The sequence below is a fragment of the Armigeres subalbatus genome, chromosome 1 (assembly GCF_024139115.2).
Source record: "Armigeres subalbatus isolate Guangzhou_Male chromosome 1, GZ_Asu_2, whole genome shotgun sequence".
NCBI classification, from domain to species: domain Eukaryota; kingdom Metazoa; phylum Arthropoda; class Insecta; order Diptera; family Culicidae; genus Armigeres; species Armigeres subalbatus.
Genome location: NC_085139.1, coordinates 110,015,497 through 110,129,377, shown reverse-complemented (window position 1 = coordinate 110,129,377; position 113,881 = coordinate 110,015,497). Strand labels below are relative to the sequence as shown.

The window sequence follows — 113,881 nt, the reverse complement described above, 5'->3', positions numbered from 1 at the left end:
GGTTTTCCGTTGATTGTCAGGTTCACGCAGCGGCGCTTCCCAGAGGGCTACGGTCCGGGGGACTACTAACGATTGCAAGGGCTCCTCGCTGTACAGCCGGACGAGAGGTGGTGGATTCGGAACCGGAGGCGGCCCGGGATGGCACTTTTGCTTCACTGGGCCGGGGAATCCGGCGGGCGTCTTCACAAGATGGTGGATGCGTGCTGCGGCTGACCACTAACGAAAGTTGGCGTCTCACGTGGCGCAGCCGGACGAGAGGTGGTGGATTCGGAACCGGAGGCGGCCCCGGGATGGCACTTTTGCTTCACTGGGCCGGAAATCCGGCGGACGTCTTCTCAAGATGGTGGATGCGTGCTGCGGCTGACCACTAACGAAAGTCGGCGTCTCACGTGGCGCAGCCGGACGAGAGGTGGTCGATTCGGGACCAAATGCGCCCCTGGTGGTCACTATTATCCACAAAGCCGGGAATTCCGGCAAGCTTCTGCCCGACGGCGGTTGGCTCGGAACCGAAGGCGGTTCAGAATGGCACTATTGCTTCACCATGCCGGGAGTTCCGGCAAGTTTGTTCACAAGATGGTGGATGCGTGCGGCGGCTGGCCACTAACGATGGTTCTCGTCTCACGTGGCGCAGCCGGACGAGAGGAGGTTGTCGCTTTGGTAATAGGGTAATAGGGTTAATGTAAATGCAATAGGAAATGAAATTTAATCATTTAAGTGGTCGCTTATTTATTGTCAACACCGCTGCCTCTATTTAAGCTGGCTTGTTACTGATTCAGTCGGTAACAGCTTTTGAAATGAAATCTGCGACTTAAAGATTTAGAATCCTCTATTTAAGAGACATGAAGGACTTTATCGAAAAGCTCAGTAGCTTCGTTGCAAGCAGCCTGGAGGCCTTTTCTTTGTGTCTCAGTAGCATCATTCCAAGCATATCGTAAGCCTCCTTTCAAGAGGCTCGAAAGTCTCCTTTCAAGAGGCTGGGAAGCCTCCTTTCAAGAGGCTCTAAATCCTCCTTTCAAGAGGCTTGGATGCCTCCTTTCCAAAGGCTCGGAAGCCTCCTTTCAAAGGCTCAGGAAGCCTCCTTTCAAGAGGCTCGGAAGCCTCCTTTCAAGAGGCTCAGAAGCCTCCTTTCAAGAGGCTCAGAAGCCTCCTTTCAAGAGGCTCAGAAGCCTCCTTTCAAGAGGCTCAGAAGCCTCCTTTCAAGAGGCTCAGAAGCCTCCTTTCAAGAGGCTCAGAAGCCTCCTTTCAAGAGGCTCAGGCCTCCTTTCAAGAGGCTCAGAGCCTCCTTTCAAGAGCTCAGAAGCCTCCTTTCAAGAGGCTCAGGCCTCCTTTCAAGAGGCTCAGAAGCCTCCTTTCAAGAGGCTCAGAAGCCTCCTTTCAAGAGGCCTCAGCCTCCTTTCAAGAGGCTCAGAAGCCTCCTTTCAAGAGGCTCAGAGCCTCCTTTCAAGAGCTCAGAAGCCTCCTTTCAAGAGGCTCAGAAGCCTCCTTTCAAGAGGCTCAGAAGCCTCCTTTCAAGAGGCTCAGAAGCATCCTTTCAAGAGGCCTCAGAAGCCTCCTTTCAAGAGGCTCAGAAGCCTCCTTTCAAGAGGCTCAGAAGCCTCCTTTCAAGAGGCTCAGAAGCCTCCTTTCAAGAGGCTCAGAAGCCTCCTTTCAAGAGGCTCAAGCCTCCTTTCAAGAGGCTCAGAAGCCTCCTTTCAAGAGGCTCGAGCCTCCTTTCAAGAGGCTCAGCCTCCTTTCAAGAGGCTCAGAAGCCTCCTTTCAAGAGGCTCAGAAGCCTCCTTTCAAGAGGCTCAAGCCTCCTTTCAAGAGGCTCAGAAGCCTCCTTTCAAGAGGTTCAGAAGCCTCCTTTCAAGAGGCTCAAAGCCTCCTTACAAGAGCTCAGAAGCCTCCTTTCAAGAGGCTCAAGCCTCCTTTCAAGAGGCTCAAGCCTCCTTTCAAGAGGCTCAGAGCCTCCTTTCAAGAGGCTTGGAAGCCTCCTTTCAAGAGGCTCGGAAGCCTCCTTTCAAGAGGCTCGGAAGCCTCCTTTCAAGAGGCTCGGAAGCCTCCTTTCAAGAGGCTCGGAAGCCTCCTTTCAAGAGGCTCGGAAGCCTCCTTTCAAGAGGCTCGGAAGCCTCCTTTCAGAATGGCACTATTGCTTCACCATGCCGGGAGTTCCGGCAAGTTTGTTCACAAGATGGTGGATGCGTGCGGCGGCTGGCCACTAACGATGGTTCTCGTCTCACGTGGCGCAGCCGGACGAGAGGAGGTTGTCGCTTTGGTAATAGGGTAATAGGGTTAATGTAAATGCAATAGGAAATGAAATTTAATCATTTAAGTGGTCGCTTATTTATTGTCAACACCGCTGCCTCTATTTAAGCTGGCTTGTTACTGATTCAGTCGGTAACAGCTTTTGAAATGAAATCTGCGACTTAAAGATTTAGAATCCTCTATTTAAGAGACATGAAGGACTTTATCGAAAAGCTCAGTAGCTTCGTTGCAAGCAGCCTGGAGGCCTTTTCTTTGTGTCTCAGTAGCATCATTCCAAGCATATCGTAAGCCTCCTTTCAAGAGGCTCGAAAGTCTCCTTTCAAGAGGCTGGGAAGCCTCCTTTCAAGAGGCTCTAAATCCTCCTTTCAAGAGGCTTGGATGCCTCCTTTCCAAAGGCTCGGAAGCCTCCTTTCAAAAGGCTCGGAAGCCTCCTTTCAAGAGGCTCGGAAGCCTCCTTTCAAGAGGCTCGGAAGCCTCCTTTCAAGAGGCTCGGAAGCCTCCTTTCAAGAGGCTCGGAAGCCTCCTTTCAAGAGGCCTGAAAGGCTCCTTTCAAGAGGCTCCTTTCAAGAGGCTCGAAAGCCTCCTTTCAAGAGGCTCGAAAGCCTCCTTTCAAGAGGCTCGGAAGCCTCCTTTCAAGAGGCTCGGAAGCCTCCTTTCAAGAGGCTCCTTTCAAGAGGCTCGGAAGCCTCCTTTCAAGAGGCTCGGAAGTCTCCTTTCAAGCGCCTCGGAAGCCTTCTTTCAAGAGGCTCTGAAGCCTCCTTTCAAGAGGCTCGGAAGCCTTCTTTCAAGAGGCTCGGAAGCCTCCTTTCAAGAGGCTCGGAACCCGAGCAAAGCTTGAGAGCAAATCGATATCTAATTTTGTTGTTGTGAAATCGCCTAATTTTGATAACTCAGGTTGATATCCTTTTGGTCGTTTTAACGGTTAAAAGATCAAAATCTACAGCAGAAAAATCTTACTGTGACATCAAATCGAAAACTATTCCTGCTATCGATGAGAGCAAATCGAAAACTAATTTTGATATTGGTTCCGATAGCAAAATAAGTACACAGTTTGATGTCAGATCATACAATTTAGAAATCAACAGCAAAATGAGATCAAAATGTGTAATCAGTCATAATGATTAATATTTGAAAACAAATTATGCTTTCAATTTGATATCAAAATCAAAATTTGTTTTCTATATGCTCTCATTATGTTTTCAGACTTTGCTCGGGAAGCCTCCTTTCAAAGGCTCGGTAGCCTCCTTTCAAAAGGCTCGGAAGTCTCCTTTCATGAGACCGGAAAACCTCCTTTCAAGGGACTGGAAAGCCTCTTTTCAAGAGGCTGGGAAGCCGGAAGCTTCTTTTTAAGAGGCTTGGAATCTTCCTTTCAAGAGGCTTAAAAGCTTCCTTTCGAGAAGCTCAAAAGCCTTCTTCCAAGAGGTTCGGAATCGGAAGCCTCCTATCAAGAGTCTCGGAGGCCTACTATCAAGAGGCTCGGAATCCTACCTTCAGCTTTGAAAGCCTCCAAAAATCTTTAAAGTCTTGTAGGAAGTTTGACGAATACTCGTTCACGAAGCAAGGAAAATTTCAGACAACCTCTTGGAGAGCCATATATTTAGTTAGTTTTCAGGTCAATTTTTCATATATTTTAATGATTTACGCCCATTATCATTTACCTCGAAAAAATAGGGGGTACCTCAATATACGCAAAAGTTCGAAGGGGTACCTCTCAAGGAAAAGGTTGAGAATCGCTGCTTTAGAGCAAAACGATAACTCGTTTTTATGTTGTGAAATCGCCGAATATGAGTACTTAATTTGATATCTTTTTGGTCGTTTTAACGGTTAAAATAACAAAGTGTATAGCAGAAAAATCTTACTGTGACATCAAATCGAAAACTAGGTATTCCTGCTATCTATGAGAGCAAATCGAAAATTAAATTTGATATTGGTTTCGATAACAAAATAAGTACCCAGTTTGATGTCAGATCATACAATTTAGAAATCTACAGCAAAATGAGATCAAAATATGTAATCAATCATAATGATTCATATTTGAAAACAAATTATGATTTCAATTTGATGTCGAAATCAAAATGTGTTTTCTATATGCTCCCATTATGTTTTCAGACTTTGCTTGGGTAGTTACTCAAACAGGAAATTTCTTTCTTCTACATTCACCTTGGCTTTTTTGGACTGAAATTGAAAACATTTTCGTTTTATTTTCCATAATACAACTTAAGTACAGTTTAAATTAGTTAATGTACAGAGAATTACTAACCAAGACACTAGCTTTATTACAGAAATTCTCAAAAGATCTCCGACTATTCAAGCCAAATAAAACTTAAAATGACTCTTTGTTCTTAAAAGATTAAAAGAGATAAATCTGTTTCAATCGCCTAAATAACTAATCATCTAATAAAAAATTATTAAATCTATCTCTAGCAGTTTATTCTAGAAAAAATGATTTGTTGTTGTCCTGTGGTGTTTCTTCCACTTCGACATTATAACTAGTATAAGTCTTCGTTCCACAACATGATTTTGGATAATAGTAAACGTGATGAAACATTCTCTTAATGTGCACAGCATTTTCTGTATAAAAAGCACAGCGACTAAATATTTCTTACTTTGGCACACTGTAGTGAAATCTTTTACCTCGGTCGACATGAACAACAAAACTTACATCCGGGGATATCATTTGCCTTTGACGTCCCTCTCAACACTTACATATCGTCGTTTGGATCGTACACGATACTGCTGAGCCATTGGACGATGGCATCGACATTCGTTTCCAGCCACACGATGTTCGCCTGAGCACGTTCAATTGCTTGCTGAATCGTTCGGCCCGTATCCTTCACGTGAGTCTGAGCAAACTCTTTCAACTGAAAAATATCAACGGCTCGTAGTTGTACAACCCTAAATTATCATTTCGAAAATTACCTCATCAAGTTCATATTGCGTATTCAAGCGTTTGGTTGAGTATTTTAGGATCATATTTAGATTAGACATGGAGGTTCCCAAGCTGCAATCAAAAGCAATTATGTAGTTATCCGATCAACAAACTTCGCACGAGTTTACTCACTAGTCTTTCATCTTTTGCCAATTGTTCCGAATGTAGCTGAACGCAATTGGTTGACCGATGACGTTGTTCGACACAGCTATGAACACTCGGAAAACATCCTGCTTGCGAATGCCAAACGCGTCCGTCATCGAATACTCCAGAAAACGCGAAAGGATCCACGTTTCTCTGGAGCACCCCAGAGCGGACAGAAGCGTTTCCTTCTCGCTGGGAATGGTTGTCTTCTGGAATCGTTCCCAGGCGAAATCCCACTCGGCTTGATCGCCGTACTTGATGGCCGTACAGTAGACAATGTTCTTCAAATTGGGGGAAACTCTGTGAATTATGAACATGATAATTACAAACGAATTGATTAAATCACGCAGACCAGACTAAGCGACACGTACGGATTGTTGATATCTGGATGGGGTTCGTGCATCCATTCATAGAACTTTTGGACACATTTGCTGATGCAGTCCCTGTACCCAAGGTGGCAAGCTGCGGTGAGCACATCAACTCGTTTGTAAATGGTCAACAGAGGGCTGTCCTTGGGGTCTTCAAATCCTACTTTGGCGTAGATTGGTTTCAGCAAATGCAATGAGTATTTCTACGAACAAGAACGTAGTATTTAATTGCCTATGGAGTTAGTCTCTCTTTTAACCCACTTACCTTGAACACATCGTAGTGACTAGTTTTGATGAACATAGAATCGATAAAGTTCAACGATCCAATAGCCGCTTTCCATGGGACATACTCCGTTTCATGTACTAGGTAGCGAGTGATGTTCAGTGCAGTACTGTAGTTCAGATAACCCCCTCGAGCTAAATTCAGTGCATCGTCAATCAGCTGCGCGCGATTAGAAGGAGCAATTTCGGTGTGTTTCCGTTTATCCATCAGATGATCAACTATCATGCCCCAGTTTCGGTGGTCGTAATTGACACGAAAATAGCCTGGAAATCAGTTACATTAATGTGAAAGCTTAGTATTTCGATGTCAGAGCTTTCGTATGACGAAGAGGTAGCTGCAAGCAGAGCAGGGTGAATATGATGGCATTGAACTTAGTTTAGTATCACGTCGCATCACCCAAAAGGCCTAAACAAATCTGAAGACGATCGGATGCAGCAGCTTTGTATAAAGCAAATAATTTTACTAAAGAAACCGGATGTTGGACCACATTGAGAGTTGACGTAAAGTCAATGTCAACTTCTCTTCACGAACAGCCTAGATAGCCGTGTGGTGCCGGCAGCTGGTTATCTGGCTAAGAATAACATTACGGATTGCCTGTTCCAGTTGTAAAAGTCCACCATACAGGTGACCCCTAATTCTCGGTGTGATGCGGCTTTATGCTTACCGTGCCTACGAATGAATGGTTAGGGGGGTCTAATAAGAACCTAATCGCAAACGGAGCCTGTGAAGCACCAGGGCCCCCTTCACAGTATTTAGCCCTCGCTGCGCTAACCGGAGCTATGGCGTAGTTGACTTTAAGCTTCTCCGAGATAATCGGCTACTCTTATTCAATCTCAACGTGAGATTAAATAAGAGGGGGTTATGAATATGTGTTTTACATAGTTTTCAACAAATTGTTACCTATATGGATTCGCATCAAGCGCCTTTTTGCAATGTACTTTGTGTTTGTCACTGGATTCGCATTATGGGTTTTTCACAGTGCACTCTGTGTTTAGTCTTTGACGTTCGTCCATTGTTACGTCCTCAATGTTTTTGTGACACCTCTCTTTAGTCCTTAGCTTAATGCGTATGAGTCTACATAATTGGTTTTCCTATAAATGGTATATCATATGCATTTGCATTGTGTGACATCCAGTATATTTTATGCTTCGCGTTTCATTGCGTTTTACAAAATGAATCGTATGTATGTATTATTGATTGTATCCTCCTTCTCCAGAAACCTGTTCCATTCTCCTTTCCACTTCCGCTTCTTTTCCCCTTTTCACTTCCTTTTCCTGTCAGTTAAATTATGAGAAAGGCCAGTGAAGGCGATGGCACAAATCTCTTAAATTGAGGGGAACGTGCCTACTGAGCCGACGTTCTGATACCTGATACCTGATCACGTCGCATCACCCAAAAGGCCTAAAAAAATCTGAAGACAATCGGATGCAGCAGCTTTGTATAAAGCAAATAATTTTACTGAAGAAACCGGGTGTTCAATAACTTATTCTGATCAATTGTTCTATTTCAAATAACCTAACGATGTAAACGACCAATAATTATAAGCGATATTACAGGAACACAATAATATTGCAAAATAATTGTATTTGTATGACTCACTACCCTCGCGGGCAGCAGGCACTATGTCCAAGGGCTTGACGATCCCTCCCCAGGCCATCTGCGAGTTGTGGGGCTTGCCTAGGATGTGGTGGGGTTTGACAGTGGGCCCTGTTAAACCTCTATAAAAAGCTGCATGTATCCGCAAGTAGGCCCCACCAAAGCGACCGTGTGCCGCTCAAAGCGCACAAGCCCAAGTTTTGGTATCAGGTGGGACACAAAACAGCCCTGACACAACGGCCCTCCGACGAGACAGGAGGTTTGCGCAGGCCCAATAAGCAGCCTGGAAAACCAATAATTACGAACAATATAAGAGATAATGCGACTCTATATAATCGGCAAAGACCTAGGCGACGAATAAAGGATCACGATTGGAAGCTTGGAACATGGAAGTGCAAGTCGCTAGGTTTCGCAGGTTGCGACAGGATAATCTACGATGAATTACATCCCCGCAACTTCGACGTCGTGGCGCTGCAGGAGATTTGCTGGACAGGACAGAAAGTGTGGAAAAGCGGGCATCGAGCGGCTACCTTCTACCAAAGCTGTGGCACCACCAACGAGCTGGGAACCGGCTTCATAGTGCTGGGCAGGGAATCAATATTCGAGCAACGCCTAACAATATACCCTTTGTCGTCAAGCCTTTATCAGAACCCAAACACAATATGACAAGAATCGTTTGCCTTGCATGCTCTGATATTTCCGAGAATACTATGCTAATTTTGTAATCATAGTTAGATTTTCAAATATTTCCATAAAAGCAGAAACTATGATAGCAAAAAACGACATTAACTGTAGAGATAATGCAAAATAACGGGATGAAAAGTTAGCAACAAAATTGTCTTCTTTTTTGTTTGCTGACAAATATTTTCGGATCTTTGTCATTATTATCTACAACAAAAACAAAGCTTTGTCGTTGGTTCTCTTTTGTCGCTTGTTTTGCTTGCACATCGATTAAAAATTGATTCCCTGGTGCTGGGAAAGATGCGCCAACGCGTGATTGGGTGGCAGCCAATCAACGCAAGGATGTGCAAGCTGAGGATTAAAGGCCGTTTCTTCAACTATAGCATCATCAACGTGCACTGCCCACACGAAGGGAGATCCGACGACGAGAAAGAAGCGTTCTACGCACAGCTGGAGCAGACATACGATGGTTGCCCACTGCGGGACGTCAAAATCGTCATCGGTGTCATGAACGTACAGGTAGGAAGGGAGGAAATGTATAGACCGGTCATCGGATCGGATAGTCTGCACACCGTATCGAATGACAACGGCCAACGATGCATAAACTTCGCAGCCTCCCGAGCAATGGTAGTCCGAAGCACATTCTTTCCCTGCAAAAATATCCACAAGGCCTCATAGAGATCACCTAACCAAGAAACGAAAAACCAAATCGACCACGTTCTAATCGACGGTAAATTCTTCTCCGACATCACGAACATCCACACTTACCGCAGTGCGAATATTGAATCCGACCACTACCTCGTTGCAGTATGCCTGCGCTCAAAACTCTCGACGGTGTACAACACGCGTCGAAGTCGGACGCCGCGGCTTAACATTGGGCGGCTACAAGACGGTAGACTAGCCCAAGAATACGAGCAGCAGCTGGAAGTGGCACTCCCAACGGAAGAGCAGCTAGGCGCAGCGTCTCTTGAAGATGGCTATAGAGATATTCGATCCGCCATTAGTAGCACCGCAACCGCTGCACTTGGCACGGTGGCCCCGGATCAGAGAAACGACTGGTATGACGGCGAATGTGAGCAGTTAGTAGAGGAGAAGAATGCAGCATGGGCGAGATTGCTGCAACACCGCACGAGGGCGAACGAGGCACGATGTAAACAGGCGCGGAACAGACAAAACTGGATTTTCCGGAGGAAAAAGCGTCAGCAGGAAGATCGAGACCGTGAAGAGGCGGAAGAACTGTACCGCGCTAATAACACACGAAAGTTCGATGAGAAATTGAACCGTTCACGTAAGGGCCACGTGCCACAGCCTGATATAAACGGGACATAAACGGGAACCTTCTTACCAACGAGCGTGAGGTGATCCATAGGTGGCGGCAGCACTACGAAGAGCACCTGAATGGCGATGTGGCAGACGAAGATGGCGGTATGGTGATGGGCCTGGGGGAACGCGCGCAGAACATAATTCTACCGGCTCCGGATCTCCAGCAAATCAAGGAGGAGATTGGCCGGCTGAAGAACAACAAAGCCCATGGGGTTGACCAACTACCAGGAGAGCTATTTAAACACGGTGGTGAGGCACTGGCTAGAGCGCTGCACTGGGTCATTACCAAGATTTGGGAGGAGGAGGTTTTGCCGCAGGAGTGGATGGAAGGTGTCGTGTGTCCCATCTACAAAAAGGGCGATAAGCTGGATTGTAGCAACAATCACATTGCTGAACGCCGCCTACAAGGTACTCTCCCATATTTTATGCCGTCGACTAGCACCAATTGCAAGGGAGTTCGTGGGGCAGTACCAGGCGGGTTTTATGGGCGAACGCTCCACCACGGACCAGGTGTTCGCCATTCGCCAAGTACTGCAGAAATGCCGCGAATACAACGTGCCCACACATCATATATTCATCGACTTCAAAGCCGCATATGATACAATCGATCGGGACCAGCTATGGCAGCTAATGCACGAACACGGATTTCCGGATAAACTGACACGGTTGATCAAAGCGACGATGGATCGGGAGATGTGCGTAGTTCGAGTTTCAGGGGCATTCTCGAGTCCCTTCGAAACCCGCAGTGGGTTACGGCAAGGTGATGGTCTTTCGTGTCTGCTATTCAACATCGCTTTGGAAGGGGTAATACGAAGAGCAAGGATTAACACGAGTGGTACAATTTTCAATAAGTCCGTCCAGCTATTTGGCTTCGCCGACGACATAGATATTATGGCACGTAACTTTGAGAAGATGGAGGAAGCCTACATCAGACTGAAGAGGGAAGCCAAGCGGATCGGACTAGTCATCAACACGTCGAAGACGAAGTACATGATAGGGAAAGGTTCAAGAGAAGACAATGTGAGCCACCCATCGCGAGTTTGCATCGGTTGTGACGAAATCGAGGTGGTAGAAGAATTTGTGTACTTGGGCTCACTGGTGACTGCCGAAAATGATACCAGCAGAGAAATTAGGAGACGCATAGTGGCTGGAAATCGTACATACTTTGGACTCCGCAAGACACTCCGATCGAATAAAGTTCGCCGCCGTACCAAACTGACAATCTACAAAACGCTCATTAGACCGGTAGTCCTCTACGGACACGAGACCTGGACGATGCTCGTGGAGGACCAACGCGCACTTGGAGTTTTCGAAAGGAAAGTGCTGCGTACCATCTATGGTGGGGAGCAGATGGCGGACGGTACGTGGAGGAGGCGAATAAACCACGAGTAGCATGAGCTGCTGGGAGAACCATCCATCGTTCACACCGCGAAAATCGGTCGATTGCGGTGGGCCAGGCACGTAGCCAGAATGTCGGACAGTAACCCGGTGAAAATGGTTCTCGACAACGATCCGACGGGCACAAGAAGGCGAGGTGCGCAGCGGGCAAGGTGGATCGATCAGGTGGAAGATGACTTGCGGACCCTCCGTAGACTGCGTGGTTGGCGACGTGTAGCCATGGACCGAGCCGAATGTAGAAGACTCTTATATACCGCACAGGCCACTTCGGCCTTAGTCTGAATAAATGAAAATGAAAATGAATGACTCACTATGTTTTACTACACATCATACTACTTGTATATAATCGATTTTATTGTAATTGTTATTATAATTTATTAACTATACGTAGACCTGTTAGTTACCTTAACATCAGGTCGAGGAAGATTTATCGCTACTCATCAGTTTAGAGTAATGAACTTTTCATCAATTAAAAATCACAAACAAAGACAACAAGCTACTCACCAGTTTGCTGAATGTTGACAACCATCCAATCGTGATTGGGTATGTCCATGTCCTGCAGCACCAGCTTATCTTCCGCTTTCATCCAAACGTTCGGCTTTGTACTGTTGAAGTCACTTTCTCCCAATGTGGTAAAGGTGATTGGGATCCACCACAGGGGATGCTCCTCACCTTTCTTCGAATGCGTATCATTGCTGGGGTCTTTGAAGATGAACCGCTCCTGGGTGAACTCGATACTTTTGCTATCGTAATCTCGCTTTACGGTTACAACTGGGAATCCAGTCTGCAGCGTCCACGTATCCATAATCTCTTTTACCGAAGTTGCATCATCGAACACGTTCTGGACTCTGGCCTCAGCAGTCAAGAAAGTCCAAAGATCATCCTGATCAGCGCTCTGATATTTCCTGTTATATAGAAAAAATATTCGTTTGATATTGCACTGCCTAAAACTATCATCAAACCGGATTACTTCTCATTCAAATAGTTGGTCAGGCCCTTCCTAAACACTTCACTTGTGAGAAAATGATCCATCATGCGGATGATCGCTGCTCCCTTGCCGTAGGATATCTTGTCGAATATTTCGTTGATCTCTTCCGGATTGTGCACTTTGACGGAAATCTGATGCGACGACGATAATGCATCCAAAGAAAACACGTTGTGCAACTCGTTGACTACGAACTGCTCCATGGATTTCCAAGCAGGTTCTACAGCGTCTACCCCAAGATATTCCATATAGCTCGCGAAACCCTCGTTGAGCCATAGATCCGTCCACCAGGATGGTGTCACTAAATTTCCGAACCACTGATGTGCTGCTCAGGTAATCACGGTGTGAAAAACTAAAAATTTAAAACAATATAATGCGTACTTACCCAGCTCGTGTGCCACAACCGTGACCACCCTCTGCTTATTACTGTTCGCGGAAACATTTTCCTCGTACAACATTGCCGTCTCCCGATAGGTTATCAAGCCCCAGTTCTCCATCGCTCCGGCGCTAAAATCCGGCAACGCAATCATGTCCATCTTCGGGAGCGGATATTTGATGTCGAAAAACTGTTCCAAGTATTTGAGAATCTTCGGTCCCACATCCAACGCATAACGGGCCGACGAGATAGCATCCGACCGGGTCCACACAGCAAAGTTTCCGGAGCTTAGATGGATAAAGTCGCACACCACAAATGCCACCAGGTACGTGGACATTGGCACCGACTGTTCGTAGACATCCCAGACGTAGTCTTCGAGGCCGGGTTCCCTGTAAATTTGAAGACTCAGTTATAACTTCGATTACGAAGCTCTATAGTGATCCAACCTACGGTGCACTATAAGTCTTCATCCTTGGCATGTTGGACAGCGATATCATTTGCTTGGGACGGGCTAGGCTGATAGTGAAACGTGCCTTCAGTGCCGGCTCATCGAAACAGGGAAAAGCTCGACGAGCGTCCGTCGGTTGGAACTGCGTTGTAGCCAGCCATCTTCAATGCATTGTTGAGCCAAAAAAAGAGAAAATGTTGGAAGCATGAACGAAAATGAGCTACATACGCCGCAGCATTGTAAAATAAGAATTCGCAGGAAACCAAGAGATGCAGGGATTACAGATGCTGGAAATAAATATTTGTAATATAAAGCTCTGTCCAGTTAGAATCCGGAATCTAACCTAGGCGCCCACTTTCTGTGGTATAAATTTCATGGTGTTTCGTGCAGCGAGTTAAAAATTATTTCAGATGGAAGCCGATTTATCCAGAAATTCTTTGGAAAGTCTTCTAAAAATTTTCTGTACAAACTTTAAACAATTCTATAAAAAAAAAATGAATTATTCAGTAAGTCATCCAAATCATTCTTCAGGCAAACCTTCATTTTGTTTGGGATTCCTTCAGAAATCTTCTAGATATTCCATCAAAAACTATTCCAGGAATTCATTTCAATATTCCAACAAGACTTCCTTTGGAAAATCCTTCGCAAATGAATTCAGAAACTTCTTCGGAATATCCTAAAGGTGTTGCTTTCGAATATCACTAACTTTCCACAATTCATTCACTTATTTAGTCTACATCTAAACAGATAACACTGAATCAACAATACACGGTTCGAGGCCGCATCTCTCCATCCTCGAATACGCCCTACGCTCGCCAAGTTGTTTTGCACCTGGTCTGCAGATCTCGCTCGCTGCGTTCCACGCCGTCTCGTACGGCGGAAGCGAACACCATCTTTGCAGGGTTGCTGTCCGGCATTCTTGCAACATGTCCTTCCCATCGTACCCTTCCGGCTTTAGCTACCTTCTGGATACCGTCTACGGGGGTGTCATTGGGCCAAAATGTGGTATGCTCCAAGTAAATGTTACAAAGCTCTAGTAGTTAATATTGGAATCAAGTTGTAATTAGTTAGGTACAAGCTTGAACAATAAATTTACCACTGTGTAGGGAAAAATAATAAATGAGAGAATTTAATCAAAGTTATATGTTGTTTAAAATTGGCCCATTCTCACCCCTTACAGGGGTGACATTGGGCCACATACAATAAAGTTCAGCGGTGACGATGCAACGATTAATTCGTTCAATAAAAATAATTGCCTACATTAAGGCTTTTACCAACTATGTATGGCAAATCAACCAAACGCTTGGCCCAATCTCACCCCTTTTTAGCATGCATTGCTCGTTGCTACGAAAAAACAAGACCGCTAAATAAATATTCATAAAATTCGATAAAACAACAAACAGATTATCGTAACATGATCACCAGGTATCCATCGATCTAAAATTTAGTTATGTAATAGATTTGTGGGGCATTATTGACACTATTTTAATACGGGTTCATTCGGTCAATAGTTTTACATTCAAATTCCAAGCAATATGGTACGAGCACAATTAATTCTTGGAATTTGTTTTGTGATTTCCTAGACGTGGATTTTAATATAATTTCGAACCGTTTGAAATTTTCATCAAAATTCGTAACAGTTTCTGAGATATTAGAAGTTGAAACATTTTTCGTTTTTGGCTCAATCTTACCCACTAGGCCCAATGTCACCCTGAACGACGGTACTGGATTTGCCGTAGAGCTGGGCTAGCTCGTGATTCATTCTTCGCCGCCACACACCGTCTTCTTGCACCTTCTTCTCTAAGCACCCGTCTCTCGAATACTCCGAGTGCTTGCAAGTCCTCCTCGAGCATTGTCCAACCGGTCTTATTAGCGTCTTGTACATGACACATTTTGTGCGGTGGCGAATCTTTTCTGACCGCAGTTTCTTCTTCTGACCGCAGACGAATTCCTCGACCACCTCGAAGGTATCCCCGTCTATCGTCACACTGCTTCCCAGGCGGGCCTTGTCGCGCTCGGTTCCGCCCACAAGCATGTACTTTGTCTTTGACGCATTCACCACCAGTCCAACTTTTGTTGCTTCACGTTTCAGGCGGGTGTACAGTTCTGCCACATTTGCAAATGTTCGGCCGACAATGTCCATGTCATCCGCGAAACAAATAAATTGACTGGATCTGTTGAAAATGGTACCCCGGCTGTAACACCCGGCTCTCCGCATGATACCTTCTAGCGCAATATTGAACGAAAGTCCATCACCTCGTCTTAGTCCCCGGCGCGATTCGAACGAACTGGAGTGTTTGACCAAAATCTTCACACAGTTCAGCACACTATCCACCGTTGCTTTGATCAGTCTGGTAAGCTTTCCAGGGAAGCTGTTCTCGTCCATAATTTTCCATAGCTCCATGCCATGGAAAATATACTGTCGTATGCCGCCTTGAAATCAACGAACAGATAATGCGTTGGGACCTGGTATTCACGGCATTTTTGAAGTATTTGCCGTACAGTACAGATCTGGTCCGTTGTCGAGCGGCCGTCAACGAAGCCAGCTTGATAACTTCCCACGAACTCATTCACTAATGGTGACAGACGACGGAAGATGATCTGGGATATCACTTTGTAGGCGGCATTAAGGATGGTGATCGCTCGAAAGTTCTCACACTCCAGCTTGTCGCCTTTCTTGTAGATGGGGCATACAACCCCTTCCTTCCACTCCTCCGGTAGCTGTTCAGTTTCCCAGATTCTGACTATCAGTTTGCTATCAACTTCCCACAAATTCCTTCGGAAATTTCTATAGGACAACCTTAGTAACCGTACAGAATTCTTCCGGAAATTTGATCAGATTTTTTTCCAAGGGAATTCCTCCAAAAATTCCTTTAGTAATATTTTCAGAAATTTCTACATGAATTAAATCAGAAATTTTCAGAATTTTATCCAGCAGTTCATTTGAAATTTTTCTCTAGAAAATTCCAAGACGAAGCACTAGGAGTATCCGAACGATTTACAGAAGGAATTTCTAAAGTTTTGTAAAAGAATGTATTATTATTTATTCAGACTAAGGCCGAAGTGGCCTGTGCGGTATATAAGAGTCTTCTCCATTCAATTCGGTCCATGGCTACACGTCGCCAACCGCGCAGTCTACGGAGGGTCCGCAAGTCATCTTCCACCCGATCGATCCACTTTGCCCGCTGTGCCGCCTTCTTATTCCCGTCGGATCGTTTTCGAGAACCATTTTCACCGAATTACTGACCGACATTCTGGCTACGTGCCCGGCCCACCACAGTCTTTCGATTTTCTCGGTGTGAACGATGGATGGTTCTCCCAACAGCTGATGCAACTCGTGGTTCATTCGCCACCTCCACGTACCGTCCGCCATCTGCACCCCACCATAGATGGTACGCAACACTTTCCTTTCGAAAACTCCCAGTGCGCGTTGGTCCTCCACGAGCATCGTCCAGGCCTCGTGTCCGCAGAGGACTACCGGTCTAATGAACGTTTTGTAGATTGTCAGTTTGGTACGGCGGCGAACTCTATTCGATCGGAGCGTCTTGCGGAGTCCAAAGTACGTACGATTTCCAGCCACTATGCGTCTCCGAATTTCTCTGCTGGTATCATTTTCGGCAGTCACCAGTGAGCCCAAGTACACAAATTCTTCTACCACCTCGATTCCGTCACCACCGATGCAAACTCGCGGTGGGTGGCTCACATTGTCTTCTCTTGAACCTTTTCCTATCATGTACTTCGTCTTCGACGTGTTGATGACTAGTCCGATCCGCTTGGCTTCCCTTTTCAGTCTGATGTAGGCTTCCTCCATCTTCTCAAAGTTACGTGCCATAATATGTATGTCGTCGGCGAAGCCAAATAGCTGGACGGACTTATTGAAAATTGTACCACTCGTGTTAATTCTTGCTCTTCGTATTACCCCTTCTAAAGCGATGTTGAATAGCAGACACGAAAGACCATCACCTTGCCGTAACCCTCTGCGCGTTTCGAAGGGACTCGAGAATGCCCCAGAAACTCGAACTACGCACATCACCCGATCCATCGTCGCTTTGATCAACCGTGTCAGTTTATCCGGAAATCCGTTTTCGTGTATTAGCTGCCATAGCTGGTCCCGATCGATTGTATCATATGCGGCTTTGATTTTTATTTTATTTATTCAGACTAAGGCCGAATTGTCCTGTGCGGTATATAAAAGTCTTCTCCATTCGGCTCGGTCCATGGCTACAAGTCGCCAACCACGCAGTCTACGGAGGGCCCGCAAGTCATCTTCCACCCGATCGATCCACCTTGCCCGCTGTGCACCTCGCCTTCTTATTCCCGTCGGATCTTTGTCGAGAACCATTTTCACCGAATTACTGACCGACATTCTGGCTACGTGCCCGGCCCACCGCAGTCTTTCGATTTTCTCGGTGTGAACGATGTGTGACGACCCCAACTACTTAAATTCCTTCAGGGGGATTCGTCACAATCTTTTATGCGGAGTCAATTTACCTTGGCACCGACCCGCGCTAGAAAAGAGTTTTGTTTTTTAAGTCTGCTTACTTTTGCTTTTTAAGCAAAATACAGCACTTGGCAAGGTTCTAAATGAACCGTTATGCGTAAGAGAGTCATTAAGTAAAGAGAGAGAGAAAATTGTCAACATAAAGTAGGTTAGCTGTAAGTTAAATGTAAGTTAATAAAGAGTCTTATTTGTACCACCGAACTGAGTGGTGTTTTAATTTTTATTCGAAAATCCAGTGCCGCCGCGCGGCCCACCGGCGGGGATCGTCGCCCCGTCGGTAGAGGTCTGTTCAGATGGATGGTTCTCCCAACAGCTGATGCAACTCGTGGTTCATTCGCCTCCTCCACGTACCGTCCGCCATCTGCACCCCACCATAGATGGTACGCAACACTTTCCTTTCGAAAACTCCCAGTGCGCGTTGGTCCTCCACGAGCATCGTCCAGGCCTCGTGTCCGCAGAGGACTACCGGTCTAATGAACGTTTTGTAGATTGTCAGTTTGGTACGGCGGCGAACTCTATTCGATCGGAGCGTCTTGCGGAGTCCAAAGTACGTACGATTTCCAGCCACTATGCGTCTCCGAATTTCTCTGCTGGTATCATTTTCGGCAGTCACCAGTGAGCCCAAGTACAAAAAATCTTCTACCACCTCGATTTCGTCACCACCGATGCAAACTCGCGGTGGGTGGCTCACATTGTCTTCTCTTGAACCTTTTGCTATCATGTACTTCGTCTTCGACGTGTTGATGACTAGTCCGATCCGCTTGGCTTCCCTTTTCAGTCTGATGTAGGCTTCCTCCATCTTCTCAAAGTTACGTGCCATAATATCTATGTCGTCGGCGAAGCCAAATAGCTGAACGGATTTATTACAAATTGTACCACTCGTGTTAATTCATGTTCTTCGTATAACCCCTTCTAAAGCGATATTGAATAGCAGACACGAAAGACCATCACCTTGCCGTAACCCTCTGCGCGTTTCGAATGGACTCGAGAATGCCCCAGAAACTCGAACTACGCACATCACCCGATCCATCGTCGCTTTGATCAACCGTGTCAGTTTATTCGGAAATCCGTTTTCGTGCATTAGCTGCCATAGCTGGTCCCTATCGATTGTATCATATGCGGCTTTGAAGTCGATGAATAGATGATGTGTGGGCACGTTGTATTCGCGGCATTTCTGCAGTACTTGGCGAATGGCGATCACCTGGTCCGTGGTGGAGCGTTCGTCCATGAAACCCGCCTGGTACTGCTTCACGAACTCCCTTGCAATTGGTGCTAGTCGACGCCAAAAAACTTGGGAGAGTACCTTGTAGGCGGCGTTCAGCAATGTGATTGTAAAAGAATGTTCGACATTCAAAAGTCTTAAGAAGAATTTTCAAAAGATTTCCCGTAGAAACTTTCGAAGAAACTTCTGGAGAAATTTACAAGGACTTTTCCGAAGGTATTCCTGGAAGAATTTGCAATGGAATTACCGGCGGTTTTTTTTGGAAAATTATTGGAGCTCCAGGAAGAGCCCCCGAAAGTATTCTTGGAATAATTTACATATGAGTTATTGAAGGATTTTCCGAAGGAAAGCTTGAGTAGATTTTCGAAAAGTATTTCTAAAGGGCTTTATGAGATAATTGCTAAAGGAATTTCCGAAAAAGTTTCTAAAAGAATTCCTTTAGAAGCTTCTGGATGAATCCCTAAAAGGGTTTTTCAAAGAAATTTACATCGAAATTTCAAATGGAATTTCCTAAAAAAGATTCTCAAGGATTTTTTTCGGCATTTCTTCTAGGATTTATAAGCGAAAAATCATTTTTAAGAGCAATTTTGGCGTAAACAAACAAATTTGAGGGAAAATATTCAGTTTAGTGGGTCGCGTGCACCATTGTGTCTCAGTTGAACTCCGCCAGTATAAATTTGTTAAGCAATCATGTATATGTAATAAAATGTTTAATAAATGTTTGACCTGTGTTATGAATTGTGCTGTCAAGAATCCAAACGACTGGGTTTGTGCTTAGCCTTGAAATTAATTACGTTTATGGCAGCCCACTCTTATTATCTCTCTCTATGATGAATAATTCTGGTAATTCAATATAATGGTCCTTCGAGTCGGATTATTGGGAAACTATACGGTTCGAAGGACCAAATGTTGGGTAGCCGGCTGACCTCCTTCGTTCTCAATCAGTGGGACCTTCCTTTACTGACTTCCAACTGGTTGAGGGTGAATCCTAAATTCCACAAAGATTGCACACACGGCTGTTCAAACTTAGCTTCAGGATTAGAACACAAGAGCAAGAGTGTTATTCAAGAATTTAAATAGGATGTTCGACTTCACTGAATGAGTTGGTTATTTGCAACAAGCTGGATGGATCATGCACAAGAATTATTTTCAATTATTCTTTACTAGACTTTAGGCATTGGTAATCTCGGTCAATTATCGACCAGAAAAAAATTCAAGATTGCTTTCATAATGGAAATGGGAGAGAGGAAAGAGTATCAGCGTAGAAATTGATCTCTCTTCAACGCTGTTACTCTTCCTTTTCTCTTCAAATGGAAGGTTGATAGAAGTTCGTTCGATTCAAATCCTAACGAAAATTGCCCACGGCTCGCTTTTTAAAATCCACTTCTACATATTTCTTCTTATTTGCATTACATCCCCACACTGGGACAGAGCCGCCTCGCAGCTTAGTGTTTGTGGTGACTGGTGATTCACTTGTGTGAACCTCCATACTCATTGTGTGATTCAGTAGTGTGTTCATTTATATAATTAACCTGTGTGCGACACATTGATTGACCAGTGACCAGCGGTGTGAACTCCACAGTCAAGTCAATTGGCCTTTAGTCTGATATACACTCTCGTGCTGAGTACACGCGGCTACCACAAGTGGCGACGAGGAAAAAAAATTATCTGCTAGTGAGATAGAGTGATTTGAGGAAAAAAAAAATGTTAGTTGAACTTAAGGAAAAAAATAAACAAATCTAAAAAAAAAAGCAAAAAAAGAAAAGATAATAATAGATAGTTCGTTAGTATTTTGGTAAAAAGTTAGACTATATAATTCATAAACATTTAACTTGAAGTTTCTTGAAGTAGTGTTCGCAAAATCATACTCAAACAGCAATCCTCGGGCCCTCACTCGAGAGAAAACTCACGTTTGACGCTGCGAGGAAGTATCACACTAGGTAGAAGGAAGGAATTATTGATAGAGTTCTTACATAACTGAAGGCCCTCGACACCGACACCTTCATCTTACGCTGTTGGATTTCGCGAAGACATTTGTTGGTACAGGTCATGCTATATAATATCACAATCGAAGCACTAAGAAAGGATGGTTAAATATGATTACTACTGTATATAAGAACCTAGTATGGCATATTTACGATTGTTTTCGAACAAGTCATAAATTGATGAAAACAATATTAGTTTAAACGGATTAGATCGCAAATATCGTTTATAAAGACCTGCGTTCTCATGCAAATCAAATTTAAACAAACACGAAGTACTAAAATCGTATAAATGTAGTATTTAGTCTCATAAGTTTTAATATCTAAGCGCTTGTCAATACCAAGCATTTATCTACATTATGATTGTCAAAATTGTGCTGCTTTTCAAGAGTCGCTGAGTAGCAGCAAGGATTTAGTATCGGTCTCTTACTCCAGAGCTCAAATGATCGAGACAGGGTTGGTTATTTTTTTATGTTCACATTTTACTGGATCGTAATAATGCTTACGAAAACTCAAGAAAGTCGTTGTTCAGTACGTATATGGCCTCCACTTTAGTATGAATATGGCGTTTCTGTGAATTACATTCAAGTTATCTTGTTGGTACAAATAATCTAAATTAACTGCAATACGTATCAAAATGTTGACTGAGAATACGATAACACAACGAAAATGTATCTGTCCAGCGTTTTGGGTTCTATTTTTGAAGGATAGTTAGTGGGATGTAAATTAAGACAGGAAATTTTACGATCCCCCGTAAGTGCTAGTGGTTGGTATTGTTGGTATGCAAGTTTATATAAACGTTTATATATAAATAAAAAAACATTGTTAGATTTTACTCTTATCTAGACTATACTTTTATGAAAACAAAATATAATACTTAAGTGTGTTCCATAAATATAATCTAGGTATTTCATCAAGTAAGACATCTGTTAAAAAAAAAATTCAAAATCCCCGTCATAGTATCGTTTATTTTAAATGATATGAATATAAGTAAAACGATTACGTACCACTGTTATTGACAACTGTTTATTTCGATGAAATTTACTATTTCCTTCTAGTTGGTAGTAGCAGTGAGGACAATAATCTTTCGAGCATCGGTGATCATCGCTGAATGGCGATGCCGAAGGGATAACTAAGCAATATACAAATTTATAAGAAAACGGAGTAGTTTGAGAGGAAACTAGTGATGAGAAAGCAAGTACAATGTGAATTGATTATTTCCTGCACGTGGTTTGCGCTGATACATCAATTATAAATATCTGAGAAAAATAATTTCTTCCCAGGTTGTAAATAAATATCAGTTTGGTTTATGGAAGTTTTTACTACTTTTCTTTAATTCTTTGATTCTCATCATACTACGGTAACATTCTCTAAAAAAAAAAATAGATACGACTTGTAGTGCGCATTTACAGTTTTTGGATTGTTCTTTTTTGTTTCGTAGATAAAAAAAAGTGTTACCTTTTTATAACGTTTTAACACATGTCAGGATTTTATTTATTTTACATTGAATGTAGACAAAACAGGTAGTTTAGGTTCGAGTAACATATGTTTTATAAAAAAAAAAAAAATACAACCTGTTATAAACAATTTTATATCTGTTTTATCGGCTATCTCACTTGAAAATAAAAAAAAAATTAAAAAACTAATATAAAAAAAAATGGATGGAAACCGATTGCGGATAGGTTCAATATGAATTGCAAAATAATCCTATGATTCATTCATATGCTTTGAAACAATCAACCAGCATGTTATAGAAAACATATATTTTATAGAAAGGGGGATGTGGTGACTGGTGATTCACTTGTGTGAACCTCCATACTCATTGTGTGATTCAGTAGTGTGTTCATTTATATAATTAACCTGTGTGCGACACATTGATTGACCAGTGACCAGCGGTGTGAACTCCACAGTCAAGTCAATTGGGCTTTAGTCTGATATACACTCTCGTGCTGAGTACACGCGGCTACCACAGTGTTCATTAAGCACTTCCACAGTTATTAACTGCGTGGTTTCTAAGCCAAGTTACCATTTTTGCATTTGCATATCATGAGGCTAGCACGATGATACTTTTATGCCCAGGGAAGTCGAGACAATTTCCAAACCGAAAATTGTCTAGACCGGCACCGGGAATCGAACCCAGCCACCCTCAGCATGGTCTTGCTTTGTAGCCGCGCGTCTTACCGCATGGCTAAGGAGGGCCCCTTCTACATATTTATTATAAATTAAATTTGTAAAATGCGGTTAACCTTATGCAGAAGTAATCTACACATCCCTTAAATCAAAGAGATTCGATTTTTTTTAATTGTTTTGGTGTATGAATGCGCCATTTTTCCTACGGATAAATCCAGTTTAAGATTTTTTGAATTAAGCCGATATAATTATTTAAAAAACATGCCCCCCTCAGATTATTTTGTCTGGAATTTATAAATTGAGGGGGCAACAATAAAATTTCCATTTTTTTAAAAGAATTTCTAAGACATTCTTTAATAAATCCACGGAGTTTTTGATTTATTCATTTTATAAATAATTAATATTATTAATTAACATAACTTTCAATAAATATTTGTAACGGTCTTTCCCTCTAAATTGAAACCCATATATCAGGAACTTACATATTGTTTACTCAACTTGAACTAGATTTAAAACCACACCAATTGAAACTAAAAGTGTGCTAGTATAAAAATCCGTAGATTTCAGCAGAAATTATAGAATTTCCGTAGTTTTTATCTACGGATGCATTCAATTCCGTAAATCTACGTAAATCCGTAGATCTGGCATCGATACTAATCCGAATATTAGGTACATCGTCTATGAAACATAGACGATGTACCTAATATTCGGATTAGTATCGTCTCTTTCTTTGTTTCGTTCTGTCAATCGAGTTCATATCCGTGTGCTAATGGGCGCCTACTATTCGAACGCCGATTGCTTCAATTTAGAAATTCAAATCTCATTCAAATAATAATGCTTTCATTTCGTATTTCCGATTTTTATTTTAACATAATCCGCTACTACCACATCAACAAATCCAAATTTTTCATAATTGGTGACTTCAATGCCAAACACCGTTCATGGAATAATGCTCAAAGCAATTCCAAAGGTAAAATTTTATTTGAAGATTGTTCTGCGGGATATTATACTATTCAATATCCCAATGGCCCAACTTGTTTTTCATCCACTCGAAATCCGAAACTGGATTTGGTTTTAACGGATTCAAGTCAGCTGTGTGGCCAATTGGTAAATCATGCTGACTTTGACTCTGAAATCTCACAAGAAGCCATTAACAATCCAATCAGCTCTACTTTTAATTATCATAAAGCTGATTGGGATTTATATAAAACGTATATCGATGGGAACTTTAATGTTGATATTCCTCTCGATACCAAAAGTGATATTGATAATGCTCTCGTATCTTTAACAAATTTAATTGTCGAAGCCAGAGGCATTGCAATTCCTAAATGTGAAATTAAATTCAACTCCATTTACATTGACGACGATCTTCAGCTACTGGTCCATCTCAAAAATGTGAGGCGAAGACAATACCAAAGAACTCGCGATCCCGCTTTTGAAGTTATTTGGCGTGATTTGCAAAGTGAAATTAAATACGAGAAAGGCAAAAAAGTTTCGCTATTCTGTCCAATAAAATAATTTCCAATCTTCTATTGCAAGACTTTTACGCTTACTTTTGGAAATTGGTGCCCCTAGCCAAGATTGACTTTAAACAGCAACCAAATGTACGTTAATACATAAGGTGCACTTAATAATTGCAACCATAAGCGATCCTTTTTATTGCGCAAAGATTATTTTATCGCATTCGATTGCTCTTAACTAATGATTTCCGCTTGTTGTTTATTTTGTTACTCTAAATAACTAGAATTTCGACTTCAGATATAAGGTATAAGTTTTTTTGCTACAACATCTACATAAAGAGTTGGCTGAAAAAAAACAAAAATATCTAACTTTCCGACAAATGTGTGCTGAAACGTTAAGTGTTTTTTTCTACATTAACAAATTTTTTTTTCACAAATGATAGTTGGTGGTGAATATAAATGCAATTAACGAATATGGTGATCATGATGTAAATGGAAAAACATAGTAATTAATCTCACCTTGTTTCATTCCCGCGCGCAGTATACGAACTGCGATAGAATCCTTGCAAGTAGTCGTTCAGTATCCCATCGTACTTAATCCTCACCACATATCGCTCGCCAGCGAGCAATTTCCGTTTAAACATAAGCACATAAAATTGTTTACTCTCGACGACAAGCTGTCTGTCTATTTGGATATGCCCTGCATCATCGTGGTCACCGGTTGTATCATCATAGGCATTGTCCACTTCGCTGTGCTCCTGTCGGTTATCATTATTGCCGCTGCCTGTTGCATCGTTCAAATGCCGCGTGCTTCTGCCACCACCGTCGTCGTCATCGCGGTTAGCGCCGGGCTCATGCCGCCGGACGTGTGCCTCGTGTATGTGCAGGGCCACCGCGTGCAGTGTTATGTTATCACAGTCTTCCTTTACCCGCACCTCGATGTCGACCGTGCCGGCGAATGTGAAATTGTCTTCCACTATGAACGGTATCAGTCTAATGTTGTACGCAATCGGTTCAATCGATCTTGGCAACCGAACGTCGTCCTCCTGGGGCGGATGGGCTTCCGATGGGCCTTTCTGGTGAGTGCTGACTTCCGTCGATGCCGTTACAGTGGTTGATGAGCTGTAGAAATGGAAGTTAAGCGATATTTGAAATATAGTCCACTTCTGCATTTTTCAAGTTGAATATTTTGATAATTTACTTCGGTGCCTGATAATATGGGGTAATTAATTAAGCCTTAATTTTTATAGGCACATTTCAGGAGAACGATATTCGCCTTTCGGAGCTCGCACCGTAGTAAAAAGTACAACACCTTCGAAAAAAGCACGCTTGTCGCTCACAAGGGGGCGGGAGTGCTTAGGTGATCCAGGACTATGCGAGCCCCGGAAGGTTAACCTATTACATACACATAATAGATAACATATGTTTAATAACAGTTCTCCTATTAGGCAATTATGCATAACGTCGATACGCTTAATAATGAGAGTGCCCTTTCTGAAATTCTGCATTGGAAACTACACCCAAATAAAAAAAATCAAATTGAACTTGCACGTGTTTTATACACTACTGTTGCATATAGGTTTTCAGAATCTTACGCTCTGCTGGAAGACGTGCTCGTTGGTGTCGTCGCCGGCGCCGTACTCATGTCATGGTCCAAAAGCGCAGTGGTTGTATCGTGCTCGAGATGTGTCCGGGAAAGATTGGACATAAAGTGGAAACGATGATCGCATATGCTGGCGTGCACCGGTAGTTCCTGACAACCGCCGAAGTGATATATGAGCAGTCCTGTGCCCACCAGCAGGCAACTGAATATGGCCACCGTCGTCAGTAGTGTCATCCGAGTGATGAAGTAACCCCGGTTTTCGCTGTACGTCCCGGCGTCCCCATCCATCGTAAAATTCTCCCGTATGTGCATCTTCGCGCTGTTGTTCATCTTCGAGCCTGGGTGCCGGATCGAGCGGGATAGGAGAGGATGAAGCGGGCTCGCGCTGAAGCGTTGGATATTGTCAATTCATTCGAATAATCTGCGGACGAAGAGACAGCGTGAAGAGGTATAAGAAAGTGAGTATGAAAGCGTCCGTTTATTCTGCTACTAATTTATTTTGATTAAGATGGGACCAAATAAATTGATTTAGGAGAGAGTTATGGCTATACAAATCCACATGAAGAGTGATAGCTGTTCCTTCAGTTTCTTCAATGTTGGCTACTGTTTTGCGTTGAAGGTTTTGATGAATGATGCATGGTATAGGGATTTTTCTTATGACGATATAAGTTAAATCACTTTTAAATTGAATGTCAGTTCAAATGCAGATTAAACATAGGGAAATAGATGTCGAGGTTGAATTCAATATAAATGTAAACGATTGATCACCTGTGGTACTTACATCTGTACCGTGACCGTTCAACCAAACACAGTATGCATTACAATTGGTGTTGACAACGCCGTGGTATTGAAATAAAACCCCAGATTAATCCACCTAGCGTTGGTGGTCCCTTTTTCGCAATTAGTTAGGACACCAACCTTATATGGTTTGATGTACCATTTTCATCATAACTTTTAAAAGCAATGACCGATCGTTATCCAATTCAATAGTGTCCCCTGTCAAATAAAACTTGTTACGAGAAAATCGGTTAAGGTTAAGTTGTCTAATGTGTTTGGCGGCAATGGAAACGGTTTAGCGGGTCGGGGATGTAGTCCTACCTCCCTCGTTTGCTGTTGGAGGTGGTCCCTACCCCGCACTTCCTGGACAACCAAGAATATCTGTTGAGCAGATTCCCCCTCCATTGTTTAGGAAGAAAAAAAAACACACACACACACACACACACACACACACACACACGCGCGCGGAGGGTTACTACCCCAAACAAGGGTAGTGGGGCTGGGAAGCCGAACCCCGGCCAGGTACCTCCAAAACCGGGGGAGGAAGGACCTGGAAAGGTCCGTCCACCCAGGAAAGACGGTGGTAAGGGTTACGGCAGGCTGAGAGCTCTCAGCCGCCCCAGACCAGGGAAATAGAGGGGGATGACGCCTCCTGGACCCTGGTCAAGAATAAGAGGAAACCGAAGTCGTCAAGGGCCGAAAAGAAGGCCCAGGCGAATGAGGGTAGCAAGAAGTCTAGGGTAGGCGCCAATCGCTCCAGGGGCGATGCCCTAGTCATCAAAACGGACGAGGCTAAGTACTCGGACGTCTTGAAGGCGATGAGGAGTGACGTCAAGCTCGGTGAACTCGGCGCCGACGTACGTCGAATAAGACGTACCCGGATGGGCGAGATGATCCTCGAGCTAAAGCGGGACGTCTCGCAAAAGGGCGCCGTCTACAAGAAGTTGGCGGAGGAAGTCCTAGGCGAGACGGTCAAGGTGAGGGCACTCACGACGGAGGTGAATCTAAGGGTTAAAGACCTGGACGAGATCACCGAAGTCGAAGAGCTCGTCACGGCACTGCGGCGACAGTGTGAAGTGGAGGCGTCCACCGCAGCCGTTCGGCTACGGAAAGGTCCAGCAGGGACACAGATAGCATTGGTTCGGCTACCTGCAGCTGACGCCTCCAAGGTAGTCAAGTTAGGGAGCGTCAAGGTGGGGTGGTCGGTATGCCCTGTGGGCATATACGAGCAACCCGAAGTTTGCTTCAAGTGCCTGGAACCGGGGCACAAGCAATGGGACTGCAAAGGCCCTGACAGAAGCAAGCTCTGTCGACGCTGCGGATTGGAGGGACATAAGGCACAATGCTGCACGAACCCTCCCAACTGTTTGATCTGTTCTAGCAAAGCTGCGAACAGCAAGCACCCCATGGGGGGTTCGAAGTGCCCGGCGTTTAAGCGTGAGGCTGCAAAATCACAGTGCAGGTAACGCAGCTAAACCTGAACCACTGTGATGCAGCCCAGCAACTGCTGTGTCAGACAGTTGCTGAATGGGGGACGGATATCGCCATCATAGCAGATCCTTACCGGGTACCCGCCAGGAACGGTAATTGGGTCACCGATGGGTCTCAAATGGCAGCGATATGGACAACGGGGAAATACCCAGTCCAAGAGTTGGTGTCTTCGACACACGAGGGCTTCGTCATTGCCAAAATCAACGGGGTCTTCTTCTGCAGCTGCTATGCGCCTCCTCGACGGTCGATCGAGCAGTTCGGTCGAATGCTAGATTGTTTGACGGCTAACTTGATGGGGCGTAGGCCGGTGGTGATAGCGGGGGACTTCAACGCTTGGGCCGTGGAATGGGGAAGCCGATCCACGAATCAACGGGGCCAGATCCTGCTGAAATCACTGGCCATGTTGGATGTGGACTTGGCTAATGTCGGTACCAAAAGTACCTACAGCTGGAACGGGGCCGAGTCGATTATCGACGTTACGTTCTGGAGCCCTGGCCAAATGAGTAGTTCGAACTGGAGGGTAGATGATGGCTACACTCACAGCGACCACCTGGCGGTTCGCTACAGTATCGACTATACGACCAGCATTCAGGGGACGGAAGAAGGGGCAAGGCCTAGCCCTCGTATGTGGAAGACATCATACTTCGACGACGAGGTATTTAAGGAAGCGCTCCGCCGCGAGCACAATACTCTCGGTCTGAGCGGCGAGCAGTTGGTAACAGTACTCTCGCGTGCATGCGATGCCACCATGCCTAGGAAAGTCCACCCTAAGAATGGGAGGCCACCGGCTTACTGGTGGACTCAAGCAATTGCTAACCTGCGCCGGGCCTGCCTACGGGCAAGGAGGCGGATGCAGCGAGCACGCACAGAAGAGGAGCGTGTTGAACGACGGGTGGCGTTCGTGGCTGCTAGAGCCGCTCTGAAGAGTGAAGACTGAGATTAGATCAAGCAAAAAAGTCTGCTTCGAGGGCTGTGTCAAAGTGCCAACGCGAATCCATGGGGTGACGCCTATAGGGTCATAATGGCCAAGACACGTGGGGCGATGGCCCCTACAGAGCGGTCTCCAGAGATGCTGGAGAGGATCATCGCGGGGCTCTTCCCACGTCACGACCCAAGTCCCTGGCCTCCCTTTGTGGAGCTGCAGGGGCCAGGGTGGCCGACGAGGGCAGAGTAACGGTGGCGGAACTTGCGGGGATTGCACAGTCCCTTAGTGTAGGTAAGGCGCCAGGACCGGATGGTATTCCGAACCTGGCCATCAAAGCGGCCATTGCTGAGGCTCCCGAGATGTTCAGATCTGTCATGCAGAGATGCCTGGACGAGGGAATCTTCCCTGAAGCATGGAAAAGGCAGAGCTTGGTCCTATTGCCAAAGGCGGGAAAACCACCGGGGGATCCGTCGGCATATAGACCAATATGCCTGCTTGATACGGTGGGGAAGGTGCTCGAGAAGATCATCCTCAACAGGTTGGTGATACGCACGGAGGGTGCGGATGGTCTATCGAGTAACCAGTTTGGCTTCCGAAAGGGTAAGTCGACCGTAGACGCTACCCTAGTAGCACACATATTCCACATAGGTTACTGCAACTCGTATATGTGACCGGATTCAGTCACAATCAAGTTGCTGCAACCATTTTTGTCTGACTTGTGCTGTTCGGGTATCTCGTCGGTTACCAAATCCGCGAAGATAGCTATCCAGCGTAAGAGGAGGGGAGTTCGCTATTGTGCAGTAGTGACTCTCGACGTGAGGAATGCTTTCAATAGTGCCAGTTGGGCAGCTATTGCAGATGCGCTCCTGCGTCTTGGAATTCCCGAGTACCTGTACAAGATTCTCGGAAGCTACTTCCAGAATCGAGTACTGGTATACGACACGGAGGCGGGTCGGCAGTGCATTGGCATAACCTCAGGGGTTCCGCAAGGTTCCATACTGGGTCCGGTGTTATGGAACGTCATGTACGACGGTGTCTTGAGGTTGAAGTTCCCGGTGGGCGTGGTAATCGTCGGCTTCGCTGACGATATTACGCTGGAGGTCTACGGCGAATCGATCGAATAGGTGCAGTTGACTGCAGCCCACTCGATCGCAATAGTGGATGAGTTCCAGGAAGTTAGAACTGGCTCACCACAAGACTGAGGTGGTTGTTGTTAACAACCGAAAGTCGGAGCAACAAGCGGTGATAAGGACAGGCAACTGCACGGTCACCTCTGAACGCTCCATCAAACTCTTGGGGGTAATGATCGACGATAAGCTCACCTTTTGTAGCTACGTCAATTACGCCTGCAAGCGTGCCTCCACAGCTATAGTGGCATTGTCCCGGATGATGTCCAATAGCTCTGCGGTTTATGCCAGCAAGCGCAAGCTTCTGGCTAACGTTGCTCTGTCCATACTGAGCTCATGTGCCTAAGAATTGCGAGCGCGTACCGTACCGTGTCGCACGATGCACTTTGCGTCATCACCGGTATGATGCCTATTGACATCGTTATCGGTGAAGACATAGAGTGCTTCGAAATGCGCGGCACGAGAGGCATCCGTAGGACTGTCAGGTGCCTCAATGGTCAAATGGCAGCGTGCGTGGGACAGTTCCACTAAGGGTAGATGGACACATAGGTTGATACCGGAGATAGGTACGTGGGTCAAGAGGCGCCATGGGGAAATCACTTTCCACCTGACCCAGGTCCTTACAGGCCATGGTTGCTTCAGACAGTACCTTCACCGGTTCGGACACTCGGCCTCGCCCGACTGTCCGGTGTGCTCAGGTTTAGAGGAATCGGCGGAACACGTGTTGTTCGTATGCCCGCGTTTTCGCACAATGCGTGACCACATGCTTGCCACATGTGGTCTGGACACTACCCCGGACAACCTAGTCCGGAGGATGTGTAAAGATGAAGCTGGCTGGAACGCCGTTTTATCGGCTATCGTCCAAATCGTCTCAGAGCTACACAGAAGGTGGCGCGTGGACTTGAGGAATGGCTAGTTCAGGCGCAAATAAGAGGTGGTCCAAGGGATCGGAGTCGGCTTCATGGGTCATACCGGTGCCCTGTGGTTGAACTCGATCCTTTTATCGAACAAGTGGCCGCGTGAAGAACAACATGGTATCGTCGCTTTCGCGGCGTCGGTCAACCGGGCGGGTTCCGCGCCCGATGACGGAAAGGGGTCCTCGTCAAGGCTAGGGAAGGCGTAGGCACCGCGTCGGCAAGTCCCTCTGTGTCCTGGCGAATAGGCCCTATCGCAGAAAGGACAATTTGGGGTGCACGCGGCATCATCATTCTTGATACCAGTCGTGCAGAGGGAAACAGGCGCGAAGTCGACCCTTCCCACCTTCCGAGGACATAGGGCGTGGTAAGGCCACCTGGAAAGCCGGCAACGCGCTGGCACAATACCATGGTGTTCTTCTAAAAAAGCGAGTTACGATGTTCGGTGCTGCAAGGACACGCAGCTAACCTCGAGGGTGCGTTGTGCACTGGCCCCCCTTTGAAGCATTACTTTCTGGTTGTACCGAAGGGACTATGGGCTTGGCGACAATGGAAACGCTTTTTTTTTTTCTTCCTAAACAATGGAGGGGGAATCTGCTCAACAGACATCCTGGGTTGACCAGGAAGTGCGGGGTTAGGGATCACCGAGGGAGGCAGGACTACATCCCGACCCGCTAAACCGTTTCCATTGCCGCCAAGCCCATAGTCCCTTCGGAAACTGGAAACGCTTTAGCGGGTCGGGGATGTAGTCCTGCCTCCCTCCCCTAGTAGCACACATGTTCCAGGTCGGTTGCCGTAATCGATATTCGACCGAATTTGGTCATAATCATGTTGCTATAACCAGATTTGATAGAAATGTGCTACTTGGGTCGTTTGCTGTTGGAGGTGATCCCTAATCCCGCACTTCCTGGACAACCCAGGCTGTCTGTTGAGCAGATTCCCCCTCCATTGCTTAGGAAGAAAAAAAATAATTCTCTCCAAATAGCCAGATGTCCACTCATCCCGCGAGGGGAATTGTGTTGAAAATGTCCTATGAGGAAAACTACTAACGTGTGTGAGATCACTTGGAGCAAGGAAAATTTTGTCTCAATTAACCATAAGCGTAAACAACAAAGTATATGTAGAACTGCAGTTTACATGATTCTCTTCCATAAAACCGAGTACCCTCAGTCGGTAAGTATAAGAAAATGCATCTTGTTTGAGATGAATGTGCAGTGGGGCCACGTCGAAGAGAACTTCAAGAGCAGCCGTGGGAGTTGAAGAGAACGCACCAGTCATTGCCATCAGGCACATCCTTTGAAGATGGCCTAATTTAGACTGTACTGTCCTCACTTCCCCTTTTGCCGCCATAAGACATAAGACATAAGACATCCATAAGCCAAAATTGGTCGTACAACTGTTGTGTAAATCCATTTGATATATTTAGGTTTAAGACCCCAAGTTTTACCAAAGGTTCGTCGGCATTGGAAAGCCATACACGCCTTTTTGATTCTGAACTTAATACTTCACTTGATTAGTTAGGACATTGATTTCAGAACCAAAAAGATGAAATGGGCGAATGCCGTTACGGTAACGTTTTCCGTGAAAAGAACAATAGATGCTTTATTCGGATTAACCGAAAGGCCATATTGGCGACACCAACTTTCAACTACCTGAAGAACGTTTGTCGGTTTTTAAGCATCTGGTGAATCCATTTGGTAATTATATTAGGTTGCCCATGACAACATGCGGCTTCCAATATTGCATCGAAAGACACGTTGTCGAAAGCACATTCAATATCTAAAAAGCAACCAAGCACTATTGCTTTTGAGCGATTGCTTTCTCGATACCGTAGACAACCTTGTGTAGAAGAGTCACGGTGGACTTTCCATTTTTTCTTCTAATCTTTATTTGGAGTAGGGAAAAGCTCATTTACCCAGCTCTTTTCGCTTCAGAATATTGTTATTGTATGAAACATGTTGAAAAATACAGTTTCCCCCAACGTACAGTGAGACCAAAAAGTATTAGTCTAGCTGTGTGTTTTCTAGAAAATGTCAAAGATAGAATGTAGTAAGCTCAAAAAATGAAACTATCGATTACATTGTGTAGCAAATTAATCAATTCATCTTTATTGTTAAAAATCAAACAGAAAAAATAAACAATAACAAAAACAAAGGTAACAAAACATAACAATTCATTAAATACGGGCTCAAAAAGTATTCGTCTATTCAGGTTTAGCGCGCTTTTGAAACTAAAACAGGAGTTGTAGAATGGAATTCAATATTTCGTTGGATTCCCCTGTGTATCTATGACGGGCTGTAGTTTTTTTTCTTTAATCTTTATTAAGGTGTTTTTTATTTCTACAGACTAAGTTCAACACCGGACGGGCTGTAGTTCTTGTGGCATAGAACTGACCAAATTAGCCGTAACGGTGGACGGAATATTCTTCCATTCTCCTTTCAACACTAATTTCAATTCGTTGTTGTTGGAAATATGACTTTCACGAATTTGACGAAAAGTTTGTCGTTCAGAACCTTCCAATGGAGTTAAATTGGATTCATATCTGGGCTCTGAGGAGGCGTTTTGAGTTGATTGGGGTATTATAGAGTTGCTACAGTAGTAGCAAGTACTTGCAAGTAGCTTAGTACTTGGGTCTGTGTGCTTGAGGTAATTATCACCCCGTAAGATGTATGTTTCCTGTAAGCCGAATTGCTCAGCACTAGCGTTCAAATTTTCTTTCAAAATGCGGATGAACATTTTGTGATACGTAGTTCCTTCAATAATGTGAAATTTTCCCACACCGGTTGCGCTCAAGCATCTCAGAGACCATGACCAAATATACTATATTATCAATATGATTCACTCTCACGAAATTTTGGCGACACCACATGTGGCGCCAACTTGCGTCCAAAAGGATCGATACACACGTAAATCGAACTACCCAAAATATGACGATCGTTTTACGCACACTTCGAAATGTCATCATGAAAAAAAATAGGGATGCTTGATGTTTTTTTTGCAAACTTAATCGATTATGTTTAATCGAATGCAAACGGAAAATCAAATGTTGTAGCAGAAGTGTGGTAGGCATATTTTTGTGGAAATGTATAATAAATTTGATATAGCTCGTTGAACTGTATCCAGCGGGACCATGCCGGTGCGCCATATCGAAATTGACGCACGCTGAAGCAGTTGGAGAGCTATACGAGGTTGCTGTGGAAGTTTACATTCTTCTCGCATTGTACATACTCGCTCTCTGTTTCGCACACCATGTTGCTGTTTGCTCATATGACTGCAACACTTTTATCAAATATACTATTTATATTAACAATATGATTCACTCTCTCAAAATTCTGGCGACCCCACATGTGGCGCCAACTCGCGTCCAAAAAGTTCGATACACGTTATAATTAAACTACCCAACATATGACGATCGTTATACACACACACTTACGGAGCCGAATTTATTGAATTCAACATTTGACTAGCAAACATTACCGCTTGGCAATGGTTAAACTCACTGGTATTTTTTAACAGCAAGGAAGGGACCCTGATCAATTTACTTATGTTTTGTTACACTTTTTGAATTTAAATGTAAATTAACAATTTATAGATTTATAGATTTATGATTTATAGATATATTCACTACTAATAATCCACACATATTTATTGGCAAAAATACATAGATTTAACTTATGATGTATATCAGCGCACACATAACCATTCTCCACGCGTACTTCTAATAAAATATATATCCAAATAAACTTTATGTGTGGTCTCGTATTAGCAATTATTTAATTTATTGGTGGTTCTATATCGATTATATTAGGGTGGAGCTATTGCAAAAATTTATAACAGCGATACATATATCTTATATAGATATTTTTGGCAGTGTAGATGCATAAGAGTTTACAAAATGATTGTTTGAGCTCGAAAAACGATGGAATTCCGACATTCAAGACTTAAGGATTTTTGAAAACCTGACGATTTTTATCACATTTTCAAGGATGATATGATCAAAATATGTCACCAACTTGTGAGATGAGCATGTCCGGTTGGTGTAGGAAATTTTTAGGTTAAATTATTTTCTTGGAATGTTTTTTTTTTTTTGGTTTTGAAAGTAAGGAACACATTTGTTTTATTGAGTTTTACCAATATTAGCGGAGCTCAGTGGCGTAGCCACGGGGATGGTTGTGAACATAAACCCCTCCCCAGAGACAACATTTTTAGAAGAAATTTGTTTTTGGAATAAAAAAAATGTTCAGAAAACCCCCACCAGACCAATTTTCTGGCTAAGCCACTGCGGAGCTTAATCATTGGTAAAACTTTTTGAAATTACGGTTCTGGTCATTGTTGATCTAGATTTTTTCCTTTAGATAGATGAATGAAAGTGAAGCTCATCGATCACTTCAAAGTCTGATGGTTGTACCAAGAATCATGCAAATAAGAGTCGTTTAGAAGAAAAAGCATTTGGAGTATAATTTTCGTTTATTGGTTCACTATTCTGAAGTGTGGGACAATTTTGTTTTCATAACATTCATCCCTTTTCTGACTTAACATCAAAACTTTTGAAAATCTTTTACAAAACTACCCTGGTTCCAATCATCCAGATTTTGTAATTGCGTTTTCTGTTGGTGGTATTTGGCTTGGCCTCGGGCGTGACCTAATAATTAAGTGTTATTGAAAGTGATTGCAATAATGCGACTATAAAATGAAAAGTGAACTAAATTTTGAATGTATCAATCAAGGTAACTCATTTAGCACTCACCGCATCAAATCAACGGCGGCACTGTATATGCATATTTCTATTTGTGTGCTTTTGACAGAACAGGTCTACGGTGGCGCGATCTGTTCATTTTAAAGCGGCGGTTTTTGCTCATTGTTTGCTCCATCGGTAATGCATTCTGGTGAAAATAAAAGTTTCTAATGGTTATTTCTCCAAATTTCTCTCTTACTATCATAGAAAACGGCGTTCTAATATTGGTTATAAAAATATGGTGAAAACTAAGCTGCTGTTTGAAAGAGCCACATGATTTGTAGTAAAATGAATTTGCTTTTTGATTGAATCTACGAAACAATTGATCTAATCTTTAACTACGCATCGGAGCGATATGATTTCTAAGACAAAACATAGCAAACATTTTTCTAGATTTTCATACGCTAGCTGGAAGTAAATCCATTTCTAGCCACCTTCAACATACATGATGTTGCTTTGTAGACGCATATCGCAAGTAACAATTTCCATACTTCTTGGATTTATTTAATTCTTATAGCGGATTTAAAATAGCAACCACCATAGCTAGTTGCTAAGTTTTATTGTCGATCTTATTGCTATCATTATGAGAGACTTATATATATATATATATATATATATATATATATATATATATATGCTGAAAAGGCTTCAAACGTCAACCGCATATTGACCTTATAAGCGGCTCTACAGTTGTTGTGGAGATCCAACTCCAACTTTCATAGCTCGATCAAAACCAAAATGTTTGGTCGTAATGTGGTCAAATTAGTTACCCCAATAGAATATTTACATTGCAAAGAGTTCATAAACGTGTGTAATAAGAGCAAAATTTTTCGTTATCGAAATTTATGATGGACATATTGAAAATGGAGAAGCATTTTCAAGTCGGTAAAAGTTATCACTGACATTCATGATTAGACAAAGTTTTCACCACGTAATAAACTTTTTTGGTAGTTGATTTGCATTATAAATATATTAGGGAGAAATATCAATATATTCAAGGGAGATCCAGTGCATAATCTCCATCCAAGCGTTTCTCAGCTATTTTTAGATGATTATCGAGTTTGGCTTCGTTATGCTCTTTGACGCTAGAGCTTCAATAAATAAGTTATTTAGACTATTACTTGGTAATAATCGATTCCTCCTTAATTTTTATATGATGATTGGAAGAAAAAAATCGAGGAAATTGAGGAGGTTAATAATTGACTATTTTACAACTAAAAGGTTCCGTTCAAGGGGGAAAAAAAAGTTGTTCGGGACCCCTCGGTAGATTTTTTTTTCAAATAGTCACGAATTGAAAGCTTAAGAGCTATATTTTCACGTAGTGAAATTATTAGCGATGCTCATTTTTTGCCTTTCTCGTACAACAAAGTTGTACCGAAAGGCTATCATTTCACTACGAAAACGAGCTCTTTATAGAAGCCTCGGAGACCCATAGTGTTATATACCAATCGACTCAGCTTGACGAGCTGAGATGTCTGTCTGTCCGTGTGTATGTGTGTGTGTATGTGTGTGCACAAAAGCTAAGAAAAACACTAGACAACTTTCCATATAGTAATCCTAATCCGATTTTCTCGCAACAAGTTTCATTCGACAGAGGACAAAGCCTAGTTGATCACTATTGAATTTGATAACGATCGAACAATACGTTTAAAAGTTATAAAGAAAATGGTACATCGAACCATATTAACACCATATAAGGTTGGTGTCTTGGCTGAATGCGAGAAAGGCACCAACACCGCTAGGTGGATTAATCAGGGTTTTGTCACACACCGCGTTGAATTATCTTGAATTTATGAAATCAATGATGATTTCTTTTCAAATTAACTCGCATGCATAATCCCATTTTTGAGAATTCCCAAATTGTTATCAATTTTTGTATATGATTCGATAGAGAGAAACGAACTTTTGTGAACAAACTGCCCGATATGAGAGTCTGATATAAATACAATTCAAACATAATTACGTTTGTGGTACAATCTCTCTATATAAAAATGAGTTTGCATCTCCTTTGAGGCAATATAACTCACGAACGGGTTGACCGATTTGTACGGGTTTCTCATTAATCGATTCGTCTTGAGGACAGCTGTGTTATAAAATATCACTAAATTTTGAGGAGAAAGTTGAGAAATTGTGAAAATACAATTTTGATGCGAGTTGTAAGGAAACCCAATACGATCGCGCTAAAAATGATCTAGAGTGCGGCGCTGAATGAACTCAACACTTGACAGTAAGAATGCAAAATACAGACTTTGTAAATCTCGATGTTCTATATGTCGATATCTCTCCCTATGTCGATGGTTTTCTGGGTCCCTTCAATCTACATACATTTTGGCTTTCTACATCTCGATAACTTCCCTATTTCTAAATCTTTCTATCCCGATGGGTTGTAATCGTATCTTGTTCTGGATTCACTCTCCTTATGTCGATATGTTCAAATTTTTAGGCTACTAGACCATATTTGGACGATAACAATACAGATCAACAATAAGTAATGATATTTGTTTTGTTGTCGTTTCTCATAGCAACAAGCTGTTTTGGATCTAGTACCAATTTAAATTTTCCTTCCATTCCTCGATCTCTCCCTATCTCGATGGTCCCTTCAGTATCGAGATGTGGAGAGCGATTGTAGTTTAATCCCGAGCAAAGTCGGGTACGTTCAACTAGCTTTTCTTGCGAAAGTATCGAAAAATAATCTATTAAATCCCAAAAAATATCTGATATTGGATACGAAATCGAAAAAGCACAAAAAAATGGGCGTAATTAAGTTTAGCCGAAATATCTCACCGTAATGCTACGTTTTGAAAAGGCAAGTGAATTGAGCAACTTAGTTGAATGCAATTTACTTGCCAAGAGTTGAACATGTTCAACTTACTGTCCGTTCAAGTGAGTTGAGCGAAGGTGTTCACTTTCCATGTCTATATGTAACAAAATAATCATACTCATAATGATAAGCGCAACATAACAAAACGCAATCGGATGAGTGTCATCTTCATGGCTTTCCACTCAAGATACATATTCATTCAATCAATGGTAGGCAGCGAAATGTTTTCAATTCATAATAAGTTGAAACGCAGTTGTTAAGTTCCAGTAGGAATGTAGGACACCGAAGATCAAGAAGAATGATGCATTGGAATAATATCGATAATATTCAGAAAGAATTAACCAAATTTCTTGCTGAAGAAAATGATAGAAATGTTTACAGTGGAACAATCATTTTAATGTTTGCGGAACGGCTTTCACAGTTTGAACGTTTGAAGCAAAGATGTAGTTTGTCTGCTTTGCACTGCTTCATCGAAATATTTACAGTAGTGTTTGCATTTAACAAAGTCGATATTCCGGTAATCGATTTATTGAAAAATGTATGGACATCCCCACACTGTAAAATGTCATCGAACAACTGTATGACTACTCACCGGAAGATGGCAGGAGGGTTTTCCAGCACAAGCTAGAAAAAAACATGTTTAGATTCCTCTTTGCTCGCTAGATGATGTTGTTATCACCGGCAAATTGTTCGCCATTTCGTTGTATGGGAAAACTCGAAGTGAACCATATTGTTAATATAATATATTTGCCATGACGGAGCCCCCACCTTGCTTTAATGCTCAAAAGAGATTCTGCGGCTATTTCTCAATATTCCTTTTTCGCCATACCATACATCGGTCATTTGATGCAAATATGCTGTACTTGCTTTCGTCAGATAACATGAATTGATTCCGAAAGCCATCCTTCTTCCAGCGATATTTTTAGCTGAAATCGAGCTGTTTTTGATAATTTGATGGCTCACTTGAATTTTCTTCCTTGATACTCGCCCATTATACCCATACTTTTCACAGGTATTTCTGTTCGTATTGGTTCATATCTGAGCACATCTTCTCTTCAACTCACTTGCCTATATGGGTGAACTCGTTTTAAGGGATTTTTTTATTTTCCGCACGATAAATCGCTCATCGTTATCAGTTTACCATCGCTGACGACCACTTTGTTATTTGTTTTGATAGATTTTTGTGACGCTGATGCGATCAATCACCAATTAACTGGTTGAATTCATGCTACACTTGGTTTACCCACATTTCTTGTCATAAGTCAACTTCCTCTAATTATGCAGGCGTAGAATAAGTTTTTTTCATTTGGACTCATCCTTTTACTTTTCCCACCCATGGTGCTTCTATTTTCCGCGCCAAGTTCAAACACATTATTTGATCTGTCATTGAATATTGACAAAAATGTTGCTAGACATCACTAGAGTGTGCTAGTGTAACTACATGCGAATAAAACTATTATATTCGTGTTTCACTCGATTATTTTTTGAATAAACGAATACTTTTTGAGCGAGCAAAATTGACGAAATTTAGATATTCTCTACATACCAGAAAAAGTAATTGAAATTTCTATTTGTTCTTGAATAACAATCATGCGTTGATAAATTTTCTACCAAATTTAGAAGAAAGTTTTTTGATTTCACTTCTATCACACCTAAGTTTTACATTTTACTAAAGAATATGCAGCTAGACGAATACCTTATGGACCCACTGTATATCATTTGCGTGCTGTACCGAAAATGCTCCGCCATGATAAATTTAACCATTCTTACCTTATATTTACTGCATTCAATGAAAAATTAGAACATTTTCTCCGGCATGCAACGTCGGCGCCATGTTGCTATATCGAAGTCCTCAGTTACCCAGATTTCGGGTCCAGGTATAAATGACCCAACGACTGAGTTATTTCAGGTTAGCGTGTAGAACTGCTCTTGTGGGCTTTCTCAAATAGGCGCAAAACCTCCTCGTCTTTTAATATCAACAGAAAAACATAGGTTTCAAATGATACATACATAGGTTTCTTACATATAACTTATCAATAACTTCACATTAAAATACTGTCCTAGTTAAACTATGATCTGGAGTGTGTTGTGGGAAGCAGAGAGCTGTAAAGCTAACTGTTTTCGGAGGGTACTGCGGGAAAGTTGAAAGTCATATATCCTCGAGCAGGAAGCGAAAGGCTTATTTTGTGCATAATTCGTTCGTGCACCTCTTATGTAAATAAAGCGAGTTGATCGAAGTTGGCGGAAGGGGATATTAACGTTCAACTGACAGAGCAAAGCCGGGAAATCAATTCTTGATTGTGATAGATCCGAGATGAAAAGGGATTTTGAAACGTCTCGACGATCACTAAGCAGATCTAAACTAATAAGCTGACAGCGTGCTTTATAGCTAGGGAAATTATTTGGGTTATTCCAGGGAAGACGACGCAGGGCGAAACGGACAAATTTGCGCTGTACTGCTTCAATTCGCATTATGCTGTTTCGGTAGAAAGGAGCCCAGACAACAGATGAATATTCCAATAATGACCTCACCAACGCGCAGTATAAAGATTTAAGACATTGAATATTATCAAAGTGTTTTGCTAATGCTATGCGAAAAATAAATCCAAGTGCTTTTGACGCTTTTGAGGTAATGAAGTCGAAGTCTCTTCTAATAACTGTGGGCCCAATTTTGTTGAGGTAAACAAGAAATATCAATGGCCCTATGTGACTACTTTGCGGTACACCTGAGGAAACGTCAAAATATTGTGAATGGTATCTCCTAGTTCGATGGCCATTTCACGGCCAGTTAGGTAGGATTGAAGCCAGCACAGAAAAGATCCAGAAAATCTTAGGCGTTCAAACTTAGCAACTGTAATCCTGTGATTAATTTTATCGACTGCATATTTGTAAGATTGGTAAGCATGTTGATTGGCATGAATAGGCATGATTGCCAAGCAGTCATCAAACTGCAAACTAAAAGCTTTTTCAAAACACGTTTGATATGCACAAAACCTCTCTGAAGTAGTATCATTCAATAGATGATGATAATTGTATAGGGAAGGCTGGAGTTCCTGGGGGACCTCATCGTAGACAGGGTCCAGAAATCGGTCCGTTTCATCGTACCGCCAACCGCCATCTCAAGCTGCCACCGCGTGTCGCCATCGCTGCATCGCCGCTGTTAGAGTGGGCAAGCAGGCGCTTGGCGACATCGTCGCCGCTCGAGACGGGCACATTGACCTGTCCGTAGGTCAACGACTGGGCCGGTAAGCCATCAGAATCCGGTGAGTCCATCTAGTGGATAAAGTCTTTTTTGTGGAGTGGGGCGTCCGCTGAGGGCGCCTCGGAGTTGTTTTTTGTCCAGTCAAAAGACTGAAGGAAGGCCTTTAAAAGCCATTCAGAAGAATTTGGTGATCCGTGAAAGCGGGCGTGACGTGTAATTTATGATTCAGAAGAAGAAATGCATTTTCAGCTACGTACGATTTCCTGCCAAGATCTCCGAGCTTCTCTGCTGGTATCGTTATCGGAGGTCACCAGTGAGCCCAAGTACACGAGTTCTTAAGCCGGCAGAACCAAATAACTGGACGGTCTTCGTGAAAATCGTACCACTCGTGTCAATCCCTGCCCTTCGGATTACTCCCTACAAAGCGATGTTGAATAGCAGACACGAAAGACCATCACCTTGCCGTAACCCTCAGCCCGTTTCAAATGGACTGGAGAATGCCTCTGAAGCTCGAACTACGCACATCACCCGATCCATCGTCGCCTTAAACAACCGTATCAGTTTATCCGGAAATCCGTTTTCATGCATTAGCTGCCATAGCTGGTCTCGATCGATTGTATCATATGCGGCTTTGAAGTCGATAAATAGATGATATGTGGGCCCTCCTTAGCCTAGCGGTAAGATGCGCGGCTATACAGCAAGACCATGTTGAGGGTGGCCGGGTTCGATTCCCGGTGCAGGTCTAGGCAATTTTCGGTTTGGAAATGGTCTCGACTTCCCTGGGCATAAAAGTATCGTCGTGTTAGTCTCATGATATACGAATGCAAAATGGTAACTTGGCCTCGCGGTTAATAACTGTGCGTGGATGTGCTGAATGAACACTAACCAGCGACGCGGCAATGTCCCAGTGGGGGATGTAATACCAATAAGAAGAAGAAGTGTGGGCACGTTATATTCGCGGCATTTCAGAAATACCTGAAGTACGACGAACATCTGATCTGTGGCAGAGCGTTCCACCTGGTACTGCTCCACCAACTCTCTTGCGAGTGGAGTTAATCGGCGACATATAATTTGGGAGAGTACCTTGTAGGCGGCGTTCAGCAGTGTGATTGCACGGTAGTTGCTACAATCTTATCGCCCTTTGGGACACTATAAGTGCGGCTAGCTCAGGGCTACTCTTATCTCTGGTCGGCTTCACGCATTCTCGAGAAAACCCACAACAAACGAGCGGACAAGAGCGATCAACAATAGAGGAAGGAACATACATGCACCTAAGGCTTAGTCTGAAATATTAACGGTAACAACAACATTATCTTTTTTTTATCTTACTTTTATTATTTCATATTTTTCCGACTTAATTATAGGAGAGGATTAGGTTAAGGAAGGATAGAACGGAAAAGGGAGCATTTCGTTGCGGCCGTGCTGCTTACGTTGGGGCCCTTGCATGCATAGGGAGACAGAGAACAACGGGAACATACCTAGTCTTCTTCTTCGGTACCCGGCTAGGGTTGGAGGCCGCTTAGATTGACCTTTTATGAGCGACTATCCAGCAATTCGAAGGGTTTCTACAGCTTGTCCTACAGTCCCGCACCCGGGTCTTCTCGAATGGTGTTTCCGATGGAGCTTTCCAGCGAATTGCGTTTTCTGGGACTCGAACTGACCCTATCGTACTCGGCTGCTGATGACGCCGTCCGCGTGATGCTTGCCGTTGAACCTTCAAGTCAATAGGGTGCATTCGACCTCCGTACCTATCTCTCCGTGACCCTGGAGATGCTTCTGTCAACTCCAGTTACCTGGTGACGTCCCTTAGCCCGTGCGCGAGGTAACAACACATCGGATATTGGGCGGACCTATGAGCGGGGGTGATCCCACCGGATCTCACAGGTGCCGTCACCTCCACAACTTTGGTTGTCACGCACTCGCCACGTGTGGCGCGGTAATAACGTGGGGGCTAACCGGCCACCGGCTCAAGAACTCTCTACCACCAGTAGGCCTTCAAACTTGGCTTCGATTCACGTGTGATTCACCGCCAGACGAACGACGGACGCGGTCACGGTCACGATCACTGATCACTTCGGTGTAATTCCGGTTTTCCTGGGTCGAACGGTATCCATCGACACTTTAGTAATCTCTTGCTTTCGCGTCGTTTAGCGTCGTCCAAAAGCGTTGCACTTGTGCGAAATTTTTCGGTGATTTTTCGATTTGTCGATTCAGGTTTTTTTTGTCTGATGGTTGCAGCCTGTGTTTCTGTTCACTGCCCAATCGATACTCTCCTCTGCCACTACTCGTGATTTGAATCCCCGTTCCGTATCTCCCGTTGTTCTCACTCTCTTCTCCACTGTTCCGGAACCACGAGACCGCCAGTTTGGTTTTGATGATGAGATGCTAACAGCGTATTTTACAGTGGTTCCCCTTTATTGATATTGTAAGATGATTTGGGATTTTGGGGTAAGGAATTTTAATGATAATAAGTGAAGTACAAATAATAAAACGATGCCTTTATAAATTTTTGAGCCAACCTACATTCAAAAATAGATTTGTACATTTATATGAATTGGAATGCACGGCTTGAATCCGACGTTTTATTGTTGCAGGCTATCGTCCGGTAACAACACACGACACCTTCCATCCACTCCTGCGGCAGAGCCTCATCTTTCCAAATCTTGGTTATTACCCAATGCAGCGCTCTAGCCAGTTCCTCACCACCGTATTTAAACAGCTTTCCCGGTAGTTGGTCAACTCCATGGACATTGTTGTTTTTCAGCCGGCCAATCTCCTCCTGGATTTCCTGGAGATTCGGAGCTGGAAGTCGTAAGACCTGTGCACGTGCTCTCAGGTTCATTACGAAACCGTCACCGTCGTCTGCCACTTCGCCATTCAGGTGCTCTTCGTAGTGCTACCGCCACCTTTGGATCACCTCACGCTCCACACTGGTTAAGAAGCCCCCAAAACGTGCGTTTTTTAGTTTTCGACCTGAAAACTACATTTTAGAGTCATGATGGCTTCAGAAGAGTTCAATACCAAATTTTCAAAACGACTTATCTGCTTTAGTAAACAAAGGTTCAAACAACGATTCCAACACCATCAACAGGTAGCAGAGGCCTGCATCTATGTATTGGTGGCGTTGGTTTGCGTGGGAGGGCTGTCAGATTCGTCGAATCGTCGTTTGAATCTTTGTTTACGAAAGCAGACAAGTCGTTTTGAAAATTTGGTATTGAGTTGAAGGATGTTTCTTGGGCTTTCTTTTGATAAGAAAATATCAATGATCTATCCACCTTGAAGGGCGGTATGAAATAAAAAATTTACGCAGATGTACAAAAGCAGTGGTTGTTCTCTGCAATGGTATAAAGAATGTGAATTGGAAAATCTTTTCTTGAGACACAATATTGGACAAACGGTTTTGTAAGCAATTAGAGCACGTTTTGTATGAATGGCCCCCAAAAATCATATTTTCAGCATAATTTTTTTGGAAATAATTTTAGCACTATGGTTTATTCTAGAAAGTTGAGCATAATGACAAAAAACATGTTTGTCTAGAAGACTACTTTGATCTATCTCGAAACCGGCCAAAGTTATTAAGGAATCTTTATAAAAAAATAGTCAATTTTCACATCAACACACCATGAAAAGCGGCAAGAGGCGGCAAGCCAAACAGCCACCATCTGAAAGATTCGGATTTAAGCTACCGAATGCACAATGTTTTGTTTTGTTCCGTCGTGTTCCACTATTGTTTTGAATCAACTTAAAATATTCCTTAATGTACGTTTTTCAGTACAACTGTTACAATTAAAAAGTGGCTAACATGATTAGTTATTTATTGCATGGTTACAGTCTCGACAAATGACAGCCATTCGTCTTAAATGTGGCTGTTTCGTCTTGATGGAGATTGTTACCAGCTTCTGAACCAGTGTGCGCTCGTTCGTAAGAAGGTTCCCGTTTATGTCCTTACTCGTTGGCTGTGGCACGTGGCCCCTACGTGAACGGTTCAACTTCTCATAGAACTTCGCGAACTATTGTTTCGCGGAATCATGAAGTTTGAGACGTCGCAAAATGGGTTTCAGATCACATCAAAAAGTGGCCACTTCTGTTGGACAAAAGCAAGGGAAACCTCTTCATGAAGAATAACAACTAGAGTTCCCTCTTACTCCACGGCAGGCTACTGACTGATATTTCTGCAAGCAGCTGCAGCTCTATTTATTTCAACAGGTGTATACAATAATCCATAGCGAACTGCCTTAATTTATACCAACGACCAACTACAACTAACCAGCGCCTGCTTCTTATCCATCGGCAATCAAATGCGAAGCGTCGCACACTACCTGATAATCCAACAACTTCCCCGGGGGCACCAGGCTCCCGGAATGCCACGGAACTTGGAATTGAGTTCCCTTCGCGAATTCATGAAGTTTGAGACGTCGCAAGACGAGTCTCGGATCAAATCGAAAAGTGACCACTTCAGAAACCACCACAGAACCTGTCCAAAACCACCAAGGAACCTTAAAATAGGCACTAAGAACATGTCTTGTGATTTTATGAAGTAAGACACACACTTGTGGGCCCTCCTTAGCCGTGCGGTAAGACGCGCGGCTACAAAGCAAGACCATGCTGAGGGTGGCTGGGTTCGATTCCCGGTGCCGGTCTAGGCAATTTTCGGATTGGAAATTGTCTCGACTTCCCTGGGCATAAAAGTATCATCGTGCTAGCCTCATGATATACGAATGCAAAAATAGTAACCTGGCTTAGAAACCTCGCAGTTAATAACTGTGGAAGTGCTTAATGAACACTAAGCTGCGAGGCGGCTCTGTCCCAGTGAGGGGATGTAATGCCAATAAGAAGAAGAAGAAGACACACTAAAAAATTATTTTTAAGACTTTTAGCAAGGTTTTCCAATTTGAGAAAAAAAGGTACCCCACTCGACCCCACACTAGTGCGTAGTGCCACTAGGATACTACGATCGATCTTGAGAAGCGATTACATTATTTTATTACTACACATATATTTCCCAATCCAGAATGAAAAACTCCTTATTTTGAAATTTGAACTCCAGCACCTGAGGCCTACATATCGTACTCATCAACACATGGATCGGAACCTATATGTACTTCCTATCGGAGGATGACGTGAAATTTTTGTATGGATTGTCAAATTTTGTGCAACCCCCTCTCCCTGATTTTGTTTTTTGAAAATGAGTCAATACACGAGATTAGAAATTCAATAAACATAAAAATAGTACTATGTAGGTAATCAAAAGTCTAACCTCGTGCTCGCTCTTAATTAATTTTCAAATATATGGGGCTACTGCTACAAGACTTCATCTTGTAGCTCCGATATTCATCCCATGAAAAACAAAGCAATGAAAAGGAATTTGATTTGTTTCTTATTTTTTATTTTTCAAACAGTGATCAGATGAGCACGCATGTTAGCAAAAAGAAGCGACGGAATTGATACTGTATTTCTTTGTTCCGCGATGGGATGAATATAAGGCTTGTACGCGACAAAATCTGGACACCTTTAAACACGTATAACTTTTGAAATAGCTCATCAACAAGTGAATTATTTCGTAGATTGATGAATGTATGTCTGTACTTTCTGAAAATATATTTCTCATAAGTGTTACAAGTACGTAGTGAAAGATGGCGTCGGAGGAATTGCAGGTTCGGAAAAAATTGTGTGCAGTCGCAATTGAAATTCGGGTCTCTCGATCCAGAAACTGACTAAAAACATTTTGTTTTCATGTGAACACTGTTCAAAGCGTTTTAAAATCTGTCGATGCTTGTTTGACAACATCTAAAACGTTAGAGAGTAGAACAAAAACGGATTTTATGAGCCACCAGAAGGATACGAGCTCGAAACAAATTCTACTGAGGATGCCAGATCTTTCGGCATGTATTATTTCTTTGAAAATTCAAATGTCACCAAGTTTCGTGCATACATCGAAGCATCGATAAGGAATGAAGCCATTTGAAGTAAAGAACGTACCGAAATAAACCAACAGCAGTTTATTTTTATTCTTAAAGTTGTGTGTCCAGATTTTGTCGCGAACAAGCCTTATGTTCAGTGAGATGGAAAACGGAACAGTTCCCCTTCATTTAGATTTTTTCAAATTATTTGGAGAATTTCATCCCATATCTCGCTTGCTACTAAAAGTTAGAGTTGTTTTACAGCTGACAACGGGTAGCAGGCGTACCAGTTTTCATCAACGACAACTAAAACCAGTGACTTGGATGTATAGCTTTTGAAAAGAACGTAAAACAACTTATCATACATTTAAATAGAAAGTCTGTATATAGAATAGGTATTTCAATTCCGCTCTCAGACCCAAAAGATTGAGTCTTATTGTTGGTAGAATACCATCTAACAACGCTTGTTTGAAAGTCATGACCTATCTCCATCAGAAGAAATGTTTCCAAGACATTTTGTGAAGACATGCTAAACGGATGTTCTCATGGTCGTAACTCATATGCAAGCCCCCTTATTCCTTTCCACCTCTGTGATGCACAATTTTTGCACAATTCATGTGCGCCTTTGTAAGTGACAAAAAAAAGTGACTGGCACAAAATAAATCGAACAAAAAACGAATCTGATACATGCTTCGCCAACACCATATGCTGCAGCAAGGCAAACAACATGGATATCCTTTTCCTTTTCCCTATAGTAGAGTTGATGTGTCTGCGAGGAGCAACAACGGCAGCAGCTGGTGACAAATGATCATCGAAAGGCATTTACGGCATTTTAATCGGATTAAATATCTTCTCGTGGCGATATGCGTGTTTAAAGGGCCTATCAATCGAACGGGAAAAGTTAAATCAATAAGTTGCATCGCCAGGGGAGAACATTTTGTGTGGCTTCAAATTGCATCCTTCTAAGGCTTGGTTGTCGTTCAGTTTATAAACCCAGCGGAACTAATTCGATTTTGTGCTAATTGTTATACCTTACAGAATTTTCTCCAACTTATAATTTTTTTTTCGATTTTCCAATATTCTCAATTATTAAAATCATGCATGCATGTTATATTGAAAAAAAAAAGGTATTTTCCGCCTTGGTATGTAAAAACGTGATTTTACTAAACTTATTGATTCATTCAATTCTGAGGCATAGAGCAATGTTCTAAACTGTGACGCTTCCCAAAAAACAATTAAGCAATTGCTAGATCTATGATGCAAAGCCAAAAAGATAACCGCTCATAAACTCTACAGATTGAATTTTATTGCCGATGCGTCTCGATTGCGATGCCATGCAATCTGTATACGATTGGCCTAATGGTAATCGGACTCCCAACGCACACGCCTTTGGTTTCGATACCAGCATCCCGCCAGTTTGATATGTTCGCTTGGCTGACGGTTCGTTTTCGATCTGATGGCATGCCACTGTGGAGTTTTTTTTTTTGAATGCTTGTGCAGAGCAAAAAAAGTTTCGTTATCTATCATGCACACAACGCTTAGGAAAGTTGCCACTATCATAAAGTTTCTCCTCTCGGGAGATAAAGATTTAATTCATTTGACGTCCCATGCTGTTGTGGAGTGAACTGACTTCTTCTGTTTGCTCAATTTGTTCCGTTTGATTTGCCTGGGCCCCAATTAAAAGTCACTCGCTCCAATGGCGCAAATTGATCTGATGGGGCTTGGGCTTACGAACGCTATTTCTCTCGATGAAGAGTTTTATTTCGGATGCGAATTTGTCCGGTGCGAATAACCACACTAATTCGTATGAATGAAACCATTTTAACCATCCAAGCACCAATCTATATATGATTGAGCAAATATGAATGAGCTGGGTATTCAGTTATCTGTGGTTGACCAAGACGCAGTCGGTTGACCATTGAATCTCGTAAAATTTTACACAAGAATAGTATTGCGGAAAATCTTGAATTTTATATCGATTAATCAGACTCACAATACCTGCTTGCAGATATCAGTTTACCCTATTTATTTTTTTGCTCAGACTAAGGCCGGAGTGGCCTGTTCATACATTAAAGTCTTCTCCATTCGGCTCGATTCATCCCGAGTAGACGAAAATAGCTCAATAATATCAAATGTTGATTAGATAGCAAAATGAGATATGGACATGATTGATATAAGAGATAAAAGATCAGACGACAATATCAATATTTTGCACTGAAATATCATAAGGAGATCAAGTTATGCTATTTGTAAGAAGTAATCAATATCATGTGCCATTAGTTTGTTCTTATCCATAGCATATCTTGATATTTAAATGACATTTTGGTGCAAATTTTAGATAATGTTGCCTGTTATTTTATCTCTTATATCAATCAAATCCATATCATGTCTTGTTATTCTGTTTAAGGTTCTGCCCGGGATGGCTGCACGTCCCCAAGTCTACGGAGGGTCCGCAAATCGTTCTCCACCTGATCGATCCCCCTGGCTCGCTACGCATCTCGCCTTCTTGTGTCCGTCGGATCGTTGTCGAGAACCATTTTCAGCGGATTACTATCCGACATTTTGGCTACGTGCCCGGCCCCCCGCAGTCTTCCAGTTTCCGCGGTGTGAACGATGGATGGTTCTCCTAACAGCTGATGCAACTCGTGATTCATTCCCCTTCTCCACATACCGTCCGTCATATGCACCCCTCCATAGATCGTAATGGTAGTCCGAAGCACCTTCTTCCCCGCAAAAATATCCACAAGGCCACATGGAGATCACTTAACCAAGAAACGGAAAACTAAATCGATCACGTTCTAATCGACGGTAAATTCTTCTCCGACATCACGAATGTCCGCACTTATCGCAGTGCGAATATTGAATCCGACCACTACCTCGTTGCAGTATGCGCTCAAAACTCTCGACGGTGTACAACGCGCGTCGAAGTCGGACGCCGCGGCTTAACATTGGGCGGCTACAAGACGGTAGACTAGCCCAAGAATACGCGCAGCAGCTGGAAGTGGCACTCCCAACGGAAGAGCAGCTAGGCGCAGCGTCTCTTGAAGATGGCTGGAGAGATATTCGATCCGCCATTGGTAGCACCGCAACCGCTGCACTTGGCACGGTGCCCCCGGATCAGAAAAACAACTGGTATGACGGCGAATTTGAGCAGTTAGTGGAAGAGAAGAATGCAGCATGGGCGAGATTGCTGCAACACCGCACGATGGCGAACGAGGCACGATATAAACGGGCGTGGAACAGACAAAACTCGATTTTCCGGAGGAAAAAGCGCCAGCAGGGAGATCGAGACCGTGAAGAGACGGAGCAACTGTACCGCGCTGATAACACACGAAAGTTCTATAAGAAGTTAAACCGTTCACGTAAACGGGAACCTTCTTACGAACGAGCGTGAGGTCATCCAAAGGTGGTGGCAGCACTACGAAGAACACCTGAATGGCGATGTGGCAGACGAAGATGGTTGTATGGTGATGAACCTAGGAGAACGCGCGCAGGACATAATTTTACCGGCTCCGGATTTCCAGGAAATCCAGCAGGAGATATTCCGGCTGAAGAACAACAAAGCCCCTGGGGTTGACCAACTACCAGCACGGTGGTGGGGCACTGACTAGAGCTCTGCACTGGGTCATTACCAAGATTTGGCAGGAGGATGTTTTGCCGCAGGAGTGGATGGAAGGTGTCGTGTGTCCCACCTACAAAAAGGACCATAAGCTGGGTTGTAGCAACTACCGCGCAATCACATTGCTGAACGCCGCCTATAAGGTACTCTCCCAATTTTTTTGCCGTCGACTAGCACCAATTGCAAGGGAGTTCGTGGGGCAGTACCAGGCGGGTTTTATGGGTGAACGCTCCACCGCGGACCAGGTGTTCGCCATTCGCCAAGTACTGCAGAAATTCCGCGAATACAACGTGCCCACACATCATCTATTCATCGACTTCAAAGCCATCGATCGGGACCAGCTACGGCAGCTAATGCACGAACACGGATTTCCGGATAAACTGACACGGTTGATCAAAGCGACGATGGATCGGGTGATGTGCACCCTCTCATTTTTAAAATGACCTACCCACATCCACTAAAATTGTTTCCTTAGGACAGACAATATTTGATTCAAATTTGGTTCAAATCTGTTATGGTATTCAAGACTTACATTGAGTTGATCGATTTCTGAACAATACTCCTCCCCCCATACCCTCCATTTTTTTAAAGAGCATCCATAACCACACTATAGTCGTCTCCTTAACATGAAGAATGTGTGTTCCAAATTTGGTTAAAATCGGCCAAGGGGTTCAAAAGGTACACTGAGTTGATCGTTAACTAAGCCACCTTTTTGAAGATTTTGAGAAAACAGTTACGTGAACAATTTTGAAAAAAAAACTGTTTACTAAAATACTACAACAGAAATCCAATTGCAAATAAACCGTACAGTTGTTGGTACTGTAACTACCGATTGACATCCACGCGTCCTGAGGTGTCGACTTCCATACGCCCAAGGCAGCTTATCTTCTCAGTTACCCCAGGGTCGGCTTTGGACCGAGGATAACTGAGCAACCTTATACTTACTTTGCTTAGCTTGATTGACTGTACCCATCGTAGTTGCTAGTCGTGATTGGCCGAGAAACAACAAATAATGCACAGCTCACCAATTGAATAGTTTTCTCGGGATAAAGGGAAGAAAACTGATTCGACACTCATTGCTACAAGAGACCGAGAAATCCTCCGCATCGTATTCATGATGATACGAAAACGGAAAAGCAACGCGCTAGTGGCAAAACTCCAACGAGGCCTGGATGCCTTGACAGAGTACCTCACCAGCTGGAAGATCTGTATCAACGCGGCGAAGACCCAGGTCATCATTTTCCCCCATTCTAAATCTCCTAAACATGTTCCGCCTGGGGACTGTAAAATCATCCTCAATGGCACGACTGTGGAATGGGTCAATGAGGCCGACTACCTTGGCTTGACCCTCGACAGCAAGCTTATTTTCCGCCAACAGGTTGACAAGACAGTGACGAAGTGTAACGTTTTGTTGAAACTACTGTACCATTTGATCAACCGTCGGTCGTCATTGTCCTTGAAAAATAAGCTTGCTGTCTACAAGCAAATCATCCTCCCTGTGATCGAATACGGCATGCCGGTCTGGACCTGCGCTAAAACCCACCACCTCAAACTTCAACGGGTCCAAAATAAATTCCTGATCCTGATGATCCTCAACAAAAATGTTTAAATAAAGAAGAATTTTACTACTACTTTTTGAATGATCTGCAGCAACAAACCGAGGACCACCACCAATGCGATGGATTTCCGTTGAAAATGTTAGCAGCGCCTCCGTGATGCTATGTCCACTCCGCTGCGATCTCTTTGATGCGTCCGCTCTGCGTGAAATCTTGTTCAAACCTAGGATTAGATCCAACAAGTGATTGATTTTTGATGTCTGTGCTAGTGATGCATGTACGTGATTGGTTGGTTTACCTATTTCTAAACTGTTTATCAATTTTCGATAATAAATAGTTAAAAACAGTATTAGAAACGTAAACAGTAAAGAAGCAGATATTGATTTGGAAAATGTATTGGAGCTAACCACTTTCTCTTCGATGGGACTCGAACCCATGATCATACAGTACGCTAGACTGGTGCTTTAACCAACTAAGCTACGAAGGATCTCCGTCGGCCTTTGCAACCTAGCGGCTACTGAACGAGCTCGAGATTCCCAAATTGGACGCATAGTCAAATCACTCGCAATCCATTTCTATAGGGTATATAATTACTACAGTCAAACCTCCATGAGTCGATATTGAAGGGACCATCGACTCATGGAAATATCGAGATGTGGAATAAGAAGCCTTCGGAAGCTGTTTGAAGGGACCATCACAGTAGCCCAGAAAATATTTTTTAATATGGCATAATTTGCTTCCATGAGTCGATATCGAGTCATAGAACATCGACTCATGGAGGTTTAACTGTATAGTGTACGACCCCTTTGAGTCCAACATCAGCTCTAAAAACTGAGACAACGAACTCGTCGAACGACCGCCTTTTCAACCAATCGAAGCCACGAAACTCCTCGAGTCCAATATCCGAGGCCGTAACGGGAATTGTAACAAAAATGTCATAAGATTGCTATTACTGATTATTATTTTTTCAAAAGTTATTTACGATTCAGGTTTTGACGTAGAATTACGTCTTTCGGTAAGATAGGGGGGTCATTCCAAAGTTTCAAACTTCAGACCGTCACGAAAAGAGGTCAAGAAGTACGAGCGGAAGTATTGATTCAATGCATTTAACTAGGCTAGATGTACCAGTTGTGGCTATAGCACCAGTTGTCGCACTAGTGCTTTATAAGCCAAATGGCCAATCAAATCACCGCAAACCAAGTTCATATCGATAAAGCATATTCATATGATGCGATAACACCTTTGATCTCCTTCAAAACAAGCAAAGCATAATTGTAAAAATTGATTTTGCTTAATTTTTGACGTCCTTTGCACCAGTTGTCGCACTAGTGGTCCCTATTTGGCCAACCCCATAAGAAAACAATGGGATTTGCCAAATAAGGAACCAAAATTAAGAATAGTGCCACAACTGGTGCATGCGTTCATATTTTGGATTAATCCATTTTGAGGATTGTGAGAATCTACTTATAGTGAATATTTACAACATATGTTTACTGTTTACAATACATTTATTACACACATTTCCATACTTAGTTCTACACACCATTCACAACACTTTCGTACATCTGACACATCCATAAACAACAAGCATAAGTTTGACAAGACAAAGTACATTATATACAAGGTATCACATCTCCTTTTTTCTCCAGACCTAGCTATTCAATATATTCCTCGACGTAGTCATCATATTTCATTGGTCTACGGGTGGTACGCTTTGGTCTGGTCTGGCTATCGTTCACTTCCAACGAATGGGTTGTATCGTCAATCGATGGATGACCCTGGACCATTGATTGAAGCGTGGGCGGGATCTGTGGGGAATAATAAATTTTTTACCACATACACCTACCTTATTGTTGTGTTATTCACACTATTTTTTTTAAACCTGTTGTGCTGGAATGACACCCGAACATTCACCAACCTCACCTTCAATTGGTTGATCAATTTTTTTCAAATGAGCTGTATTCCTCTGGAAAGTCTTTCCTGTCGCATCGCTCTGAATAGTCACATGAGATCCTTCTTTATCAAGAACTGTGTATTCTGCCTGTCCGTATGTCGTACTTAACTTATTCCCAGGAGTAAGATTTTGCATAAGAACCGTATCTCCTAACTCAATTCTCGATGCTTTAGCATGCCGATTAGCATTCTCCCGATCAACAGACCGATACTTTTGAATCCAATCACGATCTCGAAAGTCTTCACTTGATGGAGCTGTTTCTATATCCTTCAATGACGGTATTTTGGTTCTAATAGTCCGACCAGTTAGAAGCTCTGTAGGAGTTTTCCCAGTAGTTGAATGCGGAGTTGAGTAATACATCATTAAATAGTCATCCAAATCCTTACGCCAATTTCGCTTTAGAGCACAACTAATTTGTAGTCTTTTCAAGAGTGAACGATTTTGATGTTCTACTTCTCCATTCTGTTGAGGCCAATAAGGGGTACTGTAGTTGAGAAAAATACCATGTAGCTGGCAATATTCGCTGAAATCCGTACTGACAAACTGCCTAGCATTGTCTAGCGTAATGGTTCTGGGAAAACCTAATCGCCGAAAAATACTACTAAGCCTTTCGACAGTATCACGTGCAGTAATTTTGGTCATGACTTCAACCTCCTTGTACTTGCTGAAGTAGTCGATTATTACAAAAGGTATTCACCAGATGGCAGAGGACCAAGAAAATCAATTGCCACATCAGTCCATGCTTCTGCTGGCAGAGGTCTACGACGCAATGGTTCAGGTTTTTGTGGTAACCCAACCAATCGACATCCTTCGCACAAAGAAACCCATTTGGTGACCTCTTTATCCATTCCCGGCCACCATACTCTTTCACGTAATCTTCGCTTCATTGCTGATTCACCTGGATGTCCTTCATGTGCTAATTGAAGAAATCTATTCCGCAATGATTTTGGAATCACCATTTCCTGTCCTCGTACCACCAGTTCTTCGACAACACCTAGTTCACTTTGAAATGGCTCATAAGATTTAGTCTCAGTATTGCTCCACCTTCCAGTTTGCAAACTTTCTCGCACTAACTTCAACTCATGATCCTTTTTAGTCTCGGTTTCAATCTCACTGATATCTATCGCTGTTGACTCCAGGATAGCCAAAACCAAGAATTTTTCTCTGCGACCTTCGTTGTCAGGTTCTGCAGGAAGATGATCAGTCAACCGAGACATTGGATCTGCAATGTTAGACTTGCCCTTCCTGTATTTCACCTCAAAAGTGAATGATTGTAACCTTAACACCCAACGTTCAATTCTTGGACAAGGCCTTGAAGTAGGAGAAAATATTCTTTCCAGGGGTTTATGATCAGTTTCCAATTCAAATTTCCGTCCAATCAAATATGTTGAAAACCGTTCTACCGACCACACTAAAGCTAAAGCTTCCTTTTCAGTCTGGCAGTAACGTTGTTCTGTAGAAGACAAAGTTTTACTTGCATAAGCTATGACTAGTGGATTTGAGTCATCATATTGGTGTTTGTATTGCACCAATACTGCACCCATAGCTACAGGCGAAGCGTCCGCAACTACCCTAGTACGTAGTGAGTTATCGAATAATTTCAGATGTTTTACGTTAGCTATCATATGCTTCAACTTTTCAAATGCATCTGTGTGTACCTCACACCATTTGAACGTAACTCCTTGATGAGTTAGTTCACGTAACGGAGCTGATATTGTTCCTAAATTCGGTAGAAATCTTCCCACATACGTGACCAATCCCAGGAAGCTTCTCAATTCCTCGGCGTCTTTAAGAACTCGAAATGCTCTTAATGTTGACACTTTATCATCCGCAGGTCGTATTCCGTCAATGGACACGTGATGCCCCAAGAAATCCAGCTCAGGAACTTTAAACAAGCATTTTTCAAAATTCAGCAACACGTTGTGCTCTTTCAAAACATTCAGGACTCGCTTCAAGCAATGATCATGCTCTTCTTCATCCAAACCAAAAACAAAGATGTCATCAATGAAATTAATCACATTATCACAATTCGCTAGCAGCTGCTCCAAAATTTTCTGAAACATTTCAGGGGCACAAGATATGCCGAACATCAAACGTTTATAACGGTACATACCACGATGGGTAATGAATATTGTTATTAAGCGAGAAGATTCTTCGAGTTCTATTTGATGAAAGGCATCTTTTATATCTAGTCGTGAAAAGAATTTGGCAGACTTCAAGCGAGGTAAAAAATCATCTATGGTTGGCATCAAATGATATTCACGCTTGACAGCTTTGTTCGCAAGCCTCATATCCACACAAAGTCTGAGATCACCGTTGTCTTTAACGATAACTACCAATGGAGAAACCCAGTCGCTAAAGTGGTGGTCTTCTCACATGTTGAGCTATTGGAGTCACAGTCAAATCGATAGGAATATGTAGTTTAATCCCTTTTATTTTCGGAAACGCAGTTTTGCATACAATCTTCAACAAAAAAAAAACAAAGCATAACATAAACAAGTTTAATACATATTGTTCTATAGGACCATAAATACTAACATACCTTACGAATACTAGCTTCTTGCTTAGGTAGACCCAGGCGCAAAACATTCAACTCTTTTGCAGTTTCTTTTCCAAGAAGTGGTTGATTTCCGTTATCAACTACATAGAAGCGAGCCTCACTACTAATCGGCTGACTATTATCAACCTCTATCACGACCGTGGAATCAAACATACCCAGCACTTTCATTGGTTTTGCCTCCATTCCATAGCCACGGAACTGATGATCCACATTCGTAGTTGAATTTTTAATGACCACGCCTTGCGCTTTCAACCGTTTCCATGTTTCACCATCAATTATGTTTTTATTACTACCGGAATCGATCAGTATTTGCATCATTATTCCTCCTATTTTGATCCAGATGTATTCATCACCATCCCCAATAGCGAAAATGAAACTCTGGGGTGGCTCTTCAGTCTGTTCACTATCTTCCTGCTCTTCCGAAATATTTCTAACACGGTTGGTAGACCGCTGAAACGATCGCTGAGCCTCGCGTTGTACATGACCTGGTGGACGTATGGAACCCTTTGCATTGGCGGTTTTACACTTCTTTGCATAATGTCCTACTCGTTTGCAAAGATGACATTCCTTATATTTTGCAAGGCATTTCGGATCATTTGAAAAATGTCCTTTTTTGCCACACCTCCCACACTCGGAATTATGAAAATTATTGAAACGACTAGAGTTTGCATGTAGACGGTTCACATCAAATGGCGTGCATGACATTCCGGAAGGCCCAGCTACAATCATCTGACTAGCCTGGTATTCAACCGATTGGTGGGAAGCAACGATTTTGAACACATCGTCTAACTTCAATGAATCCTTCTGAAGCAATTTTTCCCGTAAATCAGGTGGAGCAAGTAAAATTATTTTGTCAATCACACAGATATCCCGAGTTTCTTGAATAGACGAACCACAGTTACATTTGTATGCTTGTTCGCGAGCTCTTAGCATGAATTTTTCTAAATTTTCATTAGTGTCTGGTTTTAATGTCCAGAAATCATGACGCTCCATGGATTCATGATGTTTGGGAGCAAAATATTCATTGAGCTTTCCCAATGCAACCTAGAATCATATAACCATAGTACCACAATACTGATTAAATTTAAATAATTCTACCTGATAAGGATCAATTCCGTTCTCAACATCCTCTGTAACATCCGCTTCAGGAATGGTTTGGAAAACGTCTTGAACATCCGTACCTGCTCTTGCTAGCAACAGATACTTTAATTTAGTTTTATCCTTTTCGCCGCATGCTGCGACAATGTAATCGAAATTCCTTTTCCATTTCATCCATTGCTCACGAACCTCATTGGGCGGCATCGACTTGAACAAAAACGGCTGGATTTCTCATCGATCCATAGTTCTGTAACAGAAGCATTAGTTTAATAACTAATTGCTGACGGCATTTAAGCCTAACCCTAAACTATAATTCTTTTCAATATTTCTCGCCTTTAATAGCAATATTCTCATTATACGATTACATTCGCCTTCGACGGCTACACTCGCCTTCAACGGCTGCATTCGCCTTTAATGGCTACATTCGCCTTAACGGCTACATACGCCTTGAACGGCTACATCTGTCTTATATTCACTTTATTTATTGTCGGCGTAGCACCAAGTTAGAATTCGGAAGTCGGGACTTCCGAACCGAACTTTCTTCCGAAGTTTTATTTGTCAAACTAATTGATGCGTTGTTTAGCGCATCTTTGGGCGAATCCAGCGCACTACTTCCGAAGTTGGGAAAGTTGCCTGTATCTGGAGAAAAATCCAACTTCGGTATAAAAAGCGGTATAAATTTATTCCGGATAGACAATATACGGCACAAATACTTCTATCAACAACCGCCTTTAAAATTTAGCTTGTATCGCCTTCACCGGCATAATGTACTTCAATTAAAATAATCAACTTTTGCGTATATTTACCGTTCAGACCAAGGTTCAGACGAATGAGATCGAGAATGAAATAATCTTTCTGCAGTTTCCTCTCTCTAATACATAATATTACGATATTTACCTGATTAATCGAAGAAAAACACCAAGCAAAAATAACACACAAAACGTTTCAAATCAACACTCGTTCTATATCTAATTTGCTTTACTATGGCCGAATTTTCTTCACGTTCAGTTCACCTTTCTCGTCGCCACTGTGAGAATCTACTTATAGTGAATATTTACAACATATGTTTACTGTTTACAATACATTTATTACACACATTTCCATACTTAGTTCTACATAGCAACCCTATAACCAGAGACCGGCGGAGTGAAAAACTGTCGAAATGGCAACGTATGAAAATGCATGAAATCGTGAAAATGATACTGGCTGCACTTGAACTTTTTGCTTGCTTCTTATGGGTGCAAAAAGTAAACAAGTCGAAATGGAACCGCTTTTGACGGTTCGATTGGAAACAAGATGGCGTCTTCGCCGATCTCTTATTCTAGTATTTCTAGTTCTACACACCATTCACAACACTTTCGTACATCTGACACATCCATAAACAACAAGCATAAGTTTGACAAGACAAAGTACATTATATACAAGGTATCACAAGGATAAAAACAAATTTTATTGTGGTTTTCACAGCTGTTCTAAGAAGCAGGAAGTAAAACCTTTCCCTTGATATATAAAGTTCACCCATATGTCTTCTACTTATTTTTTAAAAAATAGTTGTTCTTATGTATGGCGACAATTGGTACACCCACCCTATTGAAAAATTCAATTTCGCCAACCAATGTTGAAATTGCACTTTATCAGAAAAATGCCTACATTTCGGCTTTTAGCCATCCGGCATGAACATGCATAAAATGTTGATGATCAAATTTCGTATCCGCCATAGACGAATCCAAGTAAAAATAAGAACGACGGTGCTAACTTTGACAGATCCTTCAGTACAGCATAGGGAGATAATTTTAAAAGGCTTATAATAAATTCTAGACAAATTGTAATTAAAATCTGATTGATGTACGATGATACGATGATGTATTGATGATACGGAAAAAGTTCTGAATTATTACATATTCGGAAGCTTATCTCAATTTTTTGAATATTTTCCTAAAATGTATCTATCATACAGTTCGGAACCTTTTTCGTATCATACTTCAATCAGATTTTAATTACATTTTATCTAGAATTTATTATAAGCATTTTAAAATGATCTTCCTATGCTGTGCTGTAGGATCTGTCAAAGTTAACACCGTCGTGTGTCTTCTTCTTATTTTTACTTGGATTCGTCTATAGCACTATATACGTAATTTTACGTTCAATTTGCGGTCGTCTCTTTGATACAACCCTCTACTTTTTTTGATTAACATTCACTGCTTAAAGGATCCTAAATACTACTTAGTCAAACAGATCATTGTTTTAAATATCAAGTGTGAGGAACGCGGACCAAATTTAAAAAAAAATCACATGATGACATGACGTTAATGTTATTTGACACTAATTCGATTCTCACGTCACCAATTTCAGATTTAGAGCAATGATCTATTAAAAATGTTTTAGGATCCTTTAAGGGCTACTGTTTATATAAAAATACAATTGTAAATAATTTGTGAAAAAAGTTATTATCAAATTTAGTCCCATAATACTGAAATAACATTTCGCATGACTGCTCCAAGCAACGGGTCTACAAATCCGTCGGATTTTTCCGCCGGTCACGAGAATCTATCCAAGTCCAATCTCCGCTCTGAATCATGGGCCTATGAACCTCAAGTCTAAAGAACAAGCAGAGCTACCTGTGGAAGTAAGGATGCTTCAGAATTAGAAAAACAGGCTTTCAGCTTGCTGTAGACCGCCTGAATTTGACTTTATATTCTCAACATAAGATAAGTAATAACCACATCATCATCCAATCAACGTTAATCAGCAATCACAATCACTGTTGCAGACGCACTATCCAGAATTTAAATCGATCGAAAACAACTGAAGGCAGGCGCTCAAACCTCAAACCATCTTCGGCGAACCTGTCACGTCGTTGTTCTTTCAGTTAGATACTACCAACTTGCTTCGATCTGTCGCGCCGCCTTCCAAGAATGAATGACAATTAACCAGCATGATCACGATTTTCGGGGTGCACCCCAACAGCGTAAGCGTAATGCGTTCAATGATCGGAAGCGATACATCATAAACGGGTCGGCCGGATGCCAACATCATCATGTCATGCGTTGCGTGGCATTCTTTCTTTGTGCACATCATGAGGGTGGTGTCATCGGTTGGTTAGCCTATCAACGTCTTCTGTTAGTCCATCCGGAATCGTGTGCACATCATTAACCGTTTTGATTGAACCTCCTCAACGGGGCTTTAAACACTCGATCTTATTCATCCGTTTTAAAGCGTCAAATGTGTTAACAAAACGACCATATGCATCATATTTCAAACGACAATTTTAACAAATCCATCCCGTTTCATTGTAAAAGTCCATGATGGTGTCCAGAGGCTTCCGGTTGCAAGTAATGCTACCAAGTCCTACAAGTGGAGGCGCCTAGAATGTATATCAGAGGAGCATAGCGTGGATGAGCGCACTTCTTATAGCCACACCGTCTAGTCAAGCGTACATCTTTATTCTATTCATTAACTATTTACAATCCACTTAGTTTATGAAAAGACCAGGAAAGTTCAACAGCGCAGTGGTGCTTAGATATGCAGCAATGAAAGAATTGCACTTTACTTTACCCTAGCAGACTCATTTCACCGTTCAAGCCGTTCACAGTTGGTGAAGTAAATTCGTTCACCAATTGACTTGCAGTTACATTAAGGGCGATTGAAAGCGATTATGGTAATTTACATATTATTAGTAATCCTAATTGATTTATGATAATATTAATACGTTTGATGGACGCTGGACTTGCAAAATAGAGAATTGTGTATACCATGACGAATGAACAAGGAATATTTTTGACAATATTAAAGATAGAAAAGCACTCTTCTGAAGCTGTTAAGCATAGAGGTGTGCGCCGGTCCAAAAATCGGCGGCGGCGGCGTTTGTCAGAATTTTGGTCGGCGGCGGCGGCGTTTTCGGCGTCATGCCGAGTGCCATTTTAGCCGGCGGCGGCGGCGGCGTGAATCGGCGTGAGGATTTTTTACGTTTGCTTCTTGTAGACCTTTTTCTGCATTTTTTTCAGGATGTTTCATAGGAAGAATCTTTTGAATTTCGATATTCATTTGAAAATTATTTTCGGCAACTACTATGAAGTTTTATGAACTCTTTGGAATTTCCAAAGAAGCACTTTGGAATTTCTAAGGAAAATTGTTTCAAGTATTCACAAGAAAATGTTCGGAAAATCCACGGAAAGTTTCTGAGTATTCTGCAAATTTTACACAGAAAATTCTTCAAATTTTCCGCGGCAGATTGTTTAAAATGTGGACATCAACATAAAAATTGGATTTCAACAGTAAATTGTAAAAAAAATCCTAGAAAATTCATTGGAGTTTGAATGTGATTCTTTTAATTTTCTATGGAAAATTATTTGAAATTTTCACGGTTAATTTTACAAAATTTTAACCAAAATGATTCAGAACCCAAAGGGATTTCATAAAAAAAATCTGGGAAATTGTTCGGTATTTCAACAAGAAAATCGAATTTTTGAAGGAATTTCTCTGGATTTCTGCAGGGAATTCTTTGTATTGTGCATATGAAATTCTTTGAAAATTCAATGGAAAATTCTTAATAAAGAGGAAGGCTCATTTGTCCGAAAATCAGAAAGCCATTTGGCCGAATAATACGTTAAGTTGAAAACCATCAAGCCGAATTGTATTTGGGCGAAATGAAGGTTTGAGCGAAACGGTTATACAACGGAAAACAATTTGGCCAAAAATTTCATTTGGCTAAAGCAACGTACGGCTGAGAATTTGGCCGAAAAATCACTCTTTTCAAACACGTCGTTTAGCTGAAATGGTCTTTTGGCCGAATAGGTTGTAAGGCCAAAAATGGTTATTTGACAGAAAGGGCCATTTGATCGAAAATGTCATTTGGTCTAACGGCCAAATGATGATTACTGAGCGGGTAGTATGGTCACAAATATCCACCTGTTTAGCCAAATAACATTCTTGGCCAAAAGGTTCTGACAAACGACCATTTGGGCCAAACAATTTTTTGACAAACCGACATTTGCGGCCAAATAAACGTTTGTCCGAAACTGTATTAGGTCGAAAATGGTTTGACCATAAACAACATTTGGCGGAGAGCGAAAAACAGCCGAAAGGCTCATTTGGCAAATAACCTATTTTTTGTCATAATGATCAATTCAGCCGAACGACACTTGCCAAATAACCCAATAGACAAATGGGGGCATAGCCCTCCCTAGAAAAAATAGCTCTCCTAGGATTTGAAAATTTAGTTAGCAGTGATATAAATTTTCAACATATAGCATAATAAATTACAGAAAAAGTTTGAAGACAAAAGAGTTATCTCCCATATTCAGCCTATTATAATGAAATGAGTGGAAGACAAATGAGCTTTTATTTCATTTCTGAGAATGATTCCTGCGTGGCAGTGAAATTGCACTTGTTGTTAATTATGAAAAGGCAATATCTAAATGAATTGAAAGCATGAAAGTAAACTTGATTTGAACAACAACGGAGAGCCACCAAAATATCCATCAAAGCAAATGTGAAACTTTGCCAGCAGTCAAAGAAATGTGGTCAACCACCACAGACTTGAGTGACAGTTTTCCAGCTAACTTCCGCTTGCCTAGCAGCATGATAATTTCCACAGATACACAGCATCCGAGGAGAAAACTAATTGGAATATCTAAAGAATTAATTTCAGAATCTTCGAAATATTCCAACTGGAATCCAAAAAAATTCACATTGGATTCCTTTTAGTATCGTTAAGGAATACCCTTTGGAATCTTTGGTGGATACCCTTCATAATCCATGGAGGATTTGCTTCAGAATCTCTCGTTAATTTGATTCGAAATTCTTCCGGAGGCATTCGAAGATTTGTTTCGAAATCGTTGGCCTGGATTATTTTTTTTCGGAGTCTCTCGACGTTTTGTCTCGGAACCCTTCGATGATTTGCTTCGGAATTCTTCAACGATTTACTTAAACATACCTGGAGGATTCCCTTCGGAATCGGTGAAGAATTCTTTTCGTAATCTCTGGACGATTGATTCGGAGTCCCTCAACGATTTGCTCCGGAATTCTTCCCTGGAACATTGCCTACGAAATCCCTGAACATTCAAATAGGAATTCCTGGAGGATTTCTGCCGGAATCTCTGTAATATTCCCGTTGGAACTCCTGGAACATTACTGTCGGAATTCCTGGAAAACTCTCATCGGTATTCCTGGAGGATTCCATTCGGAATCTCTAGAAGATTCTCATTGGAATCCCTGAAACATTTCCGTCGGATTCACTGGAACATTCCCGTTCAAATTTCTGGAATATTCCTTGAAGTCGAAATTCCTAGAAGGATGGAGTATATTCATAAGGTTCTCATTGGAATCCCTAGAATATTCCTGTCGGAATCCCTGGTGGATTGCCCTCAGAATCCCTGAAGGCTCCCTTCGATATGCTTGGAAGATTCTCGTCAAAATCTCTGGAGGAATGTTGCATTTTTATTTTCCATTTGAGATACATAGATTTCATTTCATTTATTTAGTTAACATCTAAACAGATAACACTGAATCAACAATTTGACGCCACAATGCACGGTTCGAGGCCGCATCTCTCCATCCTCGGATACGCCCCACGCTCGCCAAGTCGTTTTGCACCTGGTCTGCCCATCTCGCTCGCTGCGCTCCACGCCGTCTCGTACCTGCCGGATCGGAAGCGAACACCATCTTTGCAGGGTTGCTGTCCGGCATTCTTGCAACATGTCCTGCCCATCGTACCGCTTGCGTTCGCCGTAGAGTTGGGCGAGCTCATGGTTCATTCTTCGCCGCCACACACCGTCTTCTTGCACACCGCCAAAGATGGTCCTAAGCACCCGTCTCTCGAATACTCCGAGTGCTTGCAAGTTCTCCTCGAGCATTGTCCATGTTTCATGTCCGTAGAGGACAACCGGTCTTATAAGCGTCTTGTACATGACACATTTGGTGCGGTGGCGAATCTTTTTCATAGATAGATAGAATACATAGATAGAATATTTATAAATATGCAAAAAATTCCACTGCCTACCGGTTGGAATCTGACGGCGACCCGTCACATATTGTCCTTTCAGTGTGCGGAACAAAGGTGAGCGCTACTATACTTAGACGCAAAGCCAAACGCTATCAATTTGAGTCGTTGTAGCAATTATCGGCTATAAAAACTAACATACATACTTCGATACTGTGGGCTACACCAAAAAGCACATGCTTGAGAAAAAAAGTGTGATGAGTGTGATTGATCCGCAATTAATTGCCTTAAGTGATTATTCGAGTTTTCGAAAATTCGAATTTTGAATCGGCGTGGAAAATTATAGACAATCGGCGTGACAAATTTTAAACGGCGGCGCGCCGATGCAAAAATGCCGGCGGCGGCGGCGTGCCAAAAACTGTCGGCGGCGGCGGCGTGGTGCGGCGGCGCACACCTCTAGTTAAGCATAACAATAATAAATGCATCGTAAAGCCAAAACGGAAAATTTCGCAATAATTGATTGTTTATTACTATGTAGACTTGTGCCTCTGAAATCGTGAGGTCAGCGGGTATACTTCCAATAAATTGTGCATTGTTTCACGTCACACTTCGCATAATCCTTCATGGACGTAATTATCACCTCGCTCGTGGGTTCTTATCTCATGCTAAGGTCAATATTTCGGTCAAATCTACTGTCTGCGAAGTCGTCTGACGAGGGACCACCCAAAAAATACCTCACGCTTATAGGGAGGAGAATGCATTCCAGAAACATGACGACTGTAGCAAACAAAAAGTGTCGAAAAGTGGATTAGGTTGAGAATGGAAAATATTTACGTGACGTACTTTATAGATTTTACCATTGATTATATTTCAATTTATAATTTCTCGCACTCCTTCAGACAATATGCCAATAAAAAACATGATTAAGAACACCGAAACCGACTGATGTCAGCCGGCTGGCACGCGTTATTTATTTAGGCCAAAACTTCCTTCCTATGACGACTTTGAGACTTTTTATTCCACTGCATAGAGCTGATAAAGCTAGTAGAATTACACACCTTTCAAACAGGCTATTCAGACTACGAAATTTCACACTGAATTCGATGAACGATTTTTAAAAGTTTGCTTAACCTATAAGTTTTACACGATTTTCTTATATAGTGATTTTCTAGAAGTTACACAATGTTTATTTGCAGGAATTTCCTGAAAATCGAGTCAAGTACGAGACACTGAAGACGACCACACAGTTGTGGTCAAAACACGTATCTGCAAAGATATCGAAAATAATTGGTGGAATTAAATGGAGAGTACTTAACTCTTCTTAGACGGTTGAGGAATTTCCTAATGTTACGCGATTTTCAAAACAAAATTAATTTTTATAGGTTTTTCGAAAGTCAAATACATGGGCTACGTAAGAGGGGCTGGCGGTAATATGGATACTCTAAGAAATCGCGTCATTTTCACATGGAAAACGTTGTAATATTAGGGACCTAAACCACTTACGAGAATCTTAAAGTGAAGCACTACGATGATTTGAAGTCAATTTAGTGTAAAACAATCAGATTTTGTGATGTTGGACAATAATTGATATAATAGTAACATACTTCAAAGAGCATGTTACATCAATAAAAATTACTTAAAAATGTTATTGGTCTGAACCAGGGAATCAATATTCGAGAAACGCCTAACAATATACCCTTTGTCGTCAACTGACAAACCTTTGTTTATTACTGACCAAAGCAACTCGCAATAAGCCTTTATCAGAACCCGAACATAATATGACAAGAATCATTTGTCTTACATGCTCTGATATTTCCGAGAATATGAGGCCAATTCTGTAATCATAGTTCGATTCTCGAATATTTCCATAAAAGCAGAAAGTATGATGGCATAAAACCGAAATTTGCTGTAGAGATAATGAAAAATAACGGGATGAAAAGTAAGCAACATAATTGTCTTCTTTGTTGTTGCTAACATTTTTTTTTTGGATCTTTGTCATTATTATCTCCGACAAAAACAAAGCTTTGTCGTTGGTTCTCTTTTGTCGCTTGTTTCGCTTGCGCATCCAAGACAAATTGATTCCCTGGTCTGAACATAACTCGGAAATTCGAAGTTCCTAATGAATACTTGGGGTTTCCGGGGACACTTTAAGAGAGGCATAACTCTCGCACAATCGTTATTAGTTGCGAAAACAAGTTTATCACAATTTGATACAAGTCCAAAAAATAGAATAAGAAAAACGGGCTCCACCAGCAAGCTACATATGATAAAACGCTTCTTTTTAACTCACGATACGACAGGGACCACGTGTTTTTCGGACTGCTTTGTAAAACATGGTAAAAGCGTCGATTTTATCACAAACGCCCGAATGTAACTCATGCCCGAATTCCATTCGCCCGAAAAGACCATTTGCCCGAATGGATCATACGCCCGAATGGACCACACGCTCGAATGGACTATTCGCCCGAATTGGTAATACAACCGAATAAAAAAAAATAGAACAATAACATTCACTAAAGTTAATTAAAAATATATGATCGTTTGTTTTGTACTTTTTTGCTCGAACTAAGGAACAAAAGTATAAAGTACGAGGTCGAAAGTACGTAAAGTTCACCATCACGTTGATGAAAGTGTTTTTCTTCTTCTTCTTATTGGCATTACATCCCCACACTGGGACAGAGCCGCCTCGCAGCTTAGTGTTCATTAACACTTCCACAGTTATTAACTGCGAAGCTTCTAAACCAGGTTACCATTTTCGCATTCGAATATCATGAGGCTAACACGATAATACTTTTATGCCAAGGGAAGTCGAGACAATTTCCAATCCGAAAATTGCCCACACCGGTGAATCGAACCCAGCCACCCTCAGCATGGTCTTGCTTTATAGCCGCGCATCTTACCGCTAGGCTAAGGAGTTTCCAGTGTTTTCCAGCATTTTCTCAGTAATTGCTAGCTTAGCTAAGTGAAACCTGTAATGCTGGGTAGATACCTTTTCGTGATGCATTACGGAGTAAGATCTGCCATACAGTATACTCTATTTTTATTAGATTTTAGTATGGAACAACTATAATTTGCTTTTAGATGACCCATCCTTTGCACTTTTTGGATGGAGTAAATGGAGTGAATGATAAAAACGTAACTCAATCTTGGGCGGGTTTCGAAGGCGACGACATGAATCTCCAAGCTCCAGAGCGATGACTAATTAGGAAAAAAGCGGATATGAGTTTGGTGGATCTGCTAAAGACTGATAAAGCTCTGTGTAAAGGTGAGATTCCGAAATGTCAAACGCAATGAAATCAGATCTCTGTACAAAAACAAAGTCGGAACCCATAAGAAGCAAAAATATGTTTGAACTTCAGTGGTTCATCCCAAACAAAATAAAAAACAGAATAATCCCACCTAACGGTGATGGTACCTTTCTCTAAATTATAAAACAAGAAAAGCACATAAGAAGAGAGGTCAAAATTGTACTTCAGGGATATAGATTCAGTTATTTCCATTAATTCACATTTATTTGCGTTGATTTGAATGCATCGCAGCAGTTAAAAAAAAATTCTCTCTTTTTGAAAAAAATTTCCTTACAACTATTAATCGGTTGAAGTGTGAGAATTGGTATACAGTTGAGTGCGGGATTCACTCCGGGACTCCGGACCACGCCCACCGTTTCCAGGCATGTCCCCGGATAATAAAATACCCAACCACACTGAATCCCAAACCTAGCGCTACCTACGTGTGGCGAAAACAACCCTGTTAGCGGCATTCATCACGAACATATACAAGCCCCTCGCCTGGTAAAACTAGTGTCTTAGTACGAGCGGGAGCAAGTCTGGCAGTCTACGGCGGGAACCAAGGCAACCACCAAAGCTATACGGCAACGTAGGCCGACCTTATGGAATATCGCCCACAGAGCCAGGCGGGCTTCCCATCATGTACTTCGTCTCCGACCTGGCACAGCCAGGAGAGCTATCAGCTTCGACACTGATACTCTTCCCTCCTTCGCCATACGGGATTTTAACAGAAGGAAGGTCGTGAGATTTATACCAGCACAAATATTGCCCTCCACTCGCTTTCAAATCAACTTCTGTAGAAAATTGTTCATGCTTGCCGTATCCTAACGGAACTATCAAATCTGTACTATCGCCTCTAATTCTATCATTAACATGTACGTCTATGTTTGGAAGATGATACTAGCATTCCCATATCATTGTAAAAAAACATTCAACTTCACGCAGAAGTAATACACTCATCTCATTAATTATAGTATCGTTTTATTTTGTTTCGTGGAGTTTGAGTCCGTCGGTAAGTATTCTGTTGCAGAGGTGTCAGGCCATTTGGCCGAATGCCGTTTGGCCGAAGGGGTCGTTTGGCCGAATGCCATTTGGCCGAATAGTAAAACAAAAATTTGACCTCAGTTTACGAGTGGTCCTTCTTCCTACTTCCTTCATCTTTCTTCTTTCTTCTTCCTTCTTTCATCTTCCTCTTTCTTCTTCCTTCTTCCTTCCTCCTTATTCCTGTTTTCTTCTTTCTTCTCTCTTCTTCCTTTTTCTTCTTCCTTCCTCCTTATTCCTGTTTTCTTCTTTCTTCTTCCTTATTTCTTCTTCCTTCCTGCTTATTCGTGTTTTCTTCATTCTTTTTTTTTCCATCCTCTATCTTTTTTCTTCCTTTCTCCTCCTTCCTTTTTTCCTTCTTCCTTCTTACTTACTTTCATCTTCCTTCTTTCTTCTTCCTTCTTCCATTTTCCTTGTTCCCTATCCCTTCTTCTTCTTCATTCATTTTTCCTTCTTCTTTCTTCCTTATCCCTTCTTCTTTCTTTCTTCTTCCTTCGTTTTTGTTCCTTCTTCCTTCTTTCTGTTTCCTTTTCCCTTCTCTCTTCTTCCCTCTTCCCTCTTCCTTAACCCTTCTTCCTTCTCCCTTGTCTTTCCTCATACTTCCTTCTTTCTTCTTCCTTCTTTCTTCTTCCTTCTTCTTTGTTTCTTCTTCCTTCTTGTTTGTCACTAAATACTCATTTCTTACTTCGTAAGGAAACGTATTCCAACTATTCGGCCAAACGGCATTCGGTCAAATCACCCTTTCGGCCAAATGGCATTCGGCCAAACGACATTAGGCAAAAACGGCGTTCAGCTAAATGACCCTAAACCCAGTGCCAAATGGTCTCCCTCCTATATCAGGGTGTCGACTCAAATTTAAGAATCCCTGACTTTCCATACCATTCCTCTAAAAAATCCAGGTATGAGGAATGTTTTTTTTTTCAATTCCTAGAAGCGTATGAAAATCTCTACATGTGTGAACTCTTGAAGTTCATATAAGTTCCTGAGCTTTTGGAAGCCGAATCCCTTCTAGAAACCGAACATTAAGTATATGTACAATATCGTAGGTAATTCTGGTCGTTCACAAAGTTTCATTTACATCTTTCCAAAATTGGCTCCAAATAATGTTATAAGTTTTCTAGTGCCTTCATCCACCATTGGGAATTCTCACGGACTCCCTGGAGTCGCAATAGACCTCCAAGACTATTGACGGCCTACTTCAAATCGTTGAAGTTTTCATTATCTTTCTGTAAATTTGTGTGAAATCTTTTGACACGACTTCTGAACACTTTCCAAACAGTCGTGGAAGTTTCTAGACATCCTTCTTATGCCGTTTATAATCATACGGATTAGGTATTTTCATGAACATCGAGAAACCTCCACTGGCTCTTAAGTATAGAGTGGAGTTTATGGACTTCTAAAAATAATTACGGACCAATACCTACAAGCTCACACAAATCTATGCATCACTTACAGTAAGCCCAACAAAACATTCTTACCACTGAAATACTTTAAATATTTTGGTCCCCATTACACCACCCACCATGGCCTCCCATGTCCTTGCGTACACCTGGTGTTGAGTAGCGGAACTACAAGCGGAACTATCCTATGCTGCTGATGTCGGCACAGTGGGTGTTGATTGGGTCAAGTTTCAATGGATCAATAACTTTCAAGGCATATACAACAAAAACCACGAAAATCTCAACAATCTTGGACAGATCAACACACCACTGGTTACAAACATGAGGTAGACCATATGTTGCTTTTATCTACTATCATTCTCTCTATATGACTATTAATTTGACCACCTAAGGACGTGAGGATCGACCAATGATTTTATCAGAACATCATCAAAAGGAAGTTCACGAAATGTTTTTAAAACATTACCTACAGAATCTTGTTTGGAGATGATGCCGATGCTATTGAGTGCCGTCACTGGTCCACAAACATAATATAAGGCGTTTTCCTTATATAAAGCTTCCAAATATCTAGTGGTTGGTTGTAGGTTGAACATGTTTGGTGATTGTTTGTTGAACGGTTCTGAACTATGGCCTATTTCAGTCATTTGAATTAGTTTCGACTGCTTTCACTAGATATTCAGACATTTTCTTCAAAAGGTAATGTTTTTCGTTAGAGTTGGTTACAAGTCAGCAATTTGAATTTATCAAGATAGATCGCATTAACTGAAATTTTCCTTTATCATTAGTACAGACTCTTGCGATTGATGATTAAGTATTTGAACAAACTTTCAGAACTTCCTTTGTTTGATGGGAACATGAATCAAATGCTACTACCGTGACACGCCCTAATTCCGCGCATCGCCTAATACCGTGGTTTTCATAAAAAATCAAAACCTGGCTATCTTGGATGTCACATTATTTTGTGAAATGTTCAAACATAATATGTTCAAACATTTCACCAAATAAAACGATGTCCATGATAGCTAGGTTCTGATTTTTGATGAAAACCACGGTATTAGGCGATACGCGGAATTAGGGCAGGTAATAAGGAAACTGCAAAAAATGCAAAACGACTCCGATACAAAACTACTCAAATTAAATGAACTAAAATATTGAAGGGGACAATATGGATCAGGTCTCAACATTGACCATTTGAACAACGTGGCTGTTATTGCTTAGAGATTATTTAATAGAAACAAATTCGATTACCATGAGGAACATGAAAAGGGTCCGGAGTAGAGATGGGCAAAACAGCTCATTGCAGTGAGCGGATCTGATCCGTTCAGCTCATTGAAAAGAGTCAGCTCCTTGGATCAGCTCTTCAGTTCTTTAATGCTAAATATAAATTCAAACATAATTGTTAATATTATTATTTAAATTTTAATTATTGTTCAAAAATTTAAATTTAAAAATTTATGTCATTCATTTATTTATTCATTCATTCATCATTCATCTATTTACCTCACTTTGAAATGGTTAAAATGTTAAGCTATAGTGAGGTAATAATTTCTATTGAAAAACCGACAATTTTAAACTAATAACATTTATTACGCATTTCCTGACCGTCTAGTTTTGAAGTCTAGGAGTTCATTTAGAATCATCACATTTATTTCTATTCAAAAACCAACTCAACATTATTTTCTGTTCATAATTCTAAGTTACATTTTGTTGATAACGTTTCTCAAATCGTTAGTTTGAATAATTCAGTCCCTAGTCTATGATATGTATATGAACCATATCACGTGTCATAAGTTTTCTCTTCATACTGGGTGCAGAAAATCAATGCCTTGTTTGCGCGCTTCTAACCATGCGTAGTTGACATTTTCATACAAGCGAGCCCTTTCATCTATATTGGTTCCCGAAATGCGAGAGAACTAAAACAAGAGAGTAAAAAATACAGAGCACGGTGCTACAAACAAACAGAGTGCACATGTAGCAGTATGCTGGCGGGAAAACCCGTCGCAAGGAAAAGATCCGCTCCGTGCAAGACACAGCACCCAGTTCGGTTCGTTTGAACCACACGGTTCGCCCGCTAGAATCGGTCGCGACTGATCCGAATCGAGATCCGTGTCTAAGCTGGTAGCGCAGCTCTCGCTTCCATGTCACAGCAATTTTGAGCTGGACGACTACATGAGCGGAACTGAGAGTTGTTCGGATCTTCGGATCTTTTGCTTGGTACGCTTCGTTCGCTACCGCACTACTAGGTATATTTTGTGTGTCCGTTCGTAGCGCCGAGTATGTGGGTATGGGTTAAGAAATAGACGGCAAGCTAGATTATTTTTGCTTGTGTGTTTCTAATTCCTCTCAGCAGCAGAAATGATTTCTGTTGCTTGGCAAGATGGTGCTGTCGCTTGGCTTGATGGTGCTTGAGGTGCAAATAATAAACGATCAGCACGTGCGCGGTACTGGACTGGAATGCTCATACAAGCTCGCTTGTGTTGCATACCGCGAGCGTGGTATTTTCGTTTGTGTTGTACAAAATACAACAGCGCGCGTACTCGAGTGCGTACGCTCGAGGGAGTTTCTCTAGGCGCGTGTTTGACAATGATTTCATCAATTTAAAGTGAGCTGCTGAGCTGGGCTTCTTTAAAAAAGATCCATGGCTCATCAGCTCAATGTAAGGAAGCGAATCTTTCGAACAGCTCCTGAGCGGAGCGCCCATCTCTAGTCCGGAGTAGACTTTTAGTCTAGAGATTGCCAACGGCCACATAAAAAAAATTATAGCTTGATAGTGGAGGTGGATGTCGACTGTCACTGCCTCGAAGTATTGTTTATCGGCTATGAAGTCTGATGAACAGCTAAAACGCTATATTAATTCTGATCCGACGTTTCAGTACGTTGATTATCCTTAGTTTAGAATATTGCTCGAATTAATAAAAAAATCACTAAATTTTCAATATTGGGTGTTGTGATTTTTTTCCCCGACCTCAATCAAAATTCCCTGGCTTTCCCTGACATTCCAGGTCCAAAATGAAATTCCCTGACTTTTCCTGACTTTCCAGGTTTTTCCAGGTAGCCGACACCCTGTATATAGAGAGCAGAAGGTTTTAGGTTCGGGTTTCTCAGTGGATTCCTTTTCTCACATGCAATATCAATAATTGTACATATAGCGTAACAAGTGTTTTAAGTAATATGTGCAGTCAAGTAATTTTGCAACTTGATCAACGAATGAAAATTATTTGTTGAATAATCGAAATAGGAAAAGTAACAACATCTTTCATCATTATTAGAGCCTTAAACAATATGCTAGATAAAAACAAATGCTTAAGTTCCATCACGGCGTAGTTAATATTGGTACCCGTACGAAAGCACATAGTATATGAATGAGCCGGTAAATTTTGCGATCAGCCGACGGCAATAAACTCTTACTTAAATTAACCAATTTGCATTGAAGTGGGAGCAGCAGCCGTCCGACCATCCATCCGCGCAGTCACAGGTCACAGCGCGACGAGATCGAACGGCATGCGCACGCGATCATTCAAGCGAAAAATGGCAGCAACGATAAGGTACTAAGTAGAAGGTACTTGGCTTTATCGAATAAATCAATTACGTCGCTCATTTGATTACTACAAGGTTTTAAAGTTATTGAGTACGGTAACAACTTTTACTTAATTACTTTGCCAATACCGTCTACGGCGATCTACATATATAGACGATGGAGTTACAGGTCTGTTTAAAATTCCCAGACTAGACAAACAGAACAACCGAACATGGTCGAAGGAGAGATGAGCAAGCTGACGTACATACGTCATCTCAATACATCTGACTGGATCAAGCAAAATCCACTCAATACACGCCCTATGGTTTCTGTTCATCATCTGCTTCTTTCCCGGGATCCCAGAAAGTTGGTTCCCGGAAAAATAGGAAGCCGGTAAATGCCGCTTGCACTGATTACGAGAATCAGATCATGATGGTGTAGTGACCTTCCTTCAAATTCTGATGTACTCACTCTGTCACCGAATCAGCTCGATGATGATGATGTTGATGGTAGTGGCTACCGTTGACATCGATGGAATCGATAACTTTTAGCTGAAAGTTCGAATAGTAAGTAAAAGTTGATGCTTCTTCTCGGAGTGATGGCCATCAATCCTTATTAACTCGCCATATAAGGACTAGCGATTTTCTGAATGTCTGATTCTGATGTCTTGAGGCCCCAGACCTCCAGACGGATCATAAACCTCTCCTTTTTCATATTTATATGGAACATTCTCGGTTCCGGAACCGAATCCCAGGGACGGAGAAAATTGCAAATTGATTCATCACGAAACTCTAGTTGCATTCCCGGATCTTTTGAATTTGTCTAAAAATTTTCCATGAAAATATGTTTGTACAATATCTGCAAATGGGTTAAGTAAATCCAATGCTTCTTGCCTTGCAAACAATTCAGTATGCATAAATTATATCCAAGTCGGTTTAGTCATGATCAACAAGTGTGCGTTATTTATCTAATGTGATTGACACAATGCTGTTTATTCACGCAAAGCGACGAAGAACGGTCATCGTCGTCGGTGCGATTGAAATCCTCTTTTTCGAGTTCAATTTCATCGTAGACTGATTTCCGAAAATAAACTCAACAAGCTAGTCAACTAGTTTAGTGCAATACCTTTTCGTAGTGCTTTTTCTGTCGATATAATTAGTAGCTGCGAATAAAATGATAGGGTAGCGTCAGGTATTTTCGGCGAGAGTCTTATTCCCGGCATTCATATCAATCTTTTACGTTAACGTTAGAATGTACGATGTAGATCTAGTAAAAACTGAGCATAACGGTAGAAAGGGCTTGTTTTGGTGGTATTTGTGCCGAGATAGAATAGCTTACTGGTTTCCTACATGATCTTGTTTAAGATTTTGAAATAATGTTTTTTAATACGGTTGATTAGGCTATCCATAAGTCTCAATCACTTATAGATGTAACAGTCCTATGCCCAAATACTCGGAAGTAGTTTACATTCACTTGTTGTTAGGTAAAATTGTCTTCTGGATCACCGAATTGAAACCAATTACTAGAGTTAAAAATATAATCCGTGGCATTTCTGACCTGATTTTTTCGGAAAATAATGATTAGTCATTGAAGAAAAGTAATGCATCCATTGTTGTTTTGATAACACAAAAAATGCCATGTAAACGCCGATGTGCTCACGTGCTTTCACGTGTATCTGCATTCGCTGTGATACGAACTTAAATGCTGTGATTTGGCGCTATCTCATCTAACTGCTACCGGCTGTTGGATGAACGCAATTGTCGTTCTGGCGTACTCCCGCTAAACAATCGCGCAAACAATTACCTCATATCGGGTTAGAATGGTTGTTGGAAATAAGCAGTTTGCAGCGCTTGGTCGGTACCGGTTTTGGTTCATGCTAAATGACCCTCATCGTCGGAAAGATGGCATTCTGCAGCGACAAGTGGGGTGGAAAATTTAGATGTTAGACTGATGTTCACCTTTCCATGTTTGCTGTTAATGACGCCTATTTATTTGGGAATATAGAATAGTTTATGTGTTCGACTAATGCGAAGCTATTCAAAATGCAAATAAGCATTGCATAGCGTCCATCCGATTTGGACAGATGTGGGACAATCGAAAATGCGAAATGTTCTGTCAGGAGTTCAAAGCAATGCCGTTTAATGAACGCCTGAAGATCGTTGAAAACAATAAGGCTTAACGCATGTTTGATCATCACGAAAAAGCTTCGTTTTAGTTTGTAATCCGTTGTGACATCAGAGAATGCCAGGAACACCAGCATCGACCACCAACATCCTATGGGATCAAGAATGGTTTTGAACACTCTTTTCAAGTACCATTCCAAAGAAGTCATTCTGTTCCTGTGTTAACCCTTCCGGGACGGTCATATATACCCAGTATTTTAGATTGGCTGTGCAAAATCTAGAGCTAGGTCCTCGTTTCTTCAGCAAAGTTGTTCATCAGGATGTTGGCTTTACAGGAAAAATATCGGAGGTCAAGTGTGACTATACCCTGAAGACCCAGATATCCGGAACCTTGGGAAGATTTCGCTTCTGAGAGCATGCAAATTAATCTGAAATATTTGAGTCCTATATCGCTTTGTATGATGATTTTGAGAACTCTATGAAGTAAACCCGCAAAAGGCCGGGACGACACTCAACTCATTCAAAGTGTTCGTTCTCAGTAAAAACCTGGGGCTTTTCTCAAAGGGGATTAGTAGGGCTTTCTTTTGACCTAGATACCGCCCGCTAGACCTCTCCCCGCGTTCATGAGCTTTGAAAATGTCTGTGTTTCGTTATTTTTCGCTGTTATGGTCAAATTTCCTTCAGCTATCAAGTGCAATCAAGTTCTGGCGTCACAAAACGAAGTGGATATATGAAATATATAAACTAGAAGTGAATTTGAATATTTCCCAGTTATGTTATTACTGTAACTACGCTTAGGTTATCCTGAGACCCACGCAGTAAGGGCCTCTCAAATGTTCAAATCGTTTAGCAAAAGTCGGCAGATCTTCCGTTTAAAAATGCACAGCCAAGATATTTAACAAAAAAATGGTTTTCGTACGGCCGAGTTGCCGAATAATATGCAATTAATTAATCCAGCTCAATTCATTATGCTCAATCCGCGGATATAACATGATTTATATAAAAATATTTATAATTTATAAATAATTGCTATGGGATATTCAAGAACTGGCGAAACATTCAGAAGTTGTGGTCATAAGTTCTATGCAATAAAAGCCTCCACAAATGTTATGGTATCTATCAAAACTCTTCTCAATAAATCCTTAGATGCCTGTGAAGATAAGTGATACCAATCTTGCTGCATTTTAAATACACCGTAGGCCGTTCTTATGTCTATACAATCCTAAGTTCAGGTTATCAGATCTATAATCGTGAGGGGGTCCCGTAGCGTAGTTGGCTACACGTTCGCCTTTCAAGCGAATGGTCATGGGTTCGATTCCCAGCCCCTCCATCAAAACCCTCGTCAGTCGTTGGATGCGCAGCCTATGGGGTGGGGTATTGGGGTACACGCCTCACCGTCACGGCTGCCTGATGACGACTGACAACTTGTTCTTCTCGGAGGCATTCCTCCAACGTAACCCGGATAAATGGCAACCGGACAATGCGATTCTATCACAAACGCCCGAATGACACTCGCCCGAATTCCATTCGCCCGAATGTAACAGTCGCCCGAAAAGACCAAACGCCCGAAAAGACCATTCGCCCGAATGGACCACTCGCCCGAATGGACAACTCACCCGAATGGACCATTCGCCCCAATAGGTCATATATTTATATATACCTCCAGATTCTACAACAACATGTTATTTTTCCTAATCATATAAAAAGAAAAAATATGCCAATCACCTGGAATATATGAGCGTACCAGTTTGTCTAGTTCTTCATTCTTTCCTGCTATTTCTAGTTGGAACTGTTTTGGAATGCTGTAAAACGGAGGACTTCCTCGTTTCAAAAGCGTATTCCACTTATTGTGCCACCCTAAAATGTTATTGGAAGTTCGAGGAATACTGTTTAGGTTATTTTCATAGACCGACCATAGTGAAGGGAAGAAAAGTGGGTTTCTGGTGGTCTTTTTGTGCGTTGATTGGCGACCATTCACATGAGTCCGCTACGTTAGGCATAATGGACGTTACGCATTACGGACGTTAGGGATAATGTACGTTAGGCATAATGGTCGTTTGGCATAATTCTGCCTTCTTTATATCATGGGCTGTTCTTTGGGTCATTTATGTATAACGTCCATTATGCCTAACGGGTACACCTCATTCACATAATACTTGCTTACATAAAAAAATACGTTTCTTTGGGCAAGATTTTCGAACCTCCTTTAATGCCTTTGTTATATCTTAACATGAAATAGTGCTAAGATAACAAACTTTGTATAGGCATAAGTTGAAGTCTGTAATCCTTCCCGTATGCCGATTGTAATCCCAATGGCTGGTGTTTTCTAGAAACAAAACTTTGGTTGAGGAGAAAGAAACATCCTTGAAACTTGAATTTGGGAAGACACGTTCCTCAACATTAAGGTGGTTATACAACAAAGCCCCAGATCGGCCATCTTGGGAACCACGTGCTTTTTCTAGTGATTTTTCTAGTGCACGAGTTGAGAGAACCACAACGCTCATGGGGATGGAACATCCGTAGATCATTTGCTTACTGATACCTAGCAATCGACTTTAATTTCAGCATTGTACGAAAATTATTACGCTAGATTTGAACTTTTGATATTAGGAGTAGAAATCCGCGTGGTGAATTTGAAATTCACCACATGGCTTGATTGTATAATCACCTTAATCTCAGCCATTTCAAAATCTAATATTATGCATCCCATGATAAACACTCGGATCGTGATCATCTCATTCAGCCTCCGTTGAATCGCGCCGGAGTGCGCCCATTTATTTTACACACGGCGGCTATTCAGCTATGGCAACCCCATTCCGCGGCTTAAAAAATCAAACAGCTCAGACTCGCACTCTGTGGAAAAGCTTATAAGCGCGCTGCTGCGCAATCTTTGCTTGTGCGTTACCACCGCGAAGATCTGAGCGTTTGAGAAGAGCGCGACAATAGTATATGCTCTGGATCTAACGTATACTGATAAATTGCGTTCCATCAATGGAGAAAAGGCTGTACACTACCCCACGGTTATGGAACACTTTCCCAGTATTCAATGACTTCTAACACGCCACAAAATCGACCAATTGTAGATATTAATACATTGCTAGGATCTAAGCCTTCGGTCCGCTGATACCCATATAAAATAGGTTTGATTGCCACAAAACTACTCAAATTCGAATCGACTGTAAATAACCATATTATGGAACACGTCAAGTTCAAAAGATGGCGTCGAAAGTAAACAATGTCGTTTTAATGCAAATGTTAGCCACAAATTCATTAATACCGCCAATGTTATTGCTGCAATATAACACTAACCTACAATTATTGCTTACGATTGTGGATGTCGACACAAAAAATGATTGAGAAGCGATTAATACAACAAATACTAAACTTTTCCATAACTGTGGGAAAATTTTGCCGTGGTCACAATTATGGAACACTGAATAATTCAATTGTTTTCGAACAAATCAAATTTAGAGCATGTGAAGCAGTCAAAATCATGATGGATTGCTAGGTAGATATCTAATATTTCTGATAGAAATTCATTTTCCATTGGAAGTAGTGAATTTGATTGATTTTTGGTAAAAGTGTTCCATAATTGTGGGGGGAGTGTATCATACGGGAGTGTATCAATCGACGGTGTTGACCATCGCCTGCAGTTTCGTGAATTGTGATCACTTGAACAAATTGTTGTGGAGCAGTTGAAAATGTTTCGTCAATTATCCAAATCTTGGCTTGTGCTTACAACACTGAATGCTGTGTTGAAGAAAACAGGAAGATCGTCCCATCATTACCATGGATAGTCGATCGCAAGAAAGGTTCTGCGTCCAATGTTGTCATATAGCATCACGTCGTACATCACGTCGTCACCGGCGTTACATTATACGACGTTTCTCGTTTTTGCTAATCTTTAAAACGAATTTTGATTGAACCTTAATACTTAGGGAAGAAATCATATCTTCAATACATTTAGAAAGAACAATGTATGAAGAAAAGGGTGAATCCCTATTTGCGCCTCTTATTTTTGACGATTGGTTTAAATAAATACTCGTGCAACGTTATTTTTCGCTACAGCTCTAATTATGCCGTCAGGTTTTGATTCATTTCAGGATGTTTGTGGACCGGTATAAGTGACCAGCATACATGAAACATATTTTAATATCTGAATCTCTCAACAATGCTGAGCGATTGAAACTGCCTTTTTTCATGTGAATGGATTGCAAGAGAGTGATGAGTAGATTTTATTTATAATCAATGTTCAATGGGGCTTTTCACCTCGGGAAAGTTTTCCGCCGGATTTTGGTCCCTGTGCCCTAGGGAAAAAATCTGCGGACCAAATTTCCGAGGTGTGAAGTTACCTTAAAGGACTTTATGCATATGTATATAAAGAAATCAAGTCATTATTTGAATTTTATGAAAAAGTAAGTACATAACGTCGTTATTTTTCTTATTTTTTCACACATAAACGAAACGAATATTTAGATACATATGAGAGACGTGTACAACAAAATATGAGATAAGTAGGAAATCAAATATATTATTTCTTTTTATTAGTCACAAAGAACCTTTTTATCAAGTAAGGTGAAGAGTTTATTGTGGCATATAGTCTATTCGGGCGAATGGTCTTTTCGGGCGAGTGGTCTTTTCGGGCGTTTGGTCTATTCAGGCGAATGGAATTCGGGCGAATGGTCTTTTCGGGCGTTTGGTCTATTCGGGCGAATGGAATTCTTGCGTTTGTCATTCGGGCGAGTGTCATTCAGGCGTTTGTGATAGAACCGACAATGCAACGATCATTGGATACACAGCATGGACAAAAATGAACATTATGGACTCACGACGAGATGGACCAACAACGACAACAACGATGAATAATGGAAAAATCTAAAAATAGATTCTGTGTGGATTCTGGCTGCAGAATACCACAGTAGATCTTGGCACAGTAGCGGTTAAGTAACACAGAGTGCCTATCAAATAAATAAAGGAATAAAAAAAATCTACAATCGTGTTTCACATCAATCTCAGGTCAAAGACATTAGAATGTTTATATGACATTTTTATCTTTCCTTATAGTGACATTCTAACATTCACGAAACGTTCTAAAACTTATGTAAAAAGCCATATGCAGCAAATCTTTCCGGCATCTATCAAAACTCTTCCCAACAGATCCTTAGAAACTTGACAAGATTTGCTATGCCAATTTGAATATAGCAAGGCCTTTCAAAACGTGCTCAACTTCAAGTCTTCAGATCTACAATCATGAAAAAGCGTATGCCGGCGATCCAACAGAAAAGGTGAGGTATTCGATACTGTGCGTTAGTGCCACTTGATGTGAAGAACGCATTCAACACCGCAAGCTAGGATGCAATCGCGTTCTCGTTACTCCGGCTTAGCCTGTACCGAATTTTGGAAAGCTATTTCCAGAACCATGTACTATTATACGATGCCGATGCCAATCAGAGAAGCGGTCCTATTACCGCAGGAGTTCCGCAAGGTTCAATACTGGGCCCAGTATTATGGAACCTTATGTACGACGGACAGCAGGGACTATGTCCAAGGGCTTGACGACCCCAGGCCATCTGCGAGTTGTGGGGCCTGTCTAGGATGTGGTGGGGTTTGACAGTGGGCTCTGTTAAACCTCTATAAAAAGCTGCATTTATCCGCAAGTAGGCTCCGCCAAAGCAATCGTGTGCCGCTCAAAGCGCACAAGCCCAAGTCCTGGTGTTAGGTGGGACGCTAAACAGCCCTGACACGACGGCCCTCCGACGAGACAGGTTAGCGCAGGCCCAATAAGCCGCCTTTAAAAACAACCGTTACGAACCTTTACGAACGACATAGAAGATACGACTCGATACAATCGGCAACGACCTAGGCGACGAATAAAAGATCACGATTGGAAGCTTGGAACATGGAATTGCAAGTCGCTAGGCTTCGCAGGTTGCGACAGGATAATCTACGATGAATTACATTCTCGCAACTTCGACGTCGTAGCGCTGCAGGAAATCTGCTAGACCGGACAGAAAGTGTGGAAAAGCGGGCATCGAGCGGCTACCTTCTACCAAAGCTGTGGCACCACCAACGAGCTGGGAATCCGAGCCAATCAACGCAAGGATGTGCAAGCTGAGGATAAAAGGCCGATTCTTCAACTATAGCATCATCAACGTGCACAGCCCACACGAAGGGAGACATACGATGGATGCCCACTGCGGGACGTCAGAATCGTCATCGGTAACATGAACGCTCAGGTAGGAAGGAAGGAAATGTATAGACCGGTCATCGGACCGGATAGTCTGCACACCGTATCGAACGACAACGGCCAACGGTGCATAAACTTTGCAGCTTCCCGCGGAATGGTAGTCCGAAGCACTTTCTTCTCCCGCAAGAATATGCACAGGGCCACATGGAAATCACCTAATCAGGACGAAAAACCAAATCGACCACGTTCTAATCTACGGCAAATTCTTCTCCAACATCACGAACGTCCGCACCTACCGCAGTGCGAATATTGAATCCAACCACTATCTTGTTGCAGTATGCCTGGGCTCACCACGACAGTGTACACCACGCGTCGGAGTCGTCCGGGCGGCTACAAGATGATAGACTAGCCCAAGACTACGCGCAGCAGCTGGAAGTGGCACTTCCAACGGAAGAGCAGCTAGGCGCAGCGTCTCTTGAAGATGGCTGGAGAGATATTCGATCCGCCATTGGAAGCACCGCAACCGCTGCACTAGGCACGATGCCCCCGGATCAGAAAAACGACTGGTATGACGGCGAGTGTGAGTAGTTAGTTGAGGAGAAGAATGCAGCATGGGCGAGATTGCTGCAACACCGCACGAGGGCGAACGATACAAACGGGTGCGGAACAGACAAAACTCGTTTTTTCGGAGGAAAAAGCGCCAGCAGGAAGATGGAGACCGTGAAGAGACGGAGCAACTGTACCGCGCTAAAAACGCACGAAAGTTCTATGAGAAGTTAAAACGTTCCCGTACGGGCCACGGGCCACAGCCTGATATGTGTAAGGACATAAACGGGAACCTTCTTACAAACAAGCGTGAGGTGATCCAAAAGTGACGACAGCACTACGAAGAGCACCTGAATGGCGATGTGGCAGACAACGGAGGCGGTATGGTAATGAACCTAGGAGCACGCGCGCAGGACATGCGACTTCCGACTCCGAATCTCCAGGAAATCCGGAGATCGGCCGGCTGAAAAACAACAAAGCCTCTGGAGTTGACCAATTACCAGGAGAGCTATTTAAACACAGTGGTGAGGCACTGGCTAGAGCGCTGCACTGGGTAATTATCAAGGTTTGAGAGGATGAGGTTCTGCCGCAAGAGTGGATGGAAGGTGTCGTGTGTCCCATCCAGGGATTGAACTTATCATTTCATTATCATTCAGTATTCAGCCAATAACTCAATCCTGCGGAATTCTGAAAAGTGTTGTATGGCGGACTTCTAGCAGTAAAACGCAGTTACTTTTGGTGCAATTATGCTCCACCCGAAAACAAAATGGCGGCAAAAACTCCGCGTTTGGTGGGTGGAGATTTGTTTTTGATTTTTGTTGTTTTAATTTCAATGCATTTTTTCCATTTCAATATACTAAAAGCTTACTGCTAAGTATCTGAACAGGATAAGATAAATTATTTCTGCATTATTTACCTTTAACCCCCTTTAGTTTGTTAATATCTCATGAGGAGGACGGATTTCGGTGCTGTACGGATTTCGGTCCCGCACGGTATCATTATTCAAAAGTTGTCAGGAATTCTTTCATAATATTGGAACATTTTATATTTCCTTTATAACATTCATCTAGAACGAATAAGAGTTTATACAACAATTGAAACCATAAAAATGTTCTGTGATTTAATGCAGATGTCTCATTTTAAAAAGTTCTTCCGCAGAAAGTCGATCAAAAATTAGAAGATGATTCTCAAAAGTTATTTCTGGCGGTTTTTTAATGATATTTTCGGTTAACTCCGATTTTACAGGATTACCAACAGAAAACGAAGAAACTTCCTAAAGAAGTTTCCACAAGGACCTTATGATGATCCTTGTATAAATTCCTTGCAAATAAATTTCCACAGCGTAAAGAGGATTTCTCCAGCTTTAAAAACCCGAAAAAAATTAAAAACATTTTTGGATGAATTTCCTGGAGCGGTGACCGCAGGAATGATTATAGAAAATCGAAAAGAATGCCGCCTTGAATTTACAAAAGAGTTATAGCGATGATCACATAAATTTCTTCAATAATTGTTTAAAAATAGAACCGGGATTTTTTCGCAGGAAGTCACCAATCAATTTCTGCAAGAATTTCTAAAGCGATTTCCGTAGGAATTCATTAAGGGATTTCTGCAAGTAAGCTCTGAAGATTTTCCGCAGGTTATTTGTGGAGAATTTACTTGAACTCACGACAAAATTCCCAAATGAATTTCAAAATAATTTCCCAGGGGATTTTTTGTAAGAATACTCGGAGGAATTCCCACAGATAATTTGGAGCGACGTCTGCACTTCAGCTGATTCAAGGGCAGTTGGATTCTGGACATTTCCATGAAAATTTCCGGAGGTTGACCCGCAGAAATTTCTGGGATGAATCTTCGCACGAAAGATGAATTTCTACAGAAGTTCTAGGAGTTTTTAAATGAAACTACAGTAAGAATGGTCAAAAAAAAAATCTGCATGAACTTTTAGAAAAGCTTGTTACAAGAATTGATGGAAAAATAACGGACTTATTTCTGTTGGAGTTTACGCAAATTATTCTGCCGTATTTCCCTCCCTTGCAATTGGTGCTAGTCGACGGCATAAAATTTGGGAGAGTACCTTGTAGGCGGCGTTCAGCAATGCGATTGCGCGGTAGTTGCTACAATTCAGCTTATCGCCCTTTTGGTAGCTTATCATTTCATTATCATTTAGTATTCAGCCAATAACTCATTCCAGAGGCGGAACTCCGAAAAGTGTTGCATGGCGAATTTCTAGCACTGATTCCCATCTACAACTTTGTCTAAGAGTACTTCACTGTATGTCTAATATTTACAGCGCGAAACGCCAGTATCACTCAATATACTAAATGATAAGTGTTATTATCATTTAGTATATTAAATGATACTAGCGTTTTAGAACAAAAATTATTACATAAATTAAAACTTACAAAGGAACGTTTTTATTCAGGCGATGCGTAGTGTTGTAAATTTGTAATAGAACGAAATGGCCAATTTATGTCTTAAGCACTTTATTTATCTGAAAATCTGTTAATCTGATGCGATGTTTAAAACTAACAAAACACAAGAAAAAAACCTGTTGAGCTATCTATTTATTGTTTGCACTGTAAACGGAAAATTTCGCATAGTTATAACCATTGCTCTTTTCCATGAGGAAGATAATTTCCAGAAAGTAAAATACACATTTGGTAAATCAACTGTACACTACTTCTTAACAACGAAACCAACGATATCAACTGCATTTGATTCTGATCCATATGATATATAAGTGTCGAAGTTATTTCTCACTAGAAAACAATCTAAAAACTGGTAAAATGGCTCTATCGAAAATGATTTTCAAATATGTCCCACTTGCCCCATGTATGTTAAAACTTAAGGGCAAGTAAAAATTGCAGATTTTGGCTTTAATCAAAACTTTTAAATGGTTTTCGATGTCACACAGGGGCCCTCCTTAGCCGTGCGGTAAGACGCGCGGCTACAAAGCAAGACCATGCTGAGGGTGGCTGGGTTCGATTCCCGGTGCCGGTCTGGGCAATTTTCGGATTGGAAATTGTCTCGACTTCCCTGGGCATAAAAGTATCGTCGTGCTAGCCTCATGATATACGAATGCAAAAATGGTAACCTGGCTTAGAAACCTTGCAGTTAATAACTGTGGAAGTGCTTAATGAACACTAAGCTGCAAGGCGGCTCTGTCCCAGTGTGGGGATATAATGTCAATAAGAAGAAGAAGATGTCACACAATTATCTAATTGCTCAAAATATACACTTTCCACATTAGTGATGAATTTAGAAACGACTATTTTGTTGGAAATCCATTGAATTAAAATAAAAGTAATAGATTTTGCCGGTAGTTTAAAGTCATGATTAAACAATACCATTAGTATGATGCCGCAAATGGTTTTGATTTCATTTTTTTGACGTAAACTACGTCTAAGGGGAAGACTCGGATACAGGGTGACAAATGAAAATTTCCAAATCCGAGACCGTCACGAAATCATGTAAGATTTTGAACGTTAATAGCGCATTCATCTTTCGATGGATTTTTGAGATTTATATATCAATCGACTCGGAAACTCTCCACCAATTTTCCAGTTATATTGAAACATTTGATTATCAACGTTAAAGTAGGGTATTGGACCATTTTGGTAGCACCTCTTTTTCCCGTTCGCAACGTGAGTCTCATTCGGCCATCGTTCAGTGTAGTTGGTTTTTGGGCTCTTCTTTTTGTGCGGTGCTTCGCACCAGTTTGCCACAAAAAGTAGGGCCAGAGCAGTGACCGCAGTCGGCGATATACATACAAGCGCATGTTTGTGCAAGGATAGGATGATCGATTGTTAGCGACGGCAATGCAATGTCATAATGCGATAATCGCAATGCAGATGAACAAACATGTTCGATTCAAAGATAACTTAGGAAAATGGCGAGACAAACTCTAATCTACTCGCGGTTTTCTGCATAACATTCTGTATTAAATTCTTCAATATCTGAATGAGTATCATAGTTCTTCATCGTAAGTTGTGCCTCCCAACTTCAATTTACTGTTTTTGGACGTTTCTGCATACATTTTTACATATAAACTTCCAACGAGTTTAGCACCGCCCAAACGTTGATCGATTTGGCTGAAATTTTGTCCATAGCATCAGGGCATCAAATAGAACCGAACAAGAGGGCGGCCCATCAAAAAAATTGATAAAAGTGTTTCCCGTACTAATTTGAGCCACCCTAGTGTGCTGCTTGTGATATCATAACCATGTAACGCTAGTGAGTTATTTTTATTTCAGAATAGTATTATTTAATAATCATACTCCACTATTTCCACCTATAGATTACTACAAATAGACTAGAATAGTGGTCGAAAATTTGGAATGAAACTGAATCCCTACTAATTTTACTCTAAGTCGAATGCAACAGTTGGAATTGCGAAAAGGATTATTATAACTTGGGGTTTTAAAGTTAAAATTTTAAGTTATCGTACCGTCGTCGGTGAGACAACGGGTCAAATGGGGGTGAGAATGGGTCATTGTTTCAACTACATATAATGCTTGTACAATAGATTTAATGTATCTGAGAACAATAAAACTGAATTATAAGTGACCTTTTTGAACGATTTTGTTATCCGACCTCCAGACTGTCGGTGAGGGCTCGAACGTCACCCCTGACTACGGTATCCAACTTTTTTTTATATTTTAAGTAATGGTAATTTTGTTCTAAACCAGTGACATAAGTAATCGAATGAATTATCTTAAAATATGACTACATTCCTCAATGCACCAAACTGTTCTACGTAGTTTACGTTGGGCGGTCGTGTCTTGTACATAACCCTTCAGATTTTTTGTGTCAGGCGATAATTCTGCTTCATCTTTCTAGAACATTGTTACCATTAAAAACGTTCACCGATTAATCGGCAGCCATTGTACCCACTTACCCCGTATTTTCACTTGTCCCGGGGTACCTTACTGCAGAAATGCCGCGAATACAACGTGCCCACACATTCTTGGTACCACCTGCGGTCGTCATCGTCATCGTCATCGACTTCAAAGCTGCATATGATACAATCGATTGGGACCAGCTATGGCAGCTAATGCACGAAAACGGATTTCCGGATAAACTGATACGGTTGATCAAGGCGACGATGGATCGGGTAATGTGCGTAGTTCGAGTTTAAGAGGCATTTTCGAGTCCCATCGAAACGCGCAGAGGGTTACGGCAAGGTGATGGTCTTTCGTGTCTGCTATTCAACATCGCTTTGAAGGAAGTAATACGAAGGGCAGGGATTGACACGAGTGGTACGATTTTCACGAAGTCCTTCCAGTTATTTATTTTCGCCGACGACATTGATTACAGTAACTCGTTTATGACAAGTGTGCTAATTGTCATTTTGAAAAAATTGTCCTAGAGCAGCGCATTTTTTTCTAAACCATTTCTGACAATAACCTTGGAGTTAATTCGCAGTTCTCACTCACCTATGGCCGTAGGTGGCCACCAGACGGCTTTCCGGATAATCCGGAACGTCCGTAGAAATGGTAATTTTGAAAAGTTTATCCTAGAGCAGTGCAATTTTTTGTAAACAATTTCTGACGGTGACATTCGAGTTAATACACAGCTCCTACTCTGCTACGATCGCAGTGGCCACCAGGCCTTCCGGAAAATCCGGAACATCCGTAAAAATTGTCATTTTATGAAGTTCGTCCTAGAGCAGCGCAATTTTTCTAAACCATCTCTGACGGTGATTTTGGAGGAAATTCACAGTCATTACTCTGCTATGACCGCAGGTGACCACCAGATGGCCAATGGGATAATCCGGAACGACCGTAGAAATGGTGATTTTGGAAGGTTTTTCCTAGAGCAGCGCATTTTTTTCTTAACCATTTCTGCCGGTGATCTTGGAGACATTTGAAAGTCTTAATCAGCTATGACTGCAGGTGGCCACCAGACGGCCTTCCGAATAATTTAGAACATCCGTGTAATGGTAATTTTGGATGGTCCTTCCTAGAGTAGTGCAATTTTTTCTAAGACATTTTTTTATGGTGGTCTTAGTGTTAATTCACAGTTCTTACTCTGCAACGACCGCAGGTGGCTACCAGATGGCCTTTCCGCAAATCTGGAACGTCCGTGAATGGTCGTTTTGTACAGTTCGTCCTAGACCAACGATTTTCTTCTAAACCATTTCTGATAACGACCAGGAAGTTAGTCAATGCTCTTTACCATAAAATATTCTCATTTATGTGTAGTCATTGATGATAATAACCACATCAGGTATTCGGGAGATATTGAATACCAAATCAATACCTTGTTGAGGTTAAGTTATTCGACAAGTATGATGTGTTTGTAATAGCCCACTGAATTTCTGAAAATACCTCAATGAGGTACCATACCTACTTGAGGTACTTACAGTGCACTTTGCCTTACTCGATGTGCTGTTTTTTTTATTTTTCTTTTATTTTTTTATTAAAGTGATTTTCAAATTATCAATAAACTCGATGTACTGTAAATCTATGTGAATCCTGGCTAGTATGATCAGTTTTTTGATAATAATAACGAGTGGCCAATCCCAACAAACATTGAATGCTGTTAAAGGTTTTATTTAGCCAAAAAGAAACTATTTCAGCTAAAAAACTTTGTTAGGATGTGATAGGAACGCAAAATACGGAATTCTATTGGGATGTCAGAAACAAGTTTTTCCTGCATTTCCAATTCTAACAGTTACTGTTAAACTAGTCAAGTTGAAGGTACAGGATTGAAATGGAAACGCTACGGAAATCCATTTCCTGTTCTAGCGATTACTGTAACATGAGAAATATACAAAAATATACAAAGTAGGCGAATGAAATGGGCCTGAGATCGAACCCAAGGCCTCCTATGTATGAGGCAGAAACGGTAGTTATATGACTATCAAGCACACAACACATTGGTTTTCAAATCCCAAATAACTGTAAATGACGGCACTTTCAAATCCCACATATCCTGCAATATCTAACAAAACTGGTTGATCCATATATCACCACCCAGCGGATGTAATCCAAACTAAACAGTTCTTCAGAAAAATGGTTTTTATCCTCGAACAGCTGTGAAGAAGAAGGCCACTCTCTAATATCACAGATCCGGGGTTATATATTCAAACTGGTGGTTTCACATTTACTATCACCACTCTACGGATGAATTTTAATTTTCATAATATTTCAACATATTGGTTTCCAATCCCCGAACAACTTTGTAGCAATTTTCGAAATCCCTCAGATCCCAAGATTCGAAGAACTGATATCTCATATGCAGTTGCACTTCCTTGCGGATGAATTTTGAATTATTCAGTTTTTCAACATATTAGTTTCCAATCCTCGAACAACTTTGTAGAGTAGAAGACGGCAATTTTATAAATTCCACAAATCCTAAAATATCGAGCTAAACTGATCTCTCATAAACACTAGCGCCGCCTTACGGCTGAATTCTGAACTAAACAGTTTCTCAACATATTGGTTTCCAATCCTAAAACAACTTTGTAGAAGACGGGAACTTTCTAATTCCCACAGATCCCTAGATATCGAACCAAACTGGTATTTTCATATACACTAGCGCCGTTCAGTGGGAGAATTCTAAATCAATTTTTTTCTTGACTCATAGGGTCGCTTGGAATTATAGATAGATTAAGAGTTTTTTTCGGAGTTTCTACAGTTTTTAGAATTCTTATATGAAACATTGCGCCATTTATTAAGAAGATGGACTATTTGCACCGGTGTTCCGTTGGTTCCGGATCTTCCGGAGAAGCATCAGAAGATCCATTGGACTTAAAAAATGTCCTCAATGAGAGTATATATCCCCTTTATTATTTTTCCAAAAAAATCACGTTGATATCATTTGAATTGGCTTCATTTTAACGGATTTTAGGACTGTTGTACTTTTTACAACACGCTAGTTCTCGTGTTATGAAAGTTGAAGCGAGTTGCGGAAGGTTAATGCTCTGTCCAGAGCTCCTGGAACCAAATCTCGAAGCCAAATAATTTAATTCCTGTTGGATTCGATTCCTCCTGGAGGTGTGCTCCACCGTCACGTACACTTTTGCATCGACGCGCCACTGTTTAAAATCTGTCACGCATCTGACCTATAATTCTCCACGCTTGTGCAAATTTAAAGAAAACCGAAGAATTTCCAGAATTTCGAGTTAAAATTCCGAGTATGTCAAGTCTACATTCCATTAAGTTTTTCGTGGAAATTTCGTTGAATTTTCCGATTGAGATTAAAGGTTCTGTTAATACTCCAAGGAACTATCCGTGAAAATTTCGATGCTTTCCTTGAAAGTTCCATGCAACATCCCGTTGAATAATCATCTGTTAAAATCCCAAGAGTTTCGTTCTAAATTCCGAAACTTTCCGTGAAAATTTAGAATTACTTCCCGAGGCAATTTAAAGTTTATGTGGACATTCCGAAATATTTCCCTTGGATTTTTAGAATTGTCGTCTAAACCTATGCTTAACAACGCGCGCCCTTTGAAGATGTACTGCAATATCTGTGCCGTCCATGCGGCCGGCAGCACTGGAACGGAGGGACAGAGCTGCCGCCTGTCACAATGCGTGAGTAGGCAAAAGATCAAGAACAGTTGTGAGTTAGTGAATTATTAGATAACGAATTTTGCTATATTATTGGATTGTATTGTATACATATATATATATTGTTTTGAATTTCCATACTTGATACAAGTTATAGTAACACGGTAAAATAATATAAACATCAAACAAATTGAAGCTAATGAACCTATATGCCTTAGATACTTGAACTATTGATAACATACTAAATAGAAGAGTGGTTCCCAAGCTATCCTTATAGTAAACACAAATGGTAATTGGTGAGCTAAGAGTAAATCAATAATTATTAAATTCCAAATCATACAGGAATTGTCATTACAGCATACGACTTCACCACCTTAAGACCCTTACTTCTCATTAAGACCGAACCTAGGGAACTAAACGTAAGTAGCTCAAGACTGTTAATTAAAGAGATAAGCTATTTGTTGGATTCGAAATAAGTGCTAAACACCGATACACTTCGTTATATTAACAATTGTTAAAACCTTATAACTAATTGTATATTCCCGTATATATTTCCACTACTTTAAAAATAGGAAATTTATAAACTCCTTAAATAAAGAGCAAACGAATACGAATCGCTTCGGAGTTTACAAATTCGGAAAAACCCGGGTATTCGTCAGTTAGAACGAACTCCAACAAATTATAAATTTCGTTTATGAGAAAGATGTCGGGTCGAAAAGGTGCCAAAGAAGTCAAAAGTGGTTCCAAAAGTGCGCGGTCGAAGGATAAGCCTACGGAAGTGATCGATATCGACGGTGAAAACAATGTAGTGGTGGTGGTCACGGATGAAGCGAACCAGGTCGATAAATCGACAAGCGATCAGCAGGTGCAAAGCTGCACGTTCTGTCAGGATGTAGATAACAACGAAATGGTCCAGTGTGACAAGTGTGACAGGTGGATTCATTTCGCCTGCGTCGGGGTCTCAGAAGAAATCGCGGATAAGAGCTGGAGGTGTCCCAAATGTGCTGTCACAACTGGACTCCAGCATCCATCGTCCTCTGCTTTAGTCCCCCCTTCTCGTGGATCTACAAATCCTGCCGTTCAGAAGTCATCCGCTACGAATGAAGTGCCTATGTCCAAAGCCGCGACAGGAATCGCTCAACACTTTCGTGTACATACGCTGTCGGAGCCGATAGTGGGTCGTCGGACTACCCACGGAACCGAGCATCACGATATGAAAACGCCCTCTGTAACGTCATCGTCCTCGCGGAGATCCCTACTTCAATTACAACTTAAGCGGCTGGAGGAAGAACGTGTATTCGAGGAACAGCAAGCGGCTAAGCATCGGGCCTACTTGGACAAGAAATATGAACTTCTGGAGCAGTTCCACAGCCAAACTGGATCCGAGCATAGTGGATCACAAGATCGTGTTAGGCAGTGGGTTCAAGATACGAACGATGTTCGTACCGATCAAGGGCTAGATCATCGTATGACAGAGGTATTTGAACCGCAGCGGCACTCAACGCAGAACTTCTCTTCTCAAGCTCAAATCGGTTCTGATCGAGCTGCATGTCAGCGAAGAAATGAAGATATGGCAGCGCGTCGTGAGCAATTCGTTCAACCGTTATCGAGCGGTAGGTGTCTTGCAGAATCATGTGAGCGACTAAGTCTACAGCAACGAAGAAATGTGCAAGAAACTTGTTTCCAAACGGGCCGTCAAGAAGATGACCTTGAACCATGCTCATTTTCGCTCCAGCAGTTGGCCGCACGCCAAGGAATCTCTAAAGCGCTACCCAAGTTTTCCGGCAAGTTCGAAGAATGGCCAGTCTTTTTTTCCATGTTCAACAGCACAACCAACATGTGCGGATTCACAAATGAAGAAAACCTTATTCGACTTCAGAAGTGTTTAGAAGGAAAAGCGTACGAAACGGCCCGGAGCCTACTAATGCACCCGTCGAATGTCCCCGCTATCATGCGTACTTTGAAAATGAGATTTGGACAACCCGAAGCTGTTGTCCACTCACTGATACAAAACGTAAATTCCCTACCAGCAATACAAGAGGACAAACTGGAAACGCTGGTGGACTTTGCAGTACACGTGCAAAATTTCTGCGCTACTGTGGATGCTTACGAGCTTGAGGATTACATGTACAATGTCTCCCTCTTGCATCAGTTGGTGACCAAGCTTCCGTCCTCGCTAAAACTAGACTGGGCAAGACATCGTCAAGCACTCCAACGGGTCAACATGGCGACCTTCAGCAATTGGACTTACTCGCTGGCTGAGGCAGCTAGCACGGTTGTTGTACCGATCGGCTCGAATGAATCGAAGCGAGCATCCAACGATGGTCGAGAAAACAAGAAATCGAAAGCGTGCTTAAACGCCCATTCTGAGACGCTGTCAGATGTCGGCGATGGACCGAAAGCTTCCAGTCCCAAGGTAGCTTACTTAGAACACAGGCGTGTGCCAGTCCAAGGAAAGTTGGACGGTGTTTCTGAAGATTGCATGATATGTAAGGGAGGATGTAAATCAGCATCTAAGTGTAAGCAATTCATGGAACTATCTCGAGAATCAAGATGGGCGATCGTAAGGGAATTCAGGCTTTGTTGAAGCTGTCTTCGTCGTCATAAAGGAGGATGTGATGCAAAACCGTGCGGGCGTGATGGCTGTACATACAAGCACCATCTGATGCAGACAATGCAATGCACGACTGTAACAATCATCAGGTGAAATCGAGTGCAGTGCTCTTCCGCTATTTGCCCGTAGTACTCAGCGGACCCAAAGGATCCATCCGTACCTTCGCTTTCTTAGATGAAGGTTCGCACCTTAGCCTGATAGACGAGGCACTTGCTGACCAGCTGGAGCTTAGAGGCACAACCATACCACTGTGCCTTTTTTTTTTTTTTTTTTTTTTTTTTTTTTATAGAGGGATGAAGGCAAATCTGCATACAGACACCTGAAATTATCACTCAGGGAGTGGGGTTGGCGCGGTTGGCAGAAGGCCAGACCGCCGGACCCACTAAACCCACCCAAGCAACAGAAGGTTACTTGAGTTACCCTCTCTTCTAATGCACAATTCCCCCCGGGACTACCTTTCAGTATTACTTCTGTGGGGAAAAGCAGTACTAAAAGTACTCCTCCCAAAACAACACCTTTCACAGTGCCTCTCTTCGATGTTTTGTCATTCGTCTGAGCCCTTTGGCTCCCTTATTGGTGCCAGCAAGCACACAAAAGCGTGGGCCCTTAAGCCCTTTACTTTTTTTTCCTTGTGCCATTCAGCAACGCATCTACTTTCCTCTTTATTTTTAGAGCCATTTAGCTCTCAACGTGCTCGCAAGCTACTCAGATAGTCCCCGGCGGCGGATCTACCCTACTCCGACGGGGAGTCCCCGGCGGCGGAAGCTCCCCGATACCGACGACCCGCATTCGTGGATAGCTGTTACATTACCAACACTACACATTCACCTGGTATGCATGTTCATAGATCCGCTCAAGTCCTACGCACATTCTCACTTCAACGGGTGACCGGACGAGTGCCGAGGTCAGGCCAAAGATTCCGGGTGGAGATAGCTTCCGGTTCAGTGGTGCCCCGACGACCCGAAGTAGGTGCATTCACGCGGCACGATCTACTCAACTGGTCCCCGGCGGTGGACCTAGCCTACTCCGATTAACCGATTTCCCATGAACTGCGCCTTTCAGCTTCTTGCTTAACCGATGAGCCATTCAGCTCTCACCTTGGTCGCGGACTACTCGGATAGTCCCCGGCGGTGGATCAATCCTACTCCGACAGGGAGTTCCCCGACGTCGGAAGCTCCCCTGTAACCGACGACCCGTCTCAACGGGTGACCGGGCGAGTGCCGAGGTCAATCCAAAGATTCCGGTGGAGATAACTTCCGGTTCAATGGTGCCCCTGACGACCCGAAGCCGGTACATTCGCACGCCACGGTCTACTCAGCTGATCCCCGGCGGTGGACCTAGCCTACCCCGATAACCGAGTTTCATTTGCCTTGAGCCATTCAGCTCTCACCTTATTCATTGAGCCATTTAGCTCCCGCCTCGGTCGCGATCGCGAACGACTCGGATAGTCCCCGACGGCGGATCTAACCTACTCCGACGAGAAGTTCCCCGAAAGCGGGAGCTCCTCCGAACCCGGCCGTTTCGCCACGTTCTGCGGCTACGCGCTCGCCGCAAGCTGAATACAGTTGCGACGCTGTCGTTCCCATCCATTATCGACATATATATTCACGACTTCCACGACTCATGGTCCGCTATCCGTAACGGCTGCCTGCTGCTGCTCTATGCGCCAACTTCGTTGCAGGATGTCGGCTATCCTGGACGTCGCTCTTGCAACCGCTCTCCACTGTTCTGGGTTCTGGCACATTTTTATGACGATGTTATCGGTGTTGGTGTCCGTACCACTGTGCCTTCGTTGGACAGGAGGAACGCAGCGCTATGAAAAAGACTCAAAGTCTGTAACTCTAGAAATCTCTGGTACAAACGAAGCAACTAAGAACTTCCAGTTATCTGGAGTGCACACTGTAGATAAGCTGTTGCTTCCACACCAAACGCTCAACGCTGAAGGATTGAGACAACGACATCCGTACCTTAGGGGATTGCCTATCGACTCATACTTTGACGCACGGCCACGGATCCTTATAGGAATGAAGCACATACAGGTCAGTCTTGTACTGAAAAGTAGAGAAGGGAATATTGGAGAACCAGTAGCAATCAAAACACGCCTGGGCTGGACCATATGCGGTGGAGGTAACGTAGAGAATGACAACTCAAGCAACCTAGTCCACTACAGCTTCCACGTGTGCTCCTGTGAGCGTACAAACGATGAGGAGCTGCATCAGGCAGTCAAAACACACTTCGCTCTAGAAAACCTCGGAATTATGAAGGCAGATAGAGTTCTTCTCTCTGATGAGGATCAGCGGGCCCAGGATCTGTTGAAGGAAATTACGACGTACGATGGAGAACGTTACACAACGGGACTGCTATGGCGTCACGAAAATATTCGCCTTCCAGATAACTACGCTATGGCCCTACATAGACACCAATGTCTACAAAAGCGCCTTACTAAAGAACCTAAGCTAGCAGATACCTTGCACGATATGATAACAGATTATGTTCCCAAGGGCTATGTCCGGCAACTCTCAACGGATGAACTTAGTCAACGATATCCGAGAGTGTGGTATCTCCCTGTATTCCCAATCATCAACCCGAACAAACCAGGGAAAGTGAGATTGGTTTGGGACTGCGCAGCCTGTTCCTACGGAGTTTCTCTAAATTCAGCGCTGATGAAAGGACCTGATCAACTTTGCTCATTGCTGTCCATTCTGTTACAGTTCCGAGAGAATCGAGTGGGACTTACTGGAGACTTACGGGAAATGTTTCATCAAGTACGTATCCGGGATGCAGATCAACAGTGCCAACGCTTCTTGTGGTGCAATAAGGAAGGAGAAGTCGTATGCTACGCGATGCAAGTTATGACATTTGGGGCTTGCTGCTCACCAAGCTGCGCTCAATATGTAAAAAACATCAACGCAGACCGCAATGCAGGAGAATACCCCGAAGCTACTGAGATCATCCAAAAGAAGCATTACGTGGACGACATGCTCGTCAGTGTGAAACTGAAGAGGACGCGATACGCATAGCACAGGAAGTGAAATACATCCATCAACGCGGAGGGTTTGAGATCCGCAACTGGATAAGTAATTCTCCGAATGTTTTAGGAGCTCTCAGCGAGAAGACCTCTGATGAAAAAAATCTGGATTTGTCATCTCAAATTGGTACTGAGAAAGTTCTGGGAATGTGGTGGTGTACCGCATCCGACACATTTACCTATAAAGTCGGATGGAATCGTTACGAATCCCCTCTTCTAGAGGGCCTCAGACGTCCATCAAAACGAGAAGTTCTGCGGGTGCTCATGTAGACCTCTCGGTCTAATATCCCACTTTCTTATGTTCCTGAAAGTTCTCTTGCAAGAAATATGGCGTTCAGGCGTGCAGTGGGATGATGAGATACCCGAAAATTCGTTTGTAAAATGGCAGCAGTGGCTGAAGCTGTTACCCCAGGTCGAAAAAGTTCAAGTTTCCAGATGCTACCGTTCAGCTGACCAAAGCATAGATGGAGAAATCGAGCTCCACATATTCGCTGACGCCAGCGAAAGCGGAATGGCAGCTGTTTCTTTTCTGCGATTCGTTGCGAACGGATCCGTCCAGTGCTCTATCGTAGCTGCTAAGACTAGGGTGGCACCACTAAAGTTCATATCAATCCCACGTCTAGAACTTCAGGCTGCCTTAATCGCCGTCAGATTGGCCAATACAGTTACCGACGCCCTGTCATACAAAATATCCAGAAAGTTCTTTTGGACAGACTCACGGGATGTGCTGTGCTGGCTGAACTCTGACCACCGCAGGTACACGCAGTTCGTGGCCTTCCGTGTTAGTGAAATCCTGGAATCTACAGAAGTGAACGAGTGGCATTGGGTGCCTTCCAAAATGAACGTTGCGGACGATGGTACTAAATGGAGCTCTTCACCCGATCTCACACCAAAAGGTAGATGGTTTACGGGTCCAGATTTCTTGCGGCGATGCGAAGCGGAGTGGCCACAACAACCCACAAAAGCTAGTTCAACGGAAGAAGAACTCCGACCAAATCTGCATGCGTTCCACTCTCATTATGAACCAGTCATAGAGTCTAGTAGGTTCTCTAGTTGGAAACGTCTGATCAACGTTGCTGCCCTCGTGACTCGTTTTGTAAACAACTGTCGACAAAAGTTACATGGGGGAATGACTACAACGGGACTCCTAACAGAGGATGAATTGATTCTGGCCGAAGCGTACCTACTAAGATCTGCACAGCGCGATGGCTACCCAGAAGAGATTTCCACTCTGGAGAAACCAAAACATAACTCCAACAGTCTTAGCGCAGTGCCAAAGCACAGCAGCTTGTTTCAACTGTCACCATGGCTAGATAATCAAGGCATCATGCGGATGCGAACAAGAGTTGCAGCCTGTGACTACGCAACAGAAGATGCTAAGAAACCTATTATACTACCAAGTGACCACCCCATTACTGACCTAATCATCATGTACTACCATCAACGTTTCCATCACCAGAATCACGAGTCGGTGATCAATGAATTGCGACAGAAGTATTATATTCCCCGCATCCGTGCTGTGTACAATAAAACGATCTATCCGTCCCACGTCCACCGATAATGGCTGACCTCCCACAAGCCCGGCTCGCAGTATATTCTCCACCCTTCACACATACAGGTCTTGACTTCTTTGGCCCATACGAGGTGGCTGTTGGGAGACGCGTCGAGAAACGATGGGGAATGCTAGCTACATGCCTTACGATCCGTGCAATACACATTGAAGTAGTGCACACGCTTAGCACCGACTCCTGTATTATGGCAATAAGAAACTTCATTGCCCGTCGTGGAACGCCCCGAATGATCTACACTGACAGGGGAACAAATTTCATCGGAGCATCCCGTCAGATGAAAGAAGCGGCTCAAGCGGTCAATACGGATGAGGTAATGAAGGAGTTTATCACATCTGACACTAACTGGTCGTTCAACCCTCCTCTGGCACCTCATATGGGAGGAAGCTGGGAACGGCTTATAGGCAGCGTTAAAAGGAACCTTCAAGCCATAAAACCACCAAGGAATCCTAAAGACGAAGTTTTGCGCAATCTACTGATTGAAGTAGAAAACATCATCAATTCCAGACCACTAACACACGTCCCAGTTGACGACGATTGTGCCCCTGCTTTGACGCCCAATCATTTCCTCCTCGGATCATCAAACGGGATAAAACCATTCACGACCGTAGACGACAGCAGTGCCTTTCTTCGGCAAAACATCCTAGCTTCGCAGGTATTAGCCAACAGGTTTTGGAGGCGCTGGCTTAGCGATTACCTGCCCGAAATCACCAAGCGATCCAAGTGGTTTGATAAAACCGAATCGATTAAGATAAGCGATGTGGTCGTTGTGGTTGATAATAAGCTACCACGAAATTGTTGGCCCAAGGGGAAGGTCATTGAAGTTCATCCAAGTAAAGACGGAGAAGTTCGCTCAGCTACTGTAAGAACAAATTTTGGAATCTACGTGAGAGCGGCCACCAAACTAGCGGTTTTAGACGTAGGGCGCGACGCATGTAAGCCAGCCTAACCAGTGGCGTACCCGGGGGGAGTGTCGTCTAAACCTATGTTTAACAACGCGCGCCCTTTGAAGATGTACTGCAATATCTGTGCCGTCCATGCGGCCGGCAGCACTGGAACGGAGTGACAGAGCTGCCGCCTGTCACAATGCGTGAGTAGGCAAAAGATCAAGAACAGTTGTGAGTTAGTGAATTATTAGATAACGAATTTTGCTATATTATTGGATTGTATTGTATATATATTGTTTTGAATTTCCATACGTGATACAAGTTATAGTAACACGGTAAAATAATATAAACCTACATCAAACAAATTGAAGCTAATGAACCTATATGCCTTAGATACTTGAACTATTGATAACATACTAAATAGAAGAGTGGTTCCCAAGCTATCCTTATAGTAAACACAAACGGTAATCGGTGAGCTAAGAGTAAATCAATAATTATTAAATTCCAAATCATACAGGAATTGTCATTACAGCATACGACTTCACCACCTTAAGACCCTTACTTCTCATTAAGACCGAACCTAGGGAACTAAACGTAAGTAGCTCAAGACTGTTAATTAAAGAGATAAGCTATTTGTTGGATTCGAAATAAGTGCTAAACACCGATACACTTCGTATTATTAACAATTGTTAAAACCTTATAACTAATTGTATATTCCCGTATATATTTCCACTACTTTAAAAATAGGAAATTTATAAACTCCTTAAATAAAGAGCAAACGAATACGAATCGCTTCGGAGTTTACAAATTCGGAAAAACCCGGGTATTCGTCAGTTAGAACGAACTCAAACAAGAATCTTTTCCCTCGACATTTTTTAATTTTTCTTGCAAATTTTGAGCAATTTCAAGATGAAATTTAAAAAAAAGAATTTACTGTGAACATTTCAAAGAAGTCAGTGTGGTGAAATTTCAATGTCAAGTCAATTGAGTTCTTTTACCCGAGTATGGGGTTATAATCGCTAATCGTTCTCAATTGAGCACTGGGCTTTGAAACGTTCCGTTTCTTAATTGACAAAAAATAGTCTCTCCAAACTTACTGCTCAGTGTTCCTATGTTAATCTGATTGAAGTTGGTTATTGTCCGTATAGATCATCTAAAAAAAATATATATATTTTTTGTTTGATGTAAATATTCAAAACCCACTGGGTTTTGAAACGCAAAACACATCATGAATGGAACAACAAAAGCAACCCCCGAAATCGAAACCCCTTTCTTCAATTTTCACTCACCTTTCTTCAAAGAGCTCAAAATTCCACCACAGCAGTTCAATCCTTTTGCCACCACCCCGTTCGCAGTATCGCGCACTATCGCACAAGATGAAATTCAATATAACTTTTATCCTTCCCAATTACCGTTTGCACAGCAGCGTGGTCCTGTTTGATGATGATAGATTTTGTCTCAGAAACGAGACCTTGAGGCTAATCACACTTTATGGCGTTCCCTTGGTTCGCTCCCGGTCGCACTACTCTTTTGATGGGGTTGAAACAACACTCCTCCCCGTCACTTCCACACGACGTTGCTCTTTCTCGCCGAGACGTTCTTAGTTTATTTTTATATGCACTCTATTAACTTTATGATCAGGTTAGCAGCGCACTATCCCAGGACTGGACAAATATAATTGGATAACTTGGCTGTTCGCAGCGCGGTTGCTCTTGGCGCGAAACACACCCTTCCCAAGTCCAGTCGTAATCAGAATCAGTATCCTCAGCTGCAATTTTGCACATCCAACTACCTACTTCTATAATTCGATTAGGGTAGAATAATCTGACATGAGTTGATGAAGATGATGATGTATATGATAACTGTCTTCCTTGAAGAGTAGATCATGCCCACTTAGAACAAGAGCGTAATCAACACGTCACAAGAGCAATTTTGCGCGCACTTTCGGTTGGTAGATCGCGATTTCCGAATCATCATAGCCCCGGCAAGACACAATATTCAAATTTCGTCATTACGGTTATCAACGTGAGGCAGTAACAACAATAACACCGGCTAATAGGTTCTTTGAGAACAATCACCCAACCGTGAAACAGAGCAGAACCGTCTTTTTTTGGCAATGTCTAATACACTTCACACTTCAATCCCGAACCCGTAGGAGAGGCTGTTCCAGGACACGATACCGTATCGCAGCAGTGCTCGCGTGCAACTGTTGTTCGGTGGTCGAAATTCAAGCGGCAAAACCCTAGCCACTAACCCGTAGTCTGGCGCAAAATTGCACTTTAGGCTGGTCCAAAACTGCCTGATTTTTTGTTTGGTAGTTAGAATTAATGATATGGAAGATATTTTTTTATTTTGCTCGATATATAGGGCAGCAACTTCTTTCCCAGTATTACTAAGATGATAATTTACTCAGACTAAGACCGGATTGGCCTTTGTTCAACATAAAAGTCGTTTTTTGTCATAAATGATAATCTGATCTGGAAGCAAAAAATAAAAGCTGTGTCATCGTCTGTTTTCTTACTGACGTTTAGGAATCCAAAGTTCCATTCCACCCGAACTGCCAGCGGGGTTCGTGGCCCACTATAAAGTAACTGGCCTCTTCCCCTTAGCCATGATCTGAATTTAACCTTCAATAATTCTCGCTTAACTTTTTAAAAGGACCTAAGTAACATTTTTTTCATAAATTAATTTGAATACAGCAATCGATAGCTTTCATGTTGTTCTGTTGATTGCGCTATTCAAATTAATTCATGAAAAAAATGTTACTTAGGTCCTTTTGAAAAGTTAAGCGAGAATTCTTCACAAACAAACTAAAACCAATAAAATGCACCGGTCTAATCAACTCCCTAACGCTTTTACCATTATCATGTACTTTCACATGTTGATGGCACGTTAAAAATTAAGCACACTGAGATGTGTTTGCTTTTCACAAAACAGACCACATCAAAAATAAAGACACATAGTTTATACGATAGCATTGAATATTCATAAAATGATAAGATCCATTTTCGTGAATGTGTAATTATAACTATCCCAGGAGCAGCCAGTTTTGTGTGCAGTAAACACACCTCAGTGTGTTATTAAATTTTAGCGTGTGAAGGCAGGCATTACACTTCTCTCGCATATCCCTCCATACTAACATATTATTTGCGTAGTGGACACGCGCTTGCAAGTATTTGGATTATTTATGCATATTAAATAATGGTTAAATAACGTTCAGCGAGTGATCGAGAATGAAATATCACCAAACTAAAATTTGTTAATTAAATTGGAGAAAATAAATCATTCGGAGTTACCCTTATTATCTTTATCGCACCAGCATGAAAACATTTGAGCGTGTTTTAACGTTACTGAGAGCGAAACACACGCTAAAGCCTTTTTTATGAGTTGATATGAAATAGCCATTTTGGGACTCTTTTTGTATTAGTTTTAAGGTTGACTTCTTGACTTCTAAATAATTTTGTTTATTTTAAAATTTTGAAATCCTATTGTTCATAAGCTTATTCAATCTTTGTGATTGAAACACTGTTCATGTTTTGATCACCCAGGACAGGTCAGTTTTGTGGGAAGTAAACTCATTCGTTTTGTGTTAAAAATGAAATCTTTAGCGTGCATGGTTGTTCTTCTCGCCGTTCTCTTTCCACACATGTATAATACAGTATCTCAGTGAAAAAAGGATAATATTTATTATGTTAGTGTTTGACGGCGAATGCTACACAGCAGCATGACTCCTATAATGGAATAATCCTCACGTGTTGATGTTGTTCTCCAGGCACCAGTGGAGCGTTCAAAATCAAGAGATTTCTCTCATAGGAATTTATTCTGTGAGTCAATCGAACCATGCTTTTGTTGGAGACATTATTACCACTGCGATTTTTAAATTTGAAACCTGCCAGCCTAACGAGTTTCCCGTTTTTAGTTGAAATGGCTTAAGCGCCACTCCCGGAGGAGACCATTAACCTAATCGAAGGTTGCCCGACCTTGTGAGACCCTTCAGAGGAGGGTAAGATTTTTCCCAAAGAGATTGGGCGGGAGACAAGTGGGCTGTACAGGGAAAATTGGATGCCTTTAGACCGTGAGGTTTAGCAATTAGAGAGATTGGTGTGAACAGAAGTGATTTCCGCCGGCGACAAAGCAATATTCGCGGTTGTTATCATCATTGGAAGACTTAAATCAATAAACTCCGAACAAGCCACGTTCAAATGGAGAGAATCCTTGGTTGGAGTAAGGGCCAACCTCCCCAGAAAATAACCAAAAGAAACCTAAAAAAACGACCGAAACGTGAAAGTACTCCTACTTCACCTCTTCAAATTTCTCCCATCCGTCCAAAAACTATCGAGCTACAGTGTACAAAAAAGCATTTATTGGATTCAGTTCATTGTTTATGTTAGCGACAACATCAACGATCTATGGGAGTCGATCCATGGAGCGGTGAGCACAACAGCACGAGAAGTGGTAGGCACTGCACAGAGGCGACCCAGGACGGGTTGGTTCGATGTGGAGTGTCAGAGAGTGACAGACGAGAAGAAATTTTGCCAGAAGCCGGATGTTGGTGTCGGGTACCCGATCGAATAGAGATCGGTACAAGGAAGCAAGAGCAGCCGAAAAACGAACCCACCGCAGGAAGAAAAAAGAGTACGAAGAACAAGTTATTAGTGAGGCGCAGGAAAAATGGAGCAGAACGATATGCGGAGGTTTTATGAGTCTGTCAATGGCGTGCGGAGAAAGACAGCGCCATCTCCCGTCATGTGCAACGACCAACAAGGGAATTTGCTGACAGATAAAACTGAAGTGGCTGCCAGGTGGAAGCAACACTTCGAGACTTTGTTGAATGGAGGAAGTGACGGTGCATCGGTGAACAGAATAAATATTAGCGACGATGGACAAGCTGTGGAGTCACCTACACTAGATGAGGTAAAAAAAGCTGTTGAAGAGCTGAAAAACAATAACGCTGCGGGGAAGGACCAGCTCTCGGCTGAACTTCTCAAACATGGCAGTGAGCAGCTTTATGAAGTTCTGCACCATATTATGTCGAAAATATGGGAAGACGAGGAAATGCCTGCTAGCTGGTTGGACGGCCTCATTTGCCCTCTCTTTAAGAAAGGGCACAGACTGGAGTGCGCCAATTACCGAGGTATAACCCTCCTTAATTCGGCGTACAAAATTATGTCCCGTATTCTGTTCAACAGATTGAGACCGCTTGAAGAGTCCTTTGTCGGCGAATACCAAGCAGGTTTTCGTTAGGGCCGATCAACGACGGATCAAATGTTTACCTTGAGACAAATCCTTGATAAATTCCGGGAGTACAACTTGCAGACACATCATCTGTATATTGACTTCAAGGTGGCGTACGATTCAGTGAACCGGAATCTTATGGATCCTGTACACCTCCGGTGGTGCAAAGGGCCGACTTGAAAGATCTCCATCCTGAGCGATGCCCGGCTATCGCTTTAACCTGTTGCCAGGTTAGATTTCGGTCGACTTCTTTTATTTCTTTATTGAGGCTTCGCCGCCATGAGCCTCTGGGTCTGCCTCTGCTGCGATGTCCCGCTGGGTTCCAGTCTAATGCTTGCTTACAGATTTCGTTTCCGCCCCTACGTAGAGTGTGGCCGACCCAGCCCCACTTCCGATCCCGAATTTCTGTTGTTATCGGCCTCTGGTGACAACGACGATGGAGCTCGTTGTTTGAGATGAAGTTGTGAGGCCACCAGGCCCGAATTATATACCGCAGGCATATGTTAATGAACACCTGCAGCCGTTGAGTGTTCTCCACTGATACACACCATGTTTCGCTAGCGTATAACAGCACAGATTTCACGTTAGAGTTGAAAATTCGTATTTTGGTGCGTTCACTTATCTGCCTGTTTTTCCAGATATTTCTTAAACTCGCAAAGGCAGCCCTTGCTTTCTTGATCCGTGCGCCTATGTCGATCTTGGTACCGCCGTCTGACGCCATTTGGATACCAACATATTGGAAGCTTTCAACATTCTCCACTGGTTGCCCGGCTACTGTGAAACTGGAAGGAGTCACCGTATTTACATCCAACGATTTGGTTTTGTTGACGTTGATGACTAAACCTGCCGAGGAGGAGCGATCGGCAAGGTCGTTGAGCTTACTCTGCATATCAGAGCGCCGTTGCGCGAGTAGTGCAACGTCATCCGCCAATTCGAAGTCGTTTAGGTGCTCCATGGTTATAGGCTGCCATAACAGCCCGCGGTTTGGTGAACCGGAATGAATTATGGCAAATTATGCTTGAACATGGTTTTCCGGCGAAACTGATACGGCTGATTCGTATAACGTTGAACGGATCGAAATCAAGTGTAAGGGTTTCGGATGAAATATCGACGTCATTTGTTACCTTAGATGGATTAAAGCAGGGTGATGCACTCTCAAATCTACTGTTCAATATAGCGCTCGAGGGAGCGATTAGGAGAGCTGGCGTGCAAAGAAGCGGTACCATTATCACAAGATCGCTTATGCTCCTGGGTTTTGCGGACGATATCGATATTATCGGAATTGATCGCCGTGCCGTGGAAGAGGCTTTTGTGCCTTTTAAGAGGGAGACAGCGAGGATTGGACTCACGATCAATACCAGCAAAACGAAGTACATGGTCGCTGGCAATCAACGTGGGTTCATTAGTGGTGGTGGTAGCGAAATGGTGCTGGATGGTGAAAAATTTGAAGTGGTAGAAGAATTTGTGTATCTTGGAGCATTAGTGACGTGCGATAATGATGTTACCCGCGAGGTGAAAATGCGTATTGCAGCTGCAAATAGGGCTTATTACGGGCTTCGTAACCAGCTTAAGTCCCGTAGTCTGCAAACGAAAACAAAACTCGCGCTGTATACTACTCTGATTCTTCCGGTGGCTTTATATGGCCATGAGACATGGACGTTAAAGGAGCCTGATCGGAGAGCTCTCGGAGTGTTTGAGCGTAAGGTGCTGCGGACAATACTCGGCGGTAAACAGGAGAACGGTATCTGGCGGTGTCGCATGAATCACGAATTGTACCAGGTGTATAAAGGGCAGGATATTATCAAACTTATACAACACGGCAGACTACGGTGGGCTGGTCACGTTGTTCGTATGCCGGAAGAACGTCAAGTGAAAATAATATTTAGTAGAGAACCCGGAAGAGGCGTACACGATGGCTTTTTGCAGTTGAAGAGGACCTGAGGGCGCTCAATGTTCAGGGCGACTGGAAGCGATTGGCTCAGGATCGAGTCCAGTGGAGAAGGATACTCCATTCGGCGTAGGTTCATCGAAGAGCTGTAGCCCATCAAGTATCAAGTAAGTAAGTATGATTACCTCTAAACGTTCGCACCATTGATTCATTCCAACAAAACTCCTGCAGCGCTACGATGCTGAATCCACGGTCCGTGAGCACATCGGCGAGTATGCGTGTGCTCCCGATGAAGTTAAGCGATTTGCAGTTTTACAAACCGAGTTTCCAATCGTTAGCCCCTTTCGTCGCTGCAGTCTTCGCCATTTTTTCCGGTCCGTACTTTTTTGTTGATTATTTGTTGCGTGAGTTTTTTTTAAGGCTGGCTTGCAGAGCCTAACACCGAACGCCCTTAAATTTGGCACTTGGACGATGATCAGCCGCCCTTAGCATGGAGAACAGACGCTATTGTAAGCCGCTTCTCACATGGAGAACAGACGCTCAGCAAGATTTGTAACTCCGGAGAGGAGCAAACCCCTCTTCCCTTAAGCATACGACCATAGTTCCCAACGGGGTTGGTTGCCTGAGCTTCCCCTAGGTTGCTCGTATCCCGGTCAGCGGCTCAGCGCCACGAGGAGGTATGGATAGGAGTTGCTGGGAAAGAGGCTAAGGACCGCGGGGTGGGGTCTATTTTATTCCTTCAGGTGTGCGAACTACCAATGGTACGCTTTACCCAGCATTTGCAGTACCGTGCGGGACCGAAATCCGTACAGAACCGAAATCCGTCCACCTCATGAGATATCAATAAATTAAAGGGGGTTAAAGGTAATTAATGTAGAAATAATTAATCTTATCCTGTTCAGATACTTGGCAGTAAGCTTTGAGGGCATAGAATTGGAAAGAAGGCTTTGAAATTATAACAACAAAAATCAAAAACAAATCTCCACCCACCAAACGCGGAGTTTGTGCCGCCATTTTGTTTTCGGGTAGAGCATAATTGCACCCAGTGTTGTAAAATGTCATTTGCATTCTTTTTTATAATTTTCCCATAACTTTTTTCAGTAGTTTGCTGTCAACTATCAAGCATAGCCAACTTATAGCGCTTAAATGTGGCTACAACTTTGCCTAACAAGACATTGTTGTAAATATGTAATCTGAGGCGTGGGAGGCAAAATGTCATTCAAATGACATTATGTCAAAAGACACGTGACATTTTGGAGAGATTTCACTCTCTAGCCGCAGATGTTATATTTAGAGCAATGTACCTTTGGACAAAAATATAGCACTACTCAAGCGTTATGCGTGCATCTAAATTTTTGAAGTAAATTTGGCTTCCGAAGAAAGTTATGAACAAATTAGTCAAATGACATGCAGATGACATTTTTTTTTTTTTGCACCAGAAGTGACTGTGTTTTAATTGCTAATTGCGAATCATTATACAAGATAAGGGTCTGTTCACAAATTACGTAACGCAAAAATCAGAGTTTTCGACCCCCTCCCTCCCCCTCGTAACAAAAAGTAACATTTTTCACACTCCCTCCCTCCCCCATATAACGCGTAACTGAGAAAATTTAATTCCATTTTTTTTTCTCTGAAGCATGTGGGTTTTGGTATTTATTGGAAACTGTTAGATTAGGAACGGCACATGATTAAAACCAAGCATATCAAAAATGCAGCTAGTAAAAACTAAAATAGAATTTGCGACCATGGTCAATCAAATTTTAGTTTAACGGGACTGTTCTGTCGAGAAATACGATATTCGCTTTGTTCTTTTACGCGTAACGGTCTCGCTATGTGCTTGATTTCGGTAATGACTAAAACGATAACGATAGACAAATCATTTTTAAATTGGACTGTTTATGTGGTTAAAGTGGTTGAGCTAAAATGCAATTGCTTGCCTAAAATGAATGAATATGCCTCGAAATTTAGCAACAATTATTCGAACAAAACTCGCTGTCTTTTAGGATTCCCAAAAAACCAAAATAGCCTGCACTGATAAAAAGTAAAAAACTACAAAGACTAGCATGGGATATTTATGCGTAGTATGGAGAGAAGAGGAAAGGTTGGTACGTATTCATTGTCATGATTAAGACATATTATTAGCAATTACCTCAATCAGTGATTAAAAAAACCTTTAAGTTAATTTTTATTCGCGTTATGCGTAACATTTGCTAGTACCCACCCCCTCCCCTTTTAGTGCAACAAAGTATAACGCAAGTTGGACCTCCCCCTCCCCCCCCCCAAAAGCGTTACGTAATTTGTGAACAGACCCTAAGCGGAATACATATCGAAGGGATCGCTTCTCAAGGTGCGTATCGAACTATTTACAGTGGTAGTTTAGTCAATTAGACAGTTTCAATTTAAATATTTAGTTAAAAAATAGCTGTACGGATTTTGATCGTTTGATTCGAAATCCGTCCACGGTGGACGGATTTCGAGTCAGGAGTAGTTGATTTAATTCATTATTTTATTATGTTTTTCGTAGTTTTTAATGAGTAAATGTGAAATACTTCACAAGTAGAAGCCTTTGTGCTCCTGTGTGAATGACAAACGTTTTATTTACATTCGATTCCGATTTTCTAATAACTTTTTCATATACTAAGGTGCTTAAGTGTACGGATTTCGACCCCCCACGGTACCAAAGTATCAAAAGACAGGCAAAAAGCCGCTTGGTGCGGTTTAGCTTAGGAAAATCATTCTCGATTAAATAACACACAGTTTATAAAAAAATCGTACAAGATTTTTAAGCAATTCTTATCAGTGTTGGTAAAAACTCAAAATCTCAAAACTCATGGATGATTCAAATCAAGCGTGAGTTGAAACGCACCCAACTCAGCACCTAAAAACTCATGGATGAGTTGAATCATCCATTTGAATCATCGTAGGTTTTCTTTTGTTCTCCTTCGTTAAAAACAGTGAATTAACGTTTGTCGCATAAAAGTATGTACACTCTTTTATGTATAAGCAATAAGTTGCCCCCAAATTGATTTCAAATGCGTTTTTGAACCAAAATGATTTTTTTGGCAAACACGCAGAGAAAATCTACCTTTTTGAACTAAAAAATAAAATTATTGAAATATTTTTTAAACTCAAATATTTTATTTTTAAAATCAAAACTGAAATATATTTATTTCAAAAATTTTCATTGTTGTTTCTACTGCAATCCAGTATAAATAATACCGTATATTATAAACTAGTTTGTGAAGTAAATATTTGAAAAAAATACAAAAATTGTGGTTTTATTTCCCACATGACGACTAATTAAAAATGAAATAATTGATAATCACAAGAAATTTAATATAACATTTAAAATAAATTGTTGATTACAATAATTATTGTTTTTTAAATTTAAGAAAAATATTATTGAAAGCAAAAAATTTTCTTTTTGGTTCAATAATATTTTTTGTACAAACAAAAAAATATATTGTAAATTCAACAATTTTTATTTTGAGTGCTGTTTTGGAACATTGTAGAAACAACAATATTTTTCGTCTAATCAAATCTTTTTTTTTGTTGAATTCAACAAATAAAATTATTAGCCGAGGAACAATAATTATTTTTGTTGTTTTTATACATAATATTATTAAGTTTAAAAAACATTTCTCTGCGTGAATGAGTGAAATGATGCGTTTTAGCATGAAAAACTCAAGCGTGATGCATTCCTTTAAAATCGCAGACGATTTCGTTCGCACGGGAGCGCTCGTTGATTGAGATTTATGAGTGATTTTACCAACACTGATTCTTATAGCAAAAAACATATATCTTATAAGATGTTCTTATGATTATAGCTAGTTTTCTTGGCTGAGGTGCCACACTGTACCTGGAGTAGTGGCTGAAGGAATTGTCCATTGCAGGCCAAAACACCTATTTAGCCGCGCACCTTAAACTATCAATACTATGCTGTTTGTGAAATATTTTAAAATAATTAAATTTCTTTGAAACGTTAAAATTAATATATTTCTCGTTCCGTGGTTCGAGCGTTGGTCGCCTCTTGCATTCGTCAGTCTCTTTAGTTTATACACGGTTAGAAAAAGTCATTCAAATGCAACTTCTTTTACTCTCCGCGCAACAATGTGAAAAGTAATCTTTTGTGGGTCAAATGAGCGAGAAACACAATGATAAAGTTTGCACACAATGTATCGGTCAAGATTTATTACGTTTTGGTTTTCAACTAATTACGAAGCAGCTAAGCCTCGGTTAAATAGTTAAATGAAGTCGTGAAGCTTTAAATGCGGTTTTAACCTAAACACCTACATTTTCAACTCACTTGTATTGAATGAAAGTTGATCACGTTCAGTTTTTGGAGACTCAATTGATCAACTCTGTTGAATTCAATTATTTAACTTGCCGAAAGTTGAATGTGTTGAGTTTTCTTTCAATTTGAATGAATTCTCGCTTAACTTTTCAAAAGGACCTAAGTAACATTTTTTTCATGAATTAATTTGAGTACTGCAATCAAAAGCTTTCATGTGTTTCTGTTGATTGCGCTATTCAAATTAATTCATGAAAAAAATGTTACTTAGGTCCTTTTGAAAAGTTAAGCAAGAATTGCAAACAAGAAGTTGTGTTCAAGATAGATAGTTATTAGTTATTGTGTACTTTTTCTTAACCGTGTATAATTAAACAATCCAAATAAAAACAGACAACGCATCACAAATATGTTAACAGTAACATGGTAGTTAAATTTGAATAACGAGATTAATATACTACATCTAGATCATAAAACATAAAAATACAGGTAAGTGAGCAGTCTCCTTAAAAAACTCAGAGCCAACAATTATGTCTAGGCTTCGATTATAATGGTTATTATTGATAGTCATAGCAAACCCAAATGTGAACGATAATATTTTGAAGTGGTTAATGAAATAATTTTAAGGATGAGATAGGTTTTGTAAATTAATAGTGAAAATGAAAGCTCGAGATTCTTCGATAATTAATAGATAACCTTTAATGTAGATTTTATCGTAAGTATGATCATTGCATAATTTTACTTTAACTCTATCAGTTCTGGTGATGATTATTTTCCTGCCAACTAGTAAATAACTTATGTGAAAAATGTGATCACAGCGCCTGCTGAACGCAAGTATGTAGTAGGACATACATTATAGGACTCTACGTAAAATGCATCTGAAACACGTAAATTGATTCAATCAAAGTTAACTGCCTATGTTCCGGGTATTAAACCACCCGACTTGGACATTAATTTACAATGTTCTGAAAACTCAGATGTGAATATGTACATTTTGTTTGAAGATTTTGATTTGAAAATGTATTGGAGGTAACCACTTTCTATTCGATGGGACTCGAACTCACGACCCTCAGTACTGGTGGGTATGCATCAGGTTTAGGTGGGTATGCCTGAATCAGAAGATAATGAGCCTGTTCGAAATATATGCATTTTGCTGTCAAAATTACAAATTTTATGTTCAAATAGTAAATATTTCACTCCGCAGTATATTACAAATTGTTATGGGCTAGGTTTAAAAATTTGAATTAAAAAAAACAATTTGAAATATCCCAGAAAATTCCAAATAAAAGTTTTTAAGCAGACGATTCATTATGTCGCCTATTCATTTTTGAAATTAAGCTGAAATGTGCAAAATGATTACCTTTTTTAACTTACATATAACAATAAATTGTTAAATCTCGTTATTCCGTTATTTTGTTATTCCGATAAGAACTTTGCATACATAAAATTTAAAAAGTATCCATTTTCTAATAGGTTTTCCAGATCCACAATGAAGGGACCGACGTATGAACGGGTCTTCGTAACTGTTGGGACCACGCAATTCGAAGACCTGATTAATGCCGTGAATGACGCCGCGGTCGTCGCCGAGCTTCGCCGGATGGGCTGCAGAAAATTGGTTCTTCAGATAGGCCGTGGCAGGGATCCAAAAATAGTGCCCGATCTGTATGGAAATGACATTGAAGTACAATTCTACGATCTCAAAAGCAGCATAGCCGAGGATATCGAACAGGCGGATTTGGTAATCAGCCATGCCGGTGCCGGTAGCTGCATAGAAGTGCTGGGCGCTGGGAAGCCTCTGCTGGTGGTGGTGAACGAAACGTTGATGGACAACCATCAAACGGAACTGGCGGATCAACTGTTCAAGGAGGGTCATCTAAAGTACTGTACGCCATCAACTTTGGCACAAACGCTGGCGGAGGGTGGATTCAATAGGCTGAAGAAATTTCCACCAGGATCGGCAAAAGAATTTGTTAGTTATTTGGATGCATTTATGGGATTTTAGTTTTTGTATATTTTGTTCATAAATATAAAATTATTATTAATATCAATTAAACTTGTCTTTCTCGTATACAAACTTTTTATTGAAGGCCCGGAGATTCATGGTGGTATAAACTAATCGACTCACTTCATCGAATAGAGGTGATGTACCGTGAAGTACCCTAATTTCGCGCACTTAAGACCTGACAAAGTTAAAACGTTCATTAAAAAACATGTAGTGGCCATTTGGAAACATTTGCTACTGCATCACGTAGTAGAAGGATTCTAGGTTCTCAAAAAAATGTTACTTGCAAATTTTGCTGCTATTTAAAAAAAATGGAGTATGAATCCGAGACCGTTGTATGCTCCTTATTTCGCGCAAAAGTGTTCCTAACTTCGCTCATGTTTGGAATTGAATATTGTCATAGGTTTGATGAAATATAATCAATTAACCAATAGAAGCATGCATCCATTGTTCAAAATATGCAGA

The 113,881-nt window shown here is 41.8% G+C and overlaps 5 protein-coding genes across 9 annotated transcripts; 3 read left to right on the top strand and 2 right to left on the bottom strand.

Annotated features, from left to right (window-relative positions):
* Positions 1 to 4,539: 4,539 nt before the first annotated feature.
* LOC134204743 (aminopeptidase N) lies at positions 4,540 to 102,223 on the bottom strand. Of its 3 annotated transcripts, none has more exons than XM_062679564.1 (13): positions 102,019 to 102,223; positions 101,293 to 101,801; positions 25,666 to 26,094; positions 24,590 to 25,192; positions 12,778 to 12,936; positions 12,337 to 12,716; positions 11,937 to 12,276; positions 11,471 to 11,871; positions 5,951 to 6,231; positions 5,689 to 5,888; positions 5,306 to 5,617; positions 5,164 to 5,245; positions 4,540 to 5,105 (listed from the first exon to the last, which is right to left on the bottom strand). In XM_062679564.1, the coding sequence occupies exons 3-13, from the start codon at positions 26,001 to 26,003 to the stop codon at positions 4,947 to 4,949; spliced, it is 3,255 nt and encodes a 1,084-aa protein (XP_062535548.1). In that variant the 5' UTR covers positions 26,004 to 26,094; positions 101,293 to 101,801; positions 102,019 to 102,223; the 3' UTR covers positions 4,540 to 4,946. The 3 variants fall into 3 exon arrangements, with proteins under 3 accessions (XP_062535548.1, XP_062535553.1, XP_062535538.1); XM_062679569.1 differs by having other exon boundaries at positions 102,087 to 102,174; XM_062679554.1 differs by having other exon boundaries at positions 101,293 to 102,223.
* On the bottom strand, positions 54,396 to 57,572 carry LOC134206423 (uncharacterized). Its single transcript, XM_062682140.1, has 3 exons — positions 57,237 to 57,572; positions 54,623 to 55,156; positions 54,396 to 54,548 (listed from the first exon to the last, which is right to left on the bottom strand). Exons 1-3 carry the CDS (start codon positions 57,570 to 57,572, stop codon positions 54,396 to 54,398), a joined length of 1,023 nt encoding a protein of 340 aa, XP_062538124.1.
* LOC134206419 (uncharacterized) lies at positions 98,060 to 99,109 on the top strand. The gene has a single exon (XM_062682136.1). The coding sequence runs from the start codon at positions 98,060 to 98,062 to the stop codon at positions 99,107 to 99,109; it is 1,050 nt and encodes a 349-aa protein (XP_062538120.1).
* On the top strand, positions 99,109 to 100,065 carry LOC134206418 (uncharacterized). Its single transcript, XM_062682135.1, has one exon. The coding sequence runs from the start codon at positions 99,109 to 99,111 to the stop codon at positions 100,063 to 100,065; it is 957 nt and encodes a 318-aa protein (XP_062538119.1).
* A 9,541-nt stretch (positions 102,224 to 111,764) lies between the features above and the next one.
* Positions 111,765 to 113,468, top strand: LOC134205324 (UDP-N-acetylglucosamine transferase subunit ALG13 homolog). Of its 3 annotated transcripts, none has more exons than XM_062680483.1 (2): positions 111,765 to 111,903; positions 112,888 to 113,467. In XM_062680483.1, the coding sequence occupies exon 2, from the start codon at positions 112,904 to 112,906 to the stop codon at positions 113,414 to 113,416; it is 513 nt and encodes a 170-aa protein (XP_062536467.1). In that variant the 5' UTR covers positions 111,765 to 111,903; positions 112,888 to 112,903; the 3' UTR covers positions 113,417 to 113,467. The 3 variants fall into 3 exon arrangements, with proteins under 3 accessions (XP_062536467.1, XP_062536477.1, XP_062536484.1); XM_062680493.1 differs by having other exon boundaries at positions 111,770 to 111,903; positions 112,897 to 113,468; XM_062680500.1 differs by lacking the exon at positions 111,765 to 111,903 and adding an exon at positions 112,004 to 112,129 and having other exon boundaries at positions 112,888 to 113,468.
* Positions 113,469 to 113,881: the final 413 nt, after the last annotated feature.

Coding starts and splice junctions, on each gene's coding strand:
- LOC134204743 (XM_062679554.1), bottom strand. CDS start 26,003: ATGAACAACAGCGCGAAGATGCACATACGGGAGAATTTTACGATGGAT. Junction 12,277..12,336: donor GGTTGTGGCACACGAGCTGG/GTAAGTACGCAT, acceptor TTACCTGAGCAG/CACATCAGTGGTTCGGAAAT. Junction 6,232..11,470: donor TGTCAACATTCAGCAAACTG/GTGAGTAGCTTG, acceptor ACTGATTTCCAG/GCTATTTTCGTGTCAATTAC.
- LOC134206423 (XM_062682140.1), bottom strand. CDS start 57,572: ATGATGCAAATACTGATCGATTCCGGTAGTAATAAAAACATAATTGAT. Junction 55,157..57,236: donor AAGAAGCTAGTATTCGTAAG/GTATGTTAGTAT, acceptor TGGCCTCAACAG/AATGGAGAAGTAGAACATCA. Junction 54,549..54,622: donor GTGTCATTCCAGCACAACAG/GTTTAAAAAAAA, acceptor TATTCCCCACAG/ATCCCGCCCACGCTTCAATC.
- LOC134206419 (XM_062682136.1), top strand. CDS start 98,060: ATGGCAGCTGTTTCTTTTCTGCGATTCGTTGCGAACGGATCCGTCCAG.
- LOC134206418 (XM_062682135.1), top strand. CDS start 99,109: ATGGCTGACCTCCCACAAGCCCGGCTCGCAGTATATTCTCCACCCTTC.
- LOC134205324 (XM_062680493.1), top strand. CDS start 112,904: ATGAAGGGACCGACGTATGAACGGGTCTTCGTAACTGTTGGGACCACG.